Here is a 144,179-nt window from a genome sequence, read left to right as displayed (position 1 = left end):
CCTTCAAGTTCCTTAAGATTTGCTGAGCAGCTACAATACATGAGCCATTCAAGAGCTACAGCAGTGAATAGGATAGTCTGTCCTCCTACAAGGTGTAATAAGGGGAAGACGGGCGTATGCCTGGAGTCTGAACAGATTCATGGCCCCCGTGGTGTAAGAAATGAGAAAATGCAGTGTAAGTGATAAACCAGGGAAACTGAAAGACGTATGCATGACACTTTTGACCCACCTCGGGTTAGGGTCAGAGTTGAAAGTTATGAGGAAATCATCCAATCAAATCCCTTCACTAACGCTGCCCAGACACAGTGGCTCACACCTGTAGTCCCAGCACTTTGGGAGGTTGAGGCAGACGGATCACGTTAGGTCAGGAGTTTGAGACCAGCCTGGCCAACACGGCGAAATCCTGTCTCTACTAAAACTACAAAAGATAGCCAGGCTTGGTGGCGGGCGCCTGTGATCCCAGCTACTCGGGAGACTGAGGCAGGAGGACTGCTTGAACCCGGGAGGCGGAGGTTGCAGTGAGCCGAGATCACGCCATTGCACTCCAGCCTGGGGAACAAGAGTGAGACTTTGTCTCAAGAAAAATAATGAAATAAAATAAAATAAAAATCCCAAATCCCTTCACTAATGCTGTAGTGTCCTTGGACACCTGGGATTTCAAATATGTAAGATCAGTAGGAGCGTAGGTCCTGGTGCCAGGTGACATTTTGAGTCATGGCTCTACCATGTGACCCTGGGCAAATTACTTACCCCTTTTCTGTGTCCCAGTGTCCTCATCTCTAAAATGGAGATGATAATAATACCCACCTCTTAGGTGGTATGCATTCATGAGAGCAGAATACATTTATACATGTAAAGCACTTATAATGGAGCCTGGCACATGGGAAATGCTCTCTATTCAAACTAGCTGAAGGACTGGTAGAGCCTCACAGAGGAGGGGGATGATGGACAGGGACTCACGGGAGCCTCTAAGGGGTGGCAGAGGACTTTAGGAGACACAGCATAGGACCAAGCCATGCAGGTGTCCAGCACAACAGGCACACACACATTTCCCTGACAATAAGCCCACTCACCACCAACCTCACTTTTGTACAAAGGAAAAAGAAGAGCAGAAAAAGGAACCGGGATCAAATGAGAATTTGTCTCAAAGGCACAGAGGAAAGAAAAAACTGGCAATGACCATTTATCTGAAAGTAAGTAAGTTTTTTTGCTACAGACACAAGAGAGCTTAAGAGCCAAGTCCAGCTCAGTTGCAGAGAAAAAGGTTCTATTTTGCAAACTGAGTTGCTGGTTGAAATTCATACCCAAGAATCAGATCAATGAAATTGCCCCATGCCTTGCTCACTACATTCCTGCTTTCTGTTTCCGCAGCTGCTTCCTCTGGTCATTGATGTGTCAGCTCCCGCTGTGCCTCAGTCCTGCTGCTCCCCGGAAGCCCCGCCTTGCAAATCACAAAATGTACCCAGCACTCCCTCGCCCAGCCTGGGTTGGCAATGGCCCCACAGGACACATGGGAATGAGGATTTTTAAGTCTCAGATGCCTCATGAATAAAGTGGATGTGATGGTGCCAAACCTGATTGAAAAGTGGGGAATCAGCTGACCTTTCCCAGGGATTACAGCATCACCTGCTGTGCAAGGGTTTTGTGATACATTAAGGCGGTAGTGCATGTACAGTACCAGGAGTAACAGTATTTTATTTTAAATGATTAAAAAAAGTGCTCAGGAAACAAATTATTATGTTGTAATTATTATTTTGTTCCTTTGGTTCTAAGATCTCTGATGTTGCAAAAGACATATACGCGTGGGTTTCTATGAGGGCACTTCCATGGAAAAGAATGTAGAGTTGTACATAGGAAAGCTGGAAGAGACGAGGGCGGCTAGAAAGTATTCTAGCTAAACATAAGAATAGCCTGGAAGACCAGGCATGGTGGCTCATGCCTGTAAACCCAGTGTTTTAGGGGTCTGAGGAAGGAGGATTGCTTAAGCCCAGGAGTTTGAAGCTGCAGTGAGCTATAATCATGCCACTGCACTCCAGCCTGAGCAACAGAGAAAGAATCTAAAAGTAAAAATAACAACAACAACAACAAAACTTGCCTGAAGTTTCAAAAAATCCCATTGCCCAGGGCACTCCACAACAATTACATCAGCATTTCTAGGGATAGGTTCCAAACATGAGTAATTTTTAAACCCCCAGGTAATTCCAATGTGCTGACAAGGTTAGGACCCAGCTCTGCAGTTTAGATCTTTGCTTCTCAAAATGTGATCTTGGACAAGCAGCATCAGCAACCCATGGAGAGTGTTTGTTAGAAATGTGAAATCTAATTTACATTCTCACCAACTACCTATTGGGTAATATGCTCACTACCTGGGTGACGGATCCATACCCTAAACCTCAGCATCACACAATATACCCATGTAGCAAAACCTGCCCATTTACCCCCGCGTATCTAAAGGTTGAAATTATTTAAAAAATAAATAAGAAATGCAAAAATCTCAGGTGTCAACCCAGATCTACTAAATCAGATCTGCATGGGAACAAGTTCCTGTCCTCTACGTTTTTTTGGGAGGACCAAATGAGCCTATGCATGTGAAGGACTGTTGCAGATATGCCCCTGCCAGGACACGGGAGCTGTACTCTCTGTGGCTGGCTAAGCTTTGGCGATCCCTGGGCCTCGGTTTCCTCTCTGGTAAAACAGGACGCTGAGCTAGACGATCACAGGCCTGGCATCGGATGAGTCTTTGGGCTTTCTGCCCAAAGCAGCCCCTGATAAGCCATGGTCCCTCCCCCACCCCCGGCCCCCCGGCTGGGATCCCCAGGGTGTCCTGCTGAGGAGTCCTACCCAGGAGCGACTGAATCTGGCAAGAGCTAAAAATTAATTCCCTTCAAATCAATAATTTGCAATTAAGCACAGAAGACACTAAAGCCAAGGGGGGCCGGCTTCTGGAGAGAGGACAGCTGAGCACTTCAAGCCTTTGGAACTGAGAAGCGGGGGATGCCCAACCAGTTCCAAGCAAACAAATGAACATTCGGTTCCATTGTTTGTGAGGAAGCAAGCAGAGGGACTTAAGTGGTACTTGAAGAGTGGGGGGAAAAAAAAATCAAGAGATTATATCAGCAGGACTCAAAGCCAGAAGCTAATTTACTCTCAGCAGCCCTCTTTGCTCACACACTTCCCATGGCTCGGTGCCCCCACCCCACCATGCTGGGGCCCTCTGAAGCCTTTACAACAGGGCTTCACAGTTTGCTGGCTTCAGGCAGCACCTAGCTCATGAAAGAATTGGAAACCTGCCTGGGTCCCCGCCCTATCCTCAGCAGCAAGTGTCAGACCAGCCTGGGTGAGCGCCAGGCGGGCAGTGCCAATGGGGAGTGCAGATATGACAGAAGCAGAAGCTCAGTGGAGCCAGGATGGAGAGACGGTTGATGCTCCACAGTGATCACTGCAATCTGGGGCCCAGAGCCATCCCATAGATCTCCAGAGATGTGCGGGGATCTGCAGAAATCCTTGAAACAAAATGGAAATGTGTTTAATTTTAGAAGTAAATGGATGCCATGCAGCCCTGGGAGGTGGAAGAGGCAAAAATACAGTATAAAGAACCACAGCTCTGAAAAGACAGGAAATTCAATGTATAGAGATTGTAAAACCAAATTTGCTGCTTTTTTGAGTTTCCACAAACCACAGTAAAACAAGGAAGGGGATGCCATTTTTTCTCCCATAACAATTAAAAAATGACTTTCCTATGAGTCCTTAATAAGTCAAAGCTAAACGCCCTGCCAGAAAGGACAGGGAAGTGAATGATACCTATTGAAGGCCTACTGTGTGCTGGGGTCTAGGGGCTTTAAAACAGCATCTCATCTGGTCCTCACAGTCCCATCTGGAGGAAGATTTTAGTATTGCCTTCATTTTACCTGGGAAGAAATTGCCCAGGATTGATGGCTCAAATCTGAAATAGGAATTGAGCTCCACTCTATGGAAAACACTTATCTGAAACATGAAAGAAAGATACAAAGAACTATAAGACACCACTCCTACTTATGCTGTAGTCGGGAAAGCAAAATTCCCAAAGCAAAAAAGGTAACATCTGGCAAGCGCCACATGGGTAGAGCTGAAAAGAACAGTGGCATAAGTGTGAATAGGGAGAGATTAGCCAGGACTTGAGTGGACAGAAAGACAGTGCACATTAGGGTTGAGGGAACCTTGAGAGAAAACATGGTTTGAAGGGTGAAGGGGAGGAGAAACATGCCAAGTGAAGGTAGCAGCTGGAACAAAGCCATGGGAATGAGGGTAAACGGGATCTGTTAGATGGTATGAAGACCATTCATGATGCATTTTTCTTTGAGGATGTTGTGATAACCTGGAATAAAAAGAATTGGCGCTATAAAGTTGTTGTCCAAATCTCTTTAATTGTGAAAGGAATTCTAAACCTGGGATATAATAAGGAAACAGAACTATTCAGTCATTTGACAATTATTTGCTTGTCTTGGGCCAAGACTCTAGGGCACAGCTGATGGCTTGGCACGTTGTTAAGAGCTCAACCTCCTGCAGAAAACATGGGACCAAGTTCCAGTCTCCTAATAGGTAATATAGAACTACAGACTGAGACTGCCACCCACCTACAACTATGTTAGATCATGGCGTGCTGTACTGTTCTCCTAAATGTACAGCAAGGCTCCGGGGAAGGTTTCAAGCATCTCATTCTAGTCCACTGGAGTTATTTCTGTGAGCACCCCTGGAGAAGAGCCAGATGTGCCACAAGTCAACTTTACATATCATTGTCCGAAGAGAAAAGAAGCAAGAGAAACCAGCAAGAAGCTGAAACACTCTATGGGAGAAGTTTTGCATCTCTATTCTCTGTTTGGGGTAGAGAGGAGGCTGGTTGAGACTTCTCCTCTTTTCTCTTCTTCCTCCTCCCTCTGGAGCAAGACATTCCATCTCCAAGGAGGAAAAATTCTAGTCTGGATTGTTTAAATTCCAGAACATTGTGTTGGATGGAGCACTGTTCTACTGGGTGCAGCACCTAATAGAACAAAACATCCCAGGGCATATGAATGCTGTATCTTAATACCAATGTAGCAGTAACATGAGATATCCCAGGTTCAAGGTCTGTTCGTCTTTTCTCTTCTCCTTCTTCCCTCCATGTCAGAGTGGTAAAGATCCCTGAACCGCTCTGAGCAGTTCTGTTTTCCCTATTTGTATTCTATTTTCGCTCCCCTTTGGATGCACACATACTCTCTCTCTCTCTCTCGGGTTAAGGAGTCCTGGGAGGGACAGCATAGGCCAACTCTACTCTCATCACAGAAGCACTTAACTGTCTCTTCGGGGCTCCTTTTTACTGAGTCTGACTTGTTTTTCCATTGCAGATGTAACATTAAGACTTATATTTGGCTGTGGAGAGGAAAATACAAGAGTTCACATGATTTATTATTTATTTATTTTTATTTATTTAGAGACAGAGTCTTGCTCTGTTGCCCAGGCTGGAGTGCAGTGGTGTGATCTTGGCTCACTGCAACTTCCGCCTCTGGGGTTCAAGCAATTCTCCTGCCTCAGCCTCTCCAGTAGCTAAGATTACAGGCATGTGACACCATCCCCAGCTAATTTTTGTATTTTTAGTAAAGACGGGGTTTCGCTGTGTTGGCCAGGCTGGTCTCGAACTCCTGACCTCAAGTGATCCACCCGCCTTGACCTCCCAATTATTTCTTGTTGAGGCTATGTTGCCCTGCCTGGTAGAGGGGAAACTGTGGAGGGGACTCAGCCCAGTTCCTGGAGTCCTACATCAGGGTAGGAAAAGCTAAACGGAATCTTCCTCATTGCCATGCTTTGTCTCCCCGTGCACCTTCCCTCCTCTGAGGAAGACCTAGTGAAAAGGAGAATTACCTAGACCAAGGCAGAATTCAAGTATTTCGGAGTTCCCTAGGCAAATATAACAGTCACTGCTTCCTAACCCAAGCCCGTAATACGACTCAGGGTCTGGGATGCAGCGCTCACCTGAAATCATCAACTCCCTGGGAAATGAGGAAAATTGTAGGTTCTATGCAAATTCCCTCTTTCCACTTCTCACCTCCTTCTACAACTGAAGCACACACACAGACATGCACACACACAACGCGGCTCTACACAAATTAGATTGAGACATTTTCTGGAAAAACAATCCGTGGTTCTGTTTCCATGGAAGCAGTCGCAGGTCCCCAGTGGCAGCAAATGGCAGGCAGACGGCGGTGAGGGAGCTCGCGGTGCCGCTCTGGGCCCGCTCCTCGCCGCCCAGCTGAGCAGAATGCGCAGCAGGAAAGTGGGAGGCAGCATTGAGCTGCACCAGAAAAACCAGGCCTCCAGGGAGACAGTGAACCCCAGCTGTGCCCCCTCTTTTGGGGCAAATGTACATCTGGGCACTCTGGGCATGGCTCCAGCCAATCAGCCAGGCTTATCCTCCCACAGCTTCTCACAAAAGCCTGCTCGCTTGGAGCAGATGGCAGTGCCAAGACGGAGGCTCCACCGAGATGGAGGCCACCCATGGGGCTGGTGCTGCAAGAATGCTGCTGCTCCTTCCAAACGCCCCTTATCCCACTCCTGTCTGTAAGGCACGCTGCTTGCCTCAGCTCCTAAAGTGAGTACCCCAAAATGTGGTTCGTGTCCTATGAGTGGTTCCCAAGATGATGTGAGGTGGGACATTCATGAATATTCTCTAAAAATTTTAAGTGACATATTTGTTGTAATGTGTATTAGAGGAAAAAAAAGCGGGGGGGGGGGGAACTGGGCATGATGGCGCATGCCTGTCATCCCAGCACTTGGGGAGCCCGAGGTGGGAGGACCCTTTGAGGCCAGGAGTTCAAGACCAGTCTGGGCAATACGGGGAGATCCCATCTCTAAAAAAAAATAATAATTAAAAAAAAAAAAAACACAGACTACCAGTTTTTAAATAGTATTAACATAAAACTAAAGTAGATGTTTAAATAAAATGAGTCAATTTTGATGAATTATAAAGTAAATAATAGGATGGACATTTCACAGATACAACAACAAAAGAACATGACAATTGCGTGTGAATAAATAAAGACTAGGAAACCTGTGTTAAGGAAAAGATTACAACGTCCAATGTCCTCTTTTAGAACTGCACAATCTTCCAAGCAAGAGGACAAAAATGCTTGAGGTGACAGGTGCAAGGTCAGGGCTCTGGAAAGGAGACCCCACCAAGTTCTCCCTTGGGACCAATATTTTGGGGGTTCCCTTTGCCTCCCCTAGTTGACACCCAATGCCAATGCCCAGCACACTTTGCTGGGGCTCCCAAGAGTGGTATCAGATAGGACGAATAGATGAATTCTATTTCATACTGACTGCAAGCCTACCCGAAATCAATTTTCCGGTAAGCAAGACCAGACCACGCAGAAGGCCCACTTAGAACCATGACCTTGGAGCCAGCTCTAAGCAGCCAGCTCCTTTCTCCCCAGCCACACCCTGGCTGCTCTCAGCATTTAAGACTCAAATGCCACTTCTACAAAGAAGGCACCCCCACCTCACCCTCTCCAACCTACAATTCCCAAGGTCTCACCATCCCAAAATGTAGTCACAAAAGAAGCAATAAAAGTAGACAAGTAGTAGAAGCTTCTAACTCCCTCTTCAAACCCAGCTGTATATTAGCTCCGGCTGCCACAACAAAATTCCACAGACTTGGTGCTTAAACAACAAGCATTCATATTCCCACAGTTCTGGAGGCTGAAAGGCTAAGATCAGGGCATCAGCATGGCTGGATTCTACTGAGGGCTCTTTTTCTGGCTTTCAGAAAGCAGCCTTCTCTCTGTCTTCCTATGGCACTAATTCTTCAAGGCCGTGAATCCCTTCATAAGGGCCCCACCCTCATGACCTCAGGTAACCTAATTATCTCCTAAAGGCCCCACCTCCAAATACCACCACACTGGTGGGTAGGGCTTCAAAACAGGAATTTTGAGGCCACACAATTCAGTTTATAGCAACCACTTTGAATCTTCAGGAGAAAAAAGTAAGAACCGGAAGATCAAATCCCCAATGTAAGCTACAGTTGGCCCTCCATATCCATGGATTCCACATCCAAGAATACAACCAACCTCAGAAAACAGTGGCTGGGCATGCTGGCTAACGCCTGTGATCCCAACACTTTGGGGGGTGAGGTGGGAGGATTGCTTGAGCCCAGGAATTCAAGACTAGCTTAGGCAACATAGCGAGAATCCATCTCGACAAAAAAAATAAAAATACAGAAATTAGCCAGGCATGGTGGCACGTTCCAGTAATTCCAGCTACTAGGGAGGCTGAGGCAAAAGGATGGTTTGAGCTCAGAAGTTTGAGTCTGCAGTGAGCTATGATTGCACCACTGCACCCCTGCCTAGGTGACAGAGTGAGAGAGACCCTGTCTCTAAAAAATTTAAAAAAATAAAAAATAAATTAAAAAAATACTCGGCCAGGCGTGGTGGCTCACGCCTGTAATCCTAGCACTTTGGGAGGCCGAGGCAGATGGATCTCCTGAGGTCAGGAGTTTGAGACCAGCCTGGCCAACATGGTGAAACCCCATCTCTAGTAAAAATACAAAAATTAGCCAGGCATGTTGGTGCCACCTGTAATTCCAGCTACTCAGGAGGCTGAGGCAGGAGAATTGCTTGAACCTGGGAGGTGAAGGTTGCAGTGAACAGAGATTACACCACTCACTCCAGCCTGGGCAGCAGAGCGAAACTCCGTCTCAGAAAAACAAACAAAAAAAAGTAGGACAATAAAAAATAATATAAATAAACAATAACAACAATTTATATAGCATTTACATTGTATTAGGTGTTATAAGTAATCTAGAGATGACAAGGTATACAGGAAGATGTGTACAGATTATGTGTAAATACTACATCATTTTATACAAGGGACTTGAGCATCCTCAGATTTGGGCATCCTGGTGGGGATGCCTGGAACCAATCCCTCATGGATACCAAAGGACAACTGTATTACCAATAACAACAAAAGTAATGATAATTGTGACTGAATCTATCTAAATTCACTACAATTCTGTAAGGCACGTATCATTTTTCCCATTGTATAGAAAACCATTTTAACACTCAGATAGGTTAAGTGATTGGCAAGGCCAGGACTCTACTCAAGTCTATGTGACTCCAAATCTTGTTCTAGTTCATCGCTCAGCCACCCCCTTTCCTGGTCTTCCTCAAACTCCAGTGTCCTTCTGTGCCTCTTCAGGCCCCTCCCTACTTCCTCTGCGCATGTAGTCAGAAGGGGTCCCTAGAGAGCCCATCAATCTGAACCCCTGTAAAAGGCCATTTCCTCATAACACACCCTGAACATCTGTAAAAACAATTTCTCCTCAAGCTCACAACTCAACCTCATAATAAAAACTCAACATCCAATACAGCCTTCAAAAAAAAAAAAGTCCTGATGGCATTTTAACTCCTAGAGGGGCTTTTAGTGATGTTTATTTCCCAGTTATTCTGGGAAGATGCTTGTCTCTTTGGGATAGGGTTTTCTATGAGGCACTGGGATTTTTATTTTTTTCCACTGGGAAGAGTTTGTTGGTGTTCAACTGTATAAACTAGATCATGCTGCTGTAACAATCTCCAAATATCAGGCATTTTATTTTACTTCTCACTCAAAGTTGGCTCCAGGTTTAGGCAGCTTTCCAGGCAGCTAGCCTCCCAGCGTTGAGTTGACATTCCAGCAGCTTCCATCTTACAGCCCTTTCTCCTCCAAAATAGCCCAGACAGTGGAAGATAAGACTGTGAAGAACTGCACATCAGCTCATGCTGCATTGTCCAAAGCAAGTCAGATTGTCATGCCTAACCCAAAGGCATGGCAATATACAACCCTCCAGCTTCCAGGAAGGAGTAGAGAATCAGAAATATGGGGCACATGCACTGTTTATCTGCCACACCGCTGGGAGGCTGTCTTCTTATCCACAAGTGCAGGGAGATGCCTCATTGTTGACAGGACTGCTCATCTAAGAGTCAAGATGAGAGTCTGAGGCCCTTCTTGGCCATTTCTCAGCTATGTGGCGTCATGGAAGTTGCTTGGCCTTGGTGAGGTTGCATTTGCTCATTGACACAATGAGAAAAACGCTGATTCTGCCAACCTCACAGGGTCATTGTGGTGGAAAATTCAAAGTAGACAATGAATGAGAGTGTTTCTCCACAAAAATGTGTTACTCCTAAGCGGTAGTTTTTCAAGTCATCTTTTCCTCATGTGGAAGGCAAAGAATAAAAGCAAACAAAAAACAAAATCCTAACCAGTTTCAGGCATCCTGAGTTCATATCCTCCCTCTCCCCTCTCTAATAAAGTCATCTGATCTCTGTGAGCCTCAGTTTACCCATCTATCAAATGGGTGGTGATGTTGGTCCCACCTATCCCCATATGAGACACTGAATGAAAAGCATTGTATAAACTGTAACAATCTCTACAAATGCATTCAATCTTTATCCTCCCTTCCTTCTTGTACCTGGGATGTCTCCCCTTCTATTCACCTTCCAGTCATTCAACTTCTCAACAAGGTCTTCTGCCCTTCAAAGGGCCTTTATTCAGGCTTAACCCCTCTCCCTCACACACGTGCTTAACTTTCCACAGCATCTCTTCTTTGTTGACCATCAGACTTCCCAAAAATAAGGCTACACCCATGCCTGGACACCATTCCTATCTTCCATTGACTCTCCAGACACCTCCTATTTAGCCTCTGCCCTATTTGTGAAGAATGGTTTTTAAAGGTTGCAGAGTCTTTCCATTAAGTTTCTGTGAGTCTTACTTGTCCTTGACCTACCTGCAACATTTGACAGCAGAGACCACCATCAACCCCCATCTAATCTGATCATGCTACATCCTATCAGCTCTATCAGGTCCTGCTGGTTGCCTCTGTAACACGTCTCTGTCTTATTAATTTATTCACTGAAACTTTGCTCATGCCCATCTTGGACTTCCTCACTAGCCCACTTGCATGTTTCAATGATTCCATCTGTTATTGCCTCTATTCCTGAAACAGCTCTCATCCATGTCTTCTTCTCTATCCTCATTGCTCCTGCCCCACCCAAGCCCCTAGTCATCTCTGGTGTGAACTTGCTCACGTAGCTACCTGACTGGCTGTTCTTCATTCTTCTATAAAATGAGAGGATAATATTATATCGACCATCAAAGCATATTGTAAGAAGAAAATTAACCTGTGAATTTAAAGTAGTACTGCTGGGCACCTGGTATTTATTAAATATAGTTCTTTTCCTTCTCCCTGATTAAAACACTGTCTAGTTTTCTTCCAGGATTTGATTGGTTACCATTTACCTGTAAAAAAACAAACAAAAAAACCCAAAAAACAAAAAAACCTTTCAAGCTTCTCTGTTTTCTTCAATCTCTAGTCCAAATATCTCTTTCCAGCCTCATATATAGGGAATCTCACACCACTTCCTCATGTCTCTTTAAGAGACTATCCAGTGATCTCCAAACATGCCACCCACCTGTATCTAGATTGCACTCTTTCCTATACCTGGAATTTATTTCTTCTGTTCTCTGAGGAAAAAAAAAAATCCTTTTTGTCCCCTCCGCATCTTGATGTAAACATTAAATCCCGTACAAGGCCGGGCGCGGTGGCTCACGCCTGTAATCCCAGCACTTTGGGAGGCCAAGGCAGGCGGATCACAAGGTCAGGAGATCAAGACCATCCTGGCTAACACAGTGAAACCCCGTCTCTACTAAAAAATACAAAAAACTAGCCGGGCGTGGTGGCGGGCGCCTGTATTCCCAGCTACTCGGGAGGCTGAGGCAGGAGAATGGCGTGAACCCAGGAGGCGGAGCTTGCAGTGAGCCGAGATCGCGCTGCTGCACTCCAGCCTGGGCGACAGAGCAAGACTCCGTCTCAAAAAAAAAAAAAGTCCCACACAAAGCTTTCTTCAACTCAAAGCTCCTACTCCCAGGAACAAATCATTCCTCTTAACTCTATTTTCCTGCACTTGATCCCAATTTCTGTGCAAATGCAGCACTGGTCCCTTCTTACTAGAGTTACTGTGTGACCTGGAGAGTGAGAATAGAGCCAGGCTACCACTAGGGAGACAATTCACTAAAATGCGTCACAGGAGGCGAGGGGGCCTGGAAAAGGAAGAGCGAGGTAAATGAGCTAAGAAGGCCACATTGAAGAAGAACAGGAGAAAACAGATCAACAGCTCAGGAGTAAATGGAGTCTTTTCTGCTGGAAGGCCGGGGTCACGGGGAGAATGAAATGGAAAGTGGAAATGGATTAGTGAGAAAGGAATCTGCCAGTTGTGAACAAAGTGGTACTCATCCCTGATTTCCAGTCTGCCTATTAAATGATGTCATATGTGATTTTTGCTGTTAATTAAAGATCATCTCATAACTAGAGTTTGCCAGCCCATGCCTGCGGGGAGGGGGTTGGACTGTCCACTATAACATAGATCACGCTAGCTGGGCTTCATAGGCTAATGCTAAGTGAAGTAAGATCCCTCCAGTCAAGGCTCCTGTGAGCGGGCAGATATGTGAGTTGAGACTGCGTTAGCCTGCAAGCTCCCATAAACAAACAGCAGCTGAAATGATAAGGGGTTTACTTCTCTCACAAAGCAATATCAGCATAGCAGTCCAGGGCTGGTGTGTGCCACAGAGGAACCAAGCTCTCCCTTCTCTCTCTCTCTGCCAGCCTTAGAGAGGGCTGCCAAGCTCAAGCCCCACACTCACAATGGGGAGGAGGAAGGAAGAAGAAAAGAGGCCTCACTTCTGTGATGTTTCACCGACCACAACTGCAGCCACAATACAGTCACTCCAGACTGCAAGGGAATTTGGAAGACGTGTTCGGATCTTTCCAGACTTCATATCAGAGAAAAGCAAATGAAGAGTAGACTGGAAGTGAGCTATGCTACATCACTGCCACGGCTGGCTTGAGACAAATTCTAGGATTGTCTGTCTTTCCTCTATGTTCTGAGCCCCCTGAATACAGTGGTACTGGTTTAGTAATCACAAAACGAAATAAGCAACACCAGAGACCCAGTAGTATGTATTAATGTTCAATAAGCATTTGTTGAGTTAGCATCTCCTTGAAGGAAATTATGGGAATTAATGCTCTATAGGTAAAAGTTCATGACCAAGATGAGTCCTGCTGAACAGAGAATGTTCCTAAAAGCCACTGAGCAAGGCTATGGTGGAATCACTATTTCAGTGGGGATTTATTTCTACCTAAGCCTACTTCTAAAGAGATCGAGATCATATTGCATGGTTAAAACAATCTATGAGCCATGCCACGTAGAAGGACAAGTATCAAAGAGAGGGTATGTGTAGCTGCAGATTCTGGACATTAAAATAAATGTGATCACGGGAAAAGATGAAAAAAAGTCAAATACATACCAAGAAGTCATGTAATGGAGCTTGATGTGGGCATTAAGATTCCTTGACGGACTGTGCCCAACTGAGGTCAAGCTGCTGGAGTCTCCCCATTAAAAACCTCCAGAGCCATATGAAGACACTGAACACCTAATTCTTTGTTGTTCGTCTTCCCATTGGACCCTCCTCAGGGATTTAACCAAGCGTAAACAGCTACTATGCAGAAGGCATGGGAATAGGCACTTCCATGTGTCTCATCTCATCTGATTTCTGAACCAAGAGATGGATTGGTAAAATTAATTTTAGTTCTGCAACTGGCCTGCCTGGATATTATACCAGGAACAGGCATGGAGTAAGAATGCAAGAAAGGCTGCCTTGAAAGAACACAACAAAATATCATCTTGTATTATGATAATTTTATAAAGTACTTAATTTTATAAAGTACTTTCACTCACACTGTCATATTTGTTATTCAAAGTAAGTATTGAGCAGTTTTCTGGTGATTGATGAAAGAGAAAGGAAAAAGTTCATTCCTACCATAATGAGCTCAGAGATGAAAGAAAGGAAAGAGGGAGAGAGAGAGAGAAGGAAAGGAAAGAAAGGGAAGGAGAGGAGAGAAATGAGAGAAAGAAAATGGAGAAGAGGAGAGGAGAGAAGAAAGAAGAGAGGAGAGAAGAGAGGAGAGAGAAGAGAAGAGAGAAGAGAAGAAAGGGGAGAGAGAGAGTGAAAGAAAGAAAGAAAACTGCAGCACAGTGGAATGTGCTATGGAAGCTCAGGGTAGGAGAGGCTGGCTCTCCCTACTCTTATTAAGGTGGGCGCTTTGGAGCTCACAGAGACATCTGAGTTGCAGAAAGAAGTAAGGAGAGGCCACCCACAACCACAGACAGAGTAGCAGGCCATAGTTACACAGTTAGGGGTCAATGTGATGTCCCTGTATCGTTTCATGAAGCCTTTGTAAATGTTAAGCTTGAAGGAATTTCTGTCCTTGCAACCAAATGACTCCTGATTACAACAGTTCTGTAGGCACCCCTGTTTCTTGGCAATCAGATGGAAAGACCGGTTCTCTATCAGGATCTGTGAACCCTGGATTTGCCTGCTTGGCTCCTTTATCTGGCCCTTTAACCTTTCTAACTGGTGCTCCCCTCTCTCGTCTCATTGATGTCACCCCCTGGTTGCCATACAACATCAGTCTGGCCCTTATGCACACATATTATCATTGCTCTAACATCCCTCTTTTAAAGGCCAAGAAGATAAATAAGATATCTAACTAATCAGATAGGCTAAATCTTACAAATCCACTAATCCTCACAAGTCCAAACAGCCCTCTGGTCCTGATAACTCATGCATAATCAATTATACAAGCAAAAAGCAGAAAATAAAATGCACTCATAATCCCATTCCCCAAATATAACCATTGTTATCGTTTTTAGGGTATATACTTCCAGGTTTTGTTTTATAGACATTTATACACAATTTTCCTTCACAAAAATAGGGCCATATTAAAGTAACTACTTTGTAACTTGCTATTTTCACATCTGTATTAGTAATGGTTGCTTAATTACAAGTACATAGTAGAAATCAACTTCAAGATGGCTAAAGCAAAAAAGGAAATTAAAGCATCAGATGAAATTCAAGGAAGAATTGACCAGACAGGCAATGGGAGGGACAAGCCTGACTGCTGCTTCTTCCTCCTCCTCCCATTCCCTCACTTTTCCTTCACATCTCTCTGAACATCTGCCTCATCTTTCTCTAATAAAAGTTTCTTCATTTGTGTGTATAGGTTTTAGCTCAGGCCTAATGTTAAGTGTTTTTTCTTAATTCAATTCTTTTTCAAAGTTTCCGTTTTTCCCCCTTTCAAAGAACCATGTCTTGTATGGTTTTAAATCAATTCTACCATATTTCTGTGTTAGAGTTTGTCAATTGTTTGAAACACATTCATTCCTTTCTTCTAAGTTTCCTTGGGTTCATTTATTATTTTTCTAATCTCTTTTTTAAATCTCCCTTTTAAATCTCCCTTTTAAAAACTGATAAAGGCAACTGTGAACTTTCCCAAGCCTCCTTCCCTACATGATGCTTATCCTTTCTTACTCAAAGATGTGGAATTGATGATGCACATTAGAGAGGTGGCTACTGAAAAGACTGATTGCCCCTGGAACAGCACTTCTAGAAACACAGGCACAGAGTCCTTCAGACTCTGCCAGTGTTTTATGATTTTAGAAGGTCCTGAATTTAAAACCAAGAAATGGCCAGGTGCGGTGGCACACCTGTAATCCCAACACTTTGAGAGGCCGAAGCAGGTGAATCACTTGAGGCCAGGAGTTCAAGACCAGCCTGGCCAACATGGTGAAACCCTGCCTCTACTAAAAATACAACAAGTTAGCCAGTGCTGTGGTACATGCCTATAATCCCATATACTCAGGAGGCTGAGGCAGGAGAATTGTTTAAACCTGGGAGGTGGAAGTTGCAGTGAGCCGAGATTGCACCGCTGCACTCCAGCCTGGGTGACAAAGTAGGACGCTGTCTCAAAAACTAAAATATAAAATAAAGAAATGATTGCAGGTCTACTATTTGCCAAACATTGTGCTAGTCACGCTGACATATATCCAGGAAGGAAGAGAGTATTATCTTCATTTTACCGGTAAGATAACATATGGGCAGAGAGCTCACATGATCTACCCACTTACACAGCTAGTCAGTGACAGAGCGCAAAGATGGGTCTAGATTTAGCTAACTCCAAATTGCATGCTCTTTCCATGATCAAATGTGTTTCCCAAACAATTCTGAAAAGAACCAATAAAATCACAAAGAAAAGCGTCCCTGATGTAGCACTATCTAAAGCCAACAAAACTTTTTAGGATGCTTATATTCAAAATCTCTGGCATCATAAAAGTAGGTATTTTATCTTTATACCTATCCATTTATACATATATAGATAGCATCTCTATCTATAATAGCCAGGTACTTTTCCATCATCTGTCAAGGTATTTTCCCTGATTTTCTGAGAGATGAGCTATGAGGATGCAGCAGAAGCAGCTGTTTTGGAAATACTGCCTTTTCTTTGTTCTGAATGCTATTTAAACATTGGCAGGGGGCCTCATTAAAGATGAATCGTTGAATTAGCAAGTAGTGTTGTAGCTAGAAGAGACAGCATGTGCTCCTGTGGCGAAAACAGATTTGCACAAAGGAGGGAAGGTTCGGGGGTAGGTGGGGGCGGGAGGTGGACGGAGGATGAAAAGACCCAAGACATGGCAAAGTCGTGTGTTTTACCGTCTTCTCTAACCTACCCACTACCATAGGAAAGCACAAAAAGGCCAAAAAGGGACCACGGGCAGCTCCATCTTTCTGAAGTATGAATACAAAAAGGAAGCCCTTCATTCTAGGGCAATTCTGGTTTTTAACAATCCTCACTCCTTCCCTTTATGGTAAATGAATGACCCGCAGCCTCAGATGACCTGAACACTCAGACACCCAGCCTGGTGCAGTAGCTCACACCTGTAATCCCAGCACTTTGGGAGGTCAAGGTGGGAGAATCACCTGAGCTCAGGAGTTCAAGACTAGCCTGGACAACGTAGCGAGACCCCCATCTCTACTAATAAATACATTAGCCAGGTGTGGTGTTGTGCACCTAGTCTCAGCTATTCAGGAGGCTGAGCCAGGAGGATTGCTTGAGTCTGAGAGGTTGGGGCTGCAGTGAACTATGATCATGCCACTACACTCCAGCCTGGGCAACAGAGTGAGACTGTGTCTCAAAAAAGAAAAAAAAAAGACTTGGGTGCCAACACTGCTTTCAGTTTGGAGTGCCAGGAGTGCTATTTAATAACAATAGCAACAAGAGGTGAATGATTCTAAGATATCCCCTCTCCCCACTCTTCTCCCCATGTGCCCTCTGCCCTCTCTAATCTTGGAGGTGGCAAAGAGGTATTGGTAGTTTTATTTCTTTGAATATTTGTTGCAATTCCTACATCATCTCTCATACTTGTGATGGCTTCAATTTGCCTCTGGGTTTAGAAATGCAATAGGCAGGTCAAGGGGATCTCCTGTAGGGTGAGTGATCCCACCCCTCAAGTTGAGACTTATCCCTCAAGCAATGTTTCACTGGTGTGTCACTTCCCTTGGTCCTCTTCTTTTCCCTGAATTTTTGACGCCTTATAATTTGGGGAGGGAAAAGTGGAGAGTGGGAAACTGATGGAGAAAGAAAAGGTGAAAGAAACTAGTACTGAGTCTCTACTAAGTTCCATCTATTATTTATTCTTAATAGCAACCCCAAAGGAGAGAGTTTTATTCCCATTTCTCAGGAAAAACAAAACAAAACTGAGTGTCAGAATAACTTGCCCAAAGTTGCGCAGTTGAGAAATAGCCCAGTTGGAACTCAAAGTCACATCTATTTGACTCCAATGCCTATGCTCTCAGTTTGCTAATTCTCATAGATAATCGTTGCTATGTTAAGAGAAAGGATTTGTGTATGAGTCAGTAGCCTAAATTGAGGATCCTAGAAGGCCTTGTCTCCAATGACCTCTCCCCCATGGGGACCTGAAGAAATTCCTGGCATGAGTCACCAACAGGAACTCATCTTGCTCCCTTAACTCCTGCCATCCCAGCTCCCGGGGCCACTGAAGGTACAAGAGTCAAGATCCAAACAGCCAGGGCCTGGAAAGCAGCTGCATCCCAAACTGTTCTGGTTGCAAAGGTCAAGAGCTTCCTGCCTTGCTGAACTTCTGTGCTCCAGACCTTCAGCCCTAACATAGGCCCTTCCCTCCCCAAGCAGGCTTCTTCCTTTATTTCTCCTCCAGAAGTTCGTGCTCTCGAAGTACAGATGCGGATTGATTTATAAAGGACCGAGTGGGTAAGCTACACTAATATGTGAGTGCAGTGGCGTGATCTCGGCTCACTGCAACCTCCGCCCCCGGGGTTCAAGTGATTCTCCTGCCTCAGCCTCCCAAGTAGCTAGGACTACAGGCATGCGCCACCATGCCTGGCTAATATTTTTTGTATTTTTAGTAGAAACGGAGTTTCACCATGTTGAGCAGACTGGTTGTGAACTCCTCACCTCAGGTGATCCACCCGCCTCCGCCTCCCAAAGTGCTGGGATTACAGGCGTGAGCCACCACGCCCGGCCCTTTGAAGCCTTTTATACCAATGAGAATAGAGCCGTGAGAGGGATCACACCATAGGTTTTCATCCAGACTCTTGGGTCACCAGGATTCAGCTGGGGTCGCTGAAGTGGATGCAAACGGAGATACAGACCAAAAGACAAATTCCAATTTCCTACCAACGTGCACAGAGATGGTCCTGCTGATTACTCTCATTTAAGGTTCAAGCACGAGTCCTAATAAGCAATAAGTATCCTGCACCCTTCTCAAAAGCAGCAGAAATTACAAGTATTGGAGCCAGCCGCCATGGGAGGTTCAGAGTAAATAGTCTGTGGCTGCCGCTGATAAGGCCTTTATATACCTGTGGTCCTTACCCTGAGTCTGCTAATACAGCCTCTTTAAATTAGCAGCGTCAGGGATCTCATGGCCCCCACTCCACCCAGATCAAACCAAAAAGCCAGTTAACATAGCTGAAATATCCAGAATAACCCTGCATACCGGAAATCTGAAGACCTCCAGCAGATGCAATTCCATTCATCCCCTTAGACTTCTGGCCTTCAGCTCTCTACTTCTCACACCAATGTCTTCACTTTTGCTCATGCATTGAAAACATCTGCCTGTCCTCTAATTCCCTCTTTTCAGGTGGCCTAATAGCTAACTGCTGCTTTCATTGGGCCCCAGGTGCAGACCAGCCTGGAGTCTGCCGCCCCTAGAATCTGTTTCCCTGGGGAGTCACCAAAGACTCCTCTGGCCACTGTGTTTCTTTGTTCATATGTTGTGATGCAATGTCCCCACCAAAAGACATTTTGTAAAGTCATCTCCAAGGACCTCCCTGCTCTGAGCTTCCCATCCCCTTTAAACTCACTGGCCTGGCCATACCATTCAAATGGTAAAATGAAACAATACACCCTTCTGTCCAAAGAGCTGAATGGAGTCTTTGCTCTTCCATCTTTGTTAGCTGTGTGACCTTGGTCAAGTTCACCTGTTTGAGTCTCAGTTTTTTCATATTTAAAATAGGAGGATAGTACAAAGCGCACAGAAGCTGTATGAGTCTTAAATGACTAATGTACAGAAATGCATCTATCCATTTATGCCTGGCACACAGTAAAGAATCAGTCAGTCAGAGTGTCCTTCCCCTAAGCCCCAAACAAAAATTGGCTGCCATTTCTACTGAACAATGGACCCAATTAAATTGGTTTATTAGCCCAGCTGAATTAATGCACATTGTCAATCAGAACATCAGCACAACCTGCAAACAATCAAGCATTTTTAAGAGCAAACTGCGTAAGAACTTGGCTATGGTTACGGAGTAGAAAAAGGTAACCATTTGTCACCTTCTGTAGTTAGCATAGAGGTGCAAACAGCAAAATGGTCTCCTTTCGAAAACAAGTTATAGTATTAAACAAAAGTCAAAGTACAAGTTTAACACAAAAACCGTTTACTTCACTGTGTGGCATCACTGACTGTTGCTTTAAATTTCTCAGTGTTTCAACTGATGCTTGGTCTTATTTTTTAACATGCAACCAACTCATTTTCTGTCCATAGGGAGAAAGGAGCAGAAAAGGGCCAAGTGCCTGGAAAGAAATGCCTGGATATTAATCTCCTCTCTTTAGAGATTTAATACTGCATAACTTTACAGCCAATAATTAGTTAAGGTGCTGCCTTAGTCAGGAAATACGGGGAGAAGGACCAGTTCATGATTTAAACGAAAAGGTTTTACCTATGACCAAAAGCACTCCAAGACCAAGACCTCACTCCAGCTGCCCAGTTATGTGGCTCAGATAAAGAATGCGTCTCTCCTAAACTGACGTTGCATGACATGTCTAAATAGACAGGCCTTCGGTTAAGGAGGTTTTGTTTCCTACTGTTCTGTACCTCTGCCTTCCCTGTACTTTCTCAGGTTAGGTCATTAAAAAAAAAAAAAAATTGTACCAAAAAATGTACTAGAAACTATTGATTTCTGTTGTGCTAAAGCCCCTGACATTCCGGCGCGATGAAGATATTGCTGTGGACCTTGTGAGCTTTCTCATACTTCTCTTCTGCTTATGAGGGTCTCTGAGGATGGTATTAAAGATATTGTAGTTCCCACTTTCTGACTGTGGGATATCAGCAGGGTCTCTCCTGTGTAAAGAATAATTATCAGCACTGCTGTTACCTCTAGTAAGTGTGTAATTACATGCTCGGTTTTGTGGGCTCTAGGCTGTGCAATTTTAAATTATACAATGTCAAATTCTCTCTCCCTCCCTCTCCCTCTCTCCCTCTCTTTTTTTTATTTGAAAGGGGAGGTGGGTAATTTTTTTTTTTTTTTTAAGAGACAGAAGGAGGAGTGAGTGTGGGAGCCTTTCCATCCACACCAGCCGAATCGACAGTGTGGTAACCAGGGAAGGTCAAACACTGCCTTTTCATGCCAGGATGTCAACCTAGAGGATGCCTCTTTAAAAATCAGAATGTACTTGGCAGTGGATGGGGTGACATTAAGAGGTGGAAGGGCTGCCCCCCCCAAATGGTGGAGGTGGGGAGATCAGGGGGCTGAGGGGAGTAATGTAGGAAAAGGAGGTGTGTGTTGGGTGTGTGGTGATCAACAGCAACACCTACAGGAAAGGGGCGTGGGGGCAGCATAGCCTCCTTGCTAATTCCCAGCCAGAAATTCAAGTGGCTGGAGCCTGGCTGAGTGTGAGGTTTAAGGGCTGATCAGCATCAGCTCTCAGACTGGGAAATTAGCCTGAGCGTTATGAACAACCTGAGGTGAGGTAGGAGGCCATGCTTTGGGATCCCGAGGCGTCAGACGGCACCTGCCTGCACGGCTGGCCAATCAGCGAACTCTGAGGATGCCCCGCCCCCACCCCGCCCACCTGGGGGCCAGCCCTAGTGCGGCAGGTGCAGCCCCCAGACCAGTGGATTTGGGTTGTCCCGGGCTTCCTTGCTCACTGCAGAGCTGCTGCCCTCCTCCTCCCACTACCCCTCCAGGGGGTTAGGGGATGCTGGCTCTTGTGCCTACCTCCACCCTTGAAACCGTCCAGACTCCTCCTGCTCCAGACCTTGGCTTACATGTCTATTTTATAATCAACTCAGCCATCCAGGTGTTAACTTATTCAACAGTGTTGGGACTCAGAAAACAATATCCCCAAACAAAGGTTTCAGAGGCAGCCTCAGAAGCAAAAGTTTTTCTCTCACCTCCTGCCCTCCTCTCTTTCCCCTCAAGGTTAGCCATGGAAACCAGAATTCCTCTTTCCCGAGGCCAGTCATAGAAACCAGAACCCCTTCTTCAAAGCCAGCCATAAAACCGAAAAATATTACTCTAAACTTCCTCTGCCTTTCTGTGTAAAAATAGGCCATACAGAAATCATCTGACCTACCTTATTTGACTGTAGGTCATAGGACCCCCATTCCAGAGAGGGCCTTCCCCACACCCAGAAGGAAGGAATGCACAGAGAGGCCAGGAAGGATCTAGACAGACAGGTCTCGCTGGGTTTCCTAACTCAGTCTGTTAGCATTAGAACACACCCATTTTGTCCAATCGCATTTCTACATGGCTATCCATACTTTGTTGCACCCAAGCATAAAAATAGACAATTTCCCCTGTATATTTGGGTGTTCATTCTGAACGCCCCCGTGCATACACATTAAATCAATTTGTATGCCTTTTCTCCAATTAATCTGTCTTTTACGAGTTGATTTTTCAGTGAAACTTCAGAGTTCACTGAAGTTCCCCTTAGCCCCTATACCTACATTCTCCATTTCCTCCTACATTCCAGAAGGGGGTGCCTACAAACTCTCAGTCCTGCCCCCTCACTGAGGTTTCACATGCGGAGTCCCCTGTCTCTGCCAATCCCCACCAACCCCCTTCCCCACATTGGCCATCACTTCTGCAGCTGCCACTTCTTTGAGTCATTCACATGTCTTGAACATCCTGGGTGTTCAGTAGGTATTTGTTCACAATGTGCAACCCCCTTTTTTTTTTTTTTTTAGACAGAGTTTTGTTCTTGTTGCCCAGGCTGGAGTGCAATGGTGTGATCTCGGCTCACTGCAACCTCTGCCTCCCGGGTTCAAGAGATTCTCCTGCCTCAGCCTCCCAAGTAACTTGGACTACAGGCATGCACCTCCACACCCAGCAAATTTTTGTATTTTTAGTAGAGACATGGTTTCACCATATTCGCCAGACTGGTCTCGAACTCCTGACCTCAGGTGATCCATCTGCCTTGGCCTACCAAAGTGCTAGCATTACAAGCATGAGCCACAGTGCCCAGCCTGCAACCTTCTTTTTACTGTCCAGGAAAACAGGGCTGGAAAAGTTAAGTAACTTGCCCAAGGTCACAGAGCTGTTAGTGACACATCCAACAGAACCCTATTCTTCATGGAATCTACTCCCAGTTCACCGTGCTGCTTCTGAGAACTCTGAGATTAGAAAGTGCCAATGACGTCAAACAACTAAAAGGCTTGAACTGATAGTACAGAAGACATTGGCCCATAGTAACAAAAAGAAACTAACATGTATTGAATGCCCATATATGATCATCACAATAATCATTAGAGGTAGGGATTTTATTCTTCCCACACAGATAGGAAACTAAAGCACAGAGAAGAAGAGTAACCTACCCTGGGCTCCTGGGTAGAGGCAAGATGTGAACTCAAACCTGCCTGACTACAAATTCTACATGTTTAACTCCTCTGCTTAGGGCTTCTGGTAAGATACATCAATAAGCCTGTTCTGCTGATGCTTAAGAATGAGTTCATGGTCTTTGGTGAACATTTCTCTCCTCGTCTATCTTATTCTTTCCTGTCCTGCAAAATACAGTTCACCATTTCTCCCCTGCAGTCCCAGATTGATTTTTGGTTTGGGGCAGTTGAAGTGCAGGGCCACTAAATCCTCTGAAACTGACAGGGAATCCATCCTCAGACCTAATCAAAGCTAGGACCCTTCTCTGAAGGCATGAACTCACACCAGCTTGCCTGGACTTCCTCCTTACGGTCCATCTATAAAGCTCCCTCAGTCCTAAGCAAGAAAACAGCACAGAGAGAGATTGCCAACCCAAACAAATCGGGTCAGATTGAGTTTCTGAATTTAATCATCACTTTCTGTAGTTTTTGTAGTTTCCACAGTTTCTGTGGGATGTGCTAAAGGTAAACAACCAGAGCTGGGCAAATATCATTTAAAGACTGTAAATAACAACCTCTTGCATTTAAATAGATGTTTTCATTTCATGGTGTTTTCACATTTATTATCGCAGTTGATGCTTCATCAACTCTGTAGAGAGAAGGCAGCTATTTCTATTCACCTCTACCCCATCGCACCACCATGTTTTGCAAAAAGGAAAAAAAAAAAAAGGGAGATCTAGTTACTTGGTCCAAATTGCAAAAAGAAATGGAAGCCTGCATCCAGAACTCTGGCAAGTGTTGACTATTACTGGATTCTTTGAAATGATCATCTTCTACCCATGTGTTGTGTGTCATAGCTCACCGGGCCCTACCACATCTATTGCATTGTGTGGAAGGAAAAGGACCAAAGTCTGGGGAGGTTGAGTAGCCTCCACGGAATGCAGACAGTATGGAATCAGGCCTAAAACCCCAAGACCAACCCTTCTCCCATGAGCTTCCTCATCCCGATGCTGTCCCCAGACAATGTCCTGTTGTGAGAACCTCCAGTGGCCTTAAGCCACGGTCAGTGTTTCCTTTTCATTTCTCTTCCCACATCTATCTACAACTCTGACGTTCAATATTAACTCCCCTTCTGTACAGGAAGTTTGAGATGCAGCAGGGACTCCCTCTTAGGGACCTGCCAGGCCCTTACAAACATGGAAATAAAGGAAAATCTCGAGTTCCCTGGAGGGAAATTACAGGCACCTAGCTAGTCCTGAGAAGTAAATGAGCAACTTGATCAGCAAGAAAGTAATAGTAGCTTAAAACAATAGCCAAGGAAATTAGAGTCACAAGATATTTGGCTCACTATAGAAACTAAAGATAACATCATAACACACGTCTGATGTGTTTTTCAGAAACCCAGGTCCCCCACTAAATGAATCCACTGTCACACAAACCTCAAATAAGGGGGAACTGAGGACTAAACTCTGCCATTCTTTGTTCTGTATTTCTACCTGAGGGGCCTGGAGGAAGGCACACCCATAGGCCAGAACTTGACATTCCTTTATGCTGACCAGAAGTTTTTAGACAGAGTTTCCATTCCTTAACCAATCACACATCAGAATCTCTAAATCTACCTGTGGCCTGTAAGTCCCCACTTCCAGATATCCCACCTAAACCCACCTTTTTAGGTGGGATAAACTAATGTTTAACATCCATGTATTAATTTACAGTTTTGCCTGTAACTTCCGCTTTCCTGAAATTTACCCCTGCCTTTAAAAATCTTCGCTTGCAAGTCATCGGGGAGATCGGGTCTTAAGCATGAGTGGCCCAATTCTCCTTGCTTGGTGCCCTGCAAATAAATGCCTTCCTTTCTTTCCCTGCAAAATCTTGGTGTGGGTGTTTAGCCTTGCTGGGCCTGCAAGCGGATCCCAGTTCAGTTCAGTAAAATTTGTTCAGGAAGAAGTCCCCTTCACAGTTCATATGCTGTAAATTCAGACTAATGATCAAATAATGTCTCCTACAACTGAAACATCAAATTGATGTATATTTATTCAGAACAGTGCTGGACTATGAAGGAACAACAGCAAGATGGAACTGCCTTCAAGGAGGATGCAAATCAGCTGAAGAGAAAAGATCTTTAGGCAAGTAATTAGGATTTACAGAAATGTTCAAGAGAGTAAACGAGGTTCAGGAGAGTATACAGGTGTTACCCTACCAGACCTTGGAGAATACAGTGGTCAGTGGAAGAGACCAGATTCTGTCCTCATGGGAGAGAGTTGGGAATCGATTCTTCATTCAAATAAACATTGAATTCACAACCTACTAAGTGGGGTGAAAGAAAAGTAACAGGGGTTCCTGAGCATCTAAACAGAGGGATATGGCCTGTTTGTGTAGCCAGGGGGGGCTTCCTGGAGGAAGAGTGACTTTTCGGTTGAGATCTGAAGAAGTGGGAATTAATTGGGCTCTACTGTAGAGTGGGGAGGCTACAGATAGTGTGTGGCATGCCGTTTCAGAGGAGGGGAGACCACTTAGTCTTGTGACCTGAGCAGATGAGGTTTGACATGGCTCTCAGAGGATGGGTGGATGTAGAACGGGAGAGGGGGGTATGGGAGACATCTCTGGTGCCAGTGGAGTGCAGAGGCGGTGAAGGGTAAGTCCTGTTAAAGCCTGCCAAAGTGTACTAGTATCCTGGGAGGGCTAGACAACATTAATAAAACAGCAGAGTCTGCTTCATCTCCATTTCCTCCTCCCTGTGTAGCTATTCCTTACTATCCTAATTTATATAGGCCACCCAAGGCAACCTCAACTTTTGTGAAAACAGAGGCTCAAACTAAGTAACTCAAGAAGCTGGTTAGATGGGATGGGTAAAAAGAGCAAGGACCAGGAGCAATCAGTGGAGGAAAGTCTAATCAGGCAAGCTGAGGATATGTGATGTGACGACTAGGCCTTTAACCGGGAAAGAACATAGCCACAGGAAATCTGTGTGCAACAGGATCTGGAGTTCCAGGCAAACCATGCTGGAGGCCGTAGACCCCCTGATGCAGACTTTGGGTAGGACTCTATTCCCTAAGAAAGGAGGGGGTTAGCAAAAGCAAGGAGGGACTGGAGCCAGGCCAAAAGGCCAAGCCATGCCTAGCAGCAGTGTCCCTCCCTCAAAAGGGACATATACTAACATGGATAATGCATATGCAATAGACCCTTGGCAGGTGCTTGTGATCATAATAAAGATAAAAATACACATTCTAGACACGTTTATGAGTTCTCTTAAAGAGCTCATTAGCTAGCTGGGCATGGTGGTTCATGCCTGTAGTCTGAGCATTTTGGGAGACTGAGGCGGGACGATTGCTTGAGCCCAGGAGTTTGATACCAGCCTGGACAACACAGTGTCACTCCACGACTACAAAAAATGAAAAAAAAAAAAAAATAGCCAGACATGGTGTGGTGCCTGTGGTCCCAGCTACTTGGGAGGCTGAAGTGGGAGGATCACTTGAAGGTACCCTGAGCTATGATCATACCGCCGTACTCCCATCTGGGTGACAGAGTGAAATGCACTCCCATCTGGGTGACAGAGTGAGATCCTTTCTCAAAAAAAAAAAAAAAAAAAAAAAAAAAAAAAAGCTTATTACAGCCTATTGGCACTGAAAAGGACATTAGAGATTATCTGATGTACCCATTCTTTTTTCAAATGAAGAAACAAAGATTCAAAGACTGAGTCACTTGGAAGTGGAACACAGCTCATTAGCCAGAGCAAGGATGAAAACCCAGGTCTCTTAGCTCTTAATCCACTTCTCTTTCCACACATCCTCTAATTTTTAATTTTAAAGAGTTAGGTTTAAATTAGGAAAGAAACAGTCTACGATCAATCCCATAGTGCCCAGTGAATTTTCTCCTCATCACTGACAAGGGCTTTTATTCTGAGACTAGTTCATTATATGTCATCTTATAAAGTTGGACAGATCATTTATTTCAGTTGTTAACAGAATTGCTTTCAGATGTCATTATGAGTTGTTCCTTTATCTACAACCACATTTATTAAAGCTTTCATTTTTCCATGACTTTGGGGGGGTGGAGTGTGGACATCTATATATGTGCTTATTCACCTTGTGCACATCAGGTTAGAGACACAGCTGTGAACAGACAGTTACCCCAAGAGTTCAGTTGATCCACAGCCACAAGATCTGTCTTTGAAACCCAGCTTTGCCTTCTTACCAACTGAGGAAGCTTAGGTGGCTAATTTAACTCCTCACTACTAAATGGTGATAGGAGACCCTGCCCTGACTAGCCCGCAGGATCTTAACTTGACATAACCCAACATTTCTCCTTTTTTTACTTAACATTCTGTGGACACCAATGGAGAAAAGCTGCCCTAGACCCCATCTTTGTTGTCACACTTGACTCTCCAAGGAAAGGGGCATTTGGCCAACAGAAGTTGCCCCTGGACTTAAACTGCTGCAAGTACATCATGGGAGAAGCAAGCAGGGAGAGACAGGGACATAGGTGATAGAAAAGGGAGGAAACCCATCCATGTCTACTTCTGATCCCATTAGTCCTATGTGAGGCAGCCAAAGTCACAGTCCCCTTCCTCCTGTGCACCCTTTCATGGGCTCCTAACCCTTAGATCCCATTTCTCACCACTAGCAAATGCCTCGCCCTCTGCCTGGGGGCCCTACTCTTTCTGTCCTACCTAGCCCTTCACCTTGGACCTGTATCTAGCTGTCAGCCTCCTCCCTGGGACTTGATGTTCCACTCTTCTCTGGGGCTCCCTATCCAGGATGCATATCCCATTTCCTCTGCTACTAAACGTGGTAGCTAAAGGACCCCTGGGACCTACAAGTGTGGGAGAGAAAGCCCAACCTGGCTCTAATCTCCCAGGGCATCCTGTGTTATGGCCCCATTATCCAGCTTTGGCCAATTTGCATGTAGCTACAAACTCAAACTCTCACTTTCACCCTACTTGGCTCGTATTTGGCCCCTGAGGGAGGATCTCAAACACAGGCCTGGGATACTCATGCTCACCTTCCAGCATTCCATGGTGGCTACGGATGGACATGACAACTGGCAACAGACTCGTGTCCTTTGTCCATAATCATTTCCCCTGGCCTAACAGCACTTCCACTCACAGGCAAAACAGCCACAGCCACAGAGTTGCCATCTGAACCCAGAGCCAACATAGCATGGTCTCGGCAGCCCCCACTTCTTCCCTGTAGACCTTCCTGTCCTCCTACAGACTCACTTTTATCTTGTGGTTCACAATACACAGGTGACTTTCCAGGGTTCACATTTCATGGAGGTAGGCAGATCTCCCTCAGCCCCATTTCTGATGTCCCACAGCACGGTCAAGATGCTTTTGCAAATATGTATCATTCACTCCTGAAAACAGTCTTGCAAAGTGGGCATTATGAACCCTGTCTTACAGATAAGGAAAGTGAAGGCACAGCAATGTTCAAAAGACACACGGTGGTTGGGGTAGAAGTGTGGGTCAAGCGCAGACCCCGACCCCAAATGCCGTGCTCGCTCCACCACACTAAGCTACGGGAAACCTGTGATCAGGCCTCGTCAGCCAGGGCCCCTGCGTGCCAATCACATCACAGATTCAGAAGGCCTTCCCCACGTTCCCTATTCCTAAGCTAATTCTAAACAGAGGGAGCTACTGTTTGCTGATCATGAGAGACTTTCCAGCTGTCAGAATGACTTCCCAAGAGAAATCCAGGGAAGTCCCACTGACTTGTGCATTTAAAGCGGGGTGAGATAAACCTTCCAGAAACATTCCAAAGGAACGAATCTGTAATTGGGAAGGAAAGAAACAACCAAAATGGTCTTTCCAAATTCACATGTCTGTCATTAAGTGTCTCCTGGGGAAAGGGGGCAGAGAAACCAGGACAGATTTAGGGAAGGGTTAGTCTAATTCTTTTATTTCCTCATTAGAGGAGTTATCAAGTTCTGAGTCAGTGGAGAGATACCAGTGTTAACTGCTAGAAGAGGAGCTGGTTCACCACCGTGCTGTCCCTTCCACATGTCAATTTCTGAGAGGAAATTCAAGCTGAGGATGACTTTGCAAGTCCCGAGAATGGAAAGAGGGGTAGTCTCCTGGCATGGATCCGTAGTCTCAAATGTGGTCTTAGAATTCTGGTCTACTGTGATCCACCATGGCATACGAGGAGAGTAATTTGTTACTGTTAATGTATACCAAGTTTTGCAAACAGTTTTTTCCTATAAGTAACGGAAATTTCAAAAAGTGTCGGACGGGTGCAGTGGCTCACGCCTGTAATCCCAGCACTCTGGGAGGCCGAGGCAGGTGGATCATGAGGTCAGGAGATCAAGACCATCCTGGCTAACATGGTGAAACCCCATCTCTACTATAAAAAAAAAAAAAGAAAGAAAGTAAAGAAAGAAAGAAAGAAAAAAAAAAATTAGCCAGGCATGGTAGTGAGTGCCTGTAGTCCCAGCTACTCGGGAGGCTGAGGCAGGAGAATGGCGTGAACCCGGGAGGTGGAGCTTGCAGTGAGCCGAGATGGTGCCACTGCACTTCAGCCTGGGTGACCGAGCAAGACTCCGTCTCAAACACACACACACACACACACACACACACGTTTCCCATCATTCTCACTCTAACATGCTTTCTAGAGTAGGATAGAGAGGAGTTGAGAAAAGGTCAATGACATGGAGACACCCAAAGCTTTGCCCAGGATGCTGAGATGTGACTATATCTTTTTTGTTCAGATGGGAAAACATTTGCCACTGCATATTCTTAAAACTACCTCTTTCCCCAATACCATTACAGTAGCCCCTCTTTAGATTTCTGAGATTGGATAGAATTTATTTTTTAGTTAGCTTCATTTCTAAATAAATAAAAACCAGGAATAAGGGTTTCCATCAAGGCAATAGTTTAGAGCCACTGCCTACATTGATTCATTGGGTGACTTTGGGCAAGTCATTTAACACCTCTGACTGTAGTTATTTCATGTAAAAGATGTGGATAACTTATTATCCTGCTCTGTGTCTCTTGTAGGATTTTTCTAATGTTCAGATGCAAAATAACAAAAGCTGGTGTTATTAAGCACCTACTCTATGCAAAACATACAACATCTCAGTTAATTCACACAATGGTGCCATGAAAGAGGGTTTATTGTCCAATTTTACTAAAGAAACTAAAGAAAGAGGTGACCTGTGCAGAAGTGCTTTTAAAGGTATAGGGAATAATTTGCTGTGCATGGTGGCATGCACCTGTAGTCGCAGCTACTCGGGAGGTGAGAGGATCACCTGAGCCTGGGGAGGCTGAGCCTGCAGTGAGCCGTGATCACACCACTGCACTCTAACCTGGGTGACAGAGTGAGACCTCATCTCAAAAAGAAAAAAAAAAAAAAAAGATACAGGGAGTCGTCATCAATCATAAACATTTAAAATGTTTTACTATTAGAACTGTCAACTATAGATGCTTTAAAAACAAGAATTAAATATAGATAGTTTTAAAACATAAACCAGTCTGAGGAACTAGTAAGACACACGATCTTTGGAAAAATATTTGCAGGGCAGAGAGCATTCCTGTATTCCTTCCTTTATTCTTGGCACTGGGACACAATACTGAACAAAAAGCTGCAAACTCTCTGCTCTTATGAAGCTTATATTCTTATGGTAGACACAGCAATGAACAAATACATGCGTAAAAAACAGTACAGTCATGCCTCAGTATCAGTGGCGGATCGGTTCCAGGAACCCCATGGACACCAAAGTCTGAAGATGCTCAAGTCCCTGATATAAAATGGCATAATCACACCTGAAATCCCAGCACTTTGGGAGGCTGAGGCAGGCAGATCAGTTGAGCCCAGGAGTTCAAGACCAGTCTAAGCAACATGGCGAAACCCCGTCTCTACCAAAAATAATTTTTAAAATGGCATAGTATTTACATGTAACTGATGAACATCCTCCTGTGTAGTTTAAGTCATCTCTAGATTACTGACAGTGCTATATAAATTGTGGTTACACTACATATTTTAAGTTTGTATTTTTACATTATTAAATTGTTAATTTTCATTTTTCAAATATTTTCAATCAGCAGTCAGTTGAATCTCAAGATGCGGAACCTACAGATATAGAAAGCTGACTCTATGTCACATGGAGATGAAAACTAAAGAGAAAAATAAAACCAGAAAGGGGAAAGGGGAGCTGCAAGTTGAATATGTGGTCAACGAAGGTCTTGCTAAGAAGGTGCCACTTGAGCAAAGACCAGAAGGAGATGAGGGGTGATCTATGCTGGGACTGGAGGAGGAACCTTCCCGAGAATGCAGTAGACCAGGAGATGAGATCCCAAATCCCTTGATGTTCTTGTGGACATTCCCAAAGGTGAGACCACACTGCTGAAGTGTTCTAAGAATCCTGAGATTGAGAATAGGAAGAAAGGAAGGCCCTCAAGATGACTGACTGGAGGCGTCTGGTACTCACCTCCCTCCATAAAGAACCTCCGAAATACTGAGAAGATAATCACACTTCAAATATACCATCTAAGAAAGAATGCTGGAATTCAACAGAGAAGTGACAGGAAACACCTAAAGCAAAGAGAGGGAAGCGAGGCAGCCTGCTCAGCTGCCTCACCAGGATGGGCTGCCTTGGACCTGAGGATCAGTCCATCCCTTCCTACCACAGCCAACACATGCACGCACCACCAGGGAGCCTGAGGATAGATCCACCTGGCCCACCTCTGCACCGCCAGTGCCTGGGCACATTGTCTGGAGGCCTGAGGACCACCCAGCTCAGTCCGCCACCATTGACACCTGAGCACTCCTCCCAGGGGCCTGAAGTCGGGCCCACCCAACCTGCTGCTACCACCACAGCAGGCACCCACCCACGGGCCTGGGGATTGAACTACCCAGTCTGTCACAGCCACCACCAACACCAGCGTGGAAAACTTGGGACCCAGAGGTTAGTCCCACCACTACTCTGCCATTGTCCATGCCACACCTGCTGCCCAGGAGCCTGAGAACCCATTCATCTGCTTAACCCACCACTGGCACTACCTATACCTAAGCAAGCCACCTGTAGGTCCAAAAATTGACCCACCTGAACTCAGTAGCACCAGTGCCAGCATATGCCACCCTGCGGCCCAAGGATAGGCATACTTGGCCCACCGCTGCCACGACTAGGGTCCAAAGACAGCCCCACCCCCCCCCCCCCCCCACCCCCACCCCCAGTATTCCCATATCCAGCAAAACTTTGCCACAGGCTTCATTAACGACTGCATTCTAAGTCACTGAGGAAATCAGAAACCACCAACATTGTTTACAGCAAGAGAAATCATACGGAGACTATACTACTACATGCACCCAGAATCAAAGCCAGTGTGTCCTAACCAACCAACACTATATCTAAACCTTCAGGAAAAAAAGTCCTCCCCTACAAAAGCAAATTCAAAATATCGAAAGAGGCAACTGTTACATCAGATGCATAGACAGCAATGTAAGGACACATGAAACATGAAGGAAGCTATCATACAAAAGTATGACACCTCCAAAAGAACACAATGATTCACCAGCAACAGATTCCAATCAAAAAGAAATTTATGAAACCTCAAAAAGAGAATTCAAAATAATGATATAAAGAAGCTTAAGAAAATACAGAAAAACAATATAAAGAAATTAGAAAAACAATTCAGGATATGAATGAGAAATTTTCCAAAAAGATAAATGTCATTTAAAAAATGAAACAAATTCTAGAATTGAAGGATTAAATGAAACACAAAATACATGCAAAAGCTTCAAAAATAGATTAGAACAAGCAGAAGGAAGACTTTCGGAGCTCTAAGTTCTTTTGAGATAACCCAGGCAGACAAAAACACAGAGAAAAGAATTTTTTAAAATGAAAAAAGCCTACATGACATATGGGATACCATAAAGCAACCAAATATTCAAATGTTTGGTATCAAAGAAGGTGAAGAGAAAATGAAGCGGTTAGAAAACCTATCTAATGAAGTAATAGCCAAAAACTTCCCAAGACTAAAAATAAATTTAGACATCAAAATGCAGGAAGCTCAGAGATTCCCAGATACAATGCAAAAAGATCTTCTCTACTGTACATTACAGTCAAAGTGTTAAAAGTCAAAGATAAAGAGACAATTCTAAAAACAGCAAGAGAAAGGTATCTAGTCACTTAGAACTCCCCACAGACTAACAGTGGATTTCTCAGCAGAAATGTTACAAGCTAGGAAAGAATGAGAAGATATATTCCAAGTGCTGAAAGAAAAAAATGTCAGCCAAAGATACCATATTTAGCAAAGTTATGCTTCATAAATGATGGTCAAATAAAGTCTTTCCTAGACAAGCAAAAGGTGAGAGAATTCATCACCATTAGACTGGTCCTACAAGAAAAGCTTAAGGGAGTTCTATACCTAGAAGCAAAGGGACAATATCTACCATCATGAAAACACATGAAACTATAAAACCCACTGGTGGAGCAAACACAAATAAGGAAGAAAAAGGAATCAAATGTTACCACTACCAAAGAAAACTACCAAACCACAATGATATACAATGAGAGAAAGAAAGGAACAAAGGATATACAAAACAACAAGAAATCAATTAACAAAATGATAGGAATAAATCTTCACATACCAATAATGACCTTGAATGTAAACAGATTAAACTTTCCACTTAAAAGATATAGACTGCATGAATGGATAAAAATACATGACCCAACTCTATACTGCCTACAAGAAACTCATCCCAACTGTAAAGATACACATAGACTGAAAGCAAAAGGATGGAAAGAGAGATTCTATGCCAACAAAAACCAAAAGTAAGCAGGAGTAGCTATACTTATATCAGATCGAAAGACAAAATCAGTACAAAGAGATAAAGGTCATTATATAGTAATAAAGGAATTAATTCAGCAAAATGATATAACAGTTCTAAACAAAAATGCACCCAGCAGTGAAGCACCTAGATATATAAAGCAAATACTAGATTTAAAGGAAGAGAGATACTTCAATACAATAACTGGGAACTTCAACACCCTACTCACAGCATTAGACAGATCAGCTACCAGGGGTGTACAACCTTTTGGCTTCTGTGGGCCACATGGGAATAACTGTCTTGGACCACCCATAAAATACACTAATGATAGCTGATTAAAAATAATCACAAAAAAATCTCAATTTTTTTTTTTTTTTTTTTTTGACCAAGTCTTGCTCTGTCATCCAGGCTAGGCTAGAGTAGAGTGACACGATCTCAGCTCACTGCAACCTCCGCCTCCTAGGTTCAAGCGATTCTTCTGCCTCAACCTCCTGAGTAGCTGGGACAACAGGTGTGCGCCACTACGCCCGGCTAATTTTTGTATTTTTAGTAGAGATGGAGTTTCACCATGTTGGTCAGGCTGGTCTTGACCTCCTGACCTTGTGATCCACCTGCCTCAAGCTCCCAAAGTGCTGGGATTACAGGCGTAAGCCACTGCTCCCGGCCAAAAATCTCAATGTTTTAATAAAGTTTATGAATTTATGTTGGGCCACATTCGAAGCTGTCCTGGGCTGCATGCAGCCCTTGAGTTAGACAAGCTTGATTGGTCTAGACAGAAAATTTAAAAAGAAACATTGGAATTAAACCTCACATTAGACCAAATGGACCTAACAGACATTGACAGTACATTTCACCCAACTACACAATACACCTTCCTCTCATTAGTACTTGGAACATTCTCCAGGATCAACCATATGTCAGAACACAAAAACAAGTCTTAAGAAATTTTTAAAGTCAAAATTATGTCAAATACCTTCTCAGACCACAATGGAATAAAACTAAAAATTAACAACAAGAGGAACTTGGGATATTGCACAAATACATGGAATTTAAACAACATGCTCCTAAATGACAACTGGGTCAAGGAAGAAATTAAGGAGGAAATAGAAACATTTCTTAAAACTAATGAAAATTGAAACACAATATACTAAAACCTATTGGATACAGCAAAAGCAGTGCCAAGAGGAAAGTTTATAGTAGTAAATGTCTACATCAAATAAGTAAAAATATTTCAAATGAACAATCTAACAATGTACCTTGAGGAACTAGGAAAATAAGAATAAAGCAAACTCAACATTAGTAAAAGGAAAGAAATAATAAAGATCAGAACAGAACTAGAAAAATTGAGGCTTAAAAAAAGACAAAGGATCAGCAGGGCACAGTGGCTTACGCCTGTAATCCCAGCACTTTGGGAGGCCAAGGCGGGTGGATCACAAGGTCAGGCATTTGAGCCAGCCTGGCCAACATGGCAAAATTCCGTCCATACTAAAAATACAAAAAATTAGCTGGGCGTGGTGGTGGGTGCCTGTAGTCGCAGCTATACTCAGGAGGCTGAGGCAGGAGAATTGCTTGAACCTGGGAGGCAGAGGTTGCAGTGAGCCAAGATTGTGCCACTGCACTCCAGCCTGGGTGACATAGTAACACTCCATCTCAAACAAACAAACAAACAAAAATACAATCAACAAAAAGTTGGTTTTTAAAAAAGATAAACAAAACCAACGAACAGGGATTACTTTGAATCTGTAGATTGCTTTAGACAGCTAAGCTAACCAAGAAAAAAAGAGAGAAGACCCAAATAAAATCAGATATGAAATTGGAAACATTACAACTGACACCACAGAGATACAAAAAAATTACAGACCATTATGAACAACTATACACTAATAAAATGAAAACCTAGAGGAAATGGATAAATTCCTGGATACATACAATCACCAATAGTGAATCAGGAAGAAATAGAAAACCAAAGCAGATCAATAATGAATAATGAGATTGAATCAGTAATAAAAAGTCCCCCAACAAAGCGAAGTTCAGGACTGGATGACTTCAGTGTGAAATTCAACCAAACTTTCATCAAGAATACCAATTCTCCTCAAACTGTTCTAAAAAGTTAAAGAGGAGGGAATTTTCCATAACTCATTCTATGAGGCTGGCATTACCCTGATACCAAAACCAGACAATGATGCAACAACAAAAAAAGAAAACTGCAGACCAATATCCCTGATAAACATAGATGCAAAAATCCTCAACAAAATAACAGCAAACAAAATCCAACAACACATCAAAAAGATAAGACACCATGATCAAGTCCTCAGAGGGCAAGGATGGGTCAAAAAAACCAAATCAACAAATGTGATACATCACATCAACAGAATGAAGGACAAAAACCATACAGTCATCTCAACAGATGTAGAGAAAGCATTTGATAAAATTCAACATCCTTTTATGATGAAAATTCTCAACAAACTAGTTATTGAGGGAACATAACACAACATGATAAAGACCACAGATGGCAAACCCACAGCTAACATTATACTGAATGGAGAAAAGCTGAAAGCCTTTCCTCTAAGAACTGGAACAAGGCAAGGATGCCCACTTCAGCCACTCCTATTCAACACAGTGCTGGAAGTCCTAGCCAGAGAAATCAAGCAAGAGAAAGAAATAACAGGCATCCAAACTGTAAAGGAGGAAGTCAAATTTTCCCTCTTTGCAGATGATATAATGTTACATACTTTTAATTTTTGAATCTGATATTGAAGAAATGATATTATATATAGAGAAACCTAAAGATTATACCAGAAAACTCTTAGGTATTATAAATTCAGTAAAGTTGCAGGATACAAAATTAACATACACTATTCTATACACCAATAATGTACTGGCTGAGAAAGAAATCAAGAAGCCAATTCCATTTACAACACCTACCAAAAAATTAAAATATCTAGATATAAATTTAACCAAAAAGATGAAAGACCTCCATAAGAAAAACTGCAAAACACTGATAAAAGAAATTGAAGAGGACACAAATGGAAAGATATCCCATGCTCATGGATTAGAAGAAATAATATTGTTAAATAACCATACTGCCCGAAGCAATCTACAGATTCAAAGCAATCTATATGAAAGTACCAACATAATTTTTCACAGAAATAGAAAAAACAATCTTACAATTCATATGGAACCAAAAGAGAGCCACAATAGCCACAGCAATGCTGAGCAAAAAGAACAAAATTGGAGACATCACACTACCTGGCATCAAAACATATTACAAGGCTGTAGTAACCAAAATAGCATGGTATTGGTATTAAAAACAGACACATACACCAATGGAACAGAGAACCCAGAAATCATGTATTTATAGCTAGCTGATTTTCAACAAAGGTACCAAGAACAAACATTGGGGAAAGGACACCATGTTCAAAAAATGGTGCTGGTAAAATTGAATATTCATACACAGAAGCACAAAACTGGACCCCTATCTCTTACCATATAGAAAAATCAACGCAAGTTAGATTAAAGTCTTAAATCTAAGACCTGAAACTATAAAACTACTAAAAGAAAACACAGGAGAAACACTTCAGAACATTGGTCTGGGCAAAAATTTTATGCCTAAGACCTCAAAAGCACAGGCAACGAAAACACAAATGGGACTATATTAAAGTAAAAAGCTTCTACACAAAAAGAAAACAATCAACAGAGCAAAGAGACAACTTGTTGAATGGGAGAAAATATTTGCAAACTATTCATCTGAGAAGGTGCTAATATCCAGAATATCCAAAAACTCATACAACTCAACAGCAAAAACAAAAACATATAATGCCTAAAAAGTGGGGAAAGGACAGGAATAGATATTTCTCAAAAGAAGACATACAAATGGCCAACAGGTATACAACAAAATGTTCTCCCCATCACTAAACATCAGAGAAATGCAAATCAAAACCACAATGAGGCTGGGCACAGTGGCTCATGCCTGTAATTCCAGCACTTTAGTAGGCCAAGGCGGGTGGACTACCTGAGGTCAAGAGTTCGAGACCAGCCTGACCAATATGGTGAAACCCCATCCTTACTAAAAATACAAAAAATTAGCCTGTGCCTGTAGTCTCAGCTACTCAGGAGGCTGAGTCAGGAGAATTGCTTGAAACCGGGAGGCAGAGGTTGCAGTGAGCTGAGATCACAACACTGCACTCCAGCCTAAAAGATAGAGTGAGACTGCATCTCAAAAAAACAAACAAGAAAACACAACAAAATATCATTTTACCCCCACTTAGAATGGCTGTTATTAAAAAGATAAAAAGTAACAGATGCTGGCGCGGATATGGAGAAAAGTGAACTCTTACACACTATGAGTGGGAATGTAAATTAGTACAGTCATGGAAAATAGTGTGATTTCTCAGAAAACTAAAAATAGAACTACCGTATAATCCTGCCACCTTGCTACTGTGTGTCTGTCTACAAAAGAAATCAGTATGTCAAAGAGATATTTGCGCTTTCATGTTCACTGAAGCACTACTCACAATAGTTAAGATATGGAAACAATGTACATATCCACCAATGAATGAACAAAGAAAATGTGAGACATATAAACACACTCTGAAATACTATTCACACATAAAAAAGGATGAAATCATGTAATTTGAAGCAACCTGGATGGAACTGCACATAAGTGAGATGAGCCAGGCTCAGAAAGACAAATACCATATGTTCTCACTTACATGTGGGAGCTAAAAATATTGATATCACAGAGGTAAAGAATAGAACAATAGACAACAGAGGCTGAGAATGGTGTGGATGTGTAGAGGGGAGGGAATACAGACAGACTAGCTAACGGGTACAAAGAGACAAACATACACTTAGAAGAAATAAATTGTAATGTTCGACAGCAGAGTAGCATGACTAAAGTTAACAGTAGTGTATTGTATATTGCAAAATAGCTAGGAGGGGACTTGAAATATTCCCAACACATAGAAATAATAAATACTAGAGGTGGGCCAGGCATGGTGGCTCACGCCTGTAATCCCAGGACTTTGGGAGGCTGAGGCAGGTGAATCACGAGGTCAGGAGATCGAGACCATCCTGGCTAACACAATGAAACCCTGTCTCTACTAAAAATACAAAAAAAATTAGCTGGGCGTGGTGGCGGACGCCTGTAGTCCCAGCTACTTGGGAGGCTGAGGCATGAGAATGGCGTGAACCCGGGAGACAGAGCTTGCAGTGAGCCTAGATCATGTCACTGCACTCCAGCCTGGGTGACAGAGCAAGACTCTGTCTCAAAAAAGAAAAAAAAGAAATAATAAGTATTAGAGGTGGTAGATATCTCAAATACCCTGACTTGATCATCACAGTCTGCATGTAACAAAATATCACATGTATCCCACAAATACATATGAATGTTGATATCAATAAAAAATGCAAGCCAAATAATAATAATCATAGGAAGAAACATGACTTATTCACTACATATTCTTGACCATCCCTGAAAAGTCTCGTTCTTTCCTTAGTATTTTTTAGTACAGATATCAACCATCGTATTACACTGAGATGCTAATAATCCTTGTTTGAAAATCCCCCAGGGCTGGGCGCAGTGGCTCCCACCTGTAATCTCAACACTGGGAAGCCAAGGTGAGCAGATCACCTGAGGTCGGGAGTTTGAGACCAGACTGGCCAACATGGAGAAATCCCGTCTCTACTAAAAGTACAAAATTAGCCAGGCGTGGTGGTGCATGCCTGTAATCCCAGCTACTAGGGAGGCTGAGACAGGAGAATTGCTTGAACCTGGGAGGCAGAGGTTACGGTGAGCCTAGATGGCGCCATTGCACTTCAGCCTGGGCAACAAGAGTGAAACTCTTGTCTCCAAAAAAGAAAAGCCCCCAAATGCAAGTGACTCATGTTGAAATCCCGTTTCAGAGGCCCGTGCAAGAAATTATCATCGCTTTAAGAATACACAGAAACTGCTAAGTTTTTCCTGCAGCTCTCTGATGTCTACAAAACTGAGTAGAACAGTGTGCCCTTTGGGGCCAACAAAGTGACTGCTGCCAAGCAGGGTAACGTGCTTTCAAACCTGAAGCATTTTAGTCCTCAAAGGAAAGCCCAGCCCCTCCACAGCTTGGGTGTCCTGCTGGCCACAGAGCCACTGTCCCGGGCTGCTACTCTCTGCGCTCGGCCCCTCCCCTCCACCGCCCCTGCCCTCATTCCATTATTAGGTATGCATTTCAGATTTTGAATGGATCTCCTTGTCTGGCGTTAATTGACAGTGAAAGCCCGGTTTTCAAAGCCAAGGTAAAAGCACTGAAGGTAAGTGATCAGAGGACTGCCCTCGCAATAAATCACTGCAGCGCAGGTCACCGTTTGGAGTGTGAATGCAGTGTTCAATAAAGAAACACACTCCACCTTTCAGCTTCAAGCCGACCCTAGCTAATTGACCTCATTGTAGTCCCCCCATTAATCATTCTGGCACATGGGGCAAGAGGCAGTTTCATTGCTTAGGTTTGCAGGGAGGAGGGGGACCGAGTCCGTGTGGGGGTGGTTGAGGGTTGAGGGGGCAGTTATAATGTAAAAGGAAATCATAGACAATTCTACCTTAATTAACTCATTGGATTTCCAGGTTGACCAGATATGGTTAACTTCGCTAAAGGAATGTGGGAAATAGGGCAGGGGCCTTCATTAACTTCATGCCAGGTCGCAGGAGTTTGAGGCTGTAACAAAAGCAGATGTGAGCATCTGTAGCCCATTCAGAGAGCAGCATGGCAGAAGGACTGGGGCGTTCGCCTAATGCTACATAATCATTCAGTGTCATTGATCTCCCCAGACCCTGATTAATAAATTGCAGCAGAAGTCTTTTACAGCAGTGACTACAATTTTATTTCACCTATTAGAAGCCCGTCACAGTGCACACCAGTCATGCAGGACACCCTCCCTCCCACCCCTCCAGGCCTGTCCATAGTTCTGAATTCACTTTGCTTGTGCACCTCCATGGGCCTGTTTTGGTTAAGAAACGTGGGGTGCCTTTTGCAGGTCCCTCCATCGTGCCAAGCTAACCCCAGGCTGACCACAGGGAACAGAAAGGGAGCATCAGCAAAGGGGTCAGTTCAAACAGCAACTTGAGGTTTGTTTTTTTTTCAATGCAACACAGCAAACATAATTTGGGCAGCCATGATGCCAGAAAGAAACCTCACCAGAAAGAAACACACGCGCGCACACACACAACATGGTTTGCGTGCTCCCGCACAACATGATTTGGTTATGGAACTTAGAATCTGCATTGATCCATTTATATTTTCAAAATGCAAGATCTGCCTTTTTGTACCAAGCTGCTTTAAATTGGGCCTTTTTAAAAGGTCTGTTTCCCCATGATTAGTCACAATTATTCAAGAGCGCAATAGTTTCACAGTTCACAGGGGTAAACAAAGCCCCACAGGTCAGCAACTTTCATTTTGAGAGGAAGAAAATGAAAAAGAGAGGAGGGTGAAGGGAGAGCCGATGCTCATTTTACACTGTGCATCTCTCGCTGGTGCTGTCTTCCCTGTGTTTCATTACTGTTAATGAACTTAATTGTTTGGTTTCAAAACCCCAGCCTGAAGGCATCACTCTCCATCTCCCTCAGTGCTGAGATTCAGTCTTGCTGATCTCCAAATTAACTTGTAAGCAAATACTTCAAGTCTGTGCCCTTCCCTGACAAGCACCTGGAGGAGAAAATTCAGGCCAGAACTCCAGGACAAATTCAGATGGAGCGTCAAGAAAGACAGAGAGGGTGCATTCGGATCCCCACTTGGTATTGTGTGTAATTCAATTCCACTTAACTATATTTATGGTGTGTCTACTATATGGTCCAGTAATCATGCCAGTCATTGGGTTTAGAAAGTTGATAAAACACAGTCACTGACCTCCAGGAGGGCATGGTTTCTTACCAGCCCAGCAAACATATCAAATTTCCTTGGTTCTATTATCAACAACACAACCACACCTACGGGACCTGCGAGCTAAAGCAGCTCTACTCAGCGAGAAGCTCACAGGCTTTGGAATCACAGATGTAAGCAGACTTTGAAGTTTGTCTATTTACAAGCTATGCAGGCTTGTGCACATCATTGAACCTCATCGAGACGCAGTCATATCTACCGCTCTTGCATTACCATAATATGTGCAAAGTGCTGGTTCTGCCCCACTGTAACGGCTAGGCTTTCTATAAGAAAATTCTGATGAATTATTGCAAAGACTAACAATATAGTTTGGATATCTGTCCTCACCCAAATCTCATGTTGAATTGTAATCCCCAGTGCTGAAGGTGGGGCCTGGTGGGAGGTGTTTGGATCATGAGGGTGGATCACTCATGAATGGCATGAGCCAGCCCCTTCGTGATAAGTGAGCTCTTGCTCTGAGTTCACACAGGATAGGGTGGTTTAACAGTGTGTGGCACCTACCCCACCCAATATCCAATATTCACTCTCTCTCTCTCTCTCTTGCTCCTGCTTTCACCATGTCCTGTGCCTGCTTCCCCTTACCTTTTGCCATGAATGGAAGCTTCCTGAAGCCTCCAAAACAGATGCTGGCACCATGCTTCCTGTACAGCTTGCAGAACTGTAAGCCAATTAAACCTCTTTTCTTATAAAATACCCAGTCTCTTTTTTGTTTATATAGCAGTGCAAGAACAGCCTACAACTACTCACAAAGATAATAATATACCAGACTAAAATAAAAACAAATCCATTCTAGTATGTCCTTTTTTTACTCCGTCTTCTAGGAACAAAACATTGTGTCAACCTCAGCACACAAACCAGAAACAGCAACCCCCCACCTTCAACAGGAACCCCTTGGAGGCTTCACTGCCCTCTCCGTTCAAACCTGATTTTCTTCCAAGCCCATCACACACCCCACCTGCTTCAAGTCAATCTTCGACTGCACTCAGAGCCCACATCATTCATTTTTATATGTGGAATGATCAAAACCAAAAATGTCAGATAGTTTCAAGAACTAGAGATCTTTCTTGACCTTCTCACATAGGTGCGTTAGTCAGGGTTCCCCAGAGAAACAAAACCACCAGGAAAATCTGTCTTATAGATACAGAAGAGAGTATGTGTTATTGGAATTGGCTCACAAAATTATGGAGGTCAAATCCCATGATCTTCCAACTGCAAAAGGAATAACCATAAGGCCCAGTGGTATAATTCAGTCTAAGTCTGAAGGCTTGAGAACTAGAGGAGCCAGCAATGTAACTCTCAGTCTAAGGCTTAAGGCTCAAGAACTGGGAGCACCAGTATCTGAGGGCAGGATAAGATGACTGTCCAGTTCAAGGAGAGGGAGAGGAAATTCACTCTTCTCCTGCCTTTTTGTTCTATCTGGGCCCTCAGTTGGACAACTCTCATCCATGTTGATTAAGGCAGATCCACATTACTCAGTCCACCAATTCAGACACAAATCTCTCCTGGAAACGCCTCACAGACACATCCAGAAAGCACATTTACCAGCTGTCTGGGCATCCCCTAGACCTGTCAGGTTGACACCTCGGTTTAACTGTGATTAATTTCAGATTTCAAGACCTTAAAAGAGTTGTTCAAGTTTGCACAGCTAGTTAATGTTAGTTAGAGCTAAAGCTCAGCTCTTTTGATATCAAGCCCAGGGATCTTTCTATTATATGAGATTGGTTATTTCCAACGACATTCAGATTAGTACCTCATTTTATGCTGCATTAGCGTGTCCTCCAGGCTGGGTGTGGTGGCTCATGTCTATAATCCCAGCATTTTGGGAGGCCAAGGCAGGTGGATTGCTTGAACCCAGGAGTTTGAGACCAGCCTGGGCCACATGGCAAAACCTCATTTCTACCAAAAATACCAAAATTAGCTGAGTGTGGTGGCACATGCCTGTAGTCCCAGCTACTCAGGAGGCTGAGGTGGGAGGAACACCTGAACCTGGGGAGGTCAAGGCTGCAGTGAGCTGTGTTTGTGTCACTGCATTCCAGCCTGGGTAACAGAATGAGACCTTGTCTCAAAACAACAACAACAACAAAAAAGTGTCTTTCAACAGTTTAATGTGCTATCATAGCTCCCCTTACTGGTCCTCCAGGCTTCCTCTCTTATCTCCTTTATGGTCCAGATCTGCACATCACTCTCCTGATTAAAATAGTATTAGGCTTCCGGTTTAAAGTAGTATCTGAATCAGCCTTAATTCAATGTTTTCCAACATCCCACTACAATATCTTTTTTTTTTTTTTTTTTTTTGAGATGGAGTCTCTCTCTGTCGCTCAGGTTAGAGTGCAGTGGCGTGATCTAGGCTCACCGCATCCTCCGCCTCCCATGTTTAAGCAATTCTCTGCCTCAGCCTCCTGAGTAGCTAGGATTACAGGCACCCACCATCACATCTGGCTAATTTTTTTTTTTTTTTTTTTAATGGGATAAGGTCTTTAGAACTGAACTCCTGGCTGATCTTGAACTTCTGACCTCGTGATCCACCTGCCTCGGCCTCCCAAAGTGCTGGGATTACAGGTGTGAGCCACCATGCCCAGCCTAAAATATCTTTTTAAAAACTTTAAAAAAGTTAAAACCCAACTCAATTAAAAGATTAAAAACAACCAGAGGAAAAGAAAATCTTCCAGACAACATAATGCCAAACCGAGAAGGAATCCCCAGAACTTACAGAAAAACAGAGTTTTGTTAAATAAAATCTGGCAATTATTGTCTCATGAATCTCAGTCTCTGCTTCATAAAAAGGAGATCATTTAAAAAGAAAGGAAGACAGGAGAGAAAGAAAAGAGAGAAAAAGAAAAGAGAAAGGAAGATAAGTCATCCCTCCCTTACCATTGTCTCCTGACTCAGACCCGGAAGTTGTATGACCCAGAAACTTGGGGTGCAGATGCCTCCTTTTAGTCTTGGCAGGTACCATTCCCCTCTGTCACACATTCTCACCCAACATTTGTTTAACAACCAATCAGATATAGCAATGCCCAGAAACATCTAAACAGGAAACGTGGGAAAAAAGTAGCAACGTATCACAGCCTAGGCCAAATCCCAGCAAAAAACCTCTTTAGATAGGAGCAGAGGCAGAAATAAACAAGGTGGCTGTATCTTCTAGGAGCAGAGCAGCTGTGTATTCCATCAGTCCAGAGAGTCGTCAGTCCAGGCGGAGCGGAAGAACACATAACCATTAGAAAGCAGCTCTAACCCATGGTTTCAATGCTAGCAAATATCCACTAATACGCCTCAAACTAACAGTTAGGTAAAGCAGATAAGGATGTCATCAATGTCAGCATCCACTGATAATTCAACATACATTTTACTAAATGTGTTAGTGAAATGAATAGGAAATACATTCGTAATTCGATTTCTATGAAAAATCATCTGTGCTTACTTCAGGAAAATATACACTGAAATTTCAAAAGACACAGGCATGGATAAAATGTAAAGTCTTCAAATTATCCCTGCTTTTATATTTTACTCAAGAAATGCACAGTAAGAAAAAGAAAATCTCTTTGAAAACAGCATCTAATATACTCAAAGCAAATGCATTCTTTTAAAATCAAGAACAAAACAAAGATGTATTTAGCATTGTTGAGGAAATTTTGGTCAATGCAATAAGTCAAAAACACATTAACAAGGTATAAATATAGAAAAGAATAGAAAATGATTCTTTGCAGATGATTTTATTTGTCTAAAACATCCATGTGAATCAACTAAACAATGATTGAGTCTAATACCTTTGTCAACCTTTACTTCATTTTAGAATCACCTGGAAAGCTTTTAAAAACTATCAATACCTGGGGCTCACCCCAGAAATTCTGATATAATTGTTCTTGACTGAGGCCTGGCTCCATGTCTGTTTTAAAAACTCCCAGATGCCTTTAATATGCATCCAAGCTTGAGAACCACTGAAAAAAAAACACAGGAAATACACAAAATCCAATAGATTTTTCTTTATGCCACAAAGGACCGATTACAAAATACGATGCAGACAAAATTCCACTAATAACAGTATAAAACATTCACAATAATAGAATTATCACGTGATCCAGCACTTCTACTTCTAGCTATATACCACAAATAATTTAAATCAGGATCTCAAAGAGATATTTTCACACTCAAGTTTATATTGGTATTATTCATGATACCAAGAGTTGGCAGCCAAATAAGTGTTCATGGATGAACAAATGGACAAAATGTGATCTATGCATATGATAGAATATTATTCAATCTTTAAAAGGAAAGACATTCTGACTCATATTACAACATGAATGAACCTTAAGGATGCTAAGCGAAATAAGCCAGCCACATTCTTTATAATTCCATAAAGAAAAGTACTTTATAAATTCCATAAAGAAAAATACTTTATGTGAAGTACCTAGGGTAGACAAATTCACACAAATAGAAAGTAGAATAGTGGCTGCCAGAGGCTGGGGTAAGTGGGAGTGGAGAGTTGTTTAATGAGTACAGAGTTTTCCCTTTGCAACATGAAAAGAGTCCTGAACGTGGGTTATATTAAAATATGAATGAGCTGAAAATGAGCTTTACTGCTGAACTATATGCTTAAAAATAGGATGGTAAATTTTATGTCTATTTTACCACAACTGAAAGCGTTTTAAAGGTATTTAAAAGAAAAAATAATAAGTTTTACAACAAATGCTATATGAAGAAATATCATATGAGGAACTGTTTCTTCATGAGATGGCTCAATGTCATAAAGATGCCCATTATTTTTAAATTCATTTATGAATGTGTTTCATTTCAATCAAATCTTAAACATGTTTTGTGTAGCTGAACAAAATAATTCTTCAGCTTGTTAAAAAGAATAAACATCTGCTACTAGACAAGAAAAAAACAGGACTGCAAGGTGACCTGAATTTCCCAATATTAAAATGTATTAGAAAGATACAATACTTAAAAGAACATGATAATAGCACAGGGAATGACAGACAGATCATTAAAGTAAAACAGAAAGCTCTGAAATTCACCCCGTATGCATAAGAATTCATGATAAAGGTGAACAGAGAGTAAGAATGAATTACTTAAGATATGTTTAGACAACTGGTTAGCCATTTGGGAGAAAAGTAAAGTTAGATACCTATCTTACACCGTGTACCAAAATAAATTTCACATGACTTATAACTTTCAACGTAAAAAAAAAAAAAAGTAATTTTTTAAAACCTAGAAAAAGTACAGATGCAGTTTTTTTTTTTTAAATCTCAGAGCAAGAAAGACCTTTCTAAGCAGTCTCTGGAAGACAAAGATAAAGCAAGGAGCTTGAAAGCTGATTCTTCAGGACTGCAGATGGTGAAAGGTTGGGAGAGAAAGGACTCAAAGAATACATACCTAAGAGTGAAGGGTGGGGCTTCACACATACTATGACTCCTGCAGGGACCCTGCAGGACCCTGTAGTCAATCCAGGGGCCCTGAAAAGGCCGCACTGTCTGTAAAGAGTGAACTTTATAACTCCAGACAACATAATACCAAACCCAGAAGGAATCCCCAGAACCTACAGAAAAACAGTTTTGTTAAATAAAATCTGGCCCATTTAACACCTCAGGGAAGAAAAAAGTGTCACTATCTCTTACTAGGTTTCTGGGGAACAAAAAAGAAACTAAAAACTTTCTGGAAGAAGGTGAAAACTCAAGCCTATGCCATATGCGCGCACACAGTCAAATTAGCGCTGTTTTTTTGTTAGTTTGTTTTCTTTGTTTTTTGTAAGAGAAGACCCAAGCCAATGATCTTTTTTGAAAGAGCATATGTGGCTCTTACAAGAACACTTTTTTAATGCTCACTGCGGCCGAACTTCCAAAAGTATTATAAATCACAGGAGAAAATAATCTGTGAGCAATAGTCATAAGTTTTAAAAAGGTGGCAGTTACCGGCTGGGCGCGGTGGCTCACGCCTGTAATCCCAGCACTTTGGGAGGCCGAGGTGGGTGGATCACGAGGTCAGGAAATCGAGACCATCCTGGTTAACACAGTGAAACCCCGTGTCTACTAAAAATACAAAAAGTTAGCCGGGCGTGGTGGCGGGCACCTGCAGTCCCAGCTACTCGGGAGGATGAGGCAGGAGAACAGCGTGAACCCAGGAGGTGGAGCTTGCAGTGAGCCAAGATCGCACCACTGCACTCCAGTCTGGGCAACAGAGTGAGACTCTGTCTCAAAAAAAAAAAAAAAGGGCAGTTACCATCTCCCAAAACGTCAGATAATATTCTTCCAACAGAAAAACATAAACTAAATATGTTTTAAGTTGTCAAAATGATAAAGGATTGTATAAAAAAACATATTGAAGAAAAGCACATTATAAAAATAGGCACATTTGCAGAAAGAGTAGAATAGAATTTAAAGAAATAAAACATACAGTCCTTGGAATAAAACCTTAAAAAAATATACAACGAAGAATTTGGGGATTTAAAGAAATGGAAAATAAAAAAGTGGTTAAGAGATATGGAAGAGAGAATGAGAAAGCCCAACACACATCTAATAGGGGTTCCAGGGGAAGGCAATAGGGGAAAAGAGGAGATGCAATATTTAAAGGAAAAATGACTACGAATTTTCTAGCATATATTAGTTAATACCATACATATTTACGAAGCTCTACCATGTACCCTGCACTATTTTAGATACTAAGAAGAAAGCAATGAATGAAGACAAAAATCCCTGCTTTCATAGCATTTACTTTCTAAAAGAAAAGAGATAATGTTGTGGTTGTTGCTTTCTTCTCTTTTTTTAAAAATGGTCCACTTGCTAGAAAAAGACAAGAGATAATTTTTTAAGTACAATTCGATATGTTACTATGTGTTTGGTGTGGTAACCAGACAATCCCCAAATCTCAATGGTTTACGGTGATATTTGGTTTTCTTGTCAAGTGAGGGTTGCAGGGTTCCCTGTGGCTCTACTCCAGGCTGGGGGTTGACTATGGTTCTTATCTGTGAGTTCCAGGATGCAGGCTGAAGAAGGAGTCCCCATCTGGGACATGCTCTCATAGTGGCAGAGGGCAAAAATGCAAGTCACCAAGCCAATCACACTGTTGTACTGAAAGCTTCCGCTTAGAAGCAACCTGTGTCATGCTTGCTTACATTCTCTTAATATAAACAAATCACATACCCAAAGCTGCCAGTTGTATGCACTAGAGACAAGCACGGCAAGAGTGGGTATGCATAATCCTCCTACAGAGAAGGGAATAAGTAATCGTGAATGAAAAATAAAGCCTACCATAATACGGTCAGTGCAGGTAATTGCTATGGAGAAAACCAAAGCAGGGAATGGGGATAGGAATTATCAGGGAGCGTGCCATTTTAAATAGGCAGACTAGGGCAGGCACAAAGAAAGTAATCTCTGATTAAGACCTGAAGGATATCATGCAGATATCTTGGAGAAGAATGTTTTGAGAAGATGAACAACAAATGCAAAAGCTCCAAGTCAAGGGCCTGCCTGATGGGTTTGAGGAGCAGCAAGGAGGCCCTTGTGGCTGTCAGGAGGTGAGAGAGGGAGTGTGGCAGGGAAACAGATCAGGCAGACCTCAGAGGCCAGACGATGGCTCTGTGAGGCCACTGTGGGGCTTGGTTTCACCTGCGGTGAGATGAAAAACCATGTGAGGGTTTTGAGCAAAGGAATGACATGATCTAATTTATATTTTAACTCAGAGATAGGCACAGAATGGACTGAAGGCAGACCAAAAAGACCAGTAGGGGGCCTTCATGATAAACAGACAAGAGACTATAAACAAGAGGCTCCACCACATAGTGAAAGTGGTTAGAATCTGGATATATTTTGAACATGATTAGCTGAAATGGAATGTGGGGCACAAATGAGAGAAGAATCAGCCATGATGCTTGGGTTGGGGCAAGCATTGCAAAGATGGTGTTCCTGCGGGCTATGATGAGACTGTGGCATGAGCAGGTAGACAGAACTCAAGTGCTCTGTTTGAGTCATGTCAAGTTTGAGGTGCATAGAAGACATTCATGTGGAGATATCCAGTGAGCAGTTGAATAAATTCGTCTGGAATTCAGCGGAGGGGTTTGAACCACAAATGTAAATTTAGGAACCACCACCACACTACACATTAGGGGATAACAAACTTTTTTTTGTAAAGGACCAGATAGTAAATATCTTAGGCTTTGCAAGTCACTTATGATTGTTCTTGCATGTTCTTCATAAAAACCATCTTTGGATTATAGAGACAAGCCAGGTTTGGCCAACAGACTGCAGGTTTGCAGACACTGCTAGCAAGGATATTGAAGACCATGAGTTTAGATTAGATCACTAAGAGAGGGAGTGCAAACAGAACAGACAAGATGTTTATACATGAGCCCAGGACACTCCAAAGTTGAAGAGGTTAAAGAGATGAAGAAGAACCAATAAACAGACCAAGAAGGAGTGATCAGTAAGGTAGAAAAAGAACAGGAGAGTGTGTGACATGGTTTGGCTCTGTGTCCCCACCCAAATCTCAGCTCAAATTGTAATCCCCGTAATCCCCACGTGTAGAGGGAGGGAGCTGGTGGGAGGTGATTGGATCATGCGGGCAGTTCCCCCATGCTGTTCTCATGATGAGTGAGTTCTCACAAGACATGATCGTTTAAGTGTTTGACAGTTCCTCCTTCACACACTCTCTTGCCTGCCACCATGTAAGATATTCCTGCTTCCCTTCCCGCCATGATTGTAAGTTTCCTGAGGCCTCCACAGCCATGCAGAACTGTGAGTCAATTAAACCTCTTTCCTTTATAAATTACTCAGTCTCAGGTAGTATCTTTACAGCAGTGTGAGAATGTACTAAACAGTATGGTATCCTGAAAGCCCAGTGAGGAATGACTTTCAATCAGGAGCAACAATTAACTGGGCCAAACACTGCTGATGGGCCCAGCAAGAGGGGAACTGAAAACTGACCATGTGATTTAACAACATGGAGGTCATTGGTGGCCTCCTGATTAGAATGTGTACAAGGAAGAAGGGGAGAGTGTCATTGAAGTCCACAACTATACTCAAGTTTTTCAAGGAGGTTTGCTCTACAAAGAGGAAATGGGGTGCCAGCTGGAGGGAAGTGAGATACAGAAAGAGCTGGGTCTTCTAAGATGAGACAGATGAAAGCATATTGGTATGCTATATGCAGTAGAAAGGTGAAAACTGATGTGGAGAGATGCTGGAAAGATGCCTATGAATAGTTGAGAAGGGAAGTCCAACGTACATGTGGAGGGGTGGGTCCAAGCCAGGAGCATCGTTCCTCCAAAGTCACAATAAAATGGTAGTGTACATAGGCATGCGGGAAAGTGGGTCGATATGGTGGGGAGCACTTGGGGAAATCTCTTTGAATTGCTTCTATTTTCACAAAACAGAAAGATTCCCAAGGAAGACAAATGAAAATAAATCCACACTGAGATTCATTCTAGTGAAAGTGCAGAATTAAAAAAAAAAAAAAATCTTAAAAACACCCTAAAAGACAAGACAGATTAGACTCACATTTCAACAGCAACTTTAGAAGCCAGATGACAAGGGAATACACTCAAAGTGAGAGTTCAATGAAAAGTTCACATGGAGTGAGGCCAACTACTGACTTTTTTTAAAAGACAGACTCAGAGTTTTACACTCTCTCACCTGGGCCATAATAGGGACTAATTGATGTATTTGAGTTAAGAAGCAAGAGAATGGCCAGGCATGGTGGCTCATGCCTGTGATCCCAGCACTTTGGGAGGCTGAGGCAGGAAGATAGCTTGATTCCAGAAGTTTGAGACCAGCCTGGGCAACACATAGAGATCCTGCCTCTACAAAAGCACTTCAAAAGTAGCCAGACATGGTGGCGTGAACCTGTGGTCCCAGTTACATGGGAGGCTGAGGTAGGAGGATCACTTGAGCTGAGGAGACGGAGGTTGCAGTGAGCCAAGACTGCATCACTGCACTCCAGTCTGGATGACAAAGGGAGAGACTGTCTTAAGGGAAAAAAAAAAAAAAAAGCAGCCAAAGAAACCAAGCACAAAAAAGTGGGAAGCAAAAGCACTGGTGAGCAAAGACACCAAGGAAGTATTAACATCACATATGTATGAAGTGTAATGTCATTAAGAATACTGGGTGCCTCAGAAAGAAGGTAGAGGTAAAATACTAGGCCTCAATACCAAGAAAGAAGTAGGGATGATCAGAATTAAAGTGGTATATGAGTCCTGATCATTCTGAAGTTTATCATAAAAATCTAAGATGTTCTTAAGTAAAATATGCATGTTACAAATTCAAGGCTAGAACAATTGGATATCCACATGGCAAAAAATGAATTTTGACCCTGCCTTATACCATATACAAAAATTAACTCAAATGGACAATAGGTATAAATGTTAAGAGCTGAACCTACAAAACTCTCAGAAGAAAATGTAGGAGTACATTTAATGAACTTGGGCTAGACATAACACCAAAAGCACAAGTGACAAAGGAAAAAAAAATAGAGAAATTAGACTTCACCAAAGTTGAAAACTTTAGTGCTATAAATGATACCATCAAGAAAGCAAAACACAACCCATAAAAGGGGAAAAAATATTTGCTAATCATATATGATATGCAACTTGTACCCCAAAGCTATAAAGAACTATTACAACTCAGTAATAAAAAGATAAATAACGCAACTTAAAAATGGTCGAAGAACCTGATGTAGACCTTTCTCCGAGAAAGATACAGGAATGACCAAATGGCACATGAAGAGTGGGTGTGGTGGCTCACGCCTGTGGTCCCAGCACTTTGGGAAGCTGAGGCAGGCAGATCACCAGGTCAGGAGATTGAGACCATCCTTGGCCAACATGGTGAAACCCTGTCTTTACTAAAATACAAAAAATTAGCCGGGCGTGATGGTACATACCTGTAGTCTGAGCTACTCAGGAGGCTGAGGCAGGGGAATCATTTGAACCCAGTAGGCGGAGGTGGCAGTGAGCCAAGATACCACCACTGCACTCCAACCTGGTGACAAAGCAAGACTCCGTCTCACCAAAATACACACACACACACACACACGAAAAGATGCTCAACATCATTAGTCATTAGGGAAATGTAAAGTCAAACCACAATAAATACCACTTCACATCTACAAGGATCATTCTTTAAAAAAAAAGACAATTACACTGTTAGTGAGGATGTGGAGAAATTCATACATTCCTGGTGGGAAATGTAAAACAGGGCAGCCACTTTGGAAAGTAGTTTGGCAGTTCCTTTAAAAGCTAACTATTGATTTATCACATTATCTACCAATTTCATTTCTCTGTATCTATCCAAGGAACTTGAATACGTATGTCCACATAAAAACTCATACATGAATGTTCTTTATATCATTCATAATGTCAAAAAGTGGAAACACCCAAATGTTCATCAGCTGATGAATGGATATGACTTATGCATATAATTATTATTTGGCCATAAAAAGTAATGAAGTATGGATCCATGGTACAACATCAATGAGTCTTGAAAACATTACATTAAGTGAAAGAAGCCGGTCACAACACTTACTGAATGATTCCATTTATGTGAAATGTCTAGAACAGACAAATCCACAGAGACAGAAAATAGATTAGTGGTTTCCAAGGGCAGAGGGCAAGGGAGAATGGGGAGTGACTGATAATGGCTCTGAGGTTTCTTTTGGAGATGATAAAAATATTAACATAAATTGTGGTGATGGTTGCCGCACCCTGTGAATACATTAAAATCCACTGACTTGTACACATCACATGGGTGAACTGTATAGTATGTAAATTATATCCCAATAAAGCTGTTTAAAATATTTTAAGAATAACTCCTAAAAGAGTAGAAACAAATTATATGTATAACTTCTAAACCAACAGAGGTGAAGGAGGGACTAACAAAAACTGTTCAGTCCAAGGAATGGTAGGAGAGAGACGCAGGAGAAGCAAAGGAAAAGCAAAGCAAAGAAAACATCTAAAAAGAGGGTAAAAAGCAAAGAAGCAAATAAAACATTTAAAAAGAGGGTAAAAATCAATGTTTAAAGGAAATTACAGTCAGGCATGGTAGCTCACGCCTATAATCCCAGCACTTTGGGAGGCTGAGGTGGGCAGATCACTTGAGGTCTGGAGTTCGAGACCAGCCTAGCCAACATGGCAAAACCCCATCTCTACTAAAAATACAAAAATTAGCTAGGCGTGGTGGTGGGCACCTGTAATCCCAGCTACTCAGGAGGCTGAGGCATGAGAATCGCTTGAACCTAGGAGGCAGAGGTTGCAGTGAGCCAAGATCACGCCACTGCACTCCAGCCTGGTGACAGGGCAAGAGACTCTGTCTCAAAATAAATAAATAAATAAATAAATAAATAAAAGAAAATTACAGTAACTATGCTCAGTGTGATAGACATTTTAAGAAGCACATTATTATATATTGTTGGAGACATCTGTAAGTGGTAAAAGTATAAAAATATCTACTTAAAAACCCTTGGGGACCAATCCCCGGTAGTCTAGTGATTAGGAAAAATATATATATTGGGGGCCAGGCACAGTGGCACACTCCTATAATCCCGGCACTTTGGGAGGCCAAAGCAGGAGGATTACTTGAGCCCAGGCATTCAAGACTAGCCTGGGCAACATAGTGAGACCCTTTCTCTATAAAAGGAAAGAAAGAAAAGGAAAAAATGTTGGGTATTGGGGGAGGGAAGGAGAAGAATGAGATGGGAAGGAGATGAATGAGATGGGAAGGGGATGAATGAGATGGGAAGGAGATAAATGAGATGGGAAGGAGAGAGTGGGCCTCTGCTGTTCCTATCACACACACTTTATTTCTTTATTAAAATATGAAAAACACTATGGCAAATCATCGTTATCTATTAAATCTAGGTAAATAAGCTCATAGGCATCTATTTCCTGTATCACTTTGTATTTAAAATATTTCTTAATTAAAAGGCAATAAAAATAGCATTGGCAAGAGTTCAGGGAAATGGTACTCCACCTCTGTTGATAATAAGCCTGTACACATTTGGAGAGGGAATTCCGACAATATGTACCCAAAGGTCTTTAAATGTTCACATTCTTTGATGATGCAATAACTTTTCTAAAATTTAAAAAGAAAACACATGCACAAAGATTTAACTACACAAATGTTTGCTATAGTTCCACACATGTAGAAGCAAATATACACACACAGAAATGAAAATAGAATGTCTATTATTTGGACATCAGTAAAATATTCAGAAGTACTGTACAGTTAACACAAGTAATTAGGGATAGAAAAGGTCTTAGGCCTCTAAGAATCTGATAAGTTATGTGTCCTCTCTGGAGAAAGGCAGATGTACATAACATAACACACCGATTTGTAGACAATATCAGTGGGTCCCAGAGTACTTAAATCTCACACCTTTTATTGTGGAAGGAAAACCAGCCAACTCACCCCTAATTCTCCTTCAGGAACCCCATCCTCTAGGCAGCTTTTCCATACCCTTCCTTCTCCATCTTCCTCAGCCTGGGACAGGTACCCCTTCCTTAAGAACCTACACAAATCTGTACCCTGCATGGCATATATTTTGTATCATGATTGTCTATTTTCTCTCTTTTCCATCAGCATCTTTGAGAACCAGGTATGCAACTCAATTGGCTTCACATCCCAGGGCAGCACAGATATAAATATTTGTTGACCAGATTGAGGCAGGAGGTAGGATTCGACTCCAGAGGGAGGGCTCGGACACCTGACGGAATTGAGGACTAGCTAAAACAGGGATGAGGTGGAAGCGGTTTTCCATAAGACACACCTACCAGTGTGCCATGTCAGTTTACCATTGCCATGGCAACACCTCAGCGTTACTGCCCCTTTCTATGTCAATGAACTGACACCTAAAAGTTATTACCCCTTCCCTAAGAATTTCTGCATCAACTGCCCCTTAATCTATATGTAATTAAAAGTAAGTATAAATATAATTGCAAAACTGCCCTGAGCTGCTACTGTCAGCACACTGCCAATGGGACAGCCGTGCCCTGCAGTAAACAGCCATGGAGTTGTAACAATGCCACTTCAATAAAGCTGTTTTCTTCTACCCCACCACTGGCTCACCCTTAAATTCTTTCCCGGGTCAAGCCAAGAAAACCTCGTGGGCTAAGCCCCACTCTGGGGCTCGCCTGCCCTGCATCAAGATGACCAAATGAATGTTCCTTAAGGAGAGCGACACGGCCATGTATTGCTTCTAGATAATGCTTCACATAGGGAAACATTTCTCATCTATTTATTGATCCACCATCATATCAACCCCCTCTCTAACCAGGTCATACACACACCCCAGCCTCTGCAGCTTGTCTTTTGAAATACACTGAGTTCTAAATGCAGCCTTATCTGAAAGAATGAGATATAACACCGGTTGCAAATAAATTGCAAAGAGGAGCCAGAAAAGCAGGGCTGCAGCTTCCTGCACGGCTCAGCTGCCGCTCAGCTCGAACCCAGACTCAGCAGTAACTTAGTCAAATTAGCAGCAGCTTGTTTTCATTTCAGAGGACAAGCTTTCCAATCCTTTCTGAAGTTATTTCCCTTCCTCTGCCTTCCCGTTATTCCCTATTTTCATCAAGCAGAGCCCTTGAATGCGTTTCCCCGCCAGCTATTCAAGAGGCCGTTCCCCCCGGAGCTGGCGACACAGAAGCTATTAATAAGCAAACAGAATGAACTGGCTCGCTCTCCTCATAGTGAAATTCCTCTGCCACCGATTTCTCAGACACTTCCCTTTAGGGTTTTCCTGCGGAGTCCCATTCATTTAGACGAAATGTGGAAAATTGTTTAATGTTTCTTGTTGTAAGCAAATGCTGGTAAATGCCGATTACACGTGGAGAGTGAAATGCCTCTCTCTGACTTGGCTTCCAAGCCCATCTGGTGGGCCTGGCAAAGCGTGCACGTCGCTCCCCGCACATGCTGCAGTCATCATGATCGTGTGGGGAAGAGCGAGGACTGTAAGATGGAAACCTCTAGCTCTGTTAGCATGCCTAGCCTTTATTTTGCACGTCAGTGAAGTCACTTTCCCATTCCTTGCCTTGGCTTCCCCAAATGTAGGGTGGTGACAAGTATCTTGGTTCTTTACCTATGTGATTCAACACACGCTTTTGCATCTATTTTGGGCTGCAAAACATTGTGCGGACTACAGAATAAGCACGGAAGAATTCCTATCATTATAGATTCCAAAGAGAGGCTGGGACATAACAATGGTAGAAAAGTCTGAGCTTGAAATGATGAGATAAGAGAAGTATAAAATACCTGGGTCTGCTGTCCCCATGTAGGGGAAAGAGAGGACACAGGTTAATTACTCAGAGGAGAAAAGGGTAAGTCTATCCCATCCTGGGTTTTTTGTTTTTTTAATAAAAATACCAAAAGGATCTTATGTTTACACTTCCTTCTCTAATACACTTCAGAGAATAGGGCTTTAGAGAGCCTTCATCCTGAAAAGGGGCTATCATACCCAGGGTAAAAGAAAAATGGTAAAGGACCCTTTCCCAAGCCTCTCCTTCTTTCAGTAAATGAAGCAAGGACAGTCATATAGCCACGTATTTTTGACTTCTTAACAGGCATGAAAACACAATGAGAGAGCCACCCAGCGGAATCCTTTAAGTCTATAGATGGACCAATCGAAGTCCAGCGAGTTGGAGTGACTTACCCAGGTTCACACAGCTGATGGCGGCCAAGGCAAGGGTGAGATCAGGAGTTTCTTATTCCAGAGCTCCTTCCACCGTAGGAATTCTCAGCATCTAGGAACAGAATCCAAACATTAACACAACCACCCTGTTCTCACACTGGTCTTCTTACCCCACTAAATGTCCCTTCTGTGGCAGTCAAACAAGGCCTTCTTCCTGTATTACAAAGACAATTTGTTCATTCCCGCCCATGTGGTTTCCCGTGCTGGTAGGGTTGCACTGTATGACCACACAGGTTGTGCACTGCACAACTCTAAAAAGACACAGACAAACACACCTCATTCACACTGTATTCCATATACCAGCCCAAGATGTTCTTCTCATTATCTTCATCTTATTCAAGATATTTTTCAAGTCAAATTTTCACAAAGCATTTCTTGAGTGGTTTAGACCACACTGGTTTCTCCTTTCTCTAAGTTCTCAAGATTCTTATTCTTTACCACTTATAAGCTGTGAATCCCTGGGTAAAGCGATGATTCTGAGCCTCTGTTTTCCACTAAGTAAAATCAGTAATGTGCTTTTTCAAGACGTTGAAAAGATGAAACATACCTGGATACATGGAGGAACTCTACGAAGTACCACGCGCTCTGTGATGCTTGTTCTTATCACTCCAGCTCATCAATACTGCTTTATGATGTTTGCTAACAGTTTCTTACTCTTAGCCTAGTTTTCTCCAAAAAGAAGTTCATTCCTGGAGCGCAGGCAGAGACTCCGCTAATACCACATCCCTCATAACAGGTGATCAAAATAATGATAACGGCTCATGCGCCACCAGGTGCTCTTCCAAGTCCTTTATCATGGCTACTCATTTCACCTTTATAACAAATTGTAAATCAGTACCAACAGTACCTTGGTTCTAGATGAGGCAATTGAACACAGAGGAAAATAATTTACTCAAGAGGCAAAAAGCTTACAAATGCTGGAGCCAGATTCACACTCAGACAACCTGGCCCCAAAGCCTGCACTCCTACCGTCTCGCCATTCCAATCCTCTTTCATATATATACAATGGAACAGAGAGTGGGAGCTCCACGTATTTTTGATAATTGATTATTTGATCTTTGGGGTTACACTGCCTTTAGATAGTGTTAGACCTTAGAAAGAAAAAAAAAATTTTTTTTTGAGAGACAGAGACAAGGTCTTACTCTGTCACCCAGGCTGAAGTGCAGTGGTGCAATCACAGCTCCCTGCAGCCTCTAACTCCTAGGCTCAAGCAATCCTCCCACCTCAGCCTCCCGAGTGGTTGGGATTACAGGCATGCGCTACCCCACCCAGCTAATTTTTAAATTTTTTGTAGAGACGAGGTTTCACCATGTTGCTCAGACTGGTCTCGAACTCTTAATCTCAAGTAATCCTACCGCCTTGACCTCCCAAAGAGCCGAAATTACAAGGCATGAGCCACCATGCCTAGCCAGACAGAAAAACTTAAGTCTGTGTTTTACCAACTGGTAAATGATCCGTGGACATATTCAACTCAGGCTAGCTCCCTATCCTGCCTTCTCAAGCCACAGCTTACTGGAGCCTCAACTGGTTTGTAATAAAGAAAGCCATGAAACGTTTTCTCAGTTCTAAAAATTGTGGTAAAATACATACAACTTAAAATTTACCAATTTAATATTTTTATGGACAAAATTCATTAAGTACATTCACATTGTTGTACAACCATTACCACTATCCTTTTTAGAACTTGTCTTATCACCCCAAACAGAAACTTTGGACCCATTAAACCATAATTCTCCTCTCCATCCTCCTTCTAGCCCCTAGAAACCTCTGTTCTTTCCATCTCTATGAATTTGCCTGTTCTATGTTCCTCATGTAAGGGGAATTATACAGTATATGTCCTTTATGTCTGGTTTATTTCACTTAGCGCAATGTTTTGAAGTCTATCCATGTTGTAGCATGTGCCAGTATATTCAGTATATTTCTTTCCTTTTTTTTTTTTTTAAATTGAGACAGAGTCTTGCTCTGTCTCCCAGGCTAGAATGCAGTGATGCAATCTTGGCTCACTGCAACCTCTGCCTCCCAGGTTCAAGCGATTATCCTGCCTCAGCCTCCTGAATAGCTGTGACTACAGGTGCACACCACTATGCCCGGCTAATTGTTCTATTTTTTTAGTAGAGACGGGGGGGGGGGTTCACCATGTTGGCCAGGCTGGCCTCGAACTCGTGACCTTGTGATCCATCCACCTTGGCCTCCCAAAGTGCTGGGATTACAGGCATGACCCACTGTGCCCGGCCATCTTTTTAACACTGAATAATATTCCATATATACACCATGTTTTGTTCGTTCATCTGTTGATGGACGTTTGGGTTATTTCCACATTTTGACTACTGTGGATAATGCTATGACCACTGGTGTACAAGAAGAAAAAGAAATGTTAATACCAGCCCATAATAAGCAGAACTGGACACAGATAAATCAACATCCAAACAATAATCCCATGATGTTTCTCGAAGGCAAACATGGTGGCCACTCAGGACAGAAAAAAAGGCTTTCAAGGGTGGGATCAGGACCCTCTTCTAATTAGCTTTGTGATCTTTGGGATTGAGTTTCTTGATCTGTAAAATGAGGGAACAAGAGTAGACGACTTGAGAGGTTCTTTCTAGCACAAAGGTTCCAGGATTCTGTATCTCAAATCAGTTTCCTTAGTGCCTGCAGGTGAGTGTTTCTGTTCACTCACTTTCCTGGAGTTTTAGCATTTGTATGTGTGAGCAGGTGGCTTTCTGGGTCTGTTTTTTTTTTTTTTTTTTGGCTGCAGAATGGCTTCTCAAACAGGCTACCACTTTCCCAGATCTTCAGAAAAACTAGGCCGGGCGCAGTGGCTCACGTCTGTAATCCCAGCACTTTGGGAGGCCAAGGCAGGCAGATCACAAGGTCAGGAGATCGAGACCATCCTGGCTAACACGGTGAAATCCCGTCTCTACTAAAAATACAAAAAAATTAGCCGGGCATGGTGGCAGGTGCCTGTAGTCCCAGCTACTCAGGAGGCTGAGGCAGGAGAATGGCCACCACCAGGAAGGTGGAGCTTGCAGTGAGCTGAGATTGTGCCACTGCACTCCAGCCTGGGGTGACAGAGCAAGACTTCGTCTAAACAACAACAACAAAAAAATCACAAACAAACAACAACAAAAAACTAGACTAGAGATACTAAACCATTACCTCTTTCCCACCTGTATTACTTCCTTTGTTTCCACAGACATTCAGCTAGCTGGACCGACTGGACTGGCTTCCTCCTGGGAGACCCTCATTTCTCACAGAAACCAAGCCACTCCCATCTCTGGGCCTCTGTTTTCTCATTTTGCTCATTTGCAACCTGAGAATGTTGGGCCACTTGTGTTCCTTCAGCTCCAGCCTCTGTGATTCCAAGGAGAGAACTAGGGAAAGGAGGTCTTTGTTTGAAAGAAGAAGGAAGCTTAGGGCCCAGGGCAAGGAACCTGGAAACCAGCTCCCAGTGGGGTAGGTGGATAGGAGGGGTGGAGATTGGGGTATCCTATGCTCTTGTAACAATCCAATGAATACATCAGCATCACAAAGAAAAAAAAATTTGTAGTTTTCATAAATATAAGGGAAATGAAACTACATAATTGCAAAATAAAAGTCATGGCTCTATTCCACAACAGTATGAAATTACACACTTGATCAAGAAAACAAAGCAAGACTAAAATACCATGGTGTAAGAAAAAAAAAAAAAAAACAGTCCCAACTTCTGAGCCCCCTCAGCCATTTTTCTCATACTGCCTTTGTTTTCTTACCTACAGTTTCCACCCAGCTGAGCTCCTGACTCGTGGATAATGGGGTCCCTTTAGCTAATGTGTAACACACAAATATTCTCACCCACAGTTCAGCCTTCAAGACTTTATTCAGTAGGGCAAAGCCTATTCAGGATGGAACTTTGAGAAAAATCTTACTTTTTACATTGCAAGTACAACACAGAGTTTCCCTGTTCTTTTCTTTATCTACCTCTGGGTATTTTATCTGGTTTACTTTCTGGCTGAATTGTTATCCTGAAGCAAATTTCTCACTTGAGCCCATGTGGACTTACTGTGTTTCACATTTAGCTTTGTAGCTTAGGGGAGTGTGTGTGTGTGTGTGTGTGTGTGTGTGTGTGTATTTTATCTCCCATGACTTAATGCTTCTCTAGGTTCTCCCTAGACTAAAGGTATGTATATACATATATACACACACAGACACATTATATATACACACATGCATATATGTATGTGTATATATATATGAAAACTCTTGAAATACAAGAAAACTCAAGGCTTTTTTATGTTAGCAAAAACAAAATATCTCCCTGTCACCTTCCCACCTCCTCCCCCCATCCGTTATTGCCACATACCTGCTAATTTCTCATCCTGACGAACTCATTTTGCCCAAATTTCAACCTCGTCATTTATGTATGGACTGACATCTACGACATCTCCCCTGACAATATGGCTGTGGTATGTTTTGGCAATAAGAATAGAGAAGTGATAGGTTTTCTTTTTCTGATTATGTTTCAGGAATCATCCATTAACCAATATCTGGAATTCTTTGCAATGCCAGTATCAATAATGACCTTTCCTGGCTGGGCACAGTGGTTCATGCCTGTAATCCCAGTATGGGATTTTTTTGGAAGGCTGAAGCAGGTAGATAGCTTGAGCTCAGGGGTTTGAGACCAGACTAGGCAACATGGCAAAACCCTGTCTCTATACAAATTACAAAACATTAGCCAAGCATGATGGCATATGCCTGTAGTCCCAGCTACTTGGGAGGCTGAAGTCGGAGGAAGACTTGAGCCCAGGAGGTGGAGGTTGCAGTAGCAGAGCAAGGGAAGTGCGTGCAATCAGAGAAGGGTAACTTCAAAGATGCAGAACACTATGAATACCATGACCTAATTTCTCACCAAAGAAGCAACCAGACATCCTGTTTTGGAGGTGGCACTCTCTCACTCCATCATTTGCCAACCATTCATTCAATGCAACTTTCCTAAGCATGTGCTGAGAAAGATGCAGAAGCAGATGAGGACATTACACAGGCTGTCTCTAGTAAAGAAGAAAAGACACGGAGAGAATTAACCATAATATAAGAGCTGTGCAGATGAGACATTATAGGAATTCAGAAGAGTGAAAGTCCTTCCATGTGAAGACTTCATAATGGCTTCATGGAGATATTCTTCAAGATTTCTCAACAGGCAGAGGTGGGAGGAGGTAGTCTTGGGAGATAACCACTTGAGCAAAGATTCAGAACTGGGAAAGCATGGGCACATTCAGCTGATTTCCCTCAAGAGAGAGAAGTGAGACAGAGATGGAAAGGTGAATGGAGGGGGCCTATGAGTGGTCATGAATGACAGACCAGGAAGCCCATGCTCTTAGTCTATTTTGTGATGCTGTAGCAGAATACCTGAAACCAGATAATTTATAAAGAAAAGGACTTTATTTTACTCACAGTTCTGGAGGCTGGGAATTTCCAGGGCATGGCCCTGGCTTTTGGTAAGGGCTTCCATGCTGTGTCACCACATGGTGGGGAAGGTCAAAAGGGAAGCAGATGTGTGAAAAGACAAAAATCCAAGGGATATCCTGGCTTTATAACAACCCACTCTTGAGGGAATTAATCCAGTCTTGCCAGAACAAGAACTCATTACTGCAATAACAACACGAAGCCATTCATGACAGATCTCTGCCTATGCCCCAAATATCTTCCACTAGGCCACATCTCAATACCATCACATTGGAGGTAACATTTCACATGAGCTTTGGTGGGAACAAGCCAACCATATGCAAATCATAGCACCCACTCTTTATCATGAAGCCCTCCAGCCCACAGCTGCTTTGACACAATTCAAGACCAGATATCTCTGTGTAGGACTCCTGGAGCCTTTCTATAATTTTTGTCTTGCCATACTTGGCCTCTCATTTCAAACAAATGTGAATCCCTGAATTTTAACCTTCAATTCTTTTTGCTAATAACCAGGCATATCTCCGTAGTAACAGGTAACACTTACTGAGTGCTCATTATGTGCCCAGAATTAACTCGTTTTGTTCTCATAACAGGTTGGGTACTATCTTTATTATTGCCATTTTGCAGATGAAGGAACTGAGATAAAGGGAGGATAAATAGCTTACCCAAGATTGTGCATGGGAGCAGGAGAGTAGGGGCTTGAATTCAGGTACCCTGCTGCCAAAGTCCACCCTGTCAGCCCTCACATTATACTGCCTCCGTGTGAGATAACCATGGTTTTTTTGTTTGCTTTTGGTATTGAACCACCTTGAAATCATCTACCATTTTTTCAGTTAGTCACCTCTCACCACCAGATTGATTGAAAGAATGAAGAGTGAAGCACAGGGCGAAAATGAAATAAACACACAGCAATCCTTAAGGGGATCAGGGCCACATTCTGTATCTAAATCAGGACCACATTCTAGATCCAATCTAACTTTGGATGTGAATCAGTAATCCACTGTAGTGGGCAGAACCATGGTCCCCAACGATGTTCATGTGCTGATCCCCAGAACCTGTAACTATGTTAGGCTACATGGCAAAGGGGAATTAAGGCAGCAGATAGGATGAAGATTCCTAATGCTGACTTAAAATAGAGAGATTATCCTAGATTATCTTGGTAGGTCAAAGGTCATCACAGGGGTCTTTAAAACTGAAAAATGGAGGCAGAAGAGAAGGTCAGAGAAGGAGATGTAACTACAGAACAGACCAGAGTGACGCAATGTGAGGATGAAATCTGCCATTACTAGTTCTGAAAATGGTGAAGGGGCCATGAGCAAAGGAATGCAGGAGGTCTCTAGAAGATGGGAAAGGGAAGGGAACAAACTCACCCTTATTCCAGAAGGAACGCAGTTCCGACAACACCTTCATTTTAATGCCTTGAGATCAGGGCCAGACTTCTGGCCTATAGAACTGTAAGACACGTACTAAATGTGTGCTGTTTAAGCCACTAAGGCTGTGTGATAGTTTTTTACAGCAATAAAGCAGAAAAATACAGCCACTGTGTTAGCCCACTCACCTGTAAGTGCTTGCATACGGCTTTGTGGGACTAACGATGCTTTTGCTGATGATAACAAGTTAGCATTGCCAAGTCGCTTTTTAGTAGAGAGACCATCCTGTTGTCCAGCTGAGCCCCTGTGGTGGGGGCAGAAGAAGGCAGTCTAATACTGATGGGAAGACTGTAGACTTTGGAGGCCAGAAGATGTATGTTCAAATCACAGTTGTGCTGCAAACTCACTGTAAGAACCTGAAAATTTTACTTAATTTGGCTTAATTTAACTTTCATTATCAGTGAAACAGGAATAACTGGAAAAAAGTATGGAATAAGATGGAATAAAAACTGGAATAATAACATGTATCAGACACGGCTGTTAGGAGGAATCAAGCTAATGTATGTAGAGTAACTGGCACATAGTAGGTGCTCAGGGCAAAGTAAGGGTTGTTTTGTTACTGAAGTGCCAGAAAACTTTACCAATTATGATACTGAGTGGTTTGATGCGTATGTGAGATAGTAACTGGTAGAAATGTATGATATTTTTTAAAAGCCAATACAAAATCCTGGCCGTCACTTTGGGAGGCTGAGGCAAGAGGATCACTTGAGGCCAGGAGTTTGAGACCAGCCTGGGCAACATAGCTGAGACCCCCATCTCTTTAAAAAATAATAAGAATAATAAATTAAAATTCTGGTGAGGGAGAAATAGTGAAATAGAAGCATTGTCATATCCATTCTTCTCAGCTGGTAAAGATGTCTAACTTCTGCCTTTTTAAAGACCTAAATGTGACCCAGATATCCACACATTCCCCCGTCTTCAAGGATTTCCCTTCACATGATGTCAAATCACAGTAGAGCAGAACTCCATTCCCTGGACTGGGAATTTCATTCTTCTTACAAGTACCCGCCCCATATAATTTCTGCAAAACTTTGAGAAATTTACCCTGGTCGTCACTGTAGTCTTTTTATTTTTCCTGACTTCTGCCACTGTCTCTCTATATGTAGCCTGCTGCATGGAGTCAAACCCCTTCCTTAAATCCTAGAAGCACAGACAAGCCAGGTTGCGGTGTTATCAAAACATCACAGAAGAAAATTAGAACACAAGAAGTAAACCTTAAAATTGGTTGTTACATGTCACTGCTTCTAGTTGTGGGCTCTGGTTTTCACAGGGTCTTCTCCAGGCCCTCAACACCTTTCTCTCATTTTCTTCGGACCTACTGGCATGTTGCAAGGGCCAGACAACCTTCTTCAAACGTCCCTCTATCCAAATTCCCAGTTCAGCCACTCCTGGTCCAGTGGAAAGATACAGATCTCCCACCCCCAGCCCAAGGCTTACCTCCTTCCTCCTCCAGATGATTAACAATGGAGTTGCCTGGACCATGTGGCCCATTGATAGGTAACACTAAATTTCTACAAAGTTTGATTTAGTCAACAAGAAAACACCTCATGGAGTACTTGAGATCAAATAGATTTTAGCTTTTTCATCGAGTCCTTTTAGGGTCCCACTGCCAAATGGTGAAAATATAGAGCCTTGTCTTCCCTAGTCTGAATTTCCTACACACACACACACACACACACACACACACACACACAGAGAGAGAGAGAGAGAGAGACAGAGAGAGAGAGAGAGAGAGACAGAGAGAGAGAGAGAGAGAGACAAAGAGAGAGAGAGAGAGACCACCCTATAAGAACAAAGAATAATTTTTCAGATATGATACTTCCTATTCCACTTATAAACAAAATGTGGTAGATATTACTAGTGGTCCCCAATAACTAGTTCTCTTTCTTTCCTGGGAATATAGAAAATCTCAAGGTTTCCAACCCCTTACAGTCAGGTGGGGCCATGTGAGTAGTTCTGGTCAGTGAAATGTATGAAAATGACTTGTATTTCTTCTGAGCCGATTCAGGAAGTACTCTCTGTTTAACTCTCTGGTCTTTCCTTCTTCCCTTGCCACTGCGACCACCAGTATTCTAGATGGTGGTCCCTCAGAGAGGTGGGATTCCTGAGTGATGATGTGAAGTAGACCCCAGTCAACTTTCATTACGTGTACAGTAAAAGCCAAAGATAAATTTTTATTGTGTAAGATTATCAAGATTTGGGAGTTTGTTACTGCGGTATAACCTAGATTATCCTTGCTAACTCAGAAAATAATCAATTCTCTAAACTGACCATCTGCACAAGCCTATTAGAGTTAATATTTTATACTGAAGTATCTGCATTTATTGAACATTACAGTTTTCCCCAAATACAAAAGGTAATATGTGATAGACAAAAATCTCAAAGGACCCTTCACGTTCTCCCCCCAAGGAGAATATCTTCCAAAAGTGAATTAATATATCAAACTTTAGAGACATATACTGCTATTTACTTTCAAATGGAACTTCTATACCTTAAGAAAAATATACAAAGCAAGGAAAAAACTACCAAGAGCCTATTTGCCAAAATGCTAACATACGAGTTGTTGAAAATCTAGTTGTGTTCCTTTACTTCTTTATGTTTTCTGTACTTTCCTCAATTTCTATAATAAATACATATTTGGAAATGTTTTAAATTAACTTTTTGGGGAAAAAAACACATACATTAAACTTCCTGTCTTAACCACTTTGAGTGTACGTTTCAGTAGCGTTAGGTTACATTGTTGTGAAACAGATCTTCAGAACTTTTTTGTCTTGCAGAACTGAAAGTCTGCCTCTATTAAACAACAAGTCTCTGTTGCCCCTTCTCCAAGCCCCTGGTAACTATAATTCTACTTTCTATATCTATGGATTAGACCAGTTCAGATAGCTCATGTAAGTGGAATCACACAGCATTTTTTCTTTCGTGACTGGCTTATTTCACTTAGTATAACGTCCTCAAGCTTCATCCATGTTGTAGCATATGACAGGATTTCCTTCCTTTTTAAAACTGTGTATTATTCCATTGCATGTACATATTACCTTTCATTTTATCCATTCATACCTCAGTGGACATTTGGGTTGCTTCCACCTCTTGGCCATTGTGAATAGTGCTGCTAAGCATATGAGTATGAAAATATCCCTTTAGGCCCTTTATTTCAGTTCTTTTGGATATATACTCAGAAGTGGGATTGCTGGATCACATGGTAGAGCATTTCTGAGGAACTGCCATACTGATTTCTGTAGCAACTGCGCCATTTTACAATCCCAACAACAATATACAGGGTTCTAACTTCTCTACAGCACTGTCAATAATTGCTAGTTTCTGGATTGATTTTTTTTTATAGTAGCCATCCTAATGGATAGGAGGTCATATCTCATTTTTTTAAATTTCCATTTCTCTGATGATTAGTGATGCTGAGCATCTTTTCACATGATTGCTGGCCATTTGTATTTCATCTTTGAAGAGATGTCTGTTCAAATGCTTTGCACATTTGAAAAATTGGGCTAGTTGGATTTTTGTTGTTGAGTAGTATGAGTTCTTTATATATTCTGGATATTAAACCCTTATCAGACGTACAATTTGCAAATATTTTCTCCTATTCTGTGTGTTACCTTTTCACTCTCTTGATAGTGTACTTTGATTAAAAAAAAAAAAAGTTGTAATTTAATGTAGCCCCATATGTCTATTTTTGCTTTCTTGCCTGTGGTTTTGGTGTGATAGCCGAGAAATCATTGCCAAATCCCATGTCATGAATCTTTAACCTTATGATGTCTTCTAGGAGTTTTGTAACTTTGGATCTTACTTTTAGGTCCTTAATCTATTTTGAGTTAATACTTTGTGTATGATTTAAGAATCCAGTTTTATTCTTTTACATGTATATATACTGTTTTCTCAATATCATTTGTTGAAGAGACTGTCTTTTCTCCCAATGAGTGGTCTTGGCACCTTTTTCAAAAATTGTTTGGCCATATATGTGAGCATTTATGTCTAGACTCTCTATTCTATTCCATTGGTCTATCTGTCTTTATGCCAGTACCACACTGTTTGATCACTGTAGTTTTGCTATATGCTTTGAATTCAGAAAGTGTGAGTCCTCCATTTATAATTTATTCTTCTTTTTCAAAAAAATGTTTAGCTACTTGAAGTCCCTTGAAATTCCATATAAATTTTAGGATAATTTTTCTTATCTCTGCAAAATATGCTGTTGAGATTTTGATAGGTATTGTGTTTAAACTGTAAATCATTTTGGTAGCATTTATATCTAATAAATATGGTCTTCCAATCCATAAATATGGATATCTTTCTATTTATTTGTATCTTATTTAATTTCTTTTGGCAATGGCTTATAGTTTTCAGTATATGAATTTTTTGCCTCCTTGGTTAGACTTATTGCTAAGAATTATATTTGTTTTGATGCTATTGTAAATCAAATTGTTTTCTTAATTTTGTAATTCTTCATTGTAAGTGTATAGAAATATGTATTGATTTTGTATCCCACAACTTCACTAAATTTATTAGTTCTAATAGCTTTTCATGGAATCTCTAGGGTTTTCTACATATAAGATCATAGGTTTGTGAGGAGAGATAATTGTAGGGTGTTTTTTCCTATTTGATGGTTTGAATTTATTTTTCTTGCCTAACTGCTCTGGCTAGGATTTCCAAAACTATGTTGAATAGAAGTGGCAAAGAACAGGTATCCTGCCTTGCTCTTGATCTTAGAGGAAAAGTGTTAGTCTTTCACCATTGAGTATGATGTTAGCTGTGGACTTATTATATATGGTTTTTATTATGCTGTGAAAGCTTCCTTCTATTCCTAGTTTGTTGAGTGTTTTTATGATGAAGTGGTGTTGAATCGTATCAAATGCTTTTCTGCATCAATTGAGATGATCATGTGATTTTTGTCCTTTATTCTGTTAATGTGAAGTTTACATTAATTGAGTTTCATATGTTGCATCATCCTTCCATCCCAGGAATAAATTCTACTTTGTCATGGTGGATAATCTTTTCAATGTGCTGCTGAATTCAGTTTGCTAGTATTTTGTTGAGGATTTTTCATCACTATTCAACAATACCGGTCTGTAGTTTTCTTTTCTTTTAGTGTTCTTGTCTGGCTTTGATATTGAGGTAATGCTGGCCTTGTAAAATGACCTTGGATGTACTCCCTCCTCTTCAATTTTTTGGAAGAGCTTGACATGGATTGGTGTTAATTCTGCTTTAAATGTTTGGTAGAATCCTCCAGCAAAGCTGTGTGGTCCTAGACTTCTCTTTGTTAAGAACTTTTTAATTACTGATTAAATCTCCTTACTGGTTATTGATCTCTTCAGATTTTCTGTTTCTCATGATTCAGTCTTGGTAGGTTGTGTGTTGGATTGTATACATTTCTTCTAGGTTATCCGATTTGTTGGCATACAATTAATCTCTTTTCATCATTTTTATTTCTGTGGCATTGGTTGTAATAACCCCTCTTTTGTTTCTGATTTTAGTTAATTCAGTCTTCTTTTTATTTCAATTAGTTTAGCTAAGAATTTGTCAATTTTCTTTATCTTTTCAAAAAACCAACTCTTAGTTTTATTTTTATCTACTATTTTTCTATTTTCTACTTAATAGTACTAATCTCTTCTCTAGTCCTTATTTTCTTCTTTCTAGTAGCTATAGTTTAGTTTGTTCTTCTTTTCCCAGTTCCTTGAAGTATAAAGTTAAACAGGTTTATATATCTCTTCTTTTTAAATGTATGAACTTGTACCTACATACGTCTCTCATAGCACTGCTTTCACTGTATCCCATCCATTTCAATATGGGATTTTTTTCATTTTCATTTTTCTCAAAGTGTTTTCTCATTTTCCTTTGACTTCCTCTTTGACCCATTGGTTGTTAAATAGTGTGTTGTTCAATTTCCACATACTTGTGGATTTTCCAGTTTTCCTTCTGTTATGGATTTCTAGTTTAATTCCATTGTGACTGGAAAATATATGTTGTATAATTTCAATATTTTAAAATTTGTTAAGATTTGTTCCATGATCTAACATGTGATCTATCTGGAGAATGTTTCATGTGCACGTGAAAAGAATGTATATTCTGTTATTGTTGGGTAGACTTTTCTGTATGTCTTTTAGGTCCAAGTGATCTATACTGTTGTTCAAGTCTTCTATTTTTAAACATATTTTCTGTTTGGTGGTTCTATTCATTATTGAAAGAGGGGTATTGAAATCTACTTCTATTGTGTTGCTGTCTATTTCTCCCCTTAATTCTGCCAAAGTTTGCTTCATATAGTGAGGCTCTCTGATGTTTGGTGCATAAATACTTAGAATGATATCTTCTTGGTGAATTAATCCTTTTATCCTTAAATAATGTCCTTCTTTGTCATTTATAAACAAAATTTTTGACTTAGAGTAAACATTTTCTGATTTTAGTATAGCCTATCCTGTTCTCTTTTGGCTACCATTTGCAACATTTTTTCCATTATTTCATTTTCAACCTATATGTATCCTTAAATCGAAAGTGAGTTTCTGATATACAGTATATTGATGAATCCTGGGTTTTGTTTATTTGTATTTATTTATGTATTTATTTTTATTGAGACAGAGTCTTGCTCTGTTGCCCAGGCTGGAGTGCAGTGCTGTGATCTTGGGTCACTGCAACCTCCGCCTCCTGAGTTCAAGCAATTTTCCCACCTCAGCCTCCTGAGTAGCTAGGATTACAGGCATGTGACACCATGCACAGCTAATTTTTTAATTTTTAGTAGAGATGGGGTTTTGCCATGTTGGCCAGGCTGGTCTCGAACTCCTGACCTCAAGTGATCCACCTGCCTTGGTATCCCAAAGTGCTGGGATTACAGGCGTGAGCCAGCGTACCCAGGTGAATCTTGTTTTTTAAAATCAAATTTTCCAATATATCTTTGACCGGAGAATTTAGTCCATTTACATTCAAAGTAATTGTCTATATGGAAGGACTTACTATTGCCATTTTGTTAATTGTTTCCATATATCTTACAGCTTTTTGTTCTCTTTCTCTCTTACTGCTTTCCTTTTATGTTTGGTTGATTTTTCTATACTGACATGCTTTGATTTCCTTCTCATTTCCTTTGTGTATATTCTATAGATATTTTCTTTATAGTTACCACTGTAATTACATATAACATCTTAGAGTTATAAGACTATTTTAAACAAATAAATTAATTTCAATATCATACAAAAACTCTAGTACTAAATGCCCAATCTCCCATTTGTTATTGCTGTCATAAATTACGTCTTCATAGGTTGTATACCCATTAACATAGATTTATAGTTTTTTAATGTTTTCGTAATTTAAATTCTATACAATAATTAAAAGTGAAGGTATGCGATAAAATTAGAGTAATAAAGTTTACTATGTCTATGAATTTACCTTTATCTGAGAACTTTATATTTTTTAATGGCTTTGTGCTAATGTCTCTACCATCCTCTCCCTTCACCTTGAGGAATTTCCCATTAGCATTTCTTGCCAAGCAGATCTAGTGATAATGAACTCCCTTTGTTTTTGTTTACCTGAGAAAGTCTTAATTTCTTTTTTAGTTCTGAAGAACAGTTTGCTGGACACAATATTCTTAGTTGACAGGTTTTTTTGGAGGGTATTTTTGTTTTTCCTTTTTTCTTTCAGCACTCTGAGTATAATATTCTACTTCCTCTAGCCTTCAAAGTTTCTGCTGAGAAATTCACTGGTAATCTTGTCAAAGTTCTCTTTTATGTGATGGGTTGCTTTTCTTTTGCTGGTTTCAAGATTCTCTCTTTGTCTTTGATGTTTCACAGTTTGATTATATCTAGGTGTGCATCTTTTTGGATTTACCCTTGTTGGAATCTTTGAGCTTCTTAATTTGTATGTCCATTTTTCCCTTCAATTTGGGAGACATTTGGCCATTATTCCTCCAGTTAGGAGTTCTGGCTTTTTCTCTCTCTTCTCCTTCTGGAATTTCTATAATAAGTATATTGAGCTGCTTGATAGTGCCCCGTAAGTTCCTTGGGTTCTCTTCACTTTCTTCATTCTTTTTTCTTTTTGTTCCTCTGACTCGAGGATTTCAAATAACCTGTCTTCAAGTTCAATGATTTCTTCTTCTGCATTATCAAGTCTGTTGTTGAACCTTTTTGGTGATATTTTGAGGTCACTTATTATGGTTTTTAGCACCAGAATTTCTGTTTGGCGTTTTTAAAATAGTTTCTATCTCTTTGTTGATAGTCTCACTTTATGCATGTGTCATTTACTGGATTTCATTTAGTCATCTATCTGTATTCTCTTTTAGCTCATTGAGCATATTTATGACAGTTATTTTAAATTCTTTGTCAGCAAGCCCATACATTTTCATTTCTTTAGGGTTGGCTTCTGAAGTGTTATTTTAGCCCTCTGACTGGGCCATAAATCTTTGTTTCTTTGTGTGTCTTGTGATTTTTGTTGTGCTGATGATGTTGTTAAGACATGGACATTCAAAACAACAACCACTTTTCATGAACTTTATGGTCTGGCTTCATGCAAAAGACTTTCACTGATCAGACCAGCTAGAGTTTATTTTAGGATCTTTCAAACTCTGAGGATGTGTCTTCTCTGGGCATGTACATAAGCTTTTAGTCCTGTGAAATTCCCATTGCAGCTTGTCCTTGCTTCTTTACAGAAGTCTATACTCTCTTGCTCCCTCTGGCACCTGCCTGTGGAACTGCAGCTCAAAAGTGCCACTATCATTGAACCTGTTTTCAGCAGCTTGCAAACAAGGCCGCAAATTCCATGAGCCCTCTGAGCCAACTGAGATAGATACCAATTTTTGAGTCAGCTCCCAGATGAGCCAGACTGTTGTACACATGGTCCTCTCCTTCGTTTTTATTCAAAGAGAGGATCCCTGGTGTGGGAAGTTTCCTTCCAGTTGTGTTGCATTAGGTCAAATGGGGGCAGAGCACAGATGAGCATACAAAGTGCTATGAACTTCCCTAACCCTTTATCTGAAATCCCTTCCTGTTGTATGTTGGTCAGAGTGCTTAGACTTCTCAAGTAGTCTCCAGAGTTCTCACAAAAATATTTTGGTCCACATATTTTTGCTAACTTCGTAGCTCTGTGAAGCTTCCTAGTCTGCATCTCTAAATGTGTGTTATTTTAATAGTAAGAATAAACTATTACATTTTCTAAAAGAGGTGAGTTTTCATTTAATGGGTATCTCTCCCCTTTTCACTCCCAAAGCACTTGGCTTTAATCTTTCTCATATTTATCACATTCTGCCTTTATAGTCACCTTTGAAATGTGTTGAATCTCTCCTCTAGGGTGTCAGGCACCCTGAACTATGTGTGTATTGTAGGTTTGTGTCTGTTAAGTGAAAAATAAAATAAAACAAAGTGAAAGGACTTCAAATAACAAGTCAAGGAAGGTAGTGGATTGAGGAAAAATAGATGTTCCCGGCATAGAATATGATAAATTAAAGAATGAAAGACTTGGTGATCAAGAGTAGATAAATCTGAAGGAGCTAAGGGAAGGTGATAGAGGACCTAGAGAAGTCTGGCAGAGACTAACAAAAGAGTAGGGGCAAAAATCACCATTTTAGTTTGCAATTGACAAAGGTCTATGAGTATTAGGATGCTCATAAATGTTGTCTACACATTTTAACTTTAATTGACACAGAAACATGAGGACTGCAGCTCTACGGTGCTTTAAAAATCAAGTCTATACCCGGGTGTGGTGGCTCATGCCTGTAATCCCCACACTTTGGGAGGCCAATGCGAGCAGATCACCTAACATCAGGAGTTCAAGACTAGCCTGACCAACATGGAGAAACCCCTTCTCTACTAAAAAAACAAAAACTAGCTGGGCGTAGTGGCATGCGCCTGTAGTCCCAGCTACTCGGGAGGCTGAGGTAGGAGAATCGCTTGAACCCAGGAGGTGCAGGTTGCAGTGAGCAGAGATTGCACCACTGCACTCCAGCCTGGGCAACAGAGCGAGACTCCGTCTGAAAAAAAAAAAAAAATTGCTTACATGGAAAATGTTAAGACACACTGACATAAAAAAAAATAAACGTATTGGACTTTCAGAGATTTACATAAACAATTGCATGCTGACCACCAGTCCATTGAACAGGAGCCCTGTTTTATTTTCTGTTTCCTGGTGTTGAGTACTGAAACTCAATTAAAAAATAATACAAGTAAAGAGGGAAGACGAAACGAAAGAACCCAGTGTGAAACTTGCTTGGTTTTCAGGCCTCAGTGAAGGAATTGTGTCCCAGGGTTCAGGGCCACCAAGATCACCTGCAGAGCCATTTGACTCAGTAGAGTTAGAGGGAAAGAGAGCCATCCTTGTTCTTTAGCAAGTAGGGATACAGAAATAATAGTTACTAAGCATCCTGCTGCCTGAGAAACACAGTAACACATACACTGACATGGGCACCTCTGATTTGTAAGAGCTCAAGTCCTAATTAACTGACAGTGAGCCAAGTTAAACGCTAAGCCAATTCTTTGAACATTTACTATAACTACCCCAGTGTCCCTTACTAAGCCTCAGACGGCTGATTTTCAAATTGATGGGAAAAAGTCTGTTTGGAGATTTTGGTAGTGGTGGTGCTAATTTGGTTTGTTGTAAAATGGCATGTTTTAACCTCAATGGCCAGTCCTACCCAAAGAGAAATGGATCATGGCATTGCTCTTAAAAATAACCTGAGCTATTAGCCTAATGATGGAGGAGGGTGATGCACTAGACATGATGAATCAAAAACAACCACATGAATGCTGACAACACAGTCAGGAAACAAAAGAACGCAGCTGTAAACATGAACCAGAAGGCTTCATAACTAACAACACCTTTAAATGTCTGGATTGTTGCTATTGGTTTAAATCTGGCTAACATTTGGCCTCGCTTATTATAACTGAAATGTTATCTATAGATGCAATCTCTCTTGTATTTCAAAATGTTGTTTGTAAAGCCAGATATGAATCCATCAGAGACTCTTTCATATCTTGCAGAGGAAAAGTTCAAATGCACGAGTCTCTGTAATAAAGCCTACCCAGATATAATAAATGGGGCTGTCAGATTCATTCTCACTTGAGACACCAACTGTAGCTAATATTACTCGATATGCAGATGTTTTCTGTCTCTTTCTCTCAGACAAAAAAAAAAGAGCATTTAAATGGAGTAATGATAAATTAGTATCAATATGAAAAGACTCTGCTACAGTGTGGCAAAGGGCTCAACAGGTCAAGGCTTGGGGACGCATGCGAGCCACGGAGCCCTCACCTCTGTGCTAAAGGGGCTCAGGAATTTATTAGCTGAACTATTCACTCTGCTCAGGACCACACAACACTATTTTTAAAAAAAAAAAGAAAAGAAAGCCCTGAACTATACTACAACTTCTGGTGGGAGAGACAAGGTCCCCCGCAGTGCCTGAAACACTGCACTGCATTGCACACAGATCGAAATGAACGGCTTAATCGCAAACAAAAGTACTAACATGACTCCATCAAAGGCGTGAAAAATAGAAAAGCAAATCCTGACAATTCTTTATCCCCATGCCAGAGCCGATACTCGTTCTTAACAATTCCACTGTCCCTGGACGCACCACCAGGCTGCCTTCTGGAACTTCGTCCCACAGCACCAGCAAATAGTCACCTTCACATTTGTTTCCATTTAAGTTCCCCCCGCCTCTCTTGCCTTCTTGTCAACTTGTGTGCAGGTACACAGCACTGCGGAGGAATGTGGGAAAACGTCACTTCACTGTTTTTCAAAAAAGGAAGAAAAGAAAAGCTAATGATAGGAGCAAAGGGCAAAGGTTCTAATGGGACATCTCCCTAAATGATGAGGCATTTCTTCCTCGAGAACACTTGGGAAGCTCTTACGAAGTGTCTCCTGGTGGTAATCAAATGCTCTCTGAAGTCCTTAGGACCTGGAGTCTGTAAACCTGGAGCACAGCCTTTTATTATGCTTCTGAGAGTTTACTTTGGACAAATAAACTCCATGGGGGGAGGGAGATTTAAGTCACATAGTGCTATAATACACAGTCTGCAAATGAATGTCCTGAGTGGGCAGTGGTTTAGGCATTTATTTATTCACATATATGTTATTAGTGGAAGTCAGAAACTAGAAGATAACCATAGAAAGTGAACCAAATATTTATTCTATTCATCAAGACTCTCTAAATGGCTACACACTCAACCTCCAGTTTTCCATGGAAATAGTCTGAATACCCACCATATTATAGAATTCATCACAAAACAGTTATTCCTCCTTCTCTGTCTCAAAGTTTATCTCCTTAATTAAATTGAGTTAGGCTAATATTAAAGATTGCCATATCTCAGCACCCACCAAATTCTCGGCTGAGAAAGGCAACAGAGGGTGTTACCACGATGGAGAGGCCAAGCTGATTCAGGGAATTGCCAGAGAGGATTCGTTAGGCAGGAGGATCTGACGTACTAGATTTGCAGTTTACAGTTCTATGGCTTCTAAGAATTGAGAGGAGTAAAGTAAGTTGGAATTGGTGCTTCTGGACTCTCTTCCCCTCCTCATCTCCTGCAAACTCAGGAATAGTCACTCAATGTGCTTATGAACTTCCAAGTTCCGGAGTCGAGCTTGCTGCTAACACAGTGCACTGCCGAGGTCTTTCTCTCATTCATTGATCAGCCAAGGGGAGGAAGGGGAGCTACATCCAACCAAACTAAGCCCAGAAGTGGAATGAAACAGCTGATGACATGTCCTACCTCCACGCTTCTCCTTGGGCGCACTGTCACCCATTTCCAGGCACATCCTCTGCGCTGTGCAGCCGTGGCCAGTCTTACTTTGCCCTCTTCACTGTGGATCTGTGATGCTCCGGCTGCAAATGCACAGCCTGTCCTGCTCCTTTCCTTTCCAGGACCTTCCCTCCACACTTCCCCTTCCAAGGGACCTCAGATTGATTTCCTTTACGCAAGGCAGTTGGTGGCTTTATGAAAAACAAAATGCATGTGTGTCATCCTGTGCAAAGGGCCAGCAGGGCAGTAGGAGTCCTTTTCTAATGTAAGGGCCTGAGTCTGGCCCTTCTGTAACAGTCAGGGTTTCCTGATGGGCCCCAGGTATGCAGGGGTTCCTCTGCTGTAAAATAGAAGTGGTAACAATACCTCCTCCCAGCTGTAGATGGTTCCAGCACCATTGTGATCGGATTCAACTCCTGGCTGCCACATTTAATAACTATGTGACCTTGAGCACATTATTTGGGCATTCTGGCCTTAGCTTGCTCATATGTAAAATGAGTTGGTAATAGTACCTACCTCATCAGGTTATTGTGAGGATAAAATTACCTGGTTCAAGTAAAGCACCTAGAATGGAACTTGTCAGAGCAAATGCTAGGTAAATGTTGACTGATGGAACTTTTCCTTGGATTTATATAGTTTTCTAAGAAGACAACATGAGTGAAATTGCTTTATAAGCCACGTACAAGTATAGGCCCTTGTACTCTCTACTCCTTGAAGCTGAATTTGAGGTAAGTCCACACGTTCTTGAAAATGCAGGAAGACCCTCATTGTCACTGTTTTCAACAGTGACTTGCATCTCACAAATGGATCCCAAGGCTACTTGGAGAAGAGGATTTCCCTGGAGCTGACAACAGAAAACAAAGGTTCCTGCTGTTATGTAGCATTGACCACAAGTTCCACAGGCCTACCACCTATATCATTTCTTACTTGAACAAGAACTTTACTACTCTCATCTTATATATAAGAGTTGAGGCATAGTGAGTATAGGCCTAAGGTAACCTATTCACAGGTAAAATAATGACGCAGGCCAAGCATGTCTTCATCGCTTTCTTATTTTCTTCCTTTCTATGTTAAAAACATCTTCTTCCATGTTCCCCTTCCCTTCCATATCTCAGTGCATCCTCATAAGCCAGAGTCTAACTAGTAAAGAATTTAGACTTCAGATAAGCAGACTTATACTAAGAAGTGGGTGGCTAACGGCATCATCTTCTTCCCACAGTATTTACATTCTAAGAGAGGTCCATTGACAGAGCAGGACAATGTCTAACCAAACAACCCTTGACACTCAGAAAACCAATTCATTAAAATGAATCAGAGGGTACTTTTAAGCTGACCAACGTCCCAGTTTGCGTGGGGCTGAGGAAGGTGCCCATGACGTGGGATTTTCAATCTGAAGAAGGTAAGTTGGCCACCCTGCTTCCCAGGCACACACTCTGCTTCCTGATGAAGCCAACTTCTCTTCGGTGGCTGGTAGTGGTTAACAACCTGCTTCTTTGCAATTTGACTTGCACAGCTACTGTTTGATCTGCTGAAACCATCTCTACACCCCCTTCTCCACACCATCTTGGCCTATGAGTTGCTCGTCGTTCTTCAGTGGTAATGACATTGGGGAAACCTTTCACGCCCACTCCACCTCAGCTCCAGTGGAGTTTCCTGATTATATGTTTTCGTGGCACCCTGGACGTTTTCTCCCTAACACCTGAACTGTGATAACAGCTTAGAAAAATCTGTTTATTTGCTTGTGATTATTTCAGGAATGGCTTCCCCATGAGTCTGCAGGCTTCTTGAGAATAAGGACAAAGAGAATAATAAGTCATCCATTGATTGTGGTGTGAGGCAGTTGAAGGAATCAGATTCTCCTGGTGACCAACACAAAGTAACAAAAGGAGTGACGCTCAATGTCTTTATAGGCAGGAGCTCCCAAGGTTAGATATTTAAAATCTCCCAGTCAAACCTCCAAGGACTGCTCGGGCCCTTCTCAGTTCAGCTCATGTGCACTCCCGAGTGGCTCTCACCAAGGCAAGCTGAATTTCCAGGGTGAGTGACCCCAGTCCAGATCTGCAGGCCTGGGGCTCCTCTGGCTGAGCCACCCCTGTTCCAGCCACTGCTCCGGGTTATGTACCCCAAGGCTCTCCAAAGGTCTTACTGCGAGGTGGTTGCCTGAAACCATGCATGAGTGAAATAACTGATAAACTAAATGAAGGGGAGGTGGCTGAAAAGGAAGCACTTCTTCCCTGCACCCTCACCCTCGCTTAAATTTACTTTCCTCTAAAATATACCCTTTGACCCCATAACTTCATTCCTATGAACCTATTCCAAGACAGGCAACCAGATTTATTCACTGAGAGCATGGAGAGAAAGGGCTTTATTTCTTTATCTTGTTTGCAACTCTTCTCACCAGATACAGGCATCTAATAGCAATTTACTCAATTACTTACACAGTACGATAACCACATATGAAATCTCTCAGTATCCATGCCTGGAAAAAAACCTGAGAACTAAAAGTGTTTACAGACAGTTGTTTGGGGTGAATGAGGCTTGCATAAATGTTTTCTTCTTTCTGCTCTTTCCAAATTTTATATAATGTGCATAATACATTCTATTAAAAAATAAATGAATGAATATGGAATGTGCAGAACCCTTGGCGATACTTGATTTAAAGCTATGGCAGTAGATGGATGTCTAGGGCAGCAAGACAAGGGGATGCTAATTAGAGTCTCACACAGCCCCTTGCTGTTGCTGACCCCAAGCCCAGCCTCCTGGGGTCCTGCCGCCCAGACATAGCTGACCTCATCTTCAGGACAAGCTTCTTCCTCTCCAAGTCCCCTCTCCCCTTTCCCACAACCATGCAAAGAAAAGAAATACCTATATTGAAAAAAACTGCCCACTTCACAACTATTTAGGGGATGGGTCTTATTTGCATCCAACTCTGCAGGAGTAAAATGTGGTCATACGGTGAAAGTAAAAAATACAGGAGAAAGTATTCTTCAAGGTAAGGTCAACACTCCTGCAACTCATTTGTCAAAGGACACATGGTAACTGACTTCAGGAAATACAAGAACTGCTTGAAAAAAAGAAAAGACTATTCATTTCCAGATCTTGCTAGGAAAGGTCATTTTAAAACCCTTGAGCCAGAAGGAACAGACGTATATAAACAAAAGACTGAATTGTATTCTAGATCCATTCATTATTGCTGTTTATCCTGCACGTAACCCTCAGCTTCCAGTAGTCCTCAATATTTGTTTCTGAATATCCCAGGGAATGAAACCAACTAATATTCTCTTTCTTCATTGCCAGATTAAGACAGTGAAAGTTTTTCTTTTTTCTAGAAATATGCAAGGACCCAGAAAGCTTTGAAAATCTAATTTAGAGCCATTTAGACTCCAGGACTTACAGCCCTTATTTAATTAACATTTATGGAACACCTGTTACGGGGAGGGTCTCGTGGAAGGATAAAAAGATGGTTAATACGCAATTCCCACCCTCCAGAAATTTTTCAGTCCCGCAGGGCGACAGTCTGGTGGGACAGCTGGGAGCAGCAGGGAGAGAATATGCCCAGGTGAGCTTGAAGAGATCTGGTCTCCAAATCTTTTCTGGCCCTGTATCGACTCACTGAGAAACATTAGTTCAGTCCTGTCACCACTGAAGGGCTCGGTTTTGTCAGCTATAAAATCAAACTTAAGAGTCATTGCCCTACCACCTTCCCTGGGACTGCTACCAGGGAAGCAAATGAGATGCTGGGTAAGAAAGCCTCCTGACTAAAGCATACGATGGTCCCATTAACACTGTGAGATCCTCGACTCCTACAACTATTTAAAACGGCTGCAAAAGGGCTTTTATTGTTGCTTATGGATGTTGTCGTCCTCATAGAATGTTTTTGAATGTAAGACAGTTGAGCACCACGAGGAAGAGAATAAATGACATCTTCCCTGTGACAATTTTCCCTCCTGAGTAGGTGTCAGTGTGCATAACGGTTTCTGTCTTTGGCCATCACCTTTTCTTTTATGAAAATGCCTTTTATTTTAAGAGTAAAGGAATTTACAAGTCATCGACTTTGGTCCCCAGAGAAACTTCAACAAGGTGGTTTGAGGAAGAAATTTTTGTGTCATTTTCTTCTAAATGTCTCTTTCTGAACACTAAAAGGACCCAGTTCAAGGACATAATAGTGAAGTATTGACTGTTTACTCAACTCAAAAATGGTTTGAAAATGGGGGAAAAAGAAGACTTTAAATTAATTCAGTAGTTTATTGAAATTCCGCAAACATTCTCTTTCACCTTACCGAAATCTACAAGTTCAGCTTTTTTTCTTTGAGCATTTTTTTTTTTTAAATAAAAATGTAGGATTTGGCTAGATTAAGGCAACTCAATTTCAACCTTTGTTTTTAACTGTTTTAGCTTCTGTGTTCATTCCTTGATTGGTTTATTCTTGATTTGAGCTGATCAGCAGATGTGGTAACGTAAAAGGAAAACAGAGTGCTGGCCAGATCTTTAGTTGTCTTCCAGTGCATTCTAAGCCCCAGCCTTCAACTTCTATATCTCCCTGCATGGCCCCCACATTATAACACACAAAGTTCCCCACTTCCACTACCACCACCCACCCCTGGGCATCAAATATGCGTTTTCCCCACCTCTGCGCATTCACTTGTCTTACCCCCTTGGCTTGCAAATACCCTTTCCTACCACATTCATCTGTCAAATCCTATTGCATATCAAAGGTCAGCACAAATGCCTCCCCCATCTGGTCTTCCCAGGTTACTCCAAATTGACATCAATGTTCACTAATCTGTGTTCCCATCACTCTTTCTTTGCAATTCTCCGATCAACTATTGCATTCTGCCCAGTTTAAACTATTTCTTTATATGCTTAGTGGAGAGTCATGCTGGAAACTGAACCTGTGTTTGTTTTTCACCGAGTTAGCAAGAGGGGTCCTGAGGATTATCCCTGAGCATTCTTTGGAAGGTGACTCATCCCTGTGATAGAGAAGGCTTTCCTTCAAGTGAAAGGAAGCCATTGTTTTGTGTTTCTGATGGCTAGGAACATCTTTGAGGAAAGGAGTTTATTTAAGGGAAGTAGGAAGTGGGTGGAGTGGCTGGTGAGAAACCTTGGCATTTCTCGGGTTGAAAGGCAGCGTCCATGAGCCTGGCAGGGGGCTGACTCCTGCACCTCCTGGCACAGCTCCCCGAGGTGAGGAGGAGGACTGTATAGAACCCAAAGGGCTGAGCACTGAGGGCTGTCCTCTAGAAACCCAATGAGAACAGGCCACAGGGGATAATTTAGGAAGTGGAATCAGCTGGGACTTACCCTCCTGAAAAAAGCTACTATGCCCATTCAACAGTGGCACCGTGTGGCAGCGAGGGGCAACGGCAGGGGCAGCCCAAGAACAGACCCGGACTCTTACCTGTTTGCAGGAGGGGTCACAAGGATCTCCTTTATTAGAGGAGCTTTATTCATTGTATTTATATATTTATCTATTATTTTTAGAGACAGGATCTCACTGTTACCTAGGCTGGAGTGCAGTGGTGCAATTATAGCTCATTGCAGCATCCAACTCCTGGGCTCAAACAAGCCTCCAGCCTTAGCCTCCCCAGTAGCTAGGACTATAGGCATGTGCTGCCACACACCTATTTTTTTTTTTTTAATATTTTTGTAGAGAAAGGATCTCACTGTGTTGCCCAGGCTGATGTCAAACTCCTGGCCTCAAGTGATCCTCCTGCCTCAGCCTCCCAAAGCACTGGGACTACAGGCATGAGCCACTGCACCCAGCCTTGGAGGAGTTTTCTTTAGATGGTTCTGAGGATGGAGCAAGAGAGCCGTACGAGGGTGATATTGGACTTCTGACAAAGTTAGTGGGAGGTGGGGAAAGAGACAGGAGAGGATTTTAATTTAATTGGAGAAATTAACAAAAAATTATGGAAAAGTCTTAAATCCCCTACTATGTTGCAAGCTCCTGGAGGACAGAGACCATTTTCATCTCAGTGCCTTGGATGCAAACAAAGCGCTGACTTGACTACATTAAGTATTTTTACTTTGCATATATTTGAGGACTAAATAAATGAGACCATAGACTCCAGAAGGATGGGATCATTGATTTAACCACTTTCAGCATGGGCTATCCCCAAATGTTGTTTACTTATCTTTGAAGCAATTGTTTTGCTTCTCCTTGGATGGGCACCCACACATGCATGCACACACATGTGCACACATACACACATACACATACACACATACACATACACACACATGTTTAGTCAAAGATCAGCCAGTTGGTCTACAAAGATATTGTCCATGATCCTCTAGGATTTAAACTTTGCTGAATTTTGTGATGTTTACTAGGACATAGTTTTCTGCTTCTGAACACCTTGCCTGCTAAATCATCCCTGACCTACTAAAGGTCCCCAAACAGTAACCCAGTTCAACTGACTTGGGTTCTGGCCAAGTTAGAGTCCCTGATTCTGGGCACCTGTCATTCCCCACTTTATTCTGCATCAGACTCAACAGCATTCTCTTCTTCTTTATAAGCTACAGTGATACATTCAGCTCATGAATATGTGCTTCCACATCCTTCCAGAGAGTTAATTTTCACCCAGGATGGCAAAGTTTTAGGTGAAAATGTCTTCCCTTCCTCTGCATTTTGTACACTTATACCTCCTTAACTGATAGCCTCAATCGGTGAGCGAAACTATTTTCAAGTAGATGAGAGAAGTGGGGCTTGAAATATAGAATATATCGTCATCTCCTCTTTCATGATAAATAGCTGTTATGATCATTTATTGTTCCCATGTTCCAAAATCTAAAACTGCTTTACAGATGTTCTCCAGCCCAGCTTCCTAACATCTGTGCAGGGAAGGCAGGGCGCAGAGTTACCAGCTCCATTTTGCAGATGAGAATAGTTATGGGAGGCCCAAGGGGCGTGGACTTGACATTTTTAGGACGTTGTGATTATACTTTATTAGCCTTTACTCATAACATACTGGAGCAGCAGGCAAACAGCATGTGTCAATGTCCAGCACGAGGCCATTCCATGAAGTCGGTGAGAGCTAGAAACAGAACCCAAGATTTGGGGACTTTCTATCTCAAGTTGCATTCGCTATTTTCCTAAGTTAAAGAGGTAGGCATAAAATCACAAATACATACAGATACACCCAGAAACAAGAATACTTAGGAATCCACAGAGGTATATGTTAATACAAGGCAACAGAGTAATTTGCTTTATTTTCAAAAAGCAAAGCAGCTCACTCTGCCTTTCTGGTCTCTTTTGTGACAATTGACCTCAATCCAGTGGGCCACCCTAAAGACACGGTCCCTCCACAGGGACTATTTGTCTTCTGGGCTCCTCGAGTCTCTAATGAATATAAAGTAGGACTGTTCTCTTGTTGCATGTCATTGGAGTCTATCCAAATAGGAATCAGGGAGAGAAAAAAAAAGTAATAGAACATTATACTGGGATTTCCATATCAACACTTCAGAGATAGTTAAATGTTATCTCAATTTTTTCCTAAATGAAGTCTAATACCTTGAGGTATTTCCCGAGGTGCGTTGTCTATTGTCTATATGAGCACTGGGTACTTCAAAGGCCGGGTTTGGGTTGCGCTGTGCAGCTGGTTGGAAAACTGCATTAACCTACGTCCCAAGGTGAAAACAGCAAAGCTCCCTGGAAACATGTGGGAAAATGCCCCATTTCTAATTATTTTCCCCTTCCTTCCTTGGTACTTGGCACTCATACTGCACACCAACTTGAGGAGCATTTCCAGGGAATCGTGCCTACCTCCACTCACCCCACATCATTTAAAACCCACCCAGACTGGGACAGCTCTGCAGAGCCGGCCAAGACTCTCTGGTATCCATAGGTCAGAGGCAGAGGGCCCAGCTACAGCTTTGAGAAAATGCCCAAGTACTGTATGGCTGTCTTATTCTAGATGTCCTATCAGTCTTTGGCAGGGTGATAAACTCAAGCACCAGGTCTAGGATACTGCTCTCGAATCATCAGTGAGGGTTTGGAATTGAAGTAGCTATTTACTTCCCCTTAGATAGAGTGCCTGCAATCAGGTTACCCCGTAATCTGATGAGAAGCCGTCCTTCAGGTGTGTTTCAACTGACATGAAAATACCAACATACTCTTCCGCTCAGGAATCCTGCTTTTCATCTAGGACTAGGGCTGTTCAATGTAGCCAGGCTGAAGAGTACCATGTTTTCGGCCAGGCGTTGTGGCTCACACCTGCAATCCCAGCACTTTGGGAGGCTGAGGTAGAGAGATTGCTTGAGGCCAGGACTTTGAGACCAGCCTGGGCAACATGGCAAGACCTTATCGCTATTAAAAAAAAAAAAGAAGAAGAAGAAGAAGATCATGTTTTAAAAGGAGATTGAGGCCAGGTACAATGGCTCACGCCTATAGCCCCAGCACTTTGGGAGGCCGGAGCGAGTAGATCGCTTGAGCTCAGGAGTTAAAGACCAGTTTAGGTGACATGGCGAAACCCCGTCTCTACAAAAAATACAAAAATTAACAAGGGGTGATGCCATGCGCCTCTAGTCCCAGCTACTTGGGAGGCTGAGGCAGGAGAATCACTTGAACCCAGGAGGTTGAGGCTGCAGTGAGCCGTGTTCATGCCACTATACTCCAGCCCAGGCCACAAAGTGAGACCCTGTCTCAAAAAAGGGAAAAAGGAGGTTGAGCACAGTGGCTCACACCTGTAATTCCAGCACTTTGGAAGGCCAAGGAGGGTGGATCACCTGAGGTCAGGAGTTTGAGACCAGCCTGGCCAACATGGGAAAAACCTGTCTCTACTAACAGTACAAAAATTAGCCAGGTGTGGTGGCAGGCGCTTGTAATCCCAGCTACTCAGGAGGCTGAGACATGAGAATCACTTGAACCTGGGAGGTGAAGACTTCAGTGAGTCAAGATCGTGCCACTGCACTCCAGCCTGGGCGACAGAGCAAGACTCTGTCTCAAAAGAAAATAAAAGAAAAAAGTAGACTGAAATGCAAAGTAACTCAGGAAATGATACACATCTAGGTATAATGTGGCTCTTTTTTCACTTCCTTAACCATTCTTGGTGATTTAATTTAGCCTTAATCTATCTTCTTCGGTTTTCATTAAAATGCTTTTTCCTCACTCAGCTTAAAACATTCTCTTCTAATTCAATCTTTTCTGGGAAAGAAATGTATCAAGCCTGTTTGGGACGAGAGCCCTGTCTGGTGCACGTCCTCCACTGTCAGAGCCGATCTCTGCTGCCCCAGGTCCCCTCTTCACCTGGCCAGGCTGCTGGAGAAGGGCTGGTTTAATTGGTAGTCAGGATAGGCATCACCATCCCTGCCAGCAGAGCTGCCATCTCCTGCCAGGGAGGATGCAGAAAGCCACCGCCTTGCCCATATTTGACATTATCAAAGTCTTCCCTCTTTTTTATAATCAAAAGGAAAGATTTTTCTGCTCTCAGATTGAACAGGTTTTCGAAAAGAAGCCAACAGTGGTTTCATCATTGCACCCTGAAGCAAACATTTCAGAAAAGTTTCCTCTTGCCCTTTGTTGGTTGCAAAACAAACACCAGAGGTCAATTGCTGCTTTCTCTGGCAACCTTAGCATACAGATGCCCTCGGCCAGCACTTACCCTCATGCTTCAGATGAGGTGGAGACCTTCTCCTGCCAGGGATCCTGCAAGCCCAGTCCTTGACAGCATTGCAGGATTTTAAGAAGGTTTCTATGTTACTTTAATAAAAAGCAGCAGCTTAATAAATCTATCCTTCTGCCAGGGAGAAAAATTTACTTTGTGTCTCTCAGAAAGAAGCCTTATCTCAAGTTGATAAAAGGAACCTAGGAATGTTCTAGTAGATCAGCACCATAGACGTCCCCATCTCCACCACCCCCACATACTGCTCACTGTCTCACCCATTTAGTATGGGCTTGTGGAAGCGGAGAGGGACACGTAAGAAATGTTCTAGGCCGGACACAGTGGCTCACACCTGTAATCTCAGCACTTTGGGAAGCCGAGACAGGCGGGTCACCTGATGTCAGGAGTTCGAGACCAGCCTGGCCAACATGGCGAAACCCCATCTCTACTAAGAATATAAAAAATTAGCCAAGCATAGTGGTGCATGCCTGTAGTCCCAGCTTCTCAGGAGGCTGAGGCACAAGAATTGCTTGAACCCGGGAGGTGAAGGTTCCAGTGAACCGAGATTACACCACTGAACCCCAGCCTGGGTGACAGAGTGAGACTCCATCTCAAAAAAAAAAAAGAAAAGAAAAGAAAAGAAATGTTCTAGGTCATAAGAAAAAATCTGACCACCAGAAAACTCCAACTTTCATATGATATAAATAATAGAGACATAAAATTATTTTGCCAACATTTCATCATGCAAAAGCTATTTAGCACCCTGGTAAAATCGTGGTGAGGAAAGTGTCCAAGTGGTCTCACTGTGTTGTCTGATATTCTATTAGAAAATAAGGATTAACTGGGGTCCTTTGTAAAAATAGATTAAAATGGAAACCAAAAAACATGGGACTTCCTAGGGTCTGTGATAAAATTGCTACTGATTCTGACAAACTGTTAAGAGAAAAAATGTTGGCAGATGCAGTGGCTCACGCCTATAATCCCAGCACTTTGGGAGGTTGAAGCAGGAGGGTCACATGAGACCAGGAGTTCAATATCAGCCTGGACAACATAGTGAGACCCCGTCTCTGCAAAAAATTAACAAATTAGCCAAGTGACAGCGTGTTCCTGTAATCCTAGCTACATGGGAGTCTGAGGCAGAAGGATCGCTTGAGCTGAGGAGTTAGAGGCTGCAGTGAGCTATGACTACACCACTGTACTTCAGCCTGGGCAACACAGTGACACCCTGTCTCTAAGAAAAAAAAAATATATATATATATATAAAATATATATATATATATTCCCCTCTGATTAGAAAAAGCAAAGCACCCAGCTCTGTTTTCTGCCTCACCCCACAGTTGCCAGGCTGAGTAGAAAGCTGGGGACAAAAGTGGGTGGCCATGGAGAGCTGAACCTTGGCTTCCAGAGTCTGTGGTAGGAGATCCGCCTTTTCTCAAAGAGAAAAACTGCCCGTAGAACAAGGCCTAATTCTCCCTGAAGTACCTAGGCATCTTCCCAGCAGGCTGAAGATGCCCCACTCCTCAGGTGTGGCCCTGTATCTAAGGTCTGGCCAGAAATGACCTGAGAGAAGATGTGAGCTCCATGAGAGAGGGAGAGAAAGAACCACAGTGGGAGCACTAGGATCGAATCCCAAGACCCAGAGCTTTCCAGAAGTCAGTCCGTTGCTCATCCCAATCACGGAAGGGCTCACATGCAAAAAACGTGCACCATTTACATACCTCTCACCAAAGAGCAGTGACTCCAGAGCGGGCATCTGCAAAGCAAGAGTATGTGTTTTGGAGTACTTCCCTTTATCTAAAGGAATGCAGAAATGTCTCCTTCTACCTCCTCTCTTCCCAATCCTTTCTGTTTCATTCTCCTTTATTTCCTTTCTTCTTTCAGTCTTCTTCCAACTCCCCTCTAAGATTTGAGCTTCAGAAAACAGGAGAGGACTCTGATAAGGTTTGGGAAGAAAACTCTTCCAATTTCTGATCCTGGCCATGGAGCCCGAAGGATTTTTGAGGCATTAAGTAATTGACCTCTCACCACCTCCGAGTGTTAAGGGACACGTGCTACTGTTATCTCCCATTTTATAGTCAGCACAACAGAGGCAAACCAAGGTTTAGAGACTTGCCCCAAGTACCAGGGTCAATAAACACGCAAGAAACACACGCTCCCTTCTGTATTCACTACTCACTTCCAATAGCCTCATTTATTGTCAAATGCATGCTTGTTTGGTTAGTTTTAATCCCCATGCTATTAACATGGGAGCCTGGAACATGTTGACTTCTTAACAGCTCCCAGAACCACAATCATTTAGGTTGGAAAGTAAACAGCATCTTATCCGTAAGAGGGTAGACGGGAGGTCAGCGGAGAGGGAGGCTGCTGCTGTAGATGGCCAACAAGGCGGGCTGGCTGCACCAGCTCTCACTGATCAGGCCGCGCAACTCAGTGGGGGCTCTGGTCTGAGATGTGCTCAATGATCTTTCCATTGTCTCCATCGTCCAGATCAGCTCCAGGTTCCAGTGATAGCAGATCCAGCAACCAGGTATCAAATCCTAAGGCTGTATCAGATCATTTTTGCCATAGGACAAACTCCCCCAAGCCTCTCCTTAAAGTCCTATCTCCTATAATCCAAATTCCGGCTAATGCTAATGTCTAATTCAGAAAATACTGCAGCCAAAAGAAGATAAGATTTGGAGTCAGGCCGACCTATCCTCCTCTTGCGGCAGCTTTGCAGCCAATGGGCAAGTCATAGGACCCTCTAGGACTCCCTGCCCTGTCTGTCCTGGGGACAGATGACACCCAGCCCCAAGAGCAGAGGTGGGTGAGAGGCGAGCGGGCAGAGATGGGGGCATTTATCCAGGCAGAGGGGGCAGGCCTGCTCCAGCCTCTCACCCCACTTTCTAAGGTCTAGAAAGCATATTCTGATGCCTACCACAAGTCAGCGTGGGATAGGGACTGAAGTTCCTATCTTTTTTCCACATTTAGTTAAACAATTAAGAGTGCAGGCCAGGCACAGTGGCTCATGCCTGTAATCCCAGCACTTTGGGAGACTGAGGCGGGTGGATTGCCTGAGGTCAAGAGTTGGAGACCAGCCTGGCCAACATGGTGAAACCCCATCTCTACTCAAAATAGAAAAATTAGCCAGGTGTGGTGGTGGGCGCCTGTAACCCCAGCTACTCGGGAGGCTGAGGTAGGAGAATCACCTGAACCCAGGAGCTGGAAGTTGCAGTGAGCCAAGATCTCGCCACTGCACCCCAGCCTGGGGGAGCAACAAGAGCAAAACTCAGGTCTCAAAAATGCCAACATTTCAGAGCCAGACTCCGTCTCAAAAAAAAAAAAAAAAAAAAAGGTGCAAATTTAATAATTTGATTAATTTTATCCAATGTCACTGTTACTTTATTCTATACCTGTCATTAACCACTGAGAAACAGTATTCTGCAGAAAAATAAAATTACAAAAAAGGAAGGAGAGAGGGAGAGGAAAAGGAATGAAGGAAGAAAGGGAAGAAGGAAGGAAGAGATGGAGGGAGAGAAGGAAAGAAAGAGAGAAAGAAGGAAAGAAAGGAAGAGAAGGGACAGAAAAGGAAGCAAGGGGAGAGAGAAAGAAGGAAGAGGAGGAGAAGAAGAGAGGGAGGAAAGCAGGCAGGTGGCTGCCAACAAGTGCCGCCTCCAGTAGCACTGCATTGCTAGAAATGGGTAGGGGGTCAGAGAATCTGGATTGAAATCTTGTTTGCTAACATATGCTACCTTGGCAACTGTGAACAAGTTACTTAACCTCTCTCCAACTTTCTTACCTCTTAAATATGCTTATAATAAGAAAGCCTAGCTCATGAGATTATTTTGAGGATTCAATGTAATCATAGTCCTGAAGGTGTCCAGCATGTTATCTGGCACTGGACAAACACAAAACAAGAAAAAAAGAAAAGAAAATGCTGATCGAATTTAAATGTCATTTCTAAGATATTCACATAAACCACTGAGGGAGGATAACTCAGTTTTCACACCCAAAATAATCAGAACAGCCTTCCAAGCTCAGAGTGTACAATGTGGTGTGTCCTAGAGGGACAAGAGCGCTTCACTGTATAGTTGCAATATTAAGTTGTTCTTATTAAAATAAGCTCACCTGACTGCATGGGGACAGAAAGAAATTCAATCCATCTACAGTGGGGCAAGAAGCAATCATTCTGCTCCTCAGCACACAACAATAAATAATTCAGCGAGAAGGAGACACTAGTATCCTTCCAATTTTCTTCTTCTACTCATAAATCCTGCTTATATTTTCTGGAACCATAAATGGAATACGATTTTACAAACTGAAGGAGAAATGAACCATGCTAGAAATGCAGGGACATTCTGACTCGTTTTTCCCTATCACCAGTCCTTGGTGACCTTTTCCTTGATTTGAACTCCTTTAGCATTGGGTTTACAATCTGTATGACACTGCTAGCGACTGGAGTATCAGACACCTTGGAGGGATTTCTCTTTTCACTTCAAAGTTGTTCTCTCAGCGATAATAAGAGTTCATGTTTATTGTGCACTCACTCTGTACGAGGCATCATTTTATCATTTAATTTTCACAAAGGTCCTCTATGTTGTCATTTAAGTAAGTAAAGACTGGGGCCCAGAAACGTTAAGTAGCTTGTCCAGTGTCACGTGGTTAATATGTCACACAGCTAAGATTTGAACCTGACACATTCTCTTCATGAGTCATGGTGCACATTACCAGGATGTAAGTTTCTTGAGGGCCAAGGGCTCATCTTCCTCCAATTTTGCTTCCCCCTACTTCCTAGAAAAACTCCTGAGAATTAGGAGAGGTTCAAACAGATGATTGGTAAACTGAATTCAATAAAGGCATTCACAGGCTTCCACTAGAAGACTTCAGCATACATCCTTTACCCTTGAAGACCACCACATGCAACCACACTGACCGTGCCCTGCACAACCCCGGGGTACCTTTTACAGAGACTACAATACAAAGGGACTACGATACTAAGCAAGGCCATTTGCCTCTTGCCAACTCAAATCCATATCATTTCCCAAGCCCTTTTCAGTGCACAGCAGCCTAGACTTACTCCGCGCCAAATAGAAACAATCAGACTCCTAGAAGTAAGTAAGCAGACAAGTTGGTATATTTCGATGTCCAGCACGTAGAAGACATTTAGGGAACATGTGACATAATAGACAAGGAAAAGGGAAGTACTGTCTATTTCTCATTTTCTACATTAGAAAATGAGTTTGGCGCGTGATAGGAAATGTTTATAGCCTATGCTTTCTCCCGTCATCAAAAATAAACTATGTGCTGATCAAGAACACAGGATCACAGATCAATTTTTATTGAGGTCGAACTTATCTAGATATCATCCTTGGCACTAGTACAAGTGAGAGCTTTAAGTGGGGATGGCAACTACACAACCTACAACGGTCTGCAGTGATCTGCCAGCACCATTGCAGCAGGGAGACATAGGAAAAGTAGGTGCAGTTGGATGAGATCATGTTGCACCTGTGGTCAGAGCCTCCTTGCCATAACACAACTCTGTGGATCAACATAAACCCAAGAGTGGGACCGTCAGATTGTAGGCAGTACCCACAGATTCATATGGTAGGAAAAGTATCATGTCAGTCACCTTCTAATCATTCTTATTAAATCAATGGGAGAATCAGCCTTTGCAACCTCTCCCCCATTTGCTAATCATCCTTTTTAACAAAAAGAGAGCATGGCTCAACATTAGAGCCTTTAGCACGCAAGTGAATCTAGATAGAATTTAATAACATTGTTTGCATGTTTTAATCATTACCTTCCCTGTTGGCCAATGATATTGGTTTTCCATTTACAATAATGATATAAAGTTTTAAAACAAATGTATTTAAGTTTAAAAAACCAATTAGGTGATCTAAAGGAAAAATATAACATTGAGTACAGTCTGGACATAGCTATGGTAAAATTTGTGAAAGTGAGAAATTAATGAATAAAGATCGGGCATTAGCCTGGCACAGTGGCTTATGCCTGTAATCTCAGCATTGTGGGAGGCTGAGGCAGGTGGATCGCCTGAGCTCAGGAGTTTGAGACCAGTTTGGGCAACATGGTGAAACCCTATCTCTACCAAAATAAAAAAAATTCGCCAGGTGTGTTGGCACACACCTGTAATCCCAGCTACTGGGGAGGCTGAGGCATGAGACTTGCTTGAGCCCAGGAGGTAGAGGTTGCAATGAGCCGAGATCGCTCCACTGCACTCTGACCTGGGTGACAGAGCAAGATTCCATCTCCAAAAAATAATAAACAAATAAAGATTGGACATCGTGGCTAATGTGAAGATGAACAGGAGTTAACACAGGTGACCCAAGTTGCTTGAGAGTGGAGGAGGAGGTGGTCAGGGAAGCTAGAGAGAAAGCTTACAGAATTAGTGAAGGAAACAAATATCCTTGTCCCCCCAAAACTAAAATCTGGAGGCCTGGGGTCTGAGCTCCTGGCCACGTGATTGCAGGAGGGAAAAAACCACAGAGCGTGGGTGCTACCTGCAACCCCCACAGGGGGACAGCAGCCTCCAATGCCCAAAGAGATGGCAAGGAGATGGGGGCAAGATGAAATGTCTGGATAAACATAGAAACACGAAGGCTAGGTTTCAGACAAGCACTGTGTGAAGGCAATAAACACATAGAGGAAAAGCCCTGGGGCACTGTGGAGAGAGCACTGAACTGGGAGTCGAGAGACCTAGTTTTAATTCCAACTCTGCTGTCTCTGCGTGGCCCAAGAAAAAGACTTACTCTTTCTTGCCTTCAATTTCCTCACCTGTTACAAACCCTTTCCTGGGACTACATTCTTTGCCTCTATGTTCTTTAATAAGTACATTAGCACAATTCCCAATTTGGTATTATGGGGATACTATTTAAAAGAGACAATATATTTGCTGCAAGAATACCAACCTCCCCCTGATGCGAGTGCACACACACACACGCACACACATGCACACAATTGCATTTAGAATTATAATCATTTGACTGTTAATATAATCACCGGCAAATGTTGGTCATAAATATTAAGTGCTAACGGGGTCAGATTCCCTGGTGGATGTTGAGGAATGTGCCTGGTGGGTGGTGGAGGGGAGCTACTTTTCCAGGGAAGTACGAGGGAATTAACCACCAGTCTGTACCTCCGTGGCCTTGCAAACAACACCAACACTCTCTTTCCGTCTAACTCTACAACTGGAATTTGCCCAGCCTTTTGGGAAACGTACTTCAACTTTGAATGTTGGAAACTGCCTATGATACATAAAATCACAGCTCTTCTCTCTTGAGAATTAACAAAGCAGAAAAAGCAAACAGTGGATTTTTGTCTTGGTAAACTGAGGTTCATAGATTGTTTTTATGGGACTCACCCAGAAAAAGGTCTCCCTCTGTTTATCGCCCACTGAAGGGCTATTGCATAGCCTGAGATGTTGAAATGGCACACTGAAAAGGAAGCAACATAAACATAAAATCAAACTACCGCAAGTATCTACTGAACATCTACTATCATTTGTGCACAGAAGAATAAAACATGGTTCCTGGTCTCAAGATGTCTGTGATCTAGCTAGAGTAAAGGCCAATACACATAGAACAAAGAAAGGGAGAAGACAGCATAGAATTGAGCACAAAATAGGTGATTTTCATTTAAGACAACCTTCACTTGCAAGGCTCCACCCAATCCATTCTACACCACAAGTAGAGCCACTTTCCAAGACACAAACCTAATTATGCCACTCACATGCTTAAAACATTTCAACAGCTCCACCTCCAAATGAAGTCTACATTCCTTACCATAGTGTTAAAGGCCACTTGAGACTGTGCCTCTGCTTACCACTAGGGTCTCGTGTCTTACCAATCTCCTTCCTCCTGGTCCTCCATGTGTCCTGGGGGGTCCTGCAGAACTGAAATGTGTCTTTTCCCAGCATGCCTCTCTCTCTCTCTCTGATGACTATTCATGTACTTTCCTCTGCCTGGAACATTTGCACACAGCCTGGCGGACTGACTACTGCCTATCCTTCAAGTCTTAGCTGAAACATCACCCATCAGGGCCTCTCTCCCTCTTCCCACAACTTCCTATCTTTCTATATTACAGCATTTAATATACCATATTATAAGTATTTACTTAACTGATTGCTGCCACCATTATACTTCAAAATCTATGAGGTTGCCAGGTGCCGTGGCTCACGCCTATAATCCCAGCACTTTGGGAGGCCAAGGCAGGAGGATTGCTTAAGCCTAGGAGGTAAAGACCAGCCTGGGCAATATGGCGAAACCCCATCTCTACAAAAAATATATAAATTAACCAGGTGTGGTGGTGCATACCTGTAGTCCCAGCTACTCAGGAGACTGAAAGGGGAGGATCACTTGAGCCCAGGAGGTCAAGACTGCAGTGAGCTGTGATCACACCACTGCACTCCAGCAGGGTGAAAGAGCAAGAACCTGTCTCTAAATAACAACAACAATAACAATAATAACAATAACATTCATGAGGTCAGGAACTGTAATTGTCTTAATTCACATGGTGTTCCCTCCTCCAGCAAAATGCACATCGTAAGCGTCCCTTCACTATGTTTGGATGAATGAACATATGCCATGGATAGTTAGAGAAAATGAAGGCTGATAAGAACCACAGTGTAAAAGAAAGGAAGACTGCATGGAGGAGGTGCTGCTTGATTGGAACCTTTAAAGGTAAGGATGATTTCACAAAAGGCAAGGAGCGGATTAAATTATGCTCAGTAGTAGAGGTAAAATACTTTGACTTCCATCCAACACATGAAGGCCCTTCAAACAAACGGTGAGTAAATTGGTGAATAAATTAATGAATGAATACAAAATAAATAAGTGAATGGCTTTCTTGATGAAAGGCATAACAAGTAACATGAATGAAAGGCATTTTTTCTGAAAATGTAACTAGTTGCCTTTATCCACAGTCCCAAACACAGTGTCATCGAGTATACATGGGAGTGGGGTAGGGGAATTACTGACAGGTCACCAGAAACCAGCACATTTCCACATCTCTCGTCATTTCCAATGTCCTCCAACCCTCCTTTCACCTGGATGTTTTGTTATTATTTTTAAGATGTCCAGGAATCTAGAAAAGCCTTTTCCCAGTTGCTTTCAGACTTTATATATGTTCAGCGAGGTTTTTTCTCCCCATAGTTCTCACCTGAACATAAAAAGAAAGACACTCTTTCTGCTGAAAGTATATCCAGAACTGAGTGGACTGACAGGTATTCAAAGCCAATCTCAAAATCATTTTTCAGATGTCATCATTGCTGAGCTTGACCTTCTTTTCAAATGCTCTGGATTATCCTGGAATTTTTTATTTCATTTGCAATTCTCCTGACTAGAAGTCCTGATTAATAGGGGACACGGAGCCCTGTTTGGAAAAATTCAATACATTATGCTCTAGTCTAATATATCCTCAGCAACTCTTGCAAACCCACATTGCAGCATTCACGTTGACTCTTTCCTCAGGGGCTTGAGAGGCCGGGGAGGGGAGAAGTGAAGAGAAAGAAACCAGCTTCTTGGCTGCTGCTCAACAATAGCTCCAGCTCCCTAGCCCCTCAAAAAAAAAAAATCTTTTACATAGTTGTTCTAACCAAGAAAGTATGCATAGCTTCCTGACAGATTGGATAATGTGGAGATTTGAGAAAAGTGTGCAATTTTCCTCATTTTCATTTTACCCCCAAATGCTTTGGGTACAAGTATAACTTCCACCCACATATAATAGTAGTTTCAATGTCCTAAACTGAAGATTGGGAACAGGGAGCAGTCTTTGAGCAAAGGTATTTACTTAGGCAGGAAACAACATCAAAATGACACCCAAGCCTGCCTGGGGCTGCCCTTTTGATTAGCGCTCAATTTGAGTCCAATCTCTCTCAGCAGAGCACCAGCTGACCCTGAGCTTCCCTGAGATTAGATATTAGCAGACAACACAAGGAAACCTTCCAACTTCCAAGTTGGAGAATCCAAAGGAGCCTGAATCCCAGCTCACAGTTGCCAAGAAACTCTATATGTTGCAGGTGCAAATCATTTTTTTTCCTCTTTTAAATTCAGACTCATTAAAATATGTATTTTGCAAGGGGATTAAATTCAAACATCTGGGACGGGGGAAAAATCCACAACTCCGAAATATTTTTAACTTGGTTTCGGATTTTGATTGTTTCGTTTCTTTTAAGTTGGGGCAAAGAGGCTGCTTGTTGGTGGGACGACAGAAAGGGGCAGGGAGAGAGTTGGAAAATTACTTCGAAAGGCCCCAGACTTCATCAGCAGCCATAATTGTGGGAAAGTAACCTGAAGATGCCAAACAACAGGAAATGATCAGAAGAATCTGTCAGCACAATCAACTGCTATTTTCATTGTTCTTTGGCAAATTTATACACAGTCGGGAACACCTGGGCTGGCCTGAAGCCCAGGTTTGACTAATTGCCAGGGGAGAGGAGTCGTCATTTGTCTTCGGAGGGATTTCCTCCATTCGCTCCTCAAAACATGTGGTTTCACTTTTCCCCTCTCTCTGCAGGAAATGGCAGGACAGTGAGACGCAAAATAAATGAGTTCACTTCCAAGAGGTTGCCTCCTAAGAGGCCACTCCAAAAATAACTGTCTTGTGAGAGGTTGTTAATAACCAAGATTCTATATACTGTCCTCAGAAAACGACGTTTCAAAGGCACAATGATTTCCACCCCCAGCCCCTTCCCTTCCAAGCACAGTGCACATTACAAATAAAAGCCATGGGAGCCGAGAGAAGGAATCAAGTCCTGTCTTCTGGAGGTAGGGAATGTCACTCCTCTCACTTTGCAAAGCCCCTCTCCTTGGAGTATAACTGTTCCCAAATCCTCTTCCCTGACAATTGAAAGGCGCAGTTGGAACAGCAAGAGATGTCAGAGCCCACTCTCCCTGGTTCTTCCTTCCTGCCCATCACCAACTGCCCTGTCTTAAACGCAACATTGAAACTTCCCAATGGGTCGACACTTCTTCTTGGTTGGTGAAAGGAAAGAAAAAAACCAAACTTCTCAATGGGAACCAAGGGAGATTCCTTGAAGGCACGGACTGAGTCCTGCTCGTTTTTGTTACCTTGTACCTGGCATTCAGTATTGGTTGAAGAAGAACATCAAGGACTCTCCACAAATCACCTGCTTTGCGGCTTGCTGCCTAGGGATGGGTGTAGATATTTAGAAATTTCTTGAACTTCGAGAGATCACCTTTTTACAGGAACCACCTGCCGGAATGACAGCCTTCTCCCTTAACCTCTCTTCATATTTTTGTAGGTTAACATACCACTACACACACACACACACACACACACACACACACACACACACACAGAGCTACCCGTCTCATTATTTAAGCATAGTTCGAGCCAAGAGATCCTACTTGGGTAGCAAAGCCATGTTTTATATTCCTCCGTGAAGCCAGTAGAGCTTTCTAACTTAATTGCCTAGTATTTTCAACGTGCTGATTGCAAAATGTCACAGTGACAGTATGTTTCATATTGAAATGTACATCCGCCTTTGGTATATTTTCACCTGCGTTGTGTTCAACCGCTCCAGTGATTTAGGGGTTCTGGCATCACATCAGCAAAGAATCAACTGCTTTTTCTTTCTCTCCTTCTTTCCCTTTAAAGCATTTAGAGCACGCGGCAGATCATTACTACCCTAGGTGAAGCCAGCAACATTTGGGTTTGATTTGGTTTCAGTCGCAGATCCCTTTCTCAAAGTTGAGCTGTGCCGTAATTCTAAACTGACCCACCTTCCCCCTAGCAAAGGTGAAAAAATGTTATGGAGCGTTTTACAACCCACAGCCCATCATTTATGCCGAAACACTGGGAGAGTTCAGACTTGGCTTATTTTCCCTAAATCAGAGATGTTTTGACATGTTTATTTGTTTAATTTGTTTATTTTGACTAGCTCTGATTATAATTGGCAGCAGTGTGTAGAATTAACATTAGACAGTGCCTTAGACTTGTCTGTTACAATAATGCAAAAGGAATGTGAAGAGAAATCTCCCCACGATATAACAATAGCAAACAGGCAGGAAAACTATGAGAGGTTTCTTTCACAAAAAGAAACGCAACCCCAATTTTAAATTTTATTGAAAACTTTACGCTGACAATTTTGCAAATTTTCCTTAAACATTACTGTTTCTTTTATTCAATAAATCCGCCCCTCCGCTAATATACTTGTGAAATATTTACTAAAAGTAGAAATTTTAAAAAAATCTTTTTAACCTTTGGAATTTGTTTTTAGAGATTTTCTATTGTTCTATGACCTGTTTAAAAGTAAAGGTGCTATAACTATTCAATAACATGACAGTTACGTTGGAATGATCACACAGTATATAATGCAATTGTACGGTTGAAAATGCACTTTCTGAATTCTTCGTCTGCAAATCTCTGAACAAAGATTTACATCCCAAACAGAGAAGTTTGTCTGACTAAGGCAATTTCTCCTGCCTTTATTTGCTGTAACAATAGTCCTATCATGTCCATGCTCTTCTTTATGCTTGCAAAGCTCTACATAAAGCTTATTTCACAAGGTTGATCCATATTACACATATAGAAGAATATGCTTTTAGAGAAAAAATAAATCTATATTTGTTGTTTAGCCAGATCATACTTGGAAGTCCCTGAATTCATTATGAGGCATTAGTCCTAAACCGGTGAAGGGTTCCCTCTTCCCCCAGCCTCATCCCTTGCCCTGGAGTTGAAGGCTATGCTCCAAGACATGTCTGGAAGGGCATCTGGCCATATCTCCTTAAAGAAGAATACAAGAAATCAGTTCATCTACATATTCTACTGCCAATTATGCACAGAGCACAAACATGCTTTGCTCACATTTATTATCCCATAAATATTTTCCCCATGCACAGTATGGTAAATTGCTGCGTGTGATCCTGACTTGGAACACCATATGCGCTTGGAGACCGGGCCAAGTTCAGGTTGCCATATCTATGCCAAGCAACCCAGAGGTCTCCCTTTATGGAGTGTTTACTCGGAGAAGCCTGGAGTCTCTAAACAATGGATCTCGCAGCCTCTATTTCACTTTAGATTAAATCAGACTTCTTTGGGGCAAGAAAACTCATCCTAAGATTACAGGCATGGCCAGTTACACATGTACCCCCAAGAAGTTCCATGCTAGGGTCTGTTCAAGGCACCAGCTGGTGTTGTTGATGGGAACTGGGAAGACAGATAACTTTTAGGGGCATTAGAGTGTTATTTATAGGAGATCGAAAATGTATTATTTCTCCCCTCTCCCCTTAAAACAACAAACATAGGAACTGTACAACTACACGGTACAGGGAGTGAGATCAGGCATCAAGCGCAGGTTTTAAACATACAATATGGAGAAAGAGTCATGCAGAGTTCTGTGTTTCCCGAACTGCATCCTGAGTTTTCCTAAGAGGAGTACAAAGGGGAGACAGACAAAGGACCGAATGCCCAGATGGACAATGTGCAGTAACCACGGCACTCAGCAACACAATCTCCACAGCCTCTAAGCCTCTACACCATGGTGAATGCTTGTTGACTGAAGCATCACCACGCCAAGACTCTAGAAGAATGGGTTTAGGGGAAGAGAGAAGTAGGGACAGGTACATGTGAAACACGCAACAGGGATTCTCCCATATTTGGTGAAAATACAACGCAGGGCTCCACCCAGAGACCAGAACATGGTCTCCTTCCCATTTCTCATCTTTGATCTATCAGCAGGTCTGACAGTGATGAGCTGGTATGGATAGGGACTGGAACTCAGAGAACCAGAGCACCAAGGAGAAATTCAACCTGGGTCTCCAGACATTAAGTAGCATTCAAACAGGAAGGGTTTACTACGGGACATTCATTGACTATTTAATTCAGAGAACTAAAATGCCTCACTCCTTGAGTACTGGGTTAATTGCAACTTTACCATAGACAATGTTCTGTGTTGTTCCATCAATATCTTGGGAGAACTAGCCTGAACACAGAGATAAAGAATGCAGCCTCACATCTGGATGCAGAGGAAGGCCTGGGAGACTCTTCCTTTTAGTCGAGGAAAAAAATGAAACTGTACAAGATTTGCCTCAAAGAACAATAAAAGGAAGTCATTTTCCCTTTTCTTCTAATTTACCACCACCTACTTGCAACTGGTGTGAATGGAACACTGACTGGAGTCCAGTCCTGTCTCTGATTTCCAGTCTGCCTGCTTTTTGCTGTGTTGTCTTTTGACCAAAAACTTGCTTGGTCTGTTCCTTAGATTCTTCAGTCGTTTCATTGTCCAAATTACTTCGAGCTTCTTGGAAGAGAAATGTGTCATACCAAGTGCTATTCTTACTACCTGTCTCCAAAGGGAGCCCTGAAATTTGTTAATATGAAATGGGCTGACTGTCTTTTTGGTTAAACTAAGTAATGAAGCATGGGCCGTAAGTGTTTTTAAGCTCCTTGGATATAGAGGTTATATAAATACAAAGCAATATTATTGAAATGAAACTTCTTTAGGGCGTTTGCCAAGGGACCCGGTGTTAGGAATATTTTACGTGAGAAGATTAAATGAGGGATAGTGTAATGAAGTCTTCCTGCTGAAGGTTCCATTAGGGCCAGTTCTCAATCCCACTGGATATCTGGGTGAGTTAGAATAGGAGAGCAACCGAAGAGTGGCTAACTTGAAGAATTTAAAAACCATTTTACTGCCTGCCAATGCAGTTCTATGGCTTCAGAGATTTCCCAATCTCATTACGTTAAAAATTATCAAAAGATATTTGAAGAATCCTTCAGGATAATAATACCTTACGAGTGTTCATCTTTAAAAAAACGATTCCTTCTTCTAATCCCCAGGTTAAAAACCTCTGACTTTTAGACATCAGATTTCATTGCATAAGAAGATACACTTTTAGTTTACTGTCTAGTCATTTTAAGATACATAAAAGCTATATCTTATGTAAAACAATTGTCATAGGAGGAGAGTGGTGGGTACTGGCCAGGACTATGAAAGTTAAGGAGCTGTGCCAGTACCGAGAAGATGGAATTGGTCTACAGTTTTCCCATGGCCAAACTCCTCCCTAATGTCTTCCCATTCCCTAACCATACCCAGCCACACACAGCCAAGGACGGTCATAGAACATCACAACAGTCTCTGATGTCTCATTTTCTGGTCTCACTTTATAGAGTAAAGAGAGTTGAGGACAACTAAGAAATTTAAAAATTGAAATAAAATAAGAAATATTTAATAAAGTATCTTATAAACATGATATTCTTTTTTTTGTTTTTCCTGTAACCCAGGCAGTGGCATGATTATAGCTCACTGCAGCCTCAAATTCCTGGGCTCAAGCCATCCTCCTGTCTCAGCCTCCAAAGTAGCCTGAGATTATAGGTGCATGCCATCACACCTGGCTAATTTTTTTATTTTTTGTAGAGATGGAGTCTTGTTATGTTGCCCAGGATGGGATATTCTGTAAAATATATATAAATAACTGCAAAACTGAAATGTAAAATAAACACTAGGTTTTGCCTGACTTCTGCCCCACTCTTTTAACACCTTACAGGTGACACTGGATAAGTCACTCAATTCTTTCTGGGCCAAAATATCTGCACTTGGTAAATCAGTACTATGAATAGCACCCTCCCTACATCACAATGCTATATAAATCAAAGTAGGTCATGGATATGACCATGCTTAAAATTGTATTAAGTCTTGTACAAATATATAGTATTATTTTTGCTGAGGGTTGAAGGTTGAAGTAAACAAAAATAATTCAGTGGTTAAGTCAGAAATATCAAATGATCTGAGAGACACAGCTCATACCATACCTTGACCTCAATGTTACCAGCCATGAAACATTCAGGAAGTCAACAATGCTCTGAACACAGTAAATGGGTATGAACTGCCTTTTGAATACAGAAACAGTTTCATATGTACTCCAAAAGCAGAACCAAATTCTGTCATCTCTCAAGAGAAGTTCCCTGTCTTGCCTTTCCAATATGCTCTCGGTCAAGAATGCCCTTCTTTTGTTTTGCTTGTTATATAAGTTTATACAAATATGAAATAGTAGTATTTGGCTGAACATAAGTTTATATTATTTTTATGTATTTCTTTCTTTTTTTTTTTTTTTTTGAGACAGAGTCGTCCAGGCTAGAATGCAATGGTGCGATCTTGGCTAACTGTAACCTCTGCCTCCCAGGTTCAAGCGATTCTCCTGCCTCAGCCTCCCGAGTAGCTGGGACTACAGGCATGCACCACCACACATGGCTAATTTTTGCATTTTTAGGAGAGACGAGGTTTCGCCATGTTGGCCAGGCTGGTCTCAAACTCCTGACCCCAGGTGATCCACCCACCTCAGCCTCCCAAAATGCTGGGATTACAGGTGTGAGCCATCACTCCAGTCCCAACATAAGGTTTTATTCAATATGATTCAAAAGATGTCCCCAGAGAAGTTCCTTCTTTGATTCTGATTTCTGGACCTCCCCACCTAAGGGCCTCTGAATAAGCACACTCTGGCACTCCAGCCACACGCACAGACCGGCCTTTCTCCTTTTCCCTTGCCTGCATGCCTCCTCAGACTGTGCTGCCTCTCCTGCTGGCCCCAGACCCTTCCTTTGGAGCTCCAGGCTGCAGGGACAATCAGTGGCTGACACTGTGGGAGATGGTTTCAGGATCCCAGGGGAAGACGTGCAATCCGGCTCCAGTTCTCAGCTCAACAGATGCTGATTTGGGGTCTTTTCTGGACTCCCACTCTGAGTCCCAGGCCAAGGGATGCATTCTCAGGCTGCACATCCATCAGCCACTTGGATCCCTGCAGCCAGCCCATGGCCCTCTTGACTCCCCAGTGGTCAGAATCTGGCTCTTGGTGTGTTCTGCACACAACCTGGGCAGAGAGCCAGGCAAGGCCGCAGACACGAGGTGGAAGGCTCTGGGAGCTCCAGCAAAGACTGTCTTACAAGCATCGGTAGGTGACCTCTATCATGAGAACACTCCATTCTTCTTCTATTCTCTCCCCCTCTCCTTTGTCTTCTCTTTCTTCTTTAATTTTTACCCCTTCTCTCTTTTCCAATGTGATAGTCAAGCCAGTGGCACCTACACGTTACTGACTGCACTCAGAGCCAAAGAGATGTGCAGCTATTTCAAACTCACAAGATGGCTACGTCAAGAAGTCTCTGCCTTTTCTGTCTCTGTCTCGCTCCAACTCCCCCTCAGCAATTCTTTGTTTCTAGAACAACATCAATTAAGTCCCAGGAGAGCAGCAACCCCCACGGGCCTTGGTGTGTGCCATATCACCCAGGCTTTCCCTCTTGTGAGCAGGAAGCGAGTTTCCTCGCTCTTCTCTCAAACTTCCCACAAAACCTCACATTGTCTTCTCAGTGGTCAGACCAGGCCAGGAGGCAATGACCTGCCCAAAGAAGGAGATGTTTAGCCTGGAGTCTGACAAAAGACAGGTCTGATTGTCTGTAGGGAGGAGTTAAAAAAAAACTTCATACCCAGCAAGGTTGGCTACTTAGTTCTCAATTAAAAGAAAAAATATTTTTTTCAAAGAGCAACGTGTGCTGTTGTCTAAAAGGAAAAGGGGAAAATGTTCCTTGGCAGTTTGCTAAGGAGGTTAAAACAGTGACCGTCCATATCTACGTCCGTTACTATTTTTCCTAATAATGAAAACTAACAAGCGTGGCCACAGGTGGATGTGAAGAGACAGAAAATGGGCACAGAGCGAGAAGAGTGGCTCTAAACAGCCAAGAATCAACACCTCTTAAGCAAAATTCTTGGTATTGTTCCATTCAGTAAAGAACAGGGATTTTAAACTTCAGCAACGTTGAGGTGAAGTTATTCCAGGAGCTGGGACGCAGGCATGGACGGCTCTCTGTTGCCATCCAGTGGATAAACACTGTGTGATCGCAAGATTCTTCACCGAAAGGTTCCGTGCACAGCATTCAGCCCGCATAAAATCACATTATCTCCTCCGAGGAATTGCTAAAGCTTCCAGAAAGTCCCGTCTTCCCCCATCCTCCCACCTCCCTCATTAGCTTCCTTTGTTTGTCTTTGAGATAAAGGGACTTTGGCTGGACTCTCCTTGTTGACTGAAAAACTCACTACTCAAAAAGAACAGCTTTTGTGGCACTTGGACCAAATCTGCAGTTCCCTTAATTGGTTTAAAAGATGGGGAGGGGAGTGGGGTGTGGAAGGAGAATAAATGAGAACCAGGGAGAGACTGAGAGACCTGGCTCCCGTCTGTGTGCCAAATGGTCAATAAGCCCTTTTTATTGACTCATTTGGTCTCAGGGCTACAAAGGCTTCTCTAATTGAGGGAGGAAGCAGACAGAAAGACAGTGGCTGCCTTTAAGTGACACTCGATTCTTCCTGGGGAATGCTCAGGTTTGTGGTTGATCTGGAGAACAGATAAGAGGGATTTGCCCGTGGCCCTTTAAGTCCATGGGTTAGTGAATCCAGAAGGAAGCCTCTAGCTCAAATCGTCCTGGAATTTTTCTTCCAAGCACATACCTGGCTTTTCCCTCAGTGGGTCTCCCATCCTCCGGTTTATGCTCTGATACATCTGAGATAAGCTCACAAGCCAGGTCCTATGTCAACTACTCGCCAGTCATCCATGGTGTCTGAGCCAGACCAGTTCGAGGATCAGTTGTCAATGACATGGGAAGTGTGGAGAGCTCCGAAATATATTGCAGGCGGTTTCAAAATGCATACCCCTGAACCCCAGGTTACACAAGGGTTTGACAGATATGTGAATCACATATCTTTAAAAACTAGTTGTACCTTTAAAAAAGTTAAATGCATTATTGAATGTCTCGTATGTCAAATTTTAACACATTAGGACACCAGTAAATTAGCCTGTGTGTCTGGACTTTTTACAAACCCAGGCCAATGCATGACTCCTCGTGTAACATTGTACGTGCACGTATGTTCTTTTAACATGAACTGATTGTGCTTATGCATATCTGCTCAGAGCACGTGTTTCCCAGCATCTGTCAGTTGTATAGTAACCAGGAAAGAGATGACAAGACTTGCGATAATATCATATTACAAATACCGCTAGCATTTGTTATACATTTTTGGATGTTTTTAAATTTATTTTGTTTATCTCTTAGCGATAAAGAATATTAACAGATGTTAAATATTGGTAGTAATTCAACCCAAGTTTTTTTTTTAAATCCCACTATTTTTCTTTTGGGCTCTGCATCAATGTATTTGAAGAGTATCCACAGATTACAATATGAGCTGTTTATTTTAAACTGTTACCATTTGTAAATGTAGAAATGACAATTTTCCCAATATTGTTCTACCAGAACAAAACAAATATTACACTAATGAACCCAGGGAAAAAATTCATTTTTATACATTGATGTTTATGAGCAGATTTCATGAACACACACAATGATGGACTTGTATTGTCTAAAAAAGTGTATACAGAAGAAAAAAATAAGCTGGAGCCTGTGATGTGTCCCTCCAATGTTGAAGTTTCGTCACTCAGTAATTCAGAATGTGACTATATTTGGAGATAAGGTCTTTAAGAGGTAATTAAGTTAAAATGAGGCCATTGGGGTGGGCCCCAATCCAATATGACTCGTGTCCTTATGAGAAGAGATTAGGGCACAGACACAGAGAGAAGACCATGTGAAGACACAGGGAAGAGAAGGCAGCCATCAGCAAGCCAAGGAGAGAGGCCTCCAAAGAAACTAAACCTGCCAACACCCTGATCTCAGACCTTCTAACCTCTAGAACCATGAGAAAATAAATTTCCATTGTTTAAGCCACCCAGACTCTGGCATTTTTTCATGGTAGCCCGAGCAAACTAATACAGAGTCAAAACTAATTAGGTCTGAAATTACCTGCTTTACTGCTTACTACCTGCATAGTCTAAAAAATAGCTTATTGAGATATTATTTATATATCAGAGAACTTATCTGTTTTAAGTGTATAATGCAATGATTTTTAGTGATTTCCAGAGTTGTACAACCATCACAATACCTATATAATCTTAAGAAAGACACTTATCCTCTCTGAGCCTTGATTTCTTCATCTGTAAAATGGGGTTAACACCTTTTACATGGGTTTGTATTGAGCCCTTGATGACATAACATAAAGCATGTAACACGTATTTATTTCCTTCCTTCTCCCATTGTTCTTACGACTCTGGGCCCTTCCATCCCAACCGTAAGCTGCACCAGAATTCCTGACTCACAGAAACTGGGAGATAATAAATGTTTATTTCAAGCTGCTGAGCTTGGGGGTGATTTGTTACATAGCTATAGATAACCAAGATACCCACTTTCCATTACTCTAGAAGAAAAAGGATCCAAACGAGGCTGACCACTGCAAAAAAGTCCCTACTCAGCTCATTGTCCAGCACCCTGCCAATGGTCAAATAACTAGCAAGTAGCATGAGCCCACACTTGGCCTTTGAGAATCTGCTAACATTTCTGTTGCTCATGGTTGCCACTTCTTCCCACGCCCTGCAGAAAGCACAGTAGTTCATGTGTCTCAGGTCTCCTCAGATGGGCTTACTGCCCCAACACTGGAAATCAGTTTGGGTTGCCTTGTGACCTCAGCTCTCTGATGGGCTCAAAAAAAGTTATGATTTTGTAGATTGCCCAGCTTTTGCTCAATGTTAGGGTGGAAGCAATGTTCTCTTGTGACTTTCCACATCTTAAGTGGAAGCAGAAGCCCAGGCTGGGTTTGAATTTTGATCTCTCCCTTCCTTTCCTTCTGACCCGGTGCTGTGACACAGGCCCCAGGAAGCCCACGTGACCAAGATAACAAGGCTCGGATTTACTCTGAGCCTCAGTGTATTAGTCCAGTCTCACACTGCTATAAAGAACTGCCCAAGACTGGGTAATTTATAAAGAAAAGAGGTTGAATTGACTCACAGTTCTGCATGGCTGGGGAGGCCTCAGGAAGCTTACAATCATGGTGGAAGAAGAAGCAGGCACATCTTACATGGCAGCAGGCAAGGGAGGATGCAAAGAAGGAACTGTCAAACACGTATACAACCATCAGATCTTGTGAGAACTCACTCACTATCATTAGAACAGCATGGGGGAAACTGACCCCATGAACCAATCACCTGTCACCAGGTCCCTCCCTCTACATGTGGGGATTATGGGGATTACAATTCAAGATGAGATTTGGAAGGGAATCACAGCCAAACCATATCACCCAGGTCTAAGATGACTGGTCCCACACATTAATCCTAAAGTGACGGGACACCTCAAAGTGGAGGATTCACAGCATCTGGGTAAAGCCTTCAACTTGACTCCTTTCAACATTTACATGGCTAAAGATTACCAACTACTTTTTAAAAGGCAGAGGAAGAACCAAGGTTTGTAGTCAAACTCTCCAGCAACAGGGTAACCTGGGCGTAGTTTATTTCAAACTCTATTTGCTTTGCCTGTGACTGCCAATGGGTAGAACAACCTGGATCCACTGAAATGACCAGAAACCTGTGCTGTCCCTCATTCTGGCAGCCTCTGCTTTTTAAGTGCAATGTGGCTCTGGAGACAATGTCATTGATTAGATTGTCCTATTACACAAGTCGGCTACACATGTACTCAGAGAAGTGGCATTGTGTTAGAGGGGAAAGCATGATGTTGGAATAGCATTAGACTGGAGTCAGACAATATACTCTCTCACCCAATCCCTAATATGTGCAAGGGTAAAGGGTGTCACCTCAGATTTGGAGCCATGAGACACCAACAGATCCTATGGGGATACAGCCAAGCGCCTTGGCCTTGGTCTCATTAGTACCAAGCTCCAGCCAGCTCAATCAATCACAGAAACTAACACTTGTCTGTGTCACACATGTTTTCCCAGGACACTTAAGGCCGGGATTTAAAGGAAAGTTACATTAACAGTAGTAATCCATATTTTGCTGAGTGTTTCTACCCTACTTGCTGTAATGGAATATCCAGCCCCCTAACCAGTTTCCCAGTGTTATGTCTCAGGGCCTCGGAGGGGGTTTACAATGCAAAAGAACAAGCCCCGACAGCCACGGTGTCGTGTCCATCTGCGTAATTTTGGTTCCATCATCTCTTTCACTGCCCCTTTAATGTCACCAAAAAGGATTGCCATTGCATCCTGCAGCTTCCAGCATTGCCCCAGCACCACACTCCATGGAGGAAGGAAAAATCTCCCTCTAACTCCTAACGCCCACCTACAGCAACCACTCAGCCACCAGCACTGTACCCTGTGAGTGTACACACATGCATGCACACACAAGCACACACATGTATACACACACAGAGGCCCCTTAGTGACAAGGTTTCTCACAAGGATCCCCAAAAAAGAGATGTGTTATATCCCAAATCTTGAGGGGATCCTTTGTATAGAGCACATTTCGCATTCCCATAGGTAGGATTCCCTTCTTTTTATTCCCCATAGACCCAGATGTGAACTCTGGTGCTGACAGAGAACCAGCTCCACGCCAGCTCCAGTGCTGTCCCCATCCTGCTCCACTTCCCACCGCCTAAGCACTCACCTAACCCGCCCTACGCCCTGTCCCTCCCTGTCAGCCAAAACCTCTTATGCTTCCATAACCAATCCCTAGGTCATAAGCCTTGGGCTTCACTTTGATGTTCTGTCTGCAAGCAGATAACATCTATTTTTGTGTAGCATAAAAGATAATACAACAATTGCTACTGAACCCAGTAATGCTGGAGAAGGAAGACTCATTGCTTCAGTTTGCCTTAAAGAAGGGAGTCCCACTACAGTGTGCTTTACGGTACAGTGAGGAAAATGAATCTGATAGGAATGATCTTAAAATGACAGATGGGAATTTATTTCTTTTCCTCTGCTTCTTGCCTGCCATCTTATGGAGAGATGTATGAGCCATTGAAACAGAAAGTCTAACGACAAAACAAAAGAAAGAGAGTCACTTTGGGCTCATATAATTCACCAGCGAGGGAAGTCAATCTTAAATGGAGAGTGCTCAAAGTTCTTCGACCCTACTTGGTAACATTTTAGATTCAAATTCAGGTCTCCAGTACCAAGGCCCCCTTATCTTTCTAATCCTGTATTAGGAACTTTCTTATACATTATCCCACTTAATCTCCATGATTAAACTGTGACAGCTATACTATTTGAAACAAAATATATTGCTTTACCTTTTGTGCTCCAAATAATGTATTTACTGTAAAAAAAAAAAAAAATCTGATAAAAAGAAACATTTAAAAATATCTGTAATTCCTGCACCTAGAGGAAAACTATTTTATCATTTCGACATATGTGATATATACTATCTATCATCTTTTTCTGTGCATATGTAATTTGTAATATTGTCATTTTGAAGCTATCTTTTTAACAAGACATTAGTGAATATTTTTCCCTGATATGAGATATAATTTTTTTCTACAATGTTATGATTGCTTGAAGTCGCATCATACATCATACACCATGATATATGTAACCTATTGTAAGAGACTTAAGATGTTTCCCATTTTTAGTTATTATAAAAATGCTTTGATCAACATTCTAATAGCAAAATCTTTGCACAAATACATGAGTATTCCTCTCAGATTTATTCCTACAAGTAGAATTTCTGGGTCATGGCACATGGAAAATTTTAAAACTTTTCTTCTGTATTGTCAAATAACCCTCTAGAAAAGTTGTAGCAATTTACATGGCCACAAGTGGTATTAAAAACATACTAATTTCCTTACAACACTGTCAGTGATTTTATTTTTATCTTGGCCAATTTTTTGGGGGAAAAAAGTTAACTTTCAATTGTTTAAAATGTGTACTTCTTGACATTTTCCAAGGAAGTTAAATATATTGTTCATGGATTTACTGGCCATTTACATTTTTTTCTAATGTGAAGGATGTCCATTTCTTTCATCTGTTTTCTATTAAGTTGTTCATCTTTTTCTTGTTGATTTCTAAATGCTTTTTTATTAAATCTTCCATCTGCATTATAAATATCTTTAGGTTAACTCTCCCATAGGCACCAAAAATATGGTTACCTAGTATGCCTTTTAATATTTAGTATTTGATGTATACATAAGCTTTCATAATAAATTTTTACAGAATGAAATTATCATCTTTTTTAAATGACTTCTGTACTTTTAAGCACACTTAGAAAAGCCTTCCAAGATTACTAAAAAATTACTCAATTATATTTTAGAATTGTAAAGTTTTATTTTCACATCTAAATCTTTACTTTGGGTGTGGTCTAAAGGAGAGATTTTATAAACTCTCCTAGTTAAATGGCCGGCCATTATTAAGCAATCTATTCTCCTCCCACTGGAAGGGCCACTGTTATCACACACAAACTTCTGTCATATATTGAGTTTATTTCTATCCTGTTTCCTTGATGTAGCACGCAGGTCTCATCAGTTCCGTGTCTTGCCTTTTCCATGTATTTTGCTATCCCACTGGGAAACCCATTCCTTTTCTACACAAAGTGAGCACTGGTCAGCTGTGTTTAGATCTCCTTGAAAAGCAAAGGATGAAAATAATAATTCACCATGGACACCATTTTAGACTTGGATATTTTTAATTTAAAGAGTGGCATTTCAAAGGAACTCCTTCCTAAAGAAATAGACTTTAGTCCTAGTGTTTTTGTTACTATAAGCCATTAGCAACTCGGCAGGGGCGGGGGCGGGAAGAGTCCTGTTAAAACACTTGTCTCTCTCCTTTTTAACCCATGAGTTACATGAAGATCTAGTTAAAGGAAGGTGGGAGTTGGCCAGAACAGCAATGCTGTATGATTGTATAAAGCAGGGAATCATGACCTACCCACCGGGCCATCTTGTCTGCTGCCGCTCCTTTAACATGGTAGAGTAAGAACCCACTTACGCTCTTGGGTAGTGTAAATAGGCCTTTGACCCTTCTCCAAAGACCTCTATCACTCACTGTTTTGAATCTGTTTCTGGTCAACTCAGTTGGCCTGAATGCAGCTCTAATGAGGCTGAGGTCATGGGTTCAATACCAGTGTGGTCTAATTACCAATAAGTCAACTGTTTCGGGGGCCTCACCTTGTACTTCTCAACCAGGCCAGTCATTTTGCATATGCCCAGCTTTGGTCACACAGGGGACAGGGTGAGAGACCAGAGATAAATCAGAACAAATCTCCCACCAATCTGGGACGTGCACTCAGTGCTCTGCTGTTGGCAGGTCAGTAGCAGGATTTTGGATATGAGCAACAAGACCACATTTTCCTATCGGCACCATGGCCATCAGTAATTGGCATATGCTCCTCTCTATCCTGTGGAGAGGCTGCCAAACTCCCATCTCAAAGGGCTTATTATTCTAATTTAGAGGATAGAGGTTTTGAGGGGAGGGGATCTAGTGCTTTAATAGGAATGTTTTCAGTTACCACTGGTGTCCAGGAGAACTCAATCAGAAAATTAAATGGAGATGTAGCACTCCTTTTTAATTTCATTTTTATTATGAGGTAAATAAAAACATGTTAAAGATAATTTGGAGAACAAGGGAAAGAAGAAGACATCCAGTCTCACCAACACAATACATGTACAACTAGACATTTTTTAGATTTATTACACGTTCATTATTATTTTAGCACATTGCACAAATAATATTCAACAAAAGGAATAAACATTTTTAGATGAAACGAAAATTGCCTACCATCTCTAATAAAGGGACTAGTTTAAATTTTCCCCAGAAACTTCCAGTCCTGACCCACAGAAGCACCATGGTTTGAGTGACTCCTCATAAGTCCACGAAGGTGCTGGCCCACCAACGCAGTAGAAAGCCCATCATCAAACTCCACCAGGAAGCAAGACACCTTGGTATTCCCGATACCACTCACACTTCATGCACCAAAGAAGTTTCTAATAGCAAATATTCAGCACAAATATCATTTGGAAAACATCAAGAGGGGAAAAAAATCCTCCCTGCCTGATGTGAATTGGTGCTCCCCTTTGGAACGTACTGTAATTTCTCATGGAAACACTTTGTGAAAAGCCAGTCATATATCGTAGCCCCCAAATATGAGACCGCAGGTCCTTCTAACCACACAAAACAGCTGTGCCCTCAGAGAAAAGGTCATCTGCTGCAGTTGTGTTTCTTTTTACTTTTAAAGAAATGTCAGACCATGTTTTATGCGGTCCTTATGACAGGGTGCTGTTTATTGTATCACCAAGCTGCCATAACTTCAGGACAAGGAAACTGCCATTATTTGGAGAGTATATATCTTTCTGACTTACAGGAAAGATGAAAATTAAGAACGGCCCTTTTTCGGAGTGGGTATAAGTATTCTTTGACAGTCTCTTACAATATTTCAAACATCTTCGTCAGACCCATAAAACCTGATGCTTGACTCCCTTAGCCCAGATGAGGCTGTGTTGGAGTGAAGATATTTATCCCAAGTGTGGTGCCAGGCTGCCCTTGGCAGATGTTTTGAACACGGACTTTAAACCAGCTTGCTTGGTGCCCCCCCAAGACACCAAGGCGTTCATCAAGAAATCACATGACAGGAGGAAATAATCACGAGAGCTAAGGTTGATCATCTGCTAGCTTCTGTGCTAAGCATTACACGTGCATCATTTCCATTTATCCTCACATCTACTAAACAGTCACTATTAGCATCTCTATAAGATATCTGCAATTAGATATCCTTATTACAGGTAAGAAAACTGACATATAAAGAATTCAAGTAAGGACAGGCACGGTGGCCATGCCTGTAATCCTAAAGCTTTGAAAGGCCAAGGCAGGAGTATCACTTGAGGTCAGCAGTTGGAGATCAGCCTGGAGAACATAGTGAGACCCTATCTCTATTAAAAAAAAAAAAAAAAAGACTTTAAAAATTAGCTGGGCATGGGGTGCATGCTTATAGTCCTAGCTGCTCAGGAGGCTGAGGCGGGAGGATTGCTTGAGCTCCGGAGTTTGAGGTTGTGGTGAGCTATGATCATGTCACTGCCCTCCAGCCTGAGCAACAGAGTGAGACTCTATCTCTGAAAAATAATAATAATTAATTAAAAATACAAGAAAATCAAGTAACTTGCTCCAAGTTCACACTGCTAGAGAGTGAGGGTGTGAGGATTCAAGCCCACAGGGCCTCATTCAAGCAACACATGTAATCAACATGTATGAATCACGCGATGTTTCCCAGGCATTGTGGTCCCACATAATCATAAGTGTCTTCACAGCCTTTCCATGTTGCTATTACTATCTAAATTGTCTCCAAGATGGTAAGTCCCCTCCCCACTGTAACGCAACCAGGTGACAGCTTGCGTTTGAAATCAGGTCTGCATGACCTCAAACTCCATACTCCAAGGCCAAAGTTCTTGATCTGGTGAGTTTTCTAGAGATAAGAAGCAAAGGGAATGTAAAACATTTTTTAAAATCTGCTCCAGTTCTTCGTGGTCCTGGGTCAGGAGGCAGTGGGGTGGTGGTGGGGGGGATGTGATGATCTCACTTGCGAGTTCTATTTAAGCTGAGATCGCGCCACTGCACTCCAGCCTGGGCGACAGAGCAAGACTCCATCTCAAAAAATAAATAAATAAATAAATAAATAAAATAAAATAAAATAAAATAAAATACTTATCCAGTTCTGTTTCAGTGTGTTTGCATACTGTAGGGTAGGTGAAATTCTAGGAAGTCCAAGATCTTTCCAAAAACAGTTCGGATCTGTATCAGGCTTATGAGAGACCCGTGATTACTAAGGAAAGGTAACCCGTTAGTATGGGTTAATCCAGCAGTATTTTGCCCTGGTTGTGTAGCTAGCTAGGTGTGTCACGGGGCAGTCTCAACCAGGCCTCCAGCCAGCTAGAGCTCTCTGGTGGGATGGGGAAACCGTGAAGTTCAGATTGAGTAGTTGAGGTGGCTGTAAACTTTCTTCTGCTTAGAGAAAAGCAAGTCACAGGGGAGGCTGACGGCCAATGTACAAATTTAGTTTTTGTTGTCCCACTTCGTCTGCCACGCGCCCCCCACCCCATTCCCCTCTCATCCTGACCCCTCTCTTCTATCCCCTCCTCGGCCACCCTGAGAGCCATGTGGTGGGAGATTACTGGATAGGTGGGCTGGCTTCTAGCCCTCACTCTGACACTTGCTAGCTTTGTAACTTTAGACAAATTGTTTAACTATGTCTTTCGACCTCAATTTCTTCATTTTTTTTTCAGCAGATTTATATTAAATGCCAAACAAAATGCTCATATTTCATTAGTGACATGAAGGATTAGGCCAAATGGAAGCTTGAGTCCCTTCTAGGTTTGAAACGCCGTGACTCCCCCTCTTATATAACAATGTCCCTTTCCTTTTTTTCTTACCTTTTCCCTTCCTTCTCTACTTCCTTCTTCTGTGACTTGTGTTTCAGCACACCTCTAAGTCTCTCTCTGACACGGAAGCAGAGAAAGAAAGATGAAGGGGAAAGAAATTCACAGTTGTGTAGAATTTCTCTCTTTCTCTTTCTTTTTTCTGCTAACCCCATGGAGCTTTCCCTTGGCTTTTTGAGAGCATTTTCAGGGGCTAGAGAACTCTCTTCATTCATTGCTTCATTCAAGCAAGCATTTGGAGCTCTCACAAGTGCCAGCATTTTGTTAGGCATGGTCATGACAGTGGCCAGCACAGGGATCTGGGAAATACGGGCCCACATTGGTTTGCAAACAGTGGTTTTTTTTTTTTTTTGGGAGAACAAAGGATCCTCTACAAGGAGTGCCTAAACCAATCATGAAGACTACCTTAAAAGGGACAGTCTCAGAAGCCCATAGCAACAAAGCATGAAGGTTGCTAGTGGTTCTGGTTAGGCCCATTTGATTATTATAAAGGATACTCACTCATGTTAGTTTAAGCAAACGATGGAAGCAGCAGTAGAAAGGCTATACTTCTTCTATACAGAGGGTAGGATATTGTAGGTCCCCAAAATCAGGAGCTTAATAAAGTTAGGTCTCACCATGACTAGGTGGTTCTGGAATACATTTCAACAATTATTTAAAAAATAAAAAAGAACTCCATGTCAGACATCTATAAAACTGTATTAGCACTTTTGTGGGTTTTAGCCTAGATAAGTACCAGTGATAACCAGGAAGCAGATAGAAGTTTAAAGGCATATCAAGTGCAAGAAGACTAAGGAAGTTTTATGTGTGGGGAAGAGACTGAATATTAATTGATCATAGATGAAAATAGAACTATTCAGCTCCAGCTCCAGTTTATACTTCTTTGTTTTTTTTTTTTTTTTTTTTTTTTTTTTTTTTTTTGAGGCAGAGTCTCGCTCTGTCACCCAGGCTGGTGTGCAGTGGCGCAATCTCGGCTCACTGCAAGCTCTGCCTCCTGGGTTCACGCCATTCTCCTGCCTCAGCCTCCCAAGTAGCTGGGACTACAGGCACCCACCACCATGCCCGGCTAATTTTTTGGGTTTTTTTTTAGTGGAGATGAGGTTTCACCATGTTAGCCAGGATGGTCTCGATCTCCTGACCTCATGATCTGCCCGCCTCAGCCTCCCAAAGTGCTGGGATTATAGGCGTGAGCCACCATGCCCGCCCTTTCTATCTTATCTCAAGGCAATTGATCTTCATATTAGGAAAGATAATACAAACACTGTAAGAGAAAAGCCAAAGTTGGTTATTGTGCTCTCAATGAGTTCAGATCTCCAGATCTACACCAGTTATACCAAAGGACAGGTGCAGTGGCTCATGCCTGTAAACCCAACACTTGGGGAGGCCAAGGCAGGTAGATCACTTGAGCCCAGGAGTTCGAGACCAGCGTGGGCAACATGGTGAAACCCTGTCTCTACAACAAAATACAAAATAATTAGTTGGGCATGGTGGGGTGTTCCTATAGTCCCAGCTACCAGGAAAGCTGAGGTGGGAGGATCACCTGAGCCTGGGAGGTTAAGGCTGCAGTGATCCAAGATGGTACCACTGCACTCCAGTCTAGGTGACAGAGTAAGACCCTGTCTCAAAAATAAACAAACAAACAAACAAACAAACCCATTATACAACCAAAGTCTTGAAGAAATAATGAAAGGTGAAATGCTACAGATACTTTCTGAACAACTGTGGAGAATGAGGGAAGTCTCCGTAGGCTGGAGAGGATTAAATATGTTCCCACTTTTCAAGAAAAGATGAGGAAAAAAAGATTCTATCAACTAAAGACCAGCGGACTAAAGGAATGGATTGTTGATACATTTTGAAAGGAAAACAGTGATCACCAAGAGTCAGAATGGGTTCACTAAGAATAAATCATGCCAATCTAACCTCCACTCTGCTTTTGGCACAGAGAATTGGAAAACACGTAATAAGTTACACCTCGGCAAGGCATTGGACAGAGTTTCTCATTAGATTCTTCTGGATCAGATTCAGAAATTTGAGCTCAATGCTGGTACCATTAGATACATTAGCAAACACTTGGATGGCTCTCCTCAAAGAGTTTGATTAATAAATGACTGTCAACCTGAAGGGAGGTTTTTATATCGTGCCATAGAACTATCTGTCCTTGGCCTCCTCTGCGAAACATTTGCAGGGACTTACATGAGGACAATGACGGTATGTTCATTAAATCAGTGGATGACAGGAAACTAGGAGGGATAGATAACAGATTTCAGGCCTCAAATCTGCTTAAACAATCTGAGATGGGCCAACATTCATAAATTTGCAATGCAAGGATCTGCCCTAGTTCACAATGACAAATACCCCTTCAGCTCCTTAAAAGACCAGATAGGGTGAAGCCAGGAAAAATTCTTCTGAGTGATTAAAAACCCGATTTCCACCATTTTCTGTTATCAGGCCACCAGAACAATGTGCCTTCCAGTCTCTTCTTGGCCAGTCTTGTTTTGTGGTCAGCAGAACAAGCAGAACGCCTCTTATCTCATCCCTGGGCTCTTGTTAGGACTCGCCCCCAGGATGACTCCTCCATCCCTTGTCTTGGCACCCTGCTCCCCAGGAAGAAGTTTCCAAGTCTCAACCCATAGTTACAGCCTGCAGCACTTTGCTCCCCTTCTTGGTGAGGAAGCCACAAGGCCAATTCTTTTGGTTTTGTTTGGTGATGGGGTCTCACTCTGTTGTGAGTGTAGTGGCGTGATCATGGCTCACTGCAGCCTCCAACTCTTGGGCTGAAGGGATTCTCCTGCCTTAGCCTCCTCAGACTACACGCGTGCACAACCACACCTGGCCAATTTTTGAAAATATTTTTTTGTAGAGACAGTGTCACACTATGTTGCCTAGGCTAGTTTTGCACTCCTGGGCTTAAGCAATCCTCCTGCTTTGGCTTCTCAAAGCGCTGGGACTACAGGTGTGAGCCCCTGTGCCCAGTGACTGAGATCTTTAGATGACATGAGAGATCAAGCTGAGCCTGCTGGACAGAGGATATTGCAGATTCTCACGACAAACCCAATACGTCACTGAGGACAGAAGCCCTCTTCAGTCCCATCAATATGCAAATTTCAAAAACTGGCCTAGCACTCAGCTTGATCTCCGTGGTCATCTAAAGGTTTCAGCAGCTGGGCGTGGTGGCTCATGCCTGTTATCCCAGCTACTCGGAGGCTGAGAGGATTACTTGAGCTGAGGAGCTGGAGACTGCAGTGAGCCATGAGTGCACCACTGCACTCCAGCCTGTGCCACAGAGCAAGATCCCATCTCTTTAAAAAGTACAACCCAATAAAATAATAATAAAAATAAAAGTCTCAGTCAACGATGCTTTGTGCCTTAAGGCCTTGAGACTAAGGCCCCTGTGGTATGTTTGTTGGGTTCGAATACCAGTAATAAAAAAGCAGTGGAACAGTAGTAGCTTGTGCAAAATCCAATATGATCTTAAGCTCCCCTATCAGAGACAGTAAGTTCATTAACAAATTGAAATTTCCTTGGAGAAGAGTGGCTAGCATAGTTAAGAGACTCGAAGCCAATAAAATAAAACAAAAGTTGAAAAGTTTACATTTTTAACTTTGAAAAGATTATATAATAGTTATCCACACATTTTTAGGTTTGGCATGTGAGGAAGGATTGGCACTATTCTATGAGACAAAGTAAGCATCAATAGGTGAAATCTACAGGTAATCAGATTTCTTACAGCAGTCTCTAAGAATTAGAACTGTTCAATACCGGCCTGGGCTACTTTAGGACCTTCTGAATTCCCTGCTGTTTAGGTGCTCAAAAAGAGAGGGCTATCTATAACGTTACAGTTGAAATGCATGAGCCAGTGTGCAGTTAACTAGAAAATCTTCAAGGCCCCTTAGACCCTAGACCTGTGATTTTATAATTATACATCTGATTTAACTTGGGCTATTATTTCCTAATTCTCCTCATCTACCATTCCAAGAATATATTCTGAAGAAGATACATGATGTCTCTTTTTAGGTTTGCAAAGCCAGACAGAGAAAAAACAGGGAAGACCAAGATTAATTATTCTTTGAAGATACAGCTGGTAAATATCTGCTGGGGTCTCCAAAATTCTCCTCATCGTTTGTAACAACCCTAGTCCACATCCTAACTCCCTTAAGTTGTTTGAAATATGACCTCAATCCTGTGCTCTTATCAGACTCTGGACAACAGGTCAGTGTCTCTCCCAAGCCTTCCTCTTCGCAGATGGGAACCACTCCAGGACACTGTGGCCAAGTGTGGTGGAGGAGCCTGCCTTACTCAGTCACTGAAACCCACACTAATGACCCGACTGGCTCTGCTTTGTCACAGCCTAAGAAGGGGAACAGACAAAGGAGGGAGTGAGGATGTGGATGATACGAAGCAGGCTCATTCATTTCCCTGTGTCAGCCCACGGCCATTCAACCACTGGGCATATATGGGCCTGTCTCTCTGGCCAAACAGCCTCAAGGTGACTCCCTGCTTCTCCTCTATTCCTCTGGGCCATCCTTCCCAAATGACAGGATGTCTGCATCAGTAGCATCTCTATCCAAAACCACACAGCTCTCACCTGGAAAAGGAAGATCTAGTTCAGACAACTACCTTCAGACAGGGAAGGGATGCTTATCTTAAGCGTTAGTGTTATCATCTTGATAGCAACAGGGGGCAGCCAAATGCCTAGGCAGTTAGGGATGGATACCTGGTGAAAGCCCACCTCCAGGTTGAAGACAGTTTAAAGCCTGAAACCCAAGCTGCAAGTTAAATCCTAAGACAGAATTCAGAACTTGTCTTCCAGTTTGGCGTGCTTTCCTCTGATTGATCCCCACCCTTCACCTATTTTATACACGCCTACCCTTTCCTAATTGGTTTTCTACACTGCTGTGCCCACCTTTGAGTGGTGTCTTCACTTTAACCTTTCTTGCATACTCACAAACCAATCAGCACATGCTCCCCATCCTGTGCCTATAACGACTCCAGACTCAGTCAGCAGAGGAGGAGATGATCTGACTTAGGAGAAGAGACAACCTGACTTTGGGAAAGATAACCTGCTCTTCTCATTCCCTCTCCAGCTCCCCTCTCTGGACCCTAGACTCAGTCAGTAGAGGAGGAGAAGGCCTGACTTAGGAGAAGAGACAACTTGACTTTGGAGAAGATGACCTGCCCTTCCCATTCCCTCTCCAGCTCCCCTCTCTGCTGAGTTGTTTTCATCTCTCAATAAAATTATCTGCCCTCACCATCCTTCAATCATCAGCGTGACCTCACTCTTCTTGGACACCAGACAAGAGCTCAGGACCCACCAACTGCGGGTACCCCAAAAGGCTGTCACATTGGCTCTTTGCCCTTGCCAGTGGAGGGCAGCCACCCCCAAGACAAGGCGAGTGGCCAACTGAGCTGCTAACATGCCACTGTCCAGGGATGGTGGAACTAAGAGAGCATTGTAAACACCCCCTCTGGGGCTTCAGGATCAGAGGCACCCTCGCCTGGGCGCTACCACATTTCCCTTGAAGCGCACACCTGGTCTGGCCAGGCGCCCCACACAGAGCTTGCTTCTGTGTCGGAAGCAGCCAGCTGGGTCCCACACTCGCTCACCCACATGCTCCCTCCCACAATGGACTGAGCACGGTGGGCCAAGCAAACAGGGCACCCCTGCTGTGAGTCCAGCAAAGGGGCCAAGAAAAATCCTACATCAATCTCTATTTTCTCAAACTTACAATTTCAATACTTGAAGATACTTCCTTTAACAAGCCAGGATAAAGAATATGGAATATTCAGCTAATCTCATAGCATGCTCTAGAGAGAGCCAAAGGCGAAGGGAGGTGAAATTAGGTGATCCTAAGAGATCCTTTCAGACCTAGATTTTGGCACTATGATTTTTACTTTTTCTAAATGTCAACACATAGATAATATGGTATAGGCCACAGGATCTGAGACACAATGCAAAAGGAGGTGAAGAAGTAGGGAAGAAATACCTCTAGGCTGGAAAGTCATAGTTCTCACAGACTAGAGAATTTCCTAACTCAGAAGTTACGGACTAGGTCAAGTGCAGTGGCCCATGATTGTAATCCCAGCATTTTGGGAGGCCAAAGCAGGCGGATTGCTTGAGCCCAAGAGTTCATGACCAGTTTGGGCAACACAGTGAGACCCTGTCTCTACAAAAATTACAAAAACTAGTTGGATGTAATGGTGTGTACCTGTGGTGCATGGGAAGCTGAGGCAGGAGGAGCCCTTGAGCTCTGGAAGTCAAGGCTGTAGTTAGCTGTGGTCACGCTACTGCACTCTAGTCTGGGCAGCAGAGTAAGACCTGGTCTTAAGAAAAAAAAAGAAAAAAGAAATTACTGACCCCCAACAGCCACCTCTCCCAGTCTTGGTTTCCTGGATTTTCAGCTAACAATAGATGGAGAGCAGCCCATCTGAAGAGAGCAGGATGTGGCAAGGAAGAGATGTTAAAGGAAGACCCAGAGTCTAGAAAGATATTGGATAATGATTAAAAGCATATACAAAAGTAATAAAAGTCAACCGACAGAGACCATTTAGTGCTGGAGCAAACAGCTCTTCGAGCTCAGTAGACCCTGAGGGCCCAGAACAATGACTGATGCACGTAATAAGGACAGCACAGCATCATTTTCAGAGTTAAATACCTTCTGTGTTCTTAGTTAATGAAAGCAGAAAAGCAAATACTCATTAGATGCTTTAAAGGTTTTGTTCTTAAGTTTTGCTGTTTAAAATGGAATGCATTCAGTTATCTGGAAGATTCTCTGACCCAGAATCCCTCATTTTCTAATGATGTCTGATAAATGCGTGTTCCAGGGAGCCCAAGCATGCTCAAAGTTCTGCCATTTAAACTGCCTCCTTTTGGGGGAGGGAAGTAAACCCCAAGAGGGGTTTTTCCCTACATGGTTTGCCTTACTCTTGCATGTGTGTTCTCAGTTAAGTAAACCCACATGGGCCACATGGGACCACAGATCAATGCAACCACAAGCAACCCATTCTCTAGGCATGAGGAGTGCTGGGGTGGATTGGAAGGTAAACATTGCTCAGTGGAAATGCTCTAGGTTGAATGGCAGCAACCTGATCCAACCAAATACTGTCTTTTGGGGAGAGTAAATGCTATGAAATAAATAGAAGGTGGGCTGATCAAGCTTGGCCCCTTGTTCCAAAGCTGCTGTTTATGCTGAATAGTGTCACTTAGAATGCTTAACAAGGCCACTAGCTCTTTTTAAGGGACTTCAGCACCCATAGTCCCCAAGAGATTAAAGATGTTTATTGAGCAAGAGAGTCTTTTATGGGACCAAAAATGCCACCTGATCCAATACTGGCCAATCTATATATAGACTGGTCACCAACCAGTAAGGTGGCATGGCATAAAACATTCTACCCCATAGGTAATTTGCTAGGTCAATCTTTCTCTCCCGTCAGTATTTGAATTCAAAGGCCAGGCACAGTAGCTCACACCTCTAATTCCAGCACTTTGAGAGACAGAACTGGGAGGATTGCTTGAGCCCAAGAGTTCAAAACTAGCCTGGGCAACACAATGAGACCCTCATCTCTATAAAACATAAAAATTTAAACATTAGCTGGGTGTCATTGCATGCACCTGTGATCTCAGCTACTTAGGAGGCTGAGGCAGGAGGGTCACTTGAGCCCAGGAGGTTGAGGCTGCAGTGAGCTATGATCACCCCACTGTACTCTAGCCTGGGTGACAGAGTAAGATACTGTCTTAAAAAAAAAAAAAAAAAAAAAAAAAAAAAAGAACTACAACAAGAAATGATGGAGAGACTGAACCAGTGTGCTTGGGGTACACTATCAATAAAGAAATATTCCCTGCCTTCGTGGACCTTACTGAGGAGTGGTTTTGCAGACAAGTCAATGCTATGACCATAAATGCTGTGAAATGGTGTGAGATACACTGAGATAAATGAAGAGAGGGTGCCAAGAAATCACAAATCTGGATCTGAATTTGAGAAAGGCTTGCTAGGGGACAATGTCAAAGCTGAAACCTAGAACCTAAGGAGAATGATGAGAAAAGAGTAGAGAAGACAGAGCAAATTGTGAGCGGGTAGGACCAGCACCAAGAAAAAGCCAGTGAGTCAAATGATGTGAGAATAGAGCAGTAGAGTATAGAATGAGTGGGGAAAATGTGGAGGCCAGAGAGATGTGCGAGGCCTCACAAACACCATTAGGGCTTTGCTGTGAGGGAAGAGAGAAGCCACTAAAGAGTTTTAGGCAGAAGAGACACAATTACACTTGTTTTTAGAAAACCATTTGAGGCCAGGTGTGGTGGCTCACATCTGTAATCCCAGCACTTTGCAAGGACAAGGCAGGCAGGTCTCTTGAGCCCAGGAGTTCAAGGCTAGCCAGGACAACATAGTGAGACCCGCATCTTTATCAAAAACATAGCTGGGCATGGTGGGGCACACGTGTAGTCCCAGCTACTTGGAAGGCTAAGGCAGGAGGATTGCTGGAGCCCAGGAAGTCGAGGCTGAGGCTGCAGTGAACCATGATCATGCCAGTGCACTCTAGCCTGGACAATAGAGTGAGACCCTGTCTAAAAAAAAAAAAAAAGCCACTTAAGTTGTAGAATGGAGACTAGATAGGAGAAAAGAAAACAGCAAGTGAAGACACACAGTGAGAAGACTGGGCAGCGATATGGAAGGGAGATGCTGGCAACTTGAATTAGGGAGATGGCAGTGGGGCCTAAAGAAAAGGGAAAGCTGGGTGGCCTGCATTAGAAGCTGGGGTCAAAGGAAGTGAATCCTTGACTGGATTTGGGGGGCCAGTGAGAAGGAGTCAAGGATCAGGTTTCTAGATTCAGTTATTAGGTGAGCAGTGATCCATTCAATGAGAGGAAGAGCAAGGTGGAGCAGGTTTATGAAAAGGACGGTAAACTCAGATGGCCGTGGTTGATTTAAAGCCTGTGGGACAATCCTGAGGAGTTGCCCAGTAAGCGAAGTTACTTGGGTCTCAGACTGAGCAGGGACACATGAGCTGTGGCTGGAGAGGTGCCTCTCCCCTCTCAGCTGCAGTGCTGCAGTTGCCTCTTAACCATTCTCCAGGGTTTTTTTCTTTTTTTTTTGAGACAGTTTCTGTTTGTTTGCTTTTTGTTTTTTTTGAGTCAGAAAGTCTTCAGTTCTGTCGCCCAGGCTGGAGTGCAGTGGCATGAGCTCAGTTCACTGCAGCCTTGACCTCCAGGCTCAAGTAATCCTCCTGCTTCAGCCTCCCGAGTAGCTGGGACTACAGGCACCCACCACAACACCTGGCAAATTTTTGTATTTTTTGTAGAGATGGGGTCTTGCTGTGTTGCCTAGGCTGGTCTAGAACACCTGAGCTCAAGTAATCCGCCTGCCTTGGCCTCCCAAAGTGCTGGGATTACAGGTATGAGCCACTGCACCAGCCTTTCACCTTTTCTGGTCCTGCTGTGATATAGTCCATTCTCCACTCAACAGCAAATCTGATCTTTCACAAATCCCAGATTAGATTGCTCCCTTGCTTAAAAGCGTCCTAGGAGTCCGTAATGCAATAAGAAAAAATATCCACCTTCTTCCTCTGGTCTATAAGCATCTCCAGGATCTGGCCCCTGTATGTCTCTAATCTTCTCTCACACATATTTTCCTTCATTTCTACACTGGTCCCCTGTCAGTTCCTTGACTATACTCAGCTCCTTTTATTCCCAACACTGTCACTGCATGCTCCCCATGTCTGGGAGGCTCTTCCAAACAATGACCACGTGCCTGGCTTCTTCTTGTCATTCAGGTCTTATCCTCAGTGCTGTACAGAACCATGGGAGACTGGGGCAAAAAAGAAAAATATGCTCCCCCATATACATCTTTATGTATCATTTAAATGGTCAGTATTTTTCCAGAACATTAAAGTAGTTGAAAAAAATATTGATAATTTAAAAAAATAATAAGTATATTACAACTCACAATGTTATTTTAAGTTTAAAGATTCTATTTATACCAAAATCAGGACTTAATGTAATTTTCCTTTTCTAGTTTCAACAGAAGCAAACTCATCATTGGCATTTTCAAAATCAACTTCTTGGCTTATCTCATTTTCGACTGAGTGGACTGTCGTATTTCACAATATATCTTGACCAAGTGATGATCTTAAATAATTTTTAATTAAATTCATCTTACTAGCACTTTATTTTTAAATTTTGGTATTGCGCTCCTAATATTTTTGGCATTGATTTTGCTTTTTTAAATTATTGCATTAAAAAAATATATATTCCTTTTGGTTACTGAGATTTTGGCGACCCCTGCAAATCTGTACTCACCAGCCTTACCTAGGTCCAGCCCTGCTCAGCTTAAAGGCCATCTCCTCAAAGACACCTTCACTGACCCCTCTATCCAGAATAGCCTTCCAACCCTGCACCTGTCCAGTTACCTTCTTTTCCATTACCCTGAGTTAGGATTTTTTTGACAGTCTTGCTCTGTTGCCCAGGCTGGAGTGCAGTGGCATGATCATGGCTCACTAGCCTCGAACTCCAGGGCTCAAGTGATCCTCCTGCCTCAGCCTCCTGAGTAGCTGGGACTACAGGTGTGTGCTACTATGCCCAGCTAATTTTCTTTATTTTTTGTAGAGATTCTACAAAAGACCCCTATGTTGCCCAGGCTGGTCTTGAACTCCTGGCCTCAAGAGATCCTCTCACATCAGCCTTCTAAAGTGTTGAGATTACAGGCATGAGCCATCATGCCCAGCATACCCTGAGTTAGTTTTAATAGCACTTATATTGTTCTAAATGATCTTATTTACCTTTTGAACTTTTTCTTAGTTTTGCCTTCAGACCCCAAGTAGAAGCTCATTGAGACTATGTCCGTCTTATTCACTGCTATATCCACAGCACCTAGTTAGTGGCTGGCACTTATCTGATGAAGTAATACACTTAGGAATACTTGTATTATAGATAGTTCTTGAATCCATGGGCTTCAAAGAATGTACGACACAAAAAGACAAGGTAGACTAGGGCAAAGCTCTGGGAAATAGCAGCATTTAGAGGGCACCAAAATAGGAGTCTAAAAAGGTAACTGAAGGCTGGGGATGGTGGCTCATGCCTGTAATCATAGCACTTTGGGAGGCCGAGGCACGCACAACACCTAAGGTCAGGAGTTCAAGACCAGCTTGGCCAATGTGGTTGAAACCCCACCTCTGCAAAAATACAAAAATTTGCCAGGCATGATGGCAGGTGCCTGTAATCCCAGATACTCAGGATGCAGAGGCAGGAAAATCACTTGAACCTGAGAGACGGAGGCTGCAGTGAGCTGAGATCGTGCCATTGCACTTTAGCCTGGGCAACAAAGCAAGACTCCGTCTTGAAAAACATAAAAATAAAAAAAAATAAAAAGGTAACTGAGAATGAACAATCAGAGAAGCAGAAGAGAAGACAGCAGTGGTGACTCACACTGTAATCCCAACACTTTGGGAGGCCAGGGCAGGAGTATGGCTGGAGGCCAGGAGTTCCAGGATGCAGTGAGTTAGGAATGTGCCACTGCTCTCCAGCCTGGGTGACACAACGATACACTGTCTAAAAAGGAAGAACATAAGAAAAAGGATAATTTAAAGTTTGCTTTTCCTGACTAGGTAGGAGTAGTGGAAACCAAAACCCAGGTGGAGGAATTCACCTGGAAGAGGAAGGGAAGCAAAAGGTAGAATGGGGAGAAGATAATGGAAACGCAGAAACACAAGATTAATGGCGCCCTCCATGATGATTTCTAGTTTCTTTTCTATGAAATTGGAAGTAAAATCATCTGCTGTGATGAAGAGTGAGGCAACTGGATAGAAGTTTTATTCATTCAAAAAATATTTACTGGGTATCCCCCATGCACCAAGCACTATTTCAAATACATAGAATTCAGTAATGGACAAAGCAGACAAAGGCCCCTGCCATTGTGGAGCTCATATCCCAAGGTGGGAAGACAAATAATCTACAATGAATATAATAAGTAAGTGAATTATATAGAACGCTAGAAGATTGTGAGTGCTTTGAGCAAATGGAGCAGGGTGAGGGGAATGAAGAGCTCTGGTGGGGAGGATGTAGAGGGAAGGCTGCAATGTCAAATGACAAGGTAAAGAGAGGCCTCATGTGTAAGCAAATATTTGAAGATGGTTGGGGAGTCAGCCAGATGGCTATCTGGAGAAAGTATTTGAGGAAGAAGGAATAGCCAGCACAAAAGTCCTCAGGTGGGAGCGTGTTGGATATTGTATAAGTTTCCTATTACTGATGCAGCAAATTACCGTCAACTTTGTGCTTGAAAACAACACAAATTTATTCTCCTATAAGTTCTGGAAGGCAAAAGATCACAAGGTTAAAGTCAAGGTGTCATCAGGGCTGGGCTTTCTGTGCAGGCTGCAGGGGACAATCTGTTTCCTTGCCTCTTCCCGCTTGGAGAGGCTGCCTGCAGTTCTTGGCTCATGGCCCCTCCTTGTACCACTCCAACCTCCTGCTGCCATTCTCACACCTGCTACTTCCTCTTCCATGGTCAAATCTCCCTTGGTCTCTCCCTTATCAGAATATTTACATTAGTGCTTATCAGATCAATCCAGCATAATTTCCCTATCTCAAAACCAGGTCCTTCATTTAGTCACATCTGCACAAAGTCCCTTTTAACACATGAGATAATATTCACAGGCTCCAGGGATTAGGTCCTGAATATATTTGAGAACCACTCTTCAGTCTACCACAGCTCATCTCCTGAACCTTAAAGATTCACAACCATCCAATATGCAAAATACATTCACCCCATCCCAACATCTCAATGCATTATGGCATCCATTGAAAGACCAATATTTCATCTAAACTCTGTCTCTTCAGAAATCTCAAATCTCATTATCTAAATCAAGGCTGGTAACACTGAGGTCAAGGTATGATATGAGTTGTGTCTCTCAGACCATTTGATATTTCCTGCTTAACCACTGAATTATTTTTGTTTACTTCAACCCTCAGCAAAAATACTACTATATATTTGTACAATACGTAACACAATTTTAAGCATGGTCATACCCACAACCTACTTTGATTCATATAGCATTGTGATATAGGGAGGGCACTGTTCATAGCCCTCATTTACCAAGTGCAGATATCTGGCCCAGAGAGAATTGAGTGACTTATACAACGTCACCTGTAAGGTGTTAGAAGAGTGGGGCAAAAGTCAGGTCTCCTGTCTCATAATCTAGTGTTTATTTTACATTTTAGTTTTACAGTTATTTTTATATATTTTACAGAATATCCCATCCTGGGCAACATAATAAAAAAATTAAAAATTTTTTCTCTACAAAAAATTTTAAAAATTAGCTAAGTGTGGTGGCATGTGCCTATAATCCCAGGTTACTTGGGAGGCTGAGACAGGAGAATAAGCTTGAGCCCAGGAATTTGAGGCTACAGTGAGCTATGATCACACCACTGCACTCCAGCCTGGGTGACAGAAAAAAAAAATAAAGAATATCATGTTTATAAGATACCTTATTAAATATTTAAATCATCTAACTCATGTATAGGTAAGACTCTGGATATGATCAATCCTTGTGCAAAATTCCTCTCCATCCATGGACCTGTGAAATTATAAAACAAATATCTGCTCTGCAAATACAATGAACAATGATGGAACAGGAGGCCAGTTGCAGCTATTCGCATTCAAAGCAGGACAAAATGGAAGGAAAAAATATCACTGGTCCTAAACAATTTTGAAATCCAGCAAGGCATACTCCATTAATTTTCAAGGCCAGTGAATAATTCTCTGTGGCCAGAGGCTCCACCCTCTGGGCCCAAGGTTCTACCTTCTGGGCCATCCTTCCTTTTTCAGAAAAGATCATATGTCTTTGTGGCTGAGAAGTTTTATCAGCTTGTTCTGCCTGTAGAATACTAGGAGTCCTACAGTTTTCTTTCATTTGGTCCTCTGTTTCAGCCCTCTCTTTCAGTTCAGTGTTTCCACTGTTATAAATCTCAAAAGCCTTGTGGATCTACTATGTATATCATGGAAATCCACTCCATTAGACCAAAGACTCCTCCACAGGTTTCACCTGATGATCTCATCATTATTCCTGGCTTCTGCTGAGATGGCTAAGGGGACCTATGAATCATATGCCTAATCTCTTCAGAGTCCTCTTTATGGCTGAATATTCTGAATTTTTATCCATTCCAGGCACTAGCAAAAAGCTGTCGAGCCACGCCCTTGGCCTTCTTTCCAGAACACAACTTTCCTGACAGTGAACCTGATTTTAGCATCTTTTGCTATCTGGATAGGCTGAGGATTTCCCAAATCATGAAGTCCTGTTCCTTTTTGATTAACAGCACTTAATTAGCTGGGCACGGTGGTGCAGGCCTGTAGTCCCAGCTACTTGGGAGGCTGAGGCAGAAGAATCGCTTCAACCCAGGAGGTGGAAGTTGCATTGAGCCAAGACTGTGCCATTGTACTCCAGCCTGGGCAACAAAGTGAGACTCCATCTCAAAACAAAACAACAACAACAACAAAAACAGTTCTTCCCTCAATTGATCTCTTTCCTCTCACATTTCACTATAAGCAGCAAGAAGAAACCAGGTTATGCTTTCAACACCCTGCTTGGAAATTTCCTCAGCTAAATATCCAAATACATTGTTTAAAAGTTCTGCTTTCCATATACCTGTAAGACACAATTCAATTCAGCTTTTTTGCTGCTATATAACAAGGATCTCTTTTCTTCCTGTTTTCAAAAATATATTCCCCGTTTCATTCTGGGTCTTCACAGTTAGCACCTTTTTGTTGTTGTTGTTTCTTAATTATTATTTTTTTAATTATTCATTTTTACTTTAATCCAAGCCAGTAGGTTAATGTCTTTAATGTCCATACTTCTACAAACCATCTGTTTCTACCAATTTAGGTATCCTCTAAGATAATTTAGGCCTTCTCTCGTATGATCCCCACTTCCTTCTGACCCCTCAGAGAGTTTTTAACATCCATATTTCTCCTAACAGTTTCTCCTAACGTATTTCTTCTGAAGGCAATTCAGACTTTTTATTTTTTCTTTTTTAGAGACAGGGTCTCACTCTGTCACCCAGGCTGGTGTGTAGTGGCACAATCATGGCTCACTGCAGCCTTGAACTCCTGGGCTGAAAGAATCTTTCTACTTTAGTCTCCTAACATGTTGGGATCACAGGTGGGAGCCACTGCACCTGGCCCCAATTTAGACTTTTTCAATCATGCTTCTCAGAGTTCTTCCAGCCTCTCATTAACTGCCGAATTCACATGTTTAAGTATTTGTAACAGTAGCACTTCACTTTCAGGTGCAAAATTCCATGTTGGGGTTCAATCAGAGAAACAGAACCAGTGGAAGATATATATTAAGAAGTTTGTTGCAAGGAATTGGCATATGTGATTGTGGAGGCTGCTAGGAAAGTCCAATCTTTGTAAGGCAGGCCAACAGGAAGGGCAGGCTAGAATTCTGAGGTATGAGCTGAAGTTCTAGTTTGCAGAAAAGCCTCAGTTCTACTTGTTAGGCCTTTCAACTGACTGAATTAGTCCTGTTAAGATTATCTGGGGGCTGGGTGCAGTGGCTCATGCCTGTAATCCCAGCACTTTGGGAGGCCGAGGCAGGCAGATCACCTGAGGTCAGGAGCTCCAGACCAACCTAGCCAATATGGTGAAAACCCATCTCTACTAAAAATACAAAAATTACTTGGGCGTGATGGTGCACACACCTGTAATCCCAGCTACTCAGGAGGCTGAGGTACGAGAATCACTTGAACCCAGGAGGCAGAGGTTGCATGAGCCGAGATCCTGAGATCACACCACTGCACTCCAGCCTGGGCAACAAAGAGAGACTGTCTCAAAAGAAAGGAAAGAAAGAAAGAAAGAAAGGAAGGAAGGAAGGAAGGAAGGAAGGAAGGAAGGAAGGAAGGAAGGAAGGAAGGAAGGAAGGGTAAAGAAAGAAAGATTATCTGGGATTATCTGCCTTACTTAAAGTCAAATGATTATGGGTTTTAATTACATCTACAAAATATGTTCATAACAACACCTAGGTTAGTGTTTGATTGAATAACTGGAGACTATAGCATAGTCAAGTTGTCACACAAACTGACCATCACAGATCCATTCCAGATTTAGCAGGGAGGCCAGTGAGGCTGGACAGGTGTGAGCAACTGTGACAGCAGTAGGAGGTGGAGTCAGAGAAACAATGGAGGGCCTGCAAAAAAAGTATGAATCTAGAGTCTACCAATCTATATGTTAATACTATTTTCTTTAGAAATGCAGTAGTCCAGGTTTAAGCAAGATGAAGTCAGACACTCAAACTGACCTATACTCCCAGTGCTTTGGGATGTCAATCTGGGTTTTTTAGGAGGATATAACAACAACAAACGAAATGTGAGCAAAGAAGTTAATTGGCAAGTGTATTAGTCTGTTCTCACGCTGCTAGTAAAGAAATACCTGAGACTTGGTAATTTATAAAGAAAAAGGGGTTTCATGGATTCAGATCCACATGGCTGGGGAGGCCTCCCAATCATGGTGGAAGGTGAAAGGTACGTCTTACATGGCAGCAGGCAAGAGAGAGAATGAGACCCAAGTGAAAGGGGAAACCCCTTATAAATCTATCAGATCTTGTGAGACTTGTTCACTACCTCGAGAACACTATGGGGGAAACCACCCCCATGATTCAATTATCTCCCCCCGGCTCCTTCCCACAACACGTGGGAATTATGGGAGCTAATATTCAAGATGAGATTTGGGTGGGGACATAGCCCTACGATATCAGCAAGGGTAATGTGGAAACAATGAATCAAAAAGTCTAAGTTGGGTAGAAAATAAGGTGAAGACTGTATAGGGAAGAGCTAAGCCTCAAGGGATTAAGGGTCAATAACAATAGAACACAGGGTCAAGAAACATGTGGGACAGGCGTGAGTGCATGAGGGAGCTCCAACACTAAGAGGCCCTGGTTGATGGAGGGCATGTCTACACTTATTCTTTTGGTGATGGACAGTTATAGGTTATGATAAAGTACAGGATATGTTTGTGAAAAGGGTTGCTGGGGACCAGCAGAGATAACATCACAGAGATGAGCAGGACTTAGAGTGGAAGGTAGGAGCCAGAGCCCCATACCAGTGACTTCCCTAAATGGAGGATATTTTTCAGGCAGACAGTGGGTGGCAATAACAGGAGGGAGAGATCTATGGTAAAAACTGGAGGAAAGCAGAGATTTTCTGCCCACCTATGGGCATGCATGGAGTGAGAAAATAAAAAGGACTCACTTGAGATGGCTCCCGGGGGGAAGCAGTGTCCAGAGGAGCCAGCCCGGTTTCGGCTCAGGCATGGTGACAGAGGAGAATCTGTTGACCATCGGACCGGTGGAAGGCTTGGAAAGAGAGCAGTGAGGTGAGTCAGAGAAAAGCAAGCAGAGAGCTAGAAGCAGAGAGAAAGTGGTAACCAAGGGTAACAGGGAAGGGGAGGCATGACAGACCCGTTGGTGGTGAGTTTTCTAAAGGGCCATGTCACAGTAGCCTCCTGGTGAGTGAGCACAGGGACACTCAGGCCTGGAGTCTTGCAGAGCCTGGATGGATTCCACTGGCAGGAGAGGACTAGTCTGCAGGATAAGTAGATTCTAACCTCGCTAGAAGAGAACAGCAATCATCAAAGCTGAAGACGGGGTCTCAGTGGGAAGCACCATACAGTTCTGCAGTGGTAGAATGTAAGGATATGTGGAACCCATCATGCATGTAATCCCAGTATTTTGGGAGGCTGAGGCTGGAGGATCACTTGAGCCCAGGAGTTCAAGGCTAGCCTGAGCAACATAGTGAGATCCCATCTCTACAAATTTTTTTTTTTTTTTTTTTTTGAGATGGAATCTCACTCTGTCGCCCCGGCTGGAGTGCAGTGGCGCGATCTCGGCTCACTGCAAGCTCCGCCTCTCAGATTCACATCATTCTCCTGCCTCAGCCTCCCAAGTAGCTGGGACTACAGGTGCCCACCACCACACCTGGCTAATTTTCTTGTATTTTTTTTAGTAGAGACAGGATTTCACCGTGTTAGCCAGGATGGTCTAAATCTCCTGACCTCGTGATCTGCCCGCCTCAGCCTCCCAAAGTGTTGGGATAACAGGCGTGAGCCATTGCTCCCAGCCAAAAAAATTTTAAAGAAGTAGTCAGGCATGATGCTGTGTGCCTGTAGTTCCAGCTACTTGGGAGGATGGGGCAGGAGGATCACTTGACCCTGAGAAGTCGAGGGTGCAGTGAGCTATGATTGTACCACTGCATTCTAGCCTGGGTGACAGAGCAAGACGCTGTCTCAAAATAAAATAAGATGTAGAGTCCCATATATAAAGCTGACTACTTAGAAGTGATATTGTGGGTCCCTTAAGGTGAAGGTCAATGAAAAGAAAAAGTCCCAGTAGATAAACGATGGGACAAAGCCTTATTTATAAATACACATGTATATTTTTATACTTCTGTTTGGATGCTATCAATATTAGCATGTAAATGAAAGTTGAAGCTATGAATATCAAGGAGAAAAAGTGCCATCCAGGGATGTCACGTAGAATAACAATAGCAAATATTTATTGAGCATTTCCTCCATGACAGTCATTGATCTGGCACTTGACATGTATTAACTCAGTTAAATCAAACAATTCTATGAGTAGGTATTGATATTTTGCCATTCTACAGATGATGCTGCAAAATTTATAAATGATGGTGCTAGGATTCAAATCCAAAGCCGACATTCTTAATCCCAGTCTTACACTACCAAAAAAGGTAAGAAAATTGAGAATATAACCCTGGAAAACATCAATAACTAAGAATACACTGCAGGTCAGATGTGATAGCTCACACCTATAATCCCAACACTTTGAGAGGCCAAGGTGGGCAGATCCCTCAAGCCCAGGAGTTTGAGATGAGCCTGGGCAACATGGTGAAATTTTGTCTCTACCAAAAAAAAAAACAAGTTTAGCCAGGCATGGTAGCACACACCCATAATCCCAGCTACTTGGGAGGCTGAAGTGGGAGGATCACCTGAGCCTGGGGAGGTTGAGGCTGCAGTGAAACATGATTCCACCTCTGCACTCCAGCCTAGGCAACAGACTGAGACTCTGTCTCAAAAAAAAAAAAAAGAATATACTGCAGATGAAATGTAGAAAGTTACATGATTGGGCTACATATCGAATGGATCCTAAATATCGTATTGAAAGTTCCTTTTATGATAAGTTCCTGACAGCATCTTGTTTTATTGCTTTTGAGTCTGTTGTTTTCTTCCTTGAAAATAGAATGCAGCAAAAAAAAAAAAAAAGGGTTCAATTTGGTTGGGTTTCAATTAATGAAAGTTCTGTTGTATCTGCTTAATGGGTTAATAAAAGCAACTTTAGCACTGGGAAAACTTCCTCTGGTCTTTCTGCATTCCCACAAGAAACTTTTATTTAAAAAATAATAATCACCATAATAATAATTTTTCTTATTTTCCAAAGTGGACTCCTTGGACTCTACTGACTAGAGCAGTTACTGAGGAAGGATCAGAGGTGAATTTAGTTCTCCTGGGTTATGAACAATGACATGGGACTTAAGAAAAACCTTCATCCAATTTTTTTCCAAATTAAATCAAGAGCATTGATAATTAGTTTCTATCAAAGACATCTAGAGGGAAATGAAAGAACTGAAAAAGCCATAAGCTGCCTTTACTTCTTCATTAATATTTGCTCCCAAATGCAGGTCAAATAAACCACACTCCCAGTTTTAAATGAGTTGCTTTAAAGTTGATGAATTATTTTTCTCTTTAGATTTATACCACCCGTTGTGGCTAATTATTCCCACTACATTCTCTTCTTTTATTTGAGGTTTTGGTCAAACAAAGAAAACAAAGCTTGGCTCCCTAGAAATTGAACTCCGTTTTGTTTTAACATTACTCTTACTGCATATGCAATCCCACGTGGAATATTGAGATAACTGTTTTCACAATCAGAACTCCTGGCTCTAACAGTCGGTGAGGTCAACTGATTTTATGGCTTTCAGAATCTCCTAAACAGAAAAATGAGTTAGGAGGTTAAAGCCTGTAGGAGCTACAAATGCACATTCGCCTATGACCATCACTATGCTAATTTTTCTCAGTCGAAGCTTCTTTTTACTCTACTGTACCCCAATTTGCTCATCTGTAAGATAAGGATAAGAACACTATAGCATGGCTGGGCCCGGTGGCTCATGCCTGTAATCCCGACACTTTGGGAGGCCGAGGTAGGCAAATCACCTGAGGTCAGGAGTTTGAGACCAGCCTGGCCAATATGGTAAAACCCTGCCTCTACTAAAAATACAAAAAAACTGGCTGGGCGCAGTGGTGCACACCTGTAGTCCCAGCTACTGAGGCAGAAGAATCTCTTGAACTCAGGAGGCAGAGGTTGCAGTGAGCCAAGATTGTGCCACTGCACTCCAGACTGGGTGACAAAGTGAGACTCCATCTCAAAACAAAACAAAACAAAAGAACACTGTAGCAGAGACAGCTAGCTGGCCACCAAAATTCATGCTTCCCCTCCTCTAGTGCAGAGTTATTGCTGAGAAGTAACTGTTCGGCCAAGAACATCTCCTCACCCCCATTGTATCCAAGTGGAACCATACAACTAGTTGTCACCCATAGAAAGTGGATGGAGTTTTGTAGCCCTAACCCTTGAGAGAGCAGGTGTTCACTCCCACCAGCCCAATTGTCCCATAGAATTGATGCTTGTGGTTTCTTTTGAACAAACAGAAATTCACCCTTCCAGTCTTAACATTTGAAAAAGTTATATTGCTCTTATCTGAGTTCCTTTCATATGAAACCCACCATCAGGCCTCCCAGATAGTAGCAAAGAGTCAAAACTTACCAGATCACTGCATCTGGACAATGAGATGCTAGACAGTCCTTCATGACTGCCTAAGCAACCACCTGCTTCCTGTTGACTGACTTCTTTTCCTTACTCCTCCCTGATTCTTGTTTTCCTGCATGTACTACATTTCTTCCCTGCTATATAAACCCCTGATTTTAGTTGGCCAAGGAGATGGTTTGAGACGGATCTGCCATCTACTCCTCTGCAGCACCCAATTAAAGCCTTCTTCCCTAGCAATGCTTGTTGTCTCAGTGATTGGCTTTCTGTGCAGTGAGCAACAGGACCTAGACTGAACTCTGCCATTTTGGTAACAGTAACAGAGACTAGATTTACCATCACACATGAACACCAAAACACTGGATCATATATATGAAGGATGATTCTCAAGAAAACAAATAGTGGGTGATGCCTGCCTGATGGAAAATAAATAAGATGAGCAGTATGTTAGCCCAAACTTATTACCTGGAGAAGGTTTCTGATCTTCAGCATGGGGAGGGGGAATCCAGGAAGATCCCTGTCCTCCCCCTGAATTCAGGAAATGGAGCTGGAAGTCTGGGAAAGCCAAAGCAGTTAGAGTTCACAGGGCAGAGTACCAGAGAAGCAAGAGCTGCACAGAGAGTGAACTCTGGAGATCTGCAGAGGGTCCCCATTGAGTGTTCAGATGAATATTGTGTGAGTAAACTACCTGAGCTCAGGACATGAGCCACTCAAAAGGATTAGAGGGAACAATACCCAGAGCACACACAAGGCCAGAAATAATGACCTTCTGATATGGTTTGGATCTGTGTCCCCACCCAAATCTTGTGTCAAATTGTAATCCCCAGTGTTGGAGGTGGGGCCTGGTGGGGGTGGTTAAATCATGAGGGTGGAGTTCTCATGAATGATTTATAAAGCACCATCCTCTTAGCACTGTTCTCATAATAGTGAGTTACCACATGATCTGGTCATGTGGTAAAAAGTGTGTAGCACCTTTCCCCTCACTCCCTTTCTTGCTCCTGCACCTTCTGCTATGTTTGTAAATTTCCTGAGGCGTCCCCAGAAATCAAGCAGTTGCCAGCATCATGCTTCCTGTATAGCCTGCAAAAACCATGAGCCAATTAAACCTCCTTCCTTTATAAATTACCCAGTCTTAGCTGGGCGTAGTGGCTCACACCTGTAATCCCACACTTTGGGAGGCTGAGGCAGGAGGATTGCTTGAGCTCAGAAGTTCAAGACCAGCCTGGGCAACATGGTGAAACCCCGTCTCTACAAAAAATACAAAATAAGCCAGGCATGCACCTGTAGTCCCAGCTACTAGGGAGACTGAGGAGGGAGGATCCCTTGAGTATAGGAGGCAGAGGCACCTGGCATAACACAAAGTAATATACAATTCAAAAAGGTCTGGCATCCAATAAAAAGTTATGAGGCATGCAAAGTAGAAATATACAACCAATAATGAGGAGAAAAAACTATTAAAACTGACTCACAACTGACACAGATGTTAGCATCAGTAGAGAAGGACATTAATAGTTTTTGTAATGGTATTCCATGTATTCAAGATGCTACAGAAAAGGTAGAACAAGCTAAATAGAGTCATAGAAGATTTTTTTTTTTTTTTTTTTTGAGATGGAGTCTGGCTCTGTCACCCAGGCTGGAGTGCAGTGGCCGGATCTCAGCTCACTGCAAGCTCCGCCTCCCGGGTTCACGCCATTCTCCTGCCTCAGCCTCCCAAGTAGCTGGGACTACAGGCGCCTGCCACCTCGCCCGGCTAGTTTTTTTGTATTTTTTTAGTAGAGACGGGGTTTCACCGTGTTCGTCAGGATGGTCTCGATCTCCTGACCTCGTGATCCGCCCGTCTCGGCCTCCCAAAGTGCTGGGATTACAGGCTTGAGCCACCGCGCCCGGCCAGAAGATATTTTTAAAAGAACCAAAGTGAGAAATCTATTAGAACAAATATAAGAATGCTAGTAGATCTAGTAAATGACTTTGGCAAGGTTTCAGAATGAAAAATACACAAAAATCAATTGTACTTCCATATAGTAGCAATGAACAATTAGAAATTGAAATGTAAAAGCAATACCATTCACAATAGCAACAAAAATACTTAGGGATAAATCTGACAAAAAATGTGCAAGACTTAATACATTGACTATACCTCTCAAAATGCATTCTATGACCAAATCACAGTCAGCAGAGAGCATATCCCCCAACCACACTCTCTGTCTCTTTCAACTCTTTCACCCCCTCACTATGGTTTGAGTGTTTGTCTTCCAGAATCCATGTGTTGGAAGCTTGATTCCCAATGCAGCAGTCTAGGGAGGTCTTGGGATCAGAGCCTTCATGAATGGATGAATGTCATTATCTCAGGAAAGGTTAATTACCTTGAGAATGGGTTGTTATAGAGCAAGCCTGCCCTTGTGCTCTTACTCTGTCTCATGTGCTTGCTTCTGCTTTCTGCCATGGGAGGACTCTCACCAGATGCCAGCACCATGCTCTTAGACTTCCCAGCCTCCAGAATCACAGGCTAAATAAACATCTTTTCTTTATAAATTACCCAGCTTATGGTATTTTGTTACAACAGACAATTGACTAAGACACTCCCTAATTTAATTAGGCCTTTGCTCTCCCCTAACCCCCACCTCCTGTCCCCAGTCTGAAGCCTGTCCCAAGGTCCCACCACCTTTTAGATTAGATTTAGATTTAGATCTGCCTCTGGCATTGATGTCAGGAAGAAGTCCTCTCTGCATCTGATGCAGACTATCTGGAACATAATCACCCTTTTATATAGTGAAGATTAGCCTCCTGTTATCTTTATCTATTATGTTGGATGACATATGTCTTCCTTGTAGCCTTGGGGTACAGTACCAAGGGCTTCTTTCCATTCCTTAGATTGCCAGTACTTCAAGAAGGTGGTAGATGAGAGGAAGGGGGGAAACATATCTTGCCCTAGTGTAACCACCTAAACTTCATGAGTAGTTGGATAACTCTCCTTAATAAATATTAATAAAAAATATTTTAAGAATCAATTGAAATAAGAACATACCTTCATCCAGGGAAATAAATCCCTCAGTCATTGGATGCTAAGCCCAGACAGCATTCAAATCTCAGCCTTGGCCTTGGTTATCTGAAGCAGCACTTTCTCTGTTATTCCTTTGAATAGGAAGGTCCCCTCACTACCTACAGTGATTTGGGGTATACCCTTAACTGGCAAACCTCACCTCCCACTACTTCCAAAGGGAACCCTAATGAGACTGGTTTTGTCTCAGATCCCTCAAACATACTAGGCTAGCTTCCAACTGTCAAGGTTTTTCTCAAGTTGATCCCCCTGTCTGAAATTTTCATTTTTCTCTCTCTGCTCAAATTCTCTAGATTGTTTTTGTTTTTGTTTTGAGAGATGAGCCCTGCTCTGTTACTCATGCTAGAGTGCAGTGGCACGATCACAACTCAATGAAGCCTCAAACTGCTGGTCTCAAGTGCTCCTCCCACCTCAGCCTCCAGGACTTCAAGAAGGAAGTGGGTGAGAAGAAGGAGGAAACACAGTGTTGGGATTATGGACATGAGCCACTGCAGCCAGCACAAATTCCTTAGACTCTTTTTCTTTTTGAGATGGAGTCTCGCTCTGTTGCCCAGGCTTGAGTGCAGTGGCACCATCTTGGCACACTGCAAGCTCCACCTCTAGGTTCACGCCATTCTCCTGCCTCAGCCCCCTGAGTAGCTGGGACTACAGGTGCCCACCACCACGCCCGGCTAATTTTTTGTATTTTTAGTAGAGATGGGGTTTCACCATGTTAGCCAGGATGGTCTCGATCTCCTGACCTCATGATCCACCTCGGCTTCCCAAAGTGTTGGGACTACAGTCATAAGCCACCACACCTGGCCTCCTTAGACTCTTAAAAGTCCTAGCTTGTCCACATCCTCCTAGGCGTTGACTGTTGGCACCACACATTTTACTATTTATGATCCCACTTGATCATCACCTTATTGAAGAGAAAAACCATAATATCCTCAGTGAATCAGAAGGACTAATTTTCTTTTCTTTTCTTTCTTTCTTTCTTTTTTTTTTTTTTTGAGACATAGTTTTGCTCTTGTTGCCCAAGCTGGAGTGCAGTGGTGTGATCTCAGCTCACTGCAGCTGCCGTCTCCCGGGTTCTAGCTACTCTCCTGCCTCAGCCTCCTGAGTAGCTGGGATTACAGGCACACACCAGCACTCTAGGCTAATTTTTTCTATTTTTAGTAGAAATGGGGTTTCGCCATGTTAGCCAGTCTGGTCTCGAACTTCTGACCTCGGGTGATCTGCCCACCTAGGCTTCCCAAAATGCTGGGATGACAGGTGTGAGCCACCACGCCCAGCCAGAAGGACTAATTTTTATATCCCCAGTGCTTATCACAATTCCTGTCATATCGTAGTCCTTAGTATTTGCCAGTCAAATAAATTATTATTTAACTTTTAAATGGAAAGTGTCTTGGAGGAAAACATTGTGCAGTGAGAACTTGAGTTCTAAACAGTTCTGTTGCAGCCTCAAATTGTAAAACTTCCCAAGTCAAGTCAGGCATGGTGGCCTGTGTGTGTAGTCCCAGCTACCTGGGAGGCTGATGGGGGAGGATTGCTTAAGCCCAGGAGTTTGAGGGTGCAGTAAGCTGTGATCGCATCACTGCACTCCAGTCTGGGCAACAGAGTGAGACCCTATCTCTAAAAAAACTGATAAATCAGGCCAGTCACAGTGGCTCATGCCTGAAATCCCAGCACTTTGGGAGGCTGAGGCAGGCTGTTCAAGATCACTTGAGGTCAGGAGTTCAAAACCAGCCTGGGCAACATGGCAAAACCCTGTCTCTACTAAAAATACAAAAATTAGCCATGTGTAGTGGCGGGCACCTGTAGACCCAGCTACTCGGGGGGCTGAGGCAGGAGAATCACTTGAACCCAGGAGACAGAGGTTGCAGTGAGCCAAGGTTGCGCCATTGCACTCCAGGGGTGACAGAGTGAGACCCTGCCTCAAAAACACACACACAGAGAGAAAAAAAAAAAGAAACAAAAAATTGATAAATTAGTAAAAAGCTTTAAAACTCCTAAACCTCAGTTTCCTCCTGGACAACACAGGCACACTAACCTCACCGTGTATACCACACACAAACATACATATTTGTCGCCTTTACTATGGAATGCCCTTACAAGGCCATGTGACAAGTGCAAAGCAACTCTCTATTTTTGCAGAAGAGTTGGTGGACCTGCACTGATACAGCGAGGAGAGAGATGGCCATGGAGGAAAGGGACAGGTTGAAAAGGAGAATCGAGTCTGGGGGAAAGGTTTTCAATAATGCGGCACGGCCTCGTGGAAAAGAACTGGATCAGTGCTGGTGCTCCAGGGAGCAGACGCCAGGATAAAATTAGCAGTTTCCGAAATTTATCCGAGAAATACCATGAACGGTAAAAGAGACAGGGAGCAGGAGGAGGCAGGGAGGGGCTTCTGACATCCATGAAAAGATTGAAGAGGGGGAGGAGGTTTGGATAGGAAGGGCCTCAGGCTGCAATGCTGGGGGAAAGACAGCATCAGAGACAACTTCCTGGGGGACACGGCATCGAATGAAAGACCTGATGGACAACTTAGAGGCTGGCCGCCAGCAGGGGCAGGGTGTGGCAGCAGGAAGCAGACAGCAGAGCAGTGGTCCTGAAGGAAGGAACTGTGTCCCATGGCCAGGCGACAAAAGAGATTGCGGCCACGAATTGAAAAAAAGATTAGTATGGATGAAGTGCAAAGAACTTGGAGTGCGAGAGCCTGCCATGTTCCAGGTACAATCAACATACTGTACCAGGTAAAAGATACGTGCAAATGCTAGTTTGGGGAGAGAGGTAGGCAGGACCACGTTATGCTGGACCCTGTGAGCCATGCTCAAGAATCTTGACCTCTGGACTGGGGTCAAAGGGAGCCCCTCTTCAGGCTGTGAGGAGAGCAACAAAGATGACCCGAACATCCCTGGGCTTGGTAGCCTCTCCGATGCAGTGGCAGGGTGGAGAGGGTGGCTAGAGGCTGAGTGTCCTTCCTTAGAGTACAGCTGAGTGAAGTGGGGCACATCAGCTCCAGCGTCGGTACAAACCTCAGGTACACACCAGGCCTCACCTCTGCTTAGCCTCTACTAAGGCTGCCACTCTCTTAAATGTTGGTGACCTCCAGGAGCTCTGGCACCACCGTCCTCCCTAGAACGGAAGCTGCATCTCCATGACGGTGTTGAAAGTGGAGGAGTAAGGACAGAAAAGTAGCTTTCCCCTGCGACACTCCATCTTCAGTGCGGATAGAGTTTTTTAAGCCTCCAGCTCAGCTAAGACCAGGTAGTGACTGTCATCAAAGCCACGCTAATGCACTGAGGATAACAGAAGCTCCCACACAGGCGGAGTTAGAACAGGCGCTGTAGGTAACTGTGCTCCAAATCCACAGGCTGACCTGTCCTCAGTGATCGCCACATGCCCAGCAGCCAGCCGGATTCACAGTCTGTTGAACTGGGCCGGCCATCTCCTTTCCCATCTGTGGAGCTAGAGGGACCTCTGGCATCCCTCCTTCCCATGAAGACTCATGCCCTCAATACCCCATCTCCTTTGCCCCCCAGTACCATTCACATCTTCCTTTTTTACCCTTGGATCTGTCCCCTTGCTGGGTGATTGATCATAGGAATTTTCACCCTCAGAGAATACTCTGCCACCCAGGTGTCTCACTCTATTTTTAGTTTCTTTTTATTTTATTTTTTTTAATTTTTGGCTGGAGTGCAGTGGTGTGATCTTGGCTCACTGCAACCTCCCCCTCCCAGGTTCAAGCAATTCTCCTGCCTCAGCCTCCCGAGTAGCCAGGATTACAGGCACCAGCCACCATGCCCGGCTAATATTTGTAGTTTTAGTAAAGATGGGGTTTCACCATGTTGGCCAGGCTGCTCTTGAACTCCCGACCTTCAGTGATCCGCTAGCCTCAGCCTCCCAAAGTGCTGGGATTACAGGTGTGAGCCACTGTGCCTGGCCGGGTGTTTCACTCTAATCTCCCCCTGCCTGTGGGAGCCAGGTGATCCACTTCCAGTACACTGCTGATGGGCTGGATCCCTGCACCTGGAATAACATTCCTGTGGGGCTTTGAAGGTTGAGTGTTGAGTGCCCAGTCTGGGTCATCTCAGGTTCCCCCCGTCACCAGCGTGATCTGGGCTTGCCCCAGTCGTGGACTGAGGACTGGCTTTATCAAGAACTACAATCAGTTTTGGCAAGAGAACTATCTAAATCCATATATAAGGAAAAAATTTCCCCTAATAAAAAAAATAATCTCTGGAGATGCAACTTTGCCTACAAAGAATAAAGAACAGCTTATCTTCTTAGAGCCTCTAGTTTGTTTGAAAACTATCCTTTCCAAGAAGAAAAGGATTGTTAGATTACATATGCAAAACCAAGTTTCCACTGAGCTGGTCTTCCCACAGTCAAGAAATATTTGTCCTGAAGTTCTTTCAAGACTCCATCTTTTAAATTAATTTTTTCATCAAAGTTTCCAAGATCCCAAGACTAATTCTTTGCCAGGGCTCAAGTTCTCAGTATCTATACTTGTCTTTTCCCAACTTACACTGCAGCAGCTCGTGCAAAAATGAAATATTTCTAAACCAGCAGTCTAAGATGGGAAACTGCCCACCCACAGCAATCCCGAGGGATCACAGCCTGTATCGTATTATATGATACACATGCGCACACTCACACACACACATAGATAATATGCTATACACATGTTATACATAATCTACAATATAGCACACCGTGAATGGTTATCCCTGACTTATAAACAGCTAAAATATTAACACCCCATGCCTATGAATGGCTGCCTGGCCTATATCTCTGTTCTCCTAAGATATCACCCCAAAGTCCTTGCTCTTAATAGTAAGATGAGGGTCCCCCTACACAACATTTATAACAGCAGATAAAATAGGAATTTAACAGCTACAGGTGAACCTGTACCCTCTGAATGAAGGCATCCTTGAATCTATACACATATTAATACTAAAGATATGTAGTAATTATCTGCATTCCACATTGTAAATAGTTTCTGGGGAATATCCATTTTGTGTTCTTTTATTTTATTATCATTATTATTTTTTGAGACAGTCTCACTCTGTAGCCCAGGATAGAGTGCAGTGGCGCGATCTCGGCTCACTGCAACCTCTGCTTCCCAGGTTCAAGCGATTCTCATGCCTCAACCTCCCTGATAACTGGCATTACAGGTTCCACTTTGTGTTCTAAGTGACTAACTTTGAACACGACCCTTACTTCTTTTAAAGTGCTTGTAATATACTATATCCCGTAATATTCCAAAAAATGTTTTCTTTATATACTTTCCTGTGACATAAATAGCAGGCAGGTTGCTAGCTCCATTTTACAGATGAAAAATGTGGGGCTTAGAGAGCAAATGAAACAAAACAAATTCACCAGAGGCCCAGAACAGAGTTTTCTTCTGCTAAGCAACAGGGTCTCGCCAGCACAAACCAATCTTCCAAATAAAGAAATAAGAACCAGAAGAGAGAAAAGGGGAGCAAACCTTGCCCAGAAGACAGCATGTCATCTCCATCGCCCAGCCCTGCAGACCCTGGAGTTGTAACATTTATTCATAAATGTAGAAGCCTGTTTTGGCCAGACGGTATGGTCAGTG

The sequence above is a fragment of the Mandrillus leucophaeus genome, unplaced genomic scaffold (genome assembly GCF_000951045.1).
Source record: "Mandrillus leucophaeus isolate KB7577 unplaced genomic scaffold, Mleu.le_1.0 Scaffold86, whole genome shotgun sequence".
Classification (NCBI taxonomy): domain Eukaryota; kingdom Metazoa; phylum Chordata; class Mammalia; order Primates; family Cercopithecidae; genus Mandrillus; species Mandrillus leucophaeus.
The sequence above is the reverse complement of the archived record's forward strand: the minus strand, read 5'-3'. Positions refer to the sequence as shown.